This window comes from Lepisma saccharinum, chromosome 12, assembly GCF_977018435.1.
Source record: "Lepisma saccharinum chromosome 12, izLepSacc3.1, whole genome shotgun sequence".
Taxonomy (NCBI): Eukaryota; Metazoa; Arthropoda; class Insecta; order Zygentoma; family Lepismatidae; genus Lepisma; species Lepisma saccharinum.
Window position 1 is genome coordinate 64,277,983 of NC_139240.1, and position 118,294 is coordinate 64,396,276.

General features: G+C 37.1%; 1 protein-coding gene and 1 pseudogene across 1 annotated transcript; both read left to right on the forward strand.

Annotated features, from left to right (window-relative positions):
- The first annotated feature begins 87 nt into the window (after nt 1-87).
- LOC145996365 (histone-lysine N-methyltransferase SETMAR pseudogene) lies at nt 88-801 on the forward strand (annotated as a pseudogene).
- Nucleotides 802-10,967: 10,166 nt separating this feature from the next.
- LOC145996166 (uncharacterized) lies at nt 10,968-90,978 on the forward strand. Its single transcript, XM_083132517.1, has 4 exons — nt 10,968-11,213; nt 34,781-34,945; nt 59,593-64,013; nt 88,808-90,978. Exons 1-4 carry the CDS (start codon nt 11,061-11,063, stop codon nt 89,367-89,369), a joined length of 5,301 nt encoding a protein of 1,766 aa, XP_082988643.1. The 5' UTR covers nt 10,968-11,060; the 3' UTR covers nt 89,370-90,978.
- Nucleotides 90,979-118,294: the final 27,316 nt, after the last annotated feature.

A 118,294-nucleotide genomic window follows, 5' to 3' on the forward strand; every position in this document is an offset into this window, starting at 1 on the left:
ACTGGGATGTACCAGGTATCCAAAAATGTTCGTGCCGCTGGAACGAAAAGTGCAAGTCAAACGGCATGTGTCGGCAACCCTGTCTGGATGGCGTCAAAAGTTTACATTCCCGGCAACCGTCAGTCAGTGCAGAGTTGGGAGGCTCGTCGGTCGCATAGACAGCAGGTCTGTAGGAACTACAATCCTGAAGGGAACATGTCAGTGTCAAAGGACGTTTTACGGTCGTGTTTACTGTATGAGTTCAAATTGGGCAGCAACGCTGCACACGCTGCTCGAAAGATATGCTCCGCGTTTGGAGAGGCATCAGTGAGTGAGCGCACAGCGCGAAAGTGGTTCAGTCGCTTTGCATCGGGCAATGAGAGCCTCCAGGACAAGCCTCGAGCTGGACGCCCCGCCACTATCGACGAAGCCCTGCTGAAGGAGATCATCGAGCGCGATCCACAGCAAACGTGCAAAGAACTTGCACAAGGGCTTGGAGTGTCTGAGGAAACCATTCGATTGCATCTGCACAACCTCGGGAAGACTTGGAAGCTCAGTAAGTGGGTTCCTCACGTTTTGTCCGAGGAAAACAAACGCCAGCGGCTCACCATTTGCGCATCATTGCTGTCACGCCACAAGAAAGCCCCATTCCTGGACCAGATATTGACATGTGACGAGAAATGGGTGTTATACAGTAACCGCAAAAGAAAACATCATTGGTCGTCCCCTGGTTCTGTTGCATTGACTCCCAAAGAAAACATTCATCAACAGAAGGTTCTGCTCTGTGTTTGGTGGACCAGCGCTGGTGTTGTGACACTTTGAATTCCTAGAGCATGGCAAAACCATCACATCCGAGGTATACTCGTCCCAGTTGCAAAGGGTTGCAGCTGCACTGCGTCCGAAGCAGCCAGCACTAGTCAACAGGAAAGGAGTGATCCTTCTTCAAGACAACGCTAGACCTCATACGGCGAAAGCGACCAAGGAGCTAATCAACACACTTGGTTGGGAAATTTTACCTCATCCTCCTTACTCCCAGGACATTGCCCCATCCGACTTTCACTTGTTTTTGGCCATGGATAACCATTTGCGTGAGCAACAGTTCCGAAACCGAGATGATGTCACGCAGGTCATAGGACAATTTTTTGCTTCTAGGGACCAGAACTTTTACAAACGCGGGATTTATAAGTTTGTATCTCGTTGGGAACATGTAATTGAAGCTGAAGGAGCTTATTTTGCTGAATAAAACACATTTGCCAGAAATTACAGAGTCTTTATTTCTCACTGCAATATACGGCATGAACTTTTTTGGATACCTGGTATAACAACGTGACCTGTACGCATTCGCATGGTAAACACTAAAACTGCACGGGGTAGGTTAATGTGTTGAAACCAAGGACGTTTATTGCCGACTTGTGCATGCCATCTATATGTATTGGCAGTGGCGGATTACCAAATAGGCCCACTAGGCACGTGCCTAGGGGCGGCAACTCTTGGGGGCGTCAAATCTTTTTTCCAGAATATCAAGAATAATAAAAAGTGTCTTACGTACACAGTGACAATTTGGACCTATGAAACCAATGTTTCAAATCAACGTTTTGCAACACTTACGCTTCATACGAAAGAAACCTTGATGTATCGGATTTATGTGTTATCAAGAAATGTTTCTTTGCTCTGCCTCCTTCAGGCGCCAATCAATTTGTTTTTAACCCGTGCTGTGGTTTTTATCGCTTACAATGACAATGCAAGCCGCCCAGCCTTTGTTGGTTTGTTTTTGTAAATACATTACCCCTCGATCTTCCACTAAGCGTTTCTTAATGGCCAGGCAGGAAAGAAGACTGATTGTTTGAAACTCGCATCTGTAACAATGCCAGTCTTAAAAATAAATAAACACATAAACACTGCTGATAAGTGAGTGCAGCTTTCGCGTGGACCGCAACTAGTTTTGGTCTTACCATAGACGGTTTTACTGTATTCTCTTGCTGGTGCATTCAGTTTGTTGTTAGTGCGTTTGCGATTTGGTGTTCTTTTTCTTTTTCTATGAAGCAGGCAGCATGAAGCGAACAAAGTTAAGTGGGACGGCTTATCGTAAACTTGCAAACGAAGAGCGTGAAAGAGAAGCAACCTTACAGAAAAAGATTGGTACAGTGGACACGTTTTTTAGGCGAAAGGAACAAGTGATTTCCGAAAGCAGTTCAAAAATTGAAGTGGAAGCGGCTACATCGAGTGAACTCTGTGAAACTCAAAATGTCGAAAATATTGTGGGATTAGTGGAGGAAGAAGGTGCACCTGAGGTAGTGTCCCCCCCTCAGTTCGTAGGAGTTCCTGATTGTGACAGTGAGAGTGCAAATTTCGTTAGTGACGATCCTGCCGAGTGGTGTCTGAATGAGTCTACAATTGACATTCTCCTAAGACGTGGAATTAATCAGAATGATGAAAACGATTTTTCTAAATCGCAAAGACTCATAGCAGGTAAGACAAGATTTTTAAATAATAGTGTTTTCTTTTCATAAACTTGTAAATGACGAATCAATTTTGCGGAATTATTTGATATATTCTTGCAGCACTGGTGCCGTTTATTGTGCATCATGCAGGTTGTTCAAGAGCAAGACAAACATCGCAACTCACGGCATTTCAGACTGGAAAAACATTTCAAATATTCCATATGGACACATCAACTTTGAAGAACTTATACACGAGTTTGCAGCAACCAAAGTGAGGCGGAAGCGGCTTCATTTATGACTGGTGAATTTAATTTGTAAATACATTACATAATTTTAGGTATAGCACATACAGAAAATGAATTGTTTGTTATTGATTTTTATCCTTAGTCTTTTATTTCAGTATGTTCACTAATTTTTATATTAGCCTGTAAAATACTGCAAATAAGTTACTACTTTTCTTTTGAAAAGGGCGCACATTAAGTTTGTGCCTAGGGGCGGCGAGGAAGCTTAATCCGCCACTGTGTATTGGTATTCAGGAGTTGCTGGGTGCACCAATCGTCCCATTGTTGTTCTACTTTGATTTTTACCCGTGGGAGGAGGTCAGTGTACGGCAGGCGCATCGGGGTAACAGTTTCTTTCGTTCTTGCTTGTTTAGCCATTACATCAACGCGATCTTGATATTTATTAAGGTCACTGTGGGCGCGAATATATGTGAAGGTCGCTGACAGACCCTGCCGTTGAAGGTCTAGCATGATTCGGAGAATAAGATAGGGAAATACCGTTAATTTATATGCTGCCCGACCTGTTCGTGCTAACGTTTGAAGTACGCTCAATGCGTCCGTAAGAATTAAAGAATGATCGAGTCGTAACTGCAGGGCGAATTGTAGTGCTTTATAGATAGCATAACATTCCGCCGAGAAGATCGACATATCGGATGGGAGGGAATATTGTCGGGTGATGATATGAGATGGTACGTAAAAAGCGCATCCCACACCGTCTGCAGACTTCGATCCGTCAGTATAAATAAAGGTTGATGTGGGCCACAATTCTCTATAATTTTCATGTCTGCCATGATCTTCATATTGTATCTCTACTCGGGGTTCTGTGGGAATATTCAGTTGATATAAAAGCGGGTCCGGATGGGTAAAAGTTTGGTGGTAAGCTTCAGGGTCTATATTGTAACATTGTAAGAAGAAAAAACGTTTAGTGGGAAGAGGGGGGGGGTCGGGAGGCCGAACCATTGTCGTTGAATCGCAAATGTTTTCTTAGAAGGATGAGCGTGTCGCGCCCACGATTTGAACAAATATTGCACGGTGAGTTTGATGCGTCGGTGTAACAAAGAGGATTCATTGCTTTCTAAATATACACTAACATTGGGACTGGACGGCATGAGTCCTAGACATGTACGTAAGGCTCGTCGTTGTAATACGTCTGCAGACGTAAGAAGTTTTGGATTGGCCCCACCATATGCTGGTGCTGCATAATCAAACAATGCACGAAAACAATTTTTATAAAATAATAGCATTGTTTGGGGGTGTCCTCCCCACTTGGTCGTGGAAATACAGCGAAGTAAATTAACAATGTTTAACCCCTTTTCCTTGAGATATTTTATATGCCTTGCCCAATTCAGTTTCCTATCAAAGTATACACCCAGGTATTTGACATTGTCGACTACTGGAATGTGCTGTATTTCTGTGATATTGTTAGGGTAACTGCTCATTTTTCTCGAGTTAAAAATTATGATTTTGGATTTCGGAATGGAAATAGTGAGTCCTAAGGTATCTAAGTGATCTGTAAGAATTGTGACTGTTTTCTTTAGGGCGAGTAAGCCTTGCGTGGCGTCAGGAGTGCATTTATAGCAGCAAAGATCGTCGGCGTATTGTAACAATTTAAAGCCATGCATATTTAGGTGATGTATATGATGGGTATAGATATTAAATAGTAGGGGGCTAAGGGGCGAACCCTGAAGGATCCCCGTGCGAGCTATACGGGGGCCTTCCAACCTATCTTCAAACCAGAATTGTAAATTTCTTTCGTGATATAAATTCCAGATTATGGTCCCTACTATGGGATGTATGTTTAGTTGGACCATCATTTTATATAAGATCGGGATGTGAACAGCATCATAAGCTTGTTCTATGTCAGTGAATAGGCCAAAGCAATAATCTTGAGTAATCTGGCTATTTTGAATTTCAACTGTAAGGGTAGCTATGGCATCTTGGCTACCATGCTGCATGCGAAAACCCATTTGTGTTGGCGAAAAGAACTTATTCTTTTCCAACGCCCAGTTAATGCGATGTTGAAATGTTCGTTCGAAAAGTTTGGCAACTACTGGTATTAATACAATTGGTCGGTATGACTTTGCCTCCGCGGGAGGTTTGTTAGGTTTTAATATGGGGAGGACTATATGGTGACGCCACTCGATAGGGATTCGGCCTGTGCGATAGACGGTATTGAATATATGAGCAAGTAATTGTATACCTTGATGTGGCAGATGTTTGAGCATGTCATAGGTGAGACCGTCATATCCCGGGGAAGTGTTCGGCACAATTTCTAAAATTTGTTGTATTTCGATAGCATTAACAGCCGGGAAATCGGCAGTGAAATCGAAATTCTGTGCAAAGGCTTTTGCCTCTCGTGCGCATACAGAGGGTGGCGTGAGTATTTGCATGAATTCGGCTTCCCACTGTCTATCGAGATGTTTCCGTTTTGGGTGGGCCGGATTCCTAATAGAATGAAATTTATTCCATATGGAACTAAGGCTATCTGTGCAATCGAGGGAATTACAAAATGAATGCCACGCTTCTCTTTTCGCTTGTAAATATATTTTCTTCACCTTAGCTTGCAGTCGCCTAAGTTCGATTTTCTTCCCCGGCGAGGGGTTTTGTTCGTATCGTTTTAATTGATCTTTTTTTTTTGACATTTTATTAAAGCACAATCTCGGGTCCACCAACTGAGGGAAGGAAATTTAATTGGACTACTATATTGACTTCGATGGGCACTATTGTCTATTGCAACGGTAATCATAAGGAGGAAATTTTGGTATGTTATATTTCCGTCATTGTGGGGAGTTGTTTGATCATAAATGCTTTTAAATTGTGCTGTAAATGCGTCCCATTTTATGGAAGCTTTGGTCCAACGTTTCACTGGAACCGACTCCCTATTTTCTCTCAACAAGCAAGTGGAAAGCGATCTACGGGCTATAAGTAAAATGGGGGAATGATCACTGCCACGGAGATCTTGTTCCTTTACCCAATGAAAACTATGATACAATTGGGGAGAAGTAATTGTGAGGTCAATACAGGAGGGTCGATTACCATTTAATGGATAATGAGTAGGGCTGCCATCGTTAAAAAGGATAAACCGATTGTATGTAATCCATGCATCTAAATTTTCCCCCAAACGGTCCGCGTACGGATGTCCCCAAGAGGGATGATGGCCATTAAAGTCACGGAGAATGAGATAGGGATATTATCTCTTGTAACTCGTGAGAACGGATCCGTTGGGAGTTGTTTGAGGAGGGAATATATAATGAAATGATGACTATATATCGGTCATTAATGTTGACTCTGATAGCCACTAACTCTAATTGAAAGGTCTGGACGAGGAAAAGGTTACGTGGAATTTGGATTTCTGTATGAGAAAGGGTTTCATGAACATATATGACAGTACCACGCTGATGCGTAGGGTTGCCGTACAAATGATAATGGGCGAGTCTATAATTCTCGTGCTTCGTACCTTTAACTTCCTGCAAGCAAAGAATAAGCGGGTGGTATTCAGCAATTAAATCTAATAGTTCGAGTTTACGTGCGGAGAAACTATTCACATTCCATTGTAAGATGGTACCCATTTCCGATGTCACCTTAGGCATTGTCTTCGAGTAACGTCAAAAGTTTGTCTGTCAAAAATTGAATGTGCTGGATAAGTCGAATTCGATGGGCGTTGTCCCGTATTTGTCTAACAGTATCCCACGTGCTGGGAATCATATCTAATAGAGCTTGATACACCTCGCTGTGTTCGGTAGGTTGTTCAGTAATGTGCAAGTCTGGATTATCATGCCTCTTGATCGGGTGCAAATATGTTTGGCGTTGGAAATGCTTGGAATGGGAATGAGTGTTATTTATCGGGTATGCGTTATTTCCTACGGGTTGGGATGTCACTTCCTCTAGGTCGGTAAGGGTCGATGAACTAGCAGGGGACTCTATTGCGACGTCATCGTCTTCCCATCGCGGACGGCGATGTATTTCTTTCCTCGGGGAAGGGCGGGTTTTGGATTTCTTAGTGTTTCGTGGTTGAGAAGTGGTCTTAAAGGATGGCACCTTAAAGCGAGAAGAATCAATTGATGTTTGAGGATCCTTATTTTCAGGAAAGTCTCTGTCAGGTTGATTACGTATCGGGGAAAATATATTGGCATATGTCCTGTTTGAGGCTTGCCAAGTGTGATTCGTAAAGAAAGGTTTTGTGCGGGAGGTTTGCAAGTCAGGGAATGCCTCTTTCGTCACTGGGGGTCGATAAACATCATCGCGAGTGGGAGTGGGGAGGAAGATGCCTTGCAGCTTGAGTTTCGCCTCCCGATATGATATATTGTTTTCAGCCATGCTGGTTTGGACAGCTGATTCCAACCGCCACCTCGCACAGTTACGGTCTAAGGCTGAATGTGGTAACTTGCAATTGATGCAACACAAAGTACTTTCACAGTCCTCTGGGTGGGAGTCCAATCCACACTTGTCACACTTGGGTTTTGATTTACAAACTAAATTTAAGTGGCCGTATCGGAAACATTTGGAGCATTGCTGGACGGATCTTATACGCGGTCGAACCTCGAATATTTCACTGTTAATGAGAACTTTCTCCGGCAAAATATTACCGCGAAATGTGATGCAAAATAGTTTAGTGGGAACTAACTGGAAAGATCCATCCTCTTTCCACAGTTTTTTGTTCATGCGCTTGGCCAAAAGGGCAGGGATAGGACTCTCGAAGCCATCGAGAACGTCCTGTTCAGACACGTCATGAGCTATGCCGAATATGAGTCCTTCCCGTTGAATCAACGATAATGGAATTCTCGTTTTGACTCCCATATCATGATGCATTGCACTACGCTTGAGAAACTCATTAGCAGCTTTAGCGGTGGGGAAAGTCACCCGAACGCGATTACGACCGCATTGTTCCACTAAGTGTACTCGCACTTCCTTCTTACGGAGATAGTTACCAACACTTCCAGCGGCAAGAAATTTCTCGTTATTGTCTATACCGTCAACGACTATGTATGGACCCGGCATATCCGTACCATACCAATATGTGGGTGCAATCTGAGGGGACACATTAAGTGTATCACTTCGGGAGATTTTGTCGGGGTGAGTATCGTCCACTTCTTCGCGAGAACGTTTATTGGAACCTTTCTCAGCGTCCATGTCGGATTGGGAGTCCGGAGCAGGGTTGGCAAAATTTGTGTTTTTTTAAAAAAGAACAAAACAAACTGTTTTTTTTGTTTAAAACATGTTTTTTTGTTTTAAACATAGTTTTAAACATGAGTTAAAAAAAACATGTTTTAAACAAATCAAATTCAACCTTTTGCCAGTAAATTATACTTAAAGTCGTTAAAGAGAAAAAATACTCATTTTTATGAGTACAATCTCGACAAGGACAGTTTATTTACCTTTGGAGATAAGGTTTACCATACTACAGGGAATGGGTGTGCGGGACAGAATATTTTGGGAAATTCTTTAAATCCCGACATTCGGGACGGGGAAAATTCTCAATTTCCCGAAAAAGTCGGAAAATTTTCGGGACGGGATGTGTTCGAAATTTCCCAAAGCTCTTGAAATCTCGAATTCTACCCGTAATTTCCATCTTAAGTGCTTGTTTTTGCACTTCCGGTACAAAACCACAATGCAGAGAACGTCTAGAATTGACGACGTTTTAAAATGACCATTCGAAATTTCCAGACTGCTTGGGATCCCAAAAAGTCGGGAAGTCATTTCTGGAAGTCGGGATCGGGATCCCGATCCCGGTCCCGACTTTTCGGGATCCCGCACACCTCTACTGCAGGCATAGTCGCCGACTCCATGGGGCTTGGGAGGGCTCTAGCCCCCCAATATTAACAATGTGGGGGCAGATCCCCCCAAATAATTTTGCTTAAGAGGATCTAATGTATTATTTTGCTTCTCTTGTAAAGTTTACTCTGAATTGTGCCATATGAACTTAACTTTTAATACACATTTAAAATTTTCTAGACCATCAACTTTGGGGGCTGAAACCGCTAAACCATCAACTTTGGGGAGGCTATGACCAGAGACAGCAAAACGCATGATTTATTACTAGTATATACTAAGTATGTAATTATGAGTATTGTTAAAATTTTTACTAAAAAAGAGTTTCAAAAGACGATGTGCATGAACTAGGGTAGTGGATGGGACGTTCGGGCTACAAATGGCTCTCGCATGACATTCAGAACGAGATCATTGATATATTAGGGAGATCTCTTTTACGCTCCGTGGTAGCAGATGATAAAAGTCGGGAATATTTTGCTATTATGGTTGACGAAACTTGTGACATATCCATCCGTGGACAATTAATATTCTGCATTCGAACTGTGAATAAAAAAATGATATTTTTGAGGAATTCATGGGCTTTTATTAAGGGTGTGCGGGACGGGAACGGGACGGGAAAAATTTTCAATTTCCCTACTGAGTCGGGAAATGTTCAAAATTTCCCTAAGCTCTGAAAATCTCGAATTATACACGTCATTTTCACTTTAAGTGATTTCTGGATTAAAAACTAACCATTTACGGCAAGTTCCAGAAATTGACTATGCAGAAAACGTCGAGAAATAACATTTTCAAATGAGCATTCGGTATTTCCCGACTGCACGGGATCCCGAAAATTCGGGAAATCATTTCCCGAAGTCCGGATCGGAACGGGAAATTTTTTTCCCGATCCCGGTCCTGACTTTTCGGGATCCCGCACACCCCTAGCTTTTATGAGATTCCGAACACTGAGGCTAAAACTTAAAAAAGGGAGAGAGTGAGTCATTCATTAATTTATTTCAGTGATCAGTGGCCCCCCCCCCAATAATTTTGACAAGTCGGCGCCCGTGTCTGCAGGGACAAAAGTTGTGGGTAATAACCCCCTTTTTCCGCCACTACTGAAGTAGGTTAGGATTTATATTCATCTAAATTTCAAGAAACTAATTATAGAATTACTATCCTCGTCCTGAAAAAATCACGGTGAAATATTTCCTGTTGCCTGAACAGTTTATATAGCAGAAAACAACCTGCAGTGTCTTAATAGATTCTCCAAATGAATTTATCTTTCAAAGTACAAAATTATGTTACCAAAAGTAAGCATCTGCGCTTCATTCAGTTATACAGACCAATGAATCGTATCGCAAAAGAAAAAAAATCAAGTCATGATCAAAATCACGCATTGTGTATTTAGATAATTAGTTTCCATTTCAAGCTTCCACCAGTCTCGAACTTACAGGACGATACGAAACAAGGAACTGAGAGGTTTCGATTTCTACAGTAAAGAACGGGTCTTTCTTGCCGCATAACAATTTTGCTACCTTGTGCATACATAGTTAGCCTGCCTACCCTAACAACATAGGCATTTAGCTTAAAATTAAAAAGCTTTCTCCCGTGACGTCAGAACAAAAGGTTGCTCAAGTGTTGTGCGATAAGTGAGACCCGCAAAGCAAGGATTAATTGACAAAGATTAAATGAAAAATAGGGTTGCCAAACAAAAAAAATATCACAGACTATAAAATATCTACCACCAAAATGTGTTTTTAATCACTTGTAAAAAAAACATGTTTAAAACACATTGTTCTAAACGTTTAAAACATTTGTAAAAAAAACAAAGCCGTGTGTTTTAAACGTTTAAAACAAAGTGTTTTAAACACTTTTGTTTTAAACATGCCAACCCTGGTCCGGAGTATGATTCCCGGCCATGATATAACGGGCCTATTTCCCGGTCCCGTAAATTTAATTCGATACTCAAGCACAAGATCACTTCACAACACTAGCACTGATTCACAAATAATTTCCCGTACAGGAAAAAGATATGAAGACAGTTCGAACAGGTATACGGTGGTATACTCAGGACCGCTTTAACTACAGGTCTTGATCCTATCACTTCCTATCGCGAACCGCGCTCTCCGTGGGCTACCCCCAGTAAACTGGGCGCTCGAAGCAGACGACAAACGAGCTGTCTCTGAGTAGTGACGTATTAACATGGCGGGCCGTGTTTTTCAGCGCAACGCTAGCCTCGCAACTTTGGAAGTCTGGTTTTCCCCTTAAACTGAACGCAGAGAAACGCGAAAAATTGCAGGGGTCATTTTCTTAGGGTGTAGTTTTTAAAATTGCTTTTAAAAAAATTGAGTGGACATGTCCATTGCCCATCAACAAAATAGGGGTGCTGTTAATTTGCTTCTTTGACCCCCAAAGAAATGCAGTTATGCTGTATAAATTACCAAGATGTGGGCAGCATTCTGTGTTGTATGAAACAGGTGTGGCGAAGAAACGAACGCGAGAAAAAGAAGGAGTTTATTGACTCTACACGTACACCTTTTACACGGTCATGTACACAGAATAGGGCATGTAGTTTGAGATAGTTTGGTTAGATCGAATCAGAAAAGAAATCATGAATAGCAGAAAAGAAAGTGCCAGTGTTGTAAATTATTATGATTTGTGTAGATTTTGTTTGAGTGATAACCGTTTAAAGCTCGATTTATTTGACGAAGAATCCAGACGTCGAGATTTGAGTCTGAAGATAGAGGCACTTCTATCCATCTTTGTAAGTAAGATTCAAAAATATCTTCTGAATTCTCACATTTGTATTTCCTGCCTGTTGAACCAGCAGTTTGAAATAATGTAACGTGTATATATATTCAGTGTTTTTAATTTTTTTGGTAGAAGCGTGGGAATGAATGTAGAAGTAAATCGGAACCTTAATATAATGCATTTAGGGTCTTTTATTTAAATGCTAAGGGAACCAAACCTAACCTGCCTAACCTAACCACGAAAGCATATATTGATCAAAAACTTAAGAAATCGCTAAAACTCCGCAGTATGTGTTAACAGACGTACATCGAAATATGTAAAATGCATTCTTAGCATGATTAAATCGCAATAAAACAAAAGGAACTTTGGCCTATGCTTCTTTTACAAATTCCGAAAAGTAAAAGTATTTGTATTTTATTTTGAGGGTAAAATTTTAGTATGCCCGAAACGTATTTCTTCAATTGTGCAGGAGAAAGTACTTACCGAACTGACTTTCCATACACTTTTGAAAGGTCGTGGAAGTGTTTTTTTTCCCATCACTTAATTTATTTCGCCGGTAAATCATGTATTTTTGAAGATTAATGTCTCTCCAATGCACGAAAGCTGTTGCCTCTATGTCCTTCCACTACGTGAATCAAATGTTGCGTGCGTTCGATGATGTAACCCCCGGTTAGTGTTTCCAACCATACCATTGTTTTCCAAGAACATGGCAATGTTAACTGTTTGCCTAACCTAACCTTGCTGTGCATGGTTCGTGGGGCTATTTATGAATGGTTCGTGAGGCTATCTGTAAATAGTTCGTGGGGCTATCTGTGCATGGTTCGTTGGGCTATTTATGAATGGTTTGTGGGGCTACGTGCATGGTTCGTGGGGTTTTTCGAACCTGGAAAAAATACAAAATCAGTAACACGAAAGTAGGTATTTTTCGATGAACAAGGTTACAACACTGCATAACCACTGATCATGGACAACGCTAGTCAAGATTTCTCCATCATATTGCATGTAAAGCAAACTAACAAACAAGAATGGTAAAAATTTACTATCCTTCGGACACCTCTATTTTTTTGGTTTCGTCAATTTTTGACATTGATACTTACGTATCTGCTTCGCGGAACATTCCTGAAGGTGTATTAACGTTGTTTTGATGAAATTAATTGCAATTTTTCACATTACCAGAACGTCTTTCTGGTAGGTGTTTTTCCTTGCCTGAGACACAATATCGCGAGTACACCTTCCCACATAATTGCGCGTCCGGCTTCTCTTTTGCCAAATTTTTGACATTCGAACTTACGTATCTGCTTCGCGGAACATTCCTGAACGTGTATTGACGTTGTTTTGATGAAAGTAAGAGCAATTTTTCACATTACGACTACCTCTTCCTCCTACCTTTCCGTTTGCCTCACACACAACATGGCGCGGACACCTTCGTAAATAATAACGCGTAGGAATGACGCATCGGCCTTGTTTTTTCTCGATTTTCAATTGTTATGCAGTGTTTCAACCTTCGGAACCCAAGAAATGCCCATCGACAAACTTAATCAGATCTATTTACGAATATTTTTTTCGAAACCAATTTTTAACTATTGAAACCTTTGCGTGGCCCTACTAACCTATCCACGCGCCAATGGTTCGTGGGGCTAGCGCCAATGGTTTGTGGGGCTAGCGCCAATGGTTCGTGGGGCTAGCGCCAATGGTTCGTGGGGCTATCTTTTTCACTATTGAAACCTTTGCGTGGCCCTACTAACCTATCCACGCGCCAATGGTTCGTGGGGCTAGCGCCAATGGTTCGTGGGGCTAGCGCCAATGGTTCGTGGGGCTAGCGCCAATGGTTCGTGGGGCTATCTTTTTCACTATTGAAACCTTTGCGTGGCCCTACTAACCTATCCACGTGCCAATGGTTCGTGGGGCTAGCGCCAATGGTTCGTGGGGCTATCTTTTTCACTATTGAAACCTTTGCGTGGCCCTACTAACCTATCCACGCGCCAATGGTTCGTGGGGCTAGCGCCAATGGTTCGTGGGGCTAGCGCCAATGGTTCGTGGGGCTATCTTTTTCACTACTGAAACCTTTGCGTGGCCCTACTAACCTATCCACGCGCCAATGGTTCGTGGGGTTTCTTTTTCACTATTGAAACCTTTGCGTGGCCCTACTAACCTATCCACGTGCCAATGGTTCGTGGGGCTAGCGCCAATGGTTCGTGGGGCTATCTTTTTCACTATTGAAACCTTTGCGTGGCCCTACTAACCTATCCACGCGCCAATGGTTCGTGGGGCTAGCGCCAATGGTTCGTGGGGCTATCTTTTTCACTACTGAAACCTTTGCGTGGCCCTACTAACCTATCCACGCGCCAATGGTTCGTGGGGCTAGCGCCAATGGTTCGTGGGGCTATCTTTTTCACTACTGAAACCTTTGCGTGGCCCTACTAACCTATCCACGCGCCAATGGTTCGTGGGGCTAGCGCCAATGGTTCGTGGGGCTATCTTTTTCACTATTGAAACCTTTGCATGGCCCTACTAACCTATCCACGCGCCAATGGTTCGTGGGGCTAGCGCCAATGGTTCGTGGGGCTAGCGCCAATGGTTCGTGGGGCTATCTTTTTCACTATTGAAACCTTTGCGTGGCCCTACTAACCTATCCACGCGCCAATGGTTCGTGGGGCTAGCGCCAATGGTTCGTGGGGCTATCTTTTTCACTATTGAAACCTTTGCGTGGCCCTACTAACCTATCCACGTGCCAATGGTTCGTGGGGCTAGCGCCAATGGTTCGTGGGGCTAGCGCCAATGGTTCGTGGGGCTATCTTTTTCACTATTGAAACCTTTGCGTGGCCCTACTAACCTATCCATGTGCCAATGGTTCGTGGGGCTAGCGCCAATGGTTCGTGGGGCTATCTTTTTAACTATTGAAACCTTTGCGTGGCCCTACTAACCTATCCACGCGCCAATGGTTCGTGGGGCTAGCGCCAATGGTTTGTCCACACCCGGCACAAACTTTACAACACACCCACCACACGTCATTCTCCAAACCCTCGATCCACAGTTCTAACTCTCGTCGCAAACGCAGGGAGTTCGAAACACTGGATATCAACAAAACACAATCACGACACGTCATGATAGTCGTCACGACGGTGTATGAAGGTGATGGTGTATGAAGGTGTACGAACTTCATGGTATACACAGATGTACGCGCCAAACGCTATCTCCGTCGGAGAATTAATTTTCAACGAACAACATGAATTTCAGCTCTGAAACATTCCCAAATCACACAAAACACCTTCCTGATGTTCGACAATGCTACAGGAACTAATTACGGGAAGTAGTTTCTTCTGTAAAAATAAATAAATGTGTCCGAAGGATAGTAAATTAGTACCACAAGAATTACTCGATATGTGGAAAATTGAGATTATTTGCATGAAAAAAACAAAACAAAATGGCACCTTCAAGAATCCTTAGGAATGCAGAATATGTAAGTACCAATGTGAAAAAGATGAAAATAAAGGAATTTCAGATGTTTCGGGGATACTAAACTTTTAATAACTTTTTTAACATTTACTCCCTTAAAAACTTCGGTACTATTATCGTATGAGGGAAACACCTACGAATCATATATTTCAGACTTCTTTACATTGCTAACGTGTTATTTTTGAATGTGGAACATTTCCTAAAGTAAAATAATGCATGTCAATTTCTATTTCTTAGATTTACGAGTACTTACTGTTACTTGTTGTTTTGAATCTCTAACACATTATGACCGTGATAGCATACTGGTTTAGGGGCCGTTCTGAGAGTTTTTTGTCGATTTATGCAGTGTTGCAACCGGAAAATATCTACTTTCGTGCCCGGATTTGAAATTATGCTAATACGTCGCAAACCGTTGACGTTAGCCTCACAAACCATTGACGTTAGCCCCACAAACCATTGTCGTTAGCCCCAAAAACCATTCATGTTAGCCCCAAAAACCATTTTCCGTTAGGTTAGGTTAAGTTAGGTTAGGCAAGCATAGTTAAAAAAAAATTAAAAATACTCGACACGTCATGTTCTAGAGTCGTTTTCACATTCAGAAGACACAACGGCGCTTATGGAGAAACCGCACAGTGTTGCCAATACAGCGCTAGCTCATGTCGCCGGGAAATGATGACCTTCCTTCACAATGAAGGTGTTACATATTTTGTATATATAATGATAATTATATGTAATTATTAATATTATACTGTGAACATTACAGTTACCCTTTTTACTATGATCCATTGCGATCACTACACACGCGAGTGTAATGCACGAATATGACACTTCAGAAATCACTTAAAAAAGTAAAAATCACTGAGAGCTCACACAACTGAAAACACTTTTTCGGGAGAGGGAAAAAGTTTAAACAGACCAAAGCAGATCTCTCACTCAAGTAAGGGGAACCTGGCACATGGGTTAGATTAAGTTGCAACCCAAACAAACAAATGAGTTATGGTCCACGTGAACTGATAAGACGTGAATGACTCAAGCAAGGCATGTCATATTTCTATCTTGAAGCCCCATATTTTGTCACGTGTTGGAAAGCCTTTCAAAGGTTAATATGGTGTCTATGAATTTATGTGTACGTTGGAAACTGAAAGGTGATCTTCATTTCAGTGTTAATGTCGACAGTAATGTAAACGAAAACAACGTGTATTTGCGACAGCACTAATGTTGCTCACAACAGCAGCATTGGAAATAATTGTCAATTATTAAATTTAAGTAATTTCAATTCTATTATAACAAACTGCATGAAGTTCATATTTTTACTGAATGGAAATAAAATAACAACTCGAAAACTTGGTGGTGATAGCCGGAATGCTGCGGTGAGTCGGCTCAAGATGGCCAGACAACGTCTCCTTACTTCGCGCACGGTTCGGGTTCAAAAGAAACTCCAAATGCATGGAAGTAATATTTCTGGGAACCTTTGAGTGGTTATAAAAATAATTTCATTATTTTCTTCACAACTTTGTCGCTGGAAGTTTTTACTTGGAATTACAGAACAAAAAATGGCCAGCGACGACATTTTCTACTGCACGACTATAAAAAATCTCCACATACTTTATTTGAATATTTTTTAATGCGAATATGCTTTAAAGTATTGATACATTCTGAGTACCACCATCACCTATGACAATTAAAAAACAGTGTCAATTTTTTAATAATGAATGCTTCAATTTTATGGCATGTTTCAACGTTAGGAATGAAAACAATGTAAAAATTGTGTTTTCACGGAAAATTTGCGTTTTTAATTTATCTAAAATTATGTAAGCAAGTTACCAGTTTTTTGTGTTCACCATCGTATTCTCTACAAAATTTCCTGCAAAACTGCTGGTACCGATTTTACTTAAGCTAAATTTGTAAATCCAGAAATTTCACAACAGCGCGCTCGTATTTCCCATAAGAAAAGTATTGCCCATAAGAGCCCATTGTGTCTTCTGAACGTGAAAACGACTCTAGTGAAAACACGGCGAGGCTGAAACACTGGCTACGGGGTTGCATCATCTTAACACACGGAACATTGCACTCTCGTGCAGAAAGCAAATTGCGGGAGCAGAAACAGCGTGTCTGACAGAGATTTTTGCAGAAAACAACACACATTCACATTAAAATAGATCAAATCTACATTCAGGAACTTCCACAATGCTAAAGAAAATGATTTCCGTAAGTACTTTCTCCTGTAAATTTGAAGGAATCCGTTTCCCTCATACGATAATGTTACCCCAAAACTTCAATATACTGATTATGTTCTAGCATTGAGCTCAAGTCCTAAATATTAACTAATGTTACTATTATCTAACAGTCTCACAATGATGGACTTCTCAATAGGGCTGTGCGATATTTATTTTTCGATATCGATAATATCGCCACTGACAGATCTTAATCTTTCAATTTGAAGTTTTTTTCTGTTGTCTTCTGGAGCTGTCACTGTTTGTAGCATCAAACAGAAAAAAATTTACTACAAAATAGTTAGTGCTATCACATGCTGTATATCGAGGCGAGACCAAGAACGAGACAATCATTTACAAATAGAGACATGGCCTCCCCGATGGTGAATTGGTAGTGTTGTTGCCTTGTAATCAAGGGGTCCTGAGTTTGACACCTGGTGGAGGCACTTGGCACAGTGGTTTGGATTCCACTTTAAACTGTAGGTCCAGTCCCAATTAACCTTACTGTGCATAAACTGGACTTAAAACATCAAATCAACAAGAAGTCGAGACAGAGTCTTTACCAAGTGTTGTCTCGTATCATATCGATTCCATCTCTATACTTGGGTACGCAAGGGTAACCAGCAAGTTCTATCAAGTAGGAGCCTTACCCTTTTTATTGGTTGTTGCATGTTAATCAGAGGCAATCTCTCATCATTCACCTCCCAAGTTCTGTCCCCGCATGGTGAGCGCATTACTTGTCATCTTAACATCCTTATGCTTGACTTAACGTGCACGTAAAAAATGCAACACCACCATACGTTCATAATATCAATATTGAATATAGATATCTATGTATCGAATATTGACATATAAAATATTGATATCGACGCTTTGATATTTTAAAAATATCGACTTGATATCGAAATTTCGCACAGCCCAGTTCTGAGCAGCCAATGCGATGGATCTAACTAAGACCACATGATGAACACTGGATGGTATTTATTACTATGGAAGTCAAAGTTCATTCATTCTTTTATGTATGAACAAGAGTTATGCAACCGTTACTGTCCCCAAACAGGTTACGCAATTTTTGAGTGAATTTACGCCAAAAGATGATAAAACTCTCAGCCGAAGATGCTGATGATGTGAACAGTTAGATTGCTAAATCAATATTGTATTTTCTAATTTGCCACTTTGTGATTTACACCAGACAAGCATTGAAACTTTGCAGACGCTCTCAGAATACATATATCGAGAAAAGGGTTTAGATGCACTCTGTACTTAAGAAGCATTTGTATAGAAGATTTGCCCATGTCATGCCCAGCTCAACTTCGTCATCTGTTAAAAGTCCACCTGAAGTACACGGGATTCATAATGAACAGGTTTTCTCGGGCAATCAGCCAGGTGATTTCTCATGAGAGTGATGTTAGCTCTCGAAAGCTCGGAAGCCTTTCCGGAAACCACCTGGCTGATTGCCCGAGAAAACCTGTTCAATATTCGCCGCCAGGAAAGCTTCAAGAAGGGATTCATAATGTTTGCTAGGATGTGAGCTGGAGTTAAAGCTTTTGCCATTGCTTCTTTTTCCAAACCTTCTTCCGCCATTTTCTGTTGTAAATGTTTCCAAAGTTTAGTACCATATCCAACATTGCAAGAGTCACTTTGAAATTTGTCCAAAACTACAGCTTTGTTCTTCATGTTCTGTAACATTTCTAAAGCACAATGCTTAATAAATGTATCAATAACTTTTGATTTTATGAATTGATCAATAAAAAATGTAGGACTATCTATTGGCATTTAAAAAGAATAGGGTGTAAAAAGAAAGATTTTTATGAAGTGAATAGAATGTAGAAAAATATGAGATTTTTTCTTTGTTGGGTGACTTTAATCACAACATTAAATTCTAGTTGCTATTAAGTTGGATTGCAAGCTGGAGATGGATCGATTGCTTGCGTGGGTAATTGCAGGGTGGAGTTTTTCAATCGATCTCCCTGCATAAGTGGCTCTGGGGCTCACACAGCCTCTCTTCAATGGGTACCGGGGAGTAAAGGCAGCCGGAGCATGGTGCTGATCACATCACCTTGGCCGTATCAAGAATGTTTAGAGCCCTACTTCTAAACCCCCTATGTGCTCTAATATTCATTAGTGGTAAAAATGACCTGTTTCCTTTTTTGTTACGTGTCAAGGAAAAGTACTGCGAAAGAGAAGGATTCGAACCCAACATAAATCAACGAAGACCCCTAGAAACTCTTTCTCACACACACATATTATATATATATATATATATATATATATATATATATATATATATATATATATATATATATATATATATATATATATATATCAGTGGTATATTCCTACAACCATGCCAAGTTGCGTAGATACTAGTTGGGGATAAAATAACAATTTATAAGGAATATATTTCCAGAAAATCAGTTCTGCTCTGACATTGGCCCTATGGGCAGTGGATACACGGAAATTGCAAGTAAAAACAAAAAAGGAACACACTCTTCCAAGGCATGTCCCCCGTTTTTGAAACAAAATATACAACTAATTAAAGAAATCGTAATTATGTGGTAATTTTTAAAATTGGAGGTCTCTCGTGAGACCCTTAGTTTTCGCACATTGTGAACAAGGTTTTTCATTTTTGTCATTATTACATAAAAAGGTAATCAACCATATAAGCAAGAAATGGTGGCTTATGTTACATTTTAAATAACATTGCATATTTTTTCTTGGGAAAGTGACATTTTTAAATTCATTTGTTAATATTCTTTCGTCATTCCATATAAACGAACAAAATTGATAGAACTGAAGCATCATCTGTTGTTTTCTAGAAATCAGCGATCCGTTAAATTTTAAACTTAGAATAATAGCAGTATTGCAAAATGAAAATATATCCATGTTGAAGGGGGTGCTTTTCTCTTTCGGATAATACTGAATGCCTGGAATCTTTGCTCAAAGTGTGTTTAAAAATTTTAAACAGTGAATCCTGTTAACAATCTAAGATTTGGGAGTTTCTTTCAACTTAATTCTGCTCAGAGTAGATAAGAATCATGAATTGTATTTTAAAAATTATTTTGGATTTTTTATTTAATTAAAATATTTAAACTTTAAATCAGTCTGAGATTTATTTAAAAATATGCATAAAGTTGCTTGTTATTCGGCACTGTTTTCTTCTCAACACCTTATTTGTCCGCCCTGAAAATTTTCAAAATTCTGAAGTTATAAATTTGACAACATAGCACTTCAGAGGTTGATTTTTTTCATTCTTTCACATTCCATAAAGTTAGAAAACCTAAACCAGTAATTCAATACAGAATTAAACAAATATCTTAAGTAGAAATACGAATATTAAAAAATATTGACTATTCTTTGTTCTGAAATTGAAAGTAGGGAAATTGCCATCACATTTGAATGCAAAGAGGCAAATTTCTCACGATTTGTGGTGAATTTTCAGTAAAAATATCTTGCACAATAAGGAGTGTATCGAAAAGTAGTTATCCACAAGGACACGGCAAGCACACTCAAAAGAAAAAAAGAAGACAACAATGAGAGAGAGTAGTATTTATGAAACTAAACGTATACAACGTACAGAAGCATATACAGTTATCATTCATTATGGACATGAATGCAGTTTTCGTTTGACCCCACCCATCAATTTGCGCACAGTATCGGTGGTGCAGTGTCGACATGCAGCAGACCAGTATTTCTTGAATTCAGCAATATCACAATTCCCTAATATCGTTCAATCGGACGGAGCTATGGGCAGTTGGGTGGCTTGATGTGTTTGCCAACAAAATTGATGTTCTGTTCAGTGAGCCACTGTACTTTGGATCGAGCATAGTGGGCAGATGCCAAATCTGGCCAAAACTGTGGGGGGAGAACATGCCTTTTATACAAGGGAAGTATGCGTTTCTGCAGACATTCCTTTCTGTACATTTCCGCATTAATGGTTCCTTTTGTATAAAATGTAGGAGAACGAAAGCCACAAGAACAAATAGATTGCCACACCAGCACCTTATGTCCGAATTTGTCCACTTCCACATACTTGTCTAAGTCACCCACAGTCACAGTACTGCCTGTTGTAATACTGTGGCCCTGGCAGTGTTTTCGAGTCCTCTTTGACGTAGGTTTCATCGTCCATCGAAATGCATTGCTCTGGCATCTTCACAAGGTGGTCATACAGCTTGCGAGCCCTTGTTTTGGCTCTCGTCTTCTGCTCCGGCGTTTGTTTGGGCACTTTTTGTTTTTTATAAGTTTTCAAATTGTGTCTGGCTTTGACACGTTGGATCATTCCGATCGTCGTCCCAGCTTTTTCTTTGCCAAATCGCGAACAGACATCAATGGATTTGCTGCGATCAACTTCACCACTTTGTGGTCCAATATCGGGTTACTGGGCCCCCTTTTTCGCCCTGCTCACGGCATGTCTGCAAACGTATAATGTTCACCAAATTTTTCAATGATAGATTTCACATTTGCATGATGATCTCCATACTGTTTGCCTTACCTGATTGTATGTAATGCCCTTTTCAGTACACCAACTGTGCACGATGTCCAGTTTCACGTCTGGTTTCACTCGCGACATGCCCCATTCAGTACTCACCACATCAAGAAACACACAGCAGCCAGCATTTTGAGACATCAACTGAGCAGCTGCTGTTGTGCATGGTCGCGGCCTAGAGCATGCACCAGAACGCCTGAAACGTTGTTAACTACTTTTCGATACACTCCTTACCGGACGATTCTGTAAAGTGCATCTTTTCCTTGATCTGTAGCGAAATATGGCTCGGAACTCGGGTTCAAGGTGGCTCATTGCAGTGGTTCAGAATCCAGTTTAAACTGTAGATCCAGTCGCAGTCCCAATTAGATTAGCCTATCTGTGTATTACGTAGTATTAAAACAAGAATAGAAATACACACAAATACTATGTTCTTCGTGCTCTTCATTGGGGACCTAAAATATACGTTGAATTTTTCATGATACAACCACAAATTTTATGCTATGTTCAACATTTGAGACTACCCACCTCAGAATTTACATTGCATGTTTTTGCATTTGTCAAATTACATCTTGCTTACTACGATTCAAATGTCTTCCGGAAATACTGGGTGTAAATTGAATAAATATCGATGGAAATATCCCATAACTGTAGACAAGGATTCTCGTCCTAGGTCGTTTACTTTGCACAAAAAATGCAATGAAGGAGGTTTTTTAATTGTTTATCTCAAAAACACCAGACTCAAAAATATTACAGGAATTCTATAAAAGGGGAGCATGCCATTTTGCTTCTCGAATTTTTAATGTTTTTTTTTTTTTTAATCCATTTTCGGACATATTTGGAACAATGGAAATGTTCTCGAACCTGTTCTGCTGAGAGAAAGAAATGGCTTGACAATGGGGACAGAACAGAATTAAATGTGCAGATTACGGTCATGTGCACAAGAAAGTGTGTTACGAAACAAGCAAAAAACCAAACTTTATTGTGGTTGGTGATCTAAGTGATGTGTTTTCTGAGACGTGTCCTAATGACTGTGTGAATCCAAACCACCACTGTTGCAACTGAAGATGGCAGTGACAAACCCTTTGTCTGAAAATGAAGAGTTGCAGCAGCTAAATACAACAGCATCAGCAGTTGGAAGTGTCACCTGTTAGAAAGCCCAGTTACCCAATCCTATTACACATGTTCTATCCAGTTGCATAATATTCTAAAGACAATTGATCCCCCTGTCCCCTGTTGGTGCATCAGCAAGACACTAGATGCTGACACTAAATCTAATCAGCAACTGTTCAGTGCTTATAATGCACTAGGACATCGCATGAAATTTCAAGTTTGAAGTCGGTCGCTGGACTAAAATCTTTGGTCGCCACTATTTTATATTGATAAATAAGCAGTGCTCGAAAAATTTTCTTCAAAGCTAGGCGCCAGGAAACTACCTACTAGCAATTGTGCATACTACAGTGTGTTTCAAAAGTCGCACAAGCCAAACTTTGAAAATGTATATCATGAAAACCGTAAGAGGTAGTTACACCAGGTTTTCTGCACTAAACTTATCATGTATGCTATCACTGGGTTAATAAACTTATGTTAGCATGTATCCAAATAAAAGCAATTACATTATTTTTTAAAAAATATTGTTAATTTGCTGAAAACATCTGAGAATTGGTTTTTAACAATATATACCAACATAGAAATTTTCAGCGAATAATGAAGGTTCGACCAGGACTCGAACACGGGTCTTTGATATACTGTGCCATTGCTCTAACTACTGAGCTGACCTGGCCTTGCCTGATTTATCGCTGTCACTGTTTTTCTTGCGTGGAATCTTCTCTGCTAGTGCTATTGCAACAGGGTCTGTTGCCTTTGAAATACAGTAGACTTCGACGTTGCCTGGTTCCTGCCAGCGTAGAGATTTTAATTATTGAAGATCAGGCACACACAGGAAATGTACTACGTAGAAATTTTAGCATAAAATGCATTACCATCTCTACGCTGGGAGGAAGTCGAAGTCTACTGAGTTTCAAAGGCAACAGATCCCGTTGTGGTAGCACTGGCAGATATGATTCCATGCAGGTAAAAGTGCGACAGCGAGAAGTCAGGCGAGGCAAGGCCGGCTCAGTAGCTCAGTGGTTAGAGAAATCGTACGGTATGCCAGAGACCCAGGTTCGAGTCCTGGTCGAGCCTGCATTTTTCGCTGTAAATTTCTACGTAGTACATCTGTGTGCCTAATCTTCAATAATAATACCAACTCTTAACAATTTGTGCGATCATTTGTTGGGGTTTGACTGGTTGTGAAACAGTTGCTTTGTGAGGTACAGCAGAAGCAGGGGATTTTTCGTGGAAAACCTCTTGAACATGAGTGTAAAATTGAGTAGTAAAATACTCTTCAGCAACGCACATGCGCTGCGCCAAAGAATACGCCATGCTGAATCAATTAAAAGATTAGGCATAGTAGCGTCGAAAGTGAGCGAAGAGAATTCAGTGTAACCAGAGGCAGACTAGGAATCTCTCAAGAGTCCAATTTCGACACAAAATCTTGGTTTATGATTTTTCAAGTAAATGTATAACCAATACTTAGGCACATGTGGCATGCATCTGTTGACAATATTTCGACCTGCTAGCATTGCCATTATGTCCCAAAAATGGCACTTTTTCACTCAACCCATAAAATCGCTAATAAAAGATCCATCAAATGTTGCATATGACCAATATTAGTCGCAAATGACAGATCGACATGGCATCAGTTATCAGTCATCTAATTATGACCCTTCGATAATTTCTTACTTATTTTTCTTATTCAAAAGTGCATTTCCGCAAAAAAATTTTAACGCTGCCTTCCGCCAGTTATTAATTTATCTAAACTTTCTGTATGGAGAGAACTGATAATTTTAAGCATTGAAAAACATCTCAACGGATGAGACTTTACAATGCGGAAAACCCGGTGTAAATACCTCTTATGGTTTTCATGATATACATTTTCAAAGTTTGGGTTGTGCAACTTTTGAAACACTCTGTATGAGAAGCTGAGCATCACGATATTCAAAACAACGCTAAATCATTCGAGAAAACAGGAAATGGGGTGTTGGGGGACAAAGATTAAGAAATTATTACTGACACTCTGGAATGTTCACAACGTTGATTTAAAATAAGAAATTATTAGCTAACTTACGTTGTACTTAAAATCATCAAAATTTCGTACATATTACAGCATAAGATCACAGTCGCCAGGCTGAAATTTTTAGTTGCCATGGCGACCGTAATTTTTCGAGCCTTGTAAATAAGCATTTATTAAAAAGAACATACCTTAGGAATTAATGTTTGTGTAGCGCTGTCGTTGTGCTACTGAAGAACCACTTATCAATCTCAGCTGCTGGGTCAAACGCTGACAGAGGAGGTCCATTTACGGAAACTGGGAGCAAATCATCCAGTGGCTCAGTTTTCAGAGAGTTCCTGTAAGTAGTCTTGAGTCTGTTGTGACAACTGAAACCTCTCTCACATGAAGCTGTGCTCACTGGTAGAACAGCACAAAATGTCAAAATCTGGAGCAAATTTGGAAATCTTGCTGAACACTCCTCACTGTGAATCTTCTCCAGCATCTGATTCAAAGTCAGAGAAGAAAACAAAAGTTTGTATTCTGTCCACTCTGCTAACAGAACATCCATTTTCTCATTATAGAGGCTCAGGTTCAAGTATATGTAGATCTTCTTTATTTCTTCTATCCCAAACTGAAGAATTTTTTTTGGGGAGGCCAACCCAAGGTGTCGAAAACATGCAGAGATGCAATCACATCTGTTGATATAGATTGCAATTTTTCTGTGATGTACACCTTCGCATTGTAAATTAATTTTCCTCTAACAGTCTGAAACTCTTGCTTTCCATTTTGAATGTTTGTGAGCTGCACATCCCTGATCTTCCCTGAAATGGATACATGGTCCAAGAAATCTTGTTCGCTTGGTCCAACATTAGATTCCAGGTCAGCCAAAACTGAAATACAGTGTTCAATTCTTATTTTCAGAGATGAAATCAAAATATTCTTATTTTGTAGTGCCACGCTTAAAGGGTTCATTTTCCTGAAAAAATCCAAAAGGAAGTACAGACTTAAATTTAAATTGCTTCAAACTTTTCAGCAAACCCTTAGCTTTAGCGCCATCATTGTCTTTTCTATGGGGCACCTGTTCAAGATCGGTCACAACAGCTTCCCATGATTGCAAGAGATCTCTTACAGAACTTTCTTTGCTGGCTAACCACTTAATAGTGTGGATACCTCTCAGTTTTAGAATTTCTTCTCCTATAACTTCTGCTGTTTCTCTCAAGAGGTGAAGTCCTTAGCAGAGCCATGATAAAACTGAAAAATATTCCTAATCACGGAATCAAATGCTCTACGATATTTAACTCCTACACAGCTAACTGCAAACGATGTGCAAGGCATATTTGCTGCACCATCAGTACCAAAGCCTTCAATGTAATACTTGTTTCTGTATTTATTTGAAGCTATTGCCTTATGAAAATAATCAGTTATGGCTGTGAAGTAACCAGCAGAAGTAGAGTTTGTGAGCTCTATTACTCCTAAAAGGTTCTCTTTGATGTGACCATAATTTGCATCCACGTATCGAACATACGTACACATTTGCATACTCGACTGATGATCTATCTGTGGATTCATCCATCAGAAGGCTGGTGTATGTACTTTTCTTTATTTTCTCCATTAGATCTAACTTCAATGTTTCAGATGTGAAATGAATACAGTCTCCTCATTGCATTTCATTGCCATACTTAGGTAGAACACACGCACATAATTTTCCTGCCAATCTACAAAGTATTTAAATGCCTTCTCATGTTAAGCTTCATAGTATGCTACATTAAATAAATTTGTAAGATGGGGTTGGCGTTGAGTGGACGTGGGGTTTTCAATCGGCACACTTTCCAAAACCATGTACGAACGTTGGATTGAGATGTTCGGGCATGTTTGACACACATTTGAAACAACAAAATTTTAGTCGCCTACCCCAAACTTTGGCAACCTGGCAACCGGAAATTTCGCATCCTGGACTAGGATGATAGGTGCACTGTCTTTGCTATATTAGAACTTTTTTTTTAATTGCTTCAGCAAACAGGGTCTTATAGCATGGATGCATAATACGAGGGCTATTTTTTTTTTCAACCTCCGATAGCGCATGAAATCATAACTACAGTGAATAGCAAAATGGGTTTATTGACAAAAGTTACGTACACACATAATCTACTTTTCAAGGTAATCACCAAAATGATTCATACATTTATCGTACCGATGAACCAGCTTTCCAATAACCTCTTCAAAAAATGTGCCACCTGTCTGTTGAGCCAGGTCTGCCGAAGCTCCGCATTGGTGTGGAAGCACCGTCCTCCCAATCACTTCTTCATCACCTGGAAAAGGTGTGAAGTCACGGCACCAGGTCTGGGATGTAGTGAGGGGGATCAAACACTTCCCAGTGGATTCATTGGAGAAGGTCTTGGGTTGATACAGCAACATGTGGTCGGGCATTGTCATGAAGCAAGACAATGCCCAAAGACAGCATGCCTCTCCAGCACACAGCTCATTTGACAGTGAATTTCAGCTGCATTGTGCCCCTCTGCCTGTAGAAATCCTATCACACTATGCACTCACTTCGCACTTGGCGGGAGAGTCAATTGTAGCAGATATCTCTACCTGCCCGTCGCTCAGCTTCATTTGAAGCATTGGATTTGGCAGGGGGGATGCCAATCACGCTGCAGGACGCCCCACTTCCTAGCACTTCACAGGCCTCCATCGTAGGTTGAAAAAAAAATAGCCGTAGTATATATTGCATAAAACAATTTATAAGTATTAATGTAACATTTCCACAGTTCCAAATTTGTCCGAAAATGGATTTTTTAAGAAAAAATAATTAAAAATTCGAGAAGCAAAATGGTGTTTTCTCCTTTTCAGGGTTTGTAGTAGTACCCTTAGATATATAACTCCTGTAATATTTTTATAATTCTTGAGATTGGTGTTTTTGAGATAACATTTTTTAAAGAATTGTTTATATTTTAATTGCTGTTCCAATGTAGGTTTTGGATATGTTATTTATTTATAATATGTAGAAACAGAAATACTTCAAAACAAAGAAAAGATTCATCCATTTATCTCTATTTGTTGAAGATATTGCTATTTAAAAAAATTGTTGTACCCAACAATCAAGACTACCAGGGGGAGGGTGTTACAAAATGTGTTATAATAAGTGCTCTTTTTCTGACAATACACAACGGTACTCCATACTGGCACCTTATTATAGGTGAGGACTAATAACATTTTATTCTACCAACAGAAATGCCTACGATGCCAGAGGTCCTGGGTTTGGATCCTGGCCTGGGCATGGGTATTGTTTGCATGTCCCTTCATGAATTTCATCATATCATCATTTATTCTCACCTTCACGATTGACCAAATGTGGCAGAAAAAAGAAGTAAAATTAACTAAATCATTCAATCAATCATTCAATGAAACAAACAAGAGAAATGCATATGTTTGTGTATATATACACTTGGATGCATCATCGTTTATGAACATAACACAATTTTGAGTAGTTGTTATGATGAATACATTAACAAGCAACACAGTACCATAACAAATCAACTTGAATAGTGCCACAACCATTCTTCCCAGAAAAAGAAACTATAACTGTGACTGTAATGCACAGATTAGCAAAGAAGAGACATTTAAACCCACGATTGGTAAAGAAAGTCTTCATGAATTAAGTAATGATAATGGTATAAGATTGATTACTTTTGCAACCTCAAAGAATTTAATTGTGAAAAGTACCACTTTTAAACATAAAGAGATATCCATAAATATACCTGGTCTTCTCCAGATGGTAAAACTCATAATCAGATAGATCATATTCTCATTGATAAGAGAAGGCATACTAGTATAATTGACGTTCATACACATAGAGGTGCTGACTGTGCCAGTGACCATTATTTAGTACTTGCTAAATTAAGAGAAAGACTCTCAGTGATAAATCATAAGCAACAAAATCTAAAAGTTATAAAATTTGATACAGGAAAGTTTACTGATGAAAGAATTAAGAAAGATTACCAAATTAAACTGTCAAATAGATTTGATATTTTGCAGGATTTAAATGATGATGAAAATATAAATGGAACAGACATAAATAAGAATTGGGAGCACATACATAATGCAATAGAATCAGCAGTATAGGATACCATAAACCGAGAAAAAGTAAGCCATGGTTTGATACTGAATGTCATAATCTAATAGAAATAGGAGATCAGGCTAGACTTAGGTGGTTAAATAACTCTGATGATACAAATCTAAACAATTATAATAGAATAAAGCGAGAAGTTAACCCCACGTTTAGAAGTAAAAAAAGAGATTACTTGAAAAGCAAAATTAACGAAATTGAAACAAACAGCAAAAATAAAAATATCAGAGATTTATATAAAGGTGTAAATGAGTTTAGAAAGGGGTGGCAACCTAAAGTAAACTTGATAAAAGAAAAAGACGGTGATTTTCTAGCTGACCCAAGCGATATTCTAAATAGATGGAAGAACTATTTTAATGACCTTTTAAATGTTCATGAATGAGATAAATCAAAAGTAAATGAAGTCCACACAGCAGAACCTTTAGTTCCAGAACCTAACTTGACTGAAGTTAAAGATGCTATTAAAAGGCTAAAGAATAACAAAGCACCTGGCATTGATTTAATACCAGCTGAGTTAATTAAATATGGTGGAAATTCATTAATATGTCAAATTCATAAATTAATTTCTTTAATATGGAATAAAGAAGAAATCCCTCAACAGTGGAAAGAATCCATAATAATTCCTGTGTTTAAAAAAGGTGATAAAATGAACTGCAATAATTACCGTGGAATTTCTCTACTCTTAACAACATATAAAATATTATCTAACATTCTTTTAACAAGACTAACCCCATATGCTAATGAAATTATAGGTGATTATCAATGTGGATTTAAACGTAACAGATCAACTACAGATCAAATTTTTCACATCAGACAGACACTTGAAAAAAAGTGGGAATATAATCAAAATGTCCATCAGCTATTCATTGATTTCAAAAAAGCATATGATTCGGTCAAAAGAGATAAATTATATAATATATTAGTAGAGTTTGGAATACCTAAGAAGCTTGTTAGTATGATAAAAATATGCACCAGTGAAACAGAAAGTAAAATTCGTGTGGGTATTAATATGTCTGACAAATTTACAATTCATGATGGGTTAAAACAAGGAGATCATTATCTCCATTGCTCTTTAATTTTGCCTTAGAATATGCTGTTAGGAAGGTAAAAGAAACTAAAGAAGGACTAAAATTAAATGGTGTGACTCAGTTGTTAGCATATGGAGATGATGTAGACTTACTGGGGGATGATGTTGATTGATTGATTGATTTGGTGTTTTAAGTCCACTTTATGCACAGTAAGGCTAATCGAGACTGGACCTACAGTTTAAAGTGGGATCCGAACCACTTGTGCCTCCACCGGGTATCGAACCTGGGACCCCTTGATTGCAAGGTGACATCGCTACCACTGCGCCATCGGGGATGCCCCAGGGGGGATGATGTGAATACAATTAAGAATAATGCTAAAATATTTTTCAAAACTGCTAAAGAGATAGGTTTGGAAGTTAACAAAGAGAAAACCTGAATATATACTTACAGGCCGAAACCAAGTGTTAGGTAATAATCAAAATCTAATTATTGATAACAACTCGTTTGAACCAGTTTCCAAATTCAAATACTTAGGAGTAATATTAATATAATTAAAGAGGAAATAAAAAGTAGGCTTAATTCAGGAAATGCATGTTACTTCTCTCTTCATAAACTTTTGTCTTCTCGTTTAATATCTAAGAAACTAAAAGTTAAAATATACAAAACCGTAATGTTGCCTGTAGTATTATATTAGAACTAGCTGTGTGGAATGCCTTCGTACTCTACAGAAAACATGGAGGACGGAAGAGTGACCTTGACTTTCGTGTTGCTGTCATTGAGAAAGTGGTTGCTCATCATCAAAGAGAAGAATTTTCGCCAAAAGCAGCTGGTCGCCATTTTCCTTCAATGATTCCTCCAACTGAGAAGAAGCAAAATCCAACAAGAATGTGCAGCAGTGTGCGTGATGCTAGAGGGAAGAAGGCTAGAAGAGAATCCAGATACATGTGTGAGAAATGCAGTGCAGCTTTGTGCATTGATCCATGTTTCAGGGCTTATCACACAGCCAGTAACATATAAACAATGTATTTCACGTTTAGTGGGTACACTTATACATGTTTTAGGACTAATGACAGAGTCCCTGTAATATAAACAATTATTTTCAAGTTCACTAAGTAGTGTTTCAGTGCTATTTTGTGTTTATTTTGATTATTAAAATAACTTATCTTGATTTTTTGACAAGTTCTATTGGTAATATTTTACTCATTGATAGCATGAGTATACTCGGGATTTTATTTTAGGGGCTTTTCAGATGCATGTATCTCATTGTTGAGGTCAACAATCAACATTATTATAACCATTTATAATGTTCTTAACTGATTATTTCAACCGAGTAATAAAAAACATTACATTAAAATCGAAATATTTTTTTAAAAAAAATTTGTATGTTAAGAGGTAAATCTATGAAAATATAACTTAATCAAATATGAGCATAATTTAAAGCTCTCCCAAGACATGTTAAACTGCTCTGTTGCCTACTATTTTTAAACATGATGACCAATTTTTCTCAAATACAATGCAAGACCAAAATCCTTCAAGTTATCTTGCAACTTTAAAGCTTTGCATTTATGGCGGTTATCATAAATACAACGTTTGTGATTTTACCACCACTCCTCTCCTAAGCTAAGAAATATAATTTAAAAGTTTTACTGCAAAATTGCGGACCAATGAAATCTATAAAATGACTCAGTTTTAATTCCTTATAATCTGAAAATGTATTCTAGACTGTTTTGAAAGACAAAAACATTGTAGAGCATAGCATAGAGCCTGCAACATGGGAAAATAATTTTTCATCCACCATCTTGAAACAAATTGTTCAATTTTGTTCACAAGTTTTCTAGCTGCAGCAGAAATAATTTTACCTAAATGATTCTAAATTTTCAGCAGTTATCATGGTCATTAAATAGATGACTTTATCCCTCTCTGCCCATCCACCCTAACTCATGCTTCTCCAAAATCATGCACTATATTTTGATAATTTTATTGTCAAATTATAGTGCAAGTAGATAATGCTCCTGTAAGTTCCGTGCACAAAACTCACATTGTGGTAATTATGAAGATGTACGATTTGCATGGCTATATAGCTCCTAACCAGACGTAAATAACATTTTACCGCATAGGCAAACAACCCATTAGGATGAAAAATGAGAAAAATCATTTAAAGAGTTTCCATGATTATGAAAAAATATAAATATGCTGACCAAGGCAGTAAATTTATTTTATTAAAAACATAAACTAAACATAACGTTTCAACCTTCTAGCAAGGTCTTCATCAGACTCTGTATCAAGTACAAAAGTAACAAGATACACAAAAAGGACATTATATATACACAAACTTTACTCCCTCCAGACTATTAGAAAGTTGTTAGGAACTTTCTAGCAGGTGGCTTTCACTTTCCAACTGTACTTTCACCTAAAAGGCTAAACATAATTACTTTCATATAGAATGTGAAGAGATATTCATATAGAATATCTCACGCTCTTTTTCCTTCATTTTTCTCCCTTCTCCTCTCCTCTTTCTCTCTTGTCCTTTCCACTCTTTCTAACACTTTCTTCCATTCTTTGTTTAACTTCAGTCCCCCATCCCAGTTCATTGTGTCTTCTTCACCTTTCTTCTCTATTTCCTTGGCTTCCTTCCATTTTCTCACTAGCATTCTCTTCTCCCTTCCTATCTGCTTAGCCTCATCCCACTCTAGGTCATGTCCTGTTTCTCTCGTGTGTTTAAATATCGCATTTCTCTCTCTCTCTCTTAACATCCATCATCCCTATGTTGTTTCAACCTATCTTTCAGTCTCTTTTTTGTTTCTCCTATGTGCACACTCTGACATTCTTTACATTTTACTTCGTAGATAATCCCTTCATCTTCCTCTTCTCTGTTTTCCTTTTTCTTGTTTGCATTCTTCGCTATTCCTAAGATGCTTCTTCCTCCCTTCCTGTAAGTTTTAATGCCCGCTTTTCTAAGCACTTTGCATATCTTACCTGTGGTCTTCCCCATACTCCTTATTCCAAACCTTCTCTCTTTTTCTTTCTCTTCCAATTCTCCCCTTCCTCTTTTCTTCCTTCTTCTGTTTATGTCTAGTCTATCCTGCTTCTCATAGCCATTCTTTTCCAGCTGTTTCCATAGGCTATTTATTTTGCCTTCTTTTTCACATTCCTTCGTGCATATTTTCGTTATTCTGTCCTCCATATTCTTTATGAAATTTCTTTTTGTCACCTCACTTACACCACTTCTTTTGTGGCAGAAAACCCCTACTGCACACTTCTTCTGATGCCAAGCGGTTTCAATTTCTCCTCCTCTCTTCCTTTTCATCAATATATCAAAGTAGCTTAACTTGCCTTCTTCTTCTATTTCAAGTTCCAATAAAATCCCTCTTTCTTCATCTTGTATTTCTTTGGCAAAAATGTCGAGCTGCCTCTTTGTTCCCTTCCATATGCCAAAACAATCGTCCACATATCTGCAAAACAGAATGCAAACAAGAAAAAGGAAAACAGAGAATAGGAAGAGGAAGGGATTATCTACGAAGTAAAATGTAAAGAATGTCAGAGTGTGTACATAGGAGAAACAAAAAAGAGACTGAAAGATAGGTTGAAACAACATAGGGATGATGTTAAGAGAGAGAGAGAAATGCGATATTTAAACACACGAGAGAAACAGGACATGACCTAGAGTGGGATGAGGCTAAGCAGATAGGAAGGGAGAAGAGAATGCTAGCGAGAAAATGGAAGGAAGCCAAGGAAATAGAGAAGAAAGGTGAAGAAGACACAATGAACTGGGATGGGGGACTAAAGTTAAACAAAGAATGGAAGAAAGTGTTAGAAAGAGTGGAAAGGACAAGAGAGAAAGAGGAGAGGAGAAGGGAGAAAAATGAAGGAAAAAGAGCGTGAGATATTCTATATGAATATCTCTTCACATTCTATATGAAAGTAATTATGTTTAGCCTTTTAGGTGAAAGTACAGTTGGAAAGTGAAAGCCACCTGCTAGAAAGTTCCTAACAACTTTCCAATAGTCTGGAGGGAGTAAAGTTTGTGTATATATAATGCCCTTTTGTGTATCTGGTTATTTTTGTACTTGATACAGAGTCTGATGAAGACCTTGCTAGACGGTTGAAACGTTACGTTTAGTTTATGTTTTTAATAAAATAAATTTACTGCCTTGGTCAGCATATTTATATTTTTTTCATTTAAAGAGTGTTCTTATTTAATTATGCCACATTAACGACATTTCAATAAAATGTACTCAATTCTCCCTTGTAATGCTTAAACATGCAAAAATGTATTGAATCAAGGGATCATCCCAGTTGAAACTATGATGTGCCTCCACATAAGGAAGTGACTGATGACCAAAGTGCTACCACATTTCAAAATTACAAGTTTTGTTCAAGTATGCTGCATCAATCAATGCAAACGTTTTATCTAAAAAATTCTGCCAGACCCTGTGGCTGAGTGGTTAGCACATTGTGCTACGATGCCTGGGGTCCCGGGTTTGAATCCTGCTTGGGCTTGGTTGTTTGTGAATGTCCATTCATCAGTTTCATCACTCATCCCCATCTTCGCAAATTAGCCAAGAGGCACAAAGCGAGAAGTAAAACAAAATAAATAAATAAATAAAAAAAAATTCAGATACTTTTTCTTCTTTGTTTCATGGATAATCTTTTTATTTGTGTTAAAAGCCCATTTCTAGCATGATTTGAGGATTATAGCCTGAAAAAACCCATTATGACTTTTCTTCATTCATTATTTTTAGTATTATAAGTTATGCTAAGCCTTTTCCTTTTTCTGAAAAAAAAAAATGGAAAAAAATCCACCCAGACCAACCCTGATCCTGAGATATAGCCATTGTATAAAAGGTTTCCCAAGAGAAGGTAACCCGGGAGGTAGAAAAAGCTACGTGAAATAGAATTGTTAAAGCATTACTTACACTTTGTGTAATTTATTTATAGAAAAGGAATCAAGACACATTGATATTGACATTTTAAGCACACAATGTTTCATCTGTTTAAAAAATTCTTCATCAGATGAATAATATGGATGTTAAAGAAAAGTGCTGTAACTGAGCTGGGGAAAATATTTGAAAGTATTCTGACTACTTGCCGGAAATTCCCATAACACACAGATTATACAACAATTATCAGCAGATATATAATATATAATATATATATATAATATAATCTTTCTTTTGCAGGTTCGTGAAGATGACTGGCTACCAAAACACATTTGTTACGACTGTGTTATCAAAATAGAGGATTTTGATGAATATAAAATTGGCTGCATTAGAGCTGAAAACCTTCTAAAAGCTTTTGTGCCATCAGTAGTAAGGAAACAGAGGATGCATCAAAATTATACTCAAGTAAGATAACTTATTCATATGTTCATATAATCTTTGTTTGTTTAACCCATCCGCATACCATTTAAATGCCAAATTTTTTGCCATGAAATACCATTTAAATTTGGCTATCTCCCATGAAGGTTGCACAGCAAGACAAGATGTTAAATAGTGTGAAAGCTATCCAAGCAATTTACTTGAAAATGTTATATATTGAAGTGGAAGTACAGTAATAAGTATGCACATATGCAGTTTACTTGGAACATAAATAGAAACTCACCTAAAAATTTTGATTACACACCCTTTGCATTCCATTTCCATTCCTCGACCTTTTATTTTTTTCCTGCCAGAGCCACCTCTTCCTCACTTTCATTACATTCCTCAATTTCACTAACTTCCAAAATCCACATTGTCCTCTTCATCGCTATCGAAAAGCAACTTTTCAATCGCACAATCTTCTACAACATTCTTACGCAACATGTTTGCAAGACGTAACAAATGAAGGTTTGTTTACATGAGAAATTACTGAATTTAGCTTGCTTGAAATGGTATGAAAAACGTAGCAGCACAAACATACATGTCATAGATTCGAATGATCATACAACCTCTGCCATCTATTGAATGAAAAAGAAACTACGTGATGAAAATCGGAAACCCGTCGATTCGACAACTAGGTACGGCAAGCGAACGTCCAGACAGGCCGTCGATTCGACGACTAGGTATGCGTATGGGTTAATAGGCTCTTTATAGATTTTTTCATATTTGTATCAGGTGACACTACATGGAGAGGATTATATCAATTTTGAAAATTATTGCCAAGCTCTGTGGCAGAGTAGTCATGGCAATGTGCTACAAAGCCAGAGATCCTACGTTCGAACCCTGGGTATGTCATATTAAAAAATATTTCTATTAGGAACACAATAAAAATATCATATAAAAGCTACTTTACTTATGTATCGGCATATAATTGTGACTAATAGTGTTAGGCCATATGTCATCCTCACTTCCACTTAGCATCCCAGTATCTGCAATGTTGGAGTCCAATGAGGCCCTGGCACCTGGACCTATGGCTAGTATAATCCTCTGTAGGGATGTATGTTGTCCTTATATGTGCTGAGTGCCCCTTTAGAGCCTCAGCTTTTAACCTACGTAAGGTGATTTTTGTCCTCTGAGACAGATGTTGATTTTAATTGCAATAAGAGTATGCATAATGCAATGGGTGAAAATGACCCAAGTGTTGATGCACCCATACATTTTATTTCAATCGATCAAAGTTTCTAATGAAGTAAGATAATCTTCAGAGATGGAATTGAATGTTTCTAATGAGAAGTTGACATAATGCTTTTCAACTCATTTTTTGTTGTTGAAATTACAGGGGCTTAATTTACATGATACACATATATATATACACACACAGAGATACTTTTATATTGAAAATACAATTATGCCAATAAGTTTAGTAATAAATGAAAAATGAAAGTTTTGTCAGAATTTATATTTAAATCATTCTTTTTTCTTTAAATTCCATTTAAGTGAGACACTTTTTAAGATGTCTGATTCTTTAATCACACAATTTCTTTATGACGAAATTATAAACAAAATTCTTTAAAATTCCTGGTAAAAATTAAAACAAGTCTGGCAGAAGTATACATGTTAAATCCATCCATATACTAATTCAATTAGTAATTAACCCAATTAGCAAAAGCAAAGTACAGCTCCATTTTTCTTATATTTTTTCAACAGTAGCAAATTGTTCATGGACATAGGCACTAATTTTAAACCTCTTATGAATAATGTTTGTTATATCTCACACTCAATTTGGAGCCTATATTTTAATTCACTTTCAACATTATTTTTGCAAAAACTTTCAATCTTCAATAATCGTAAGAGAATATTCTCCATTATTTACACAATTAGCCAAAAGTTCCTGAAGAAGGATGAAAGATAATACAGTCATAAATTGAATTAATGTTTCGTGCAATCTTGTACTTATTTCTTTCAACTCTCCAGTGTGTCTTGATACAGATGAAACATTTGTGAAATCTCACCACTTGTAATAATTAGGAACATGCTGTTTAGGAATTTAAATAGTAATAAAATGCATTCTGCAGCAGAAGGCGTAAGACAGTATGCTTCATTTTAGTCAGAAATTCAAGTTTTTTATTAATTATCCTAAATTTTTTGGAACTTTCTTTCAAAGGAGAAATGGTTCTGCATATTGTGTATAAAAAATAGTTTGTCCAGAAAACTGAACAAGTGCACAAAATTTACATATATGTTTTAGCATTCTAGTAGCCAATCGCTTTTTGTTAGACTCAAAACGCAGGGGTGTTGTCAAACCCATTAGGAAGTAAAAGCTTTGGAAAAGGTTATAATTTTAGTACACATTGGGCTTAATTTACATGATACATATATATATATACACACAGAGAGATAATTTTATATTGAAAATACAATTATGCCAATAAGTTTAGTAATAAATGAAAAATGAAAGTTTTGTAGAATTGATATTTATATCATTCTGTTCGTTAAATTCCATTTAAGTGAGACACTTTTTAAGATTTCTGATTCTTTAATCACACAATTTCTTTATGACGAAATTATAAACAAAATTCTTTAAAATTCCTGGTAAAAATTAAAACACATGTACCAGAAGTAGGACATGTTAAATCCATCCATATACTAATTCAATTAGTAATTAACCCAATTATCCTGTTAGTAATAAATATATAGATCTATGGAATTGTATCAGTCCCTTAAAATACCTAAAAATAAATGTCTGATGAAGGGTGTGTGTGTGTGTTCTCCTGGAACGTCACAATAAATAACTATGTTTTTATGCTTGTAATAACCGTAGACTACAAGAGAAATAATACCTCAGCTTTATGGTAATCTAACATTGTATGTTAAAGAAACAGGGACATAATTTTAGTCCTCAGAAACAGATGTCGATTTTAGTTATAATCCAAGTGTTGACACACCCAAAACTTTTTATTTCAATCACTGCCATTAAACAAATGTCATTGTACAAGTTAAACTTCTATGCTACACTAATCATGAATTCGCGCTTTTTGATAAAAAGACTAAAAGCTATTTTTGACTAGTTCTTTTAATTACCAATATCAGACAAAAAGCTATTTTTGACTAGTTCTTTTAATTACCAATATCATTATTTGTTATTATATTTACAAAATTTTCTACATATCTCACAACCTCCAAACAAATCAATGCTTTTATTATTGTACTATAGGCATAGTCCATATCAATTCAGGCAGCAAAGAAAAAATCTTACCTTCATAGTCTCAGATGTTATTGAATTATGTTAAAATTCAGGACAAAGTAAGAAACCCATATTTTTTTGTTTTGTCCAAAAAAAATTCCTGGCCCGAGATGCAGGCCGCCAAAGATGGCACGTCGGGCATCATTTCTCACGTGCGATTTTCGGCAAAATATTAAAATCTCTGGAATGGTTCAAGATATTTTGTTGCTGTTTTATTTATTTGAAAGAGAATAATTTTCTGATTAAAATGATAACCTCCATTTGGAAATATGTGTCCAACTTCTCTTGCTGTAGCCTTCTGAATTTTTTTGTGAAAAATCAAAAATATTTAAATTTTTTTTCAAAAATGCCAATCCCAAAAATTTTGATTTTTTTTACTGTTGATCAGTTCCATACAGTACTACATTCCCTGAAAAGGAGAACTTCTACTTTTTTTTTTTTAGTTTAACAGGTTTTATGAACAATGTGTTCATGTTTTAACTTCCGTGGCTAATATCTTTATTGCAGTTTTTTTTTTTATCTTTTTGTCTCAAAAACACCAGTCTCAAAAATTCTGAGAATGTTACAGGTGTTGTATATCTAAGGGTACTACATATCCTGAAAAGGAGAACACATAGTTTTTCTTGTATGTACGCATTGCTTGCATTATAGAATTATTTTCCTGTAGTTTACGGTTATTACAAGCATAAGAAAACAGTTTTTGTTTGTGACGTTTCAGGAGAACACACGCTCCTTTCATCAGACATTTATTTTCATTTTGACTAAAGATACAGTTATAACAATGGTTAGTAATTTTTTAAACAAAAAGAATCCATTATATAATGGATGTTGTCAAACAGCAAGGAAAATGGCAATAAGATGGTACGAACACGATTTGGACATTATAAATCTAAACCCAAGAACAGGTTTGTCAACTCACATCATCGAAGAGAAGCATTTGATTAAAAAGAGAAGGGTTTTAAAAAGATTAACGGGAAACACAGAGTTGAATGTCTGGGAAGCTTCGTTCATTGCAGAAGAACACTGGAATAAATTAAATAATGAAAATGGTAACATAGATCCAGTATGGAGTTTTCTTTTTCACAAATGGAGTAAGCCACCATCTTTAAAATTTAATGTAACAGAAAACATAGAGAGAGACTTTGTGAAAACAATGATGAATTTGAATTACCTGATGATATTTGGGATTCATAATTTTAAAAAATCTGAAATAAAAATAAAACAGACTCCATTTTTCACAGTTAAGTTGCTATATTACAACAATGTAACATTGACAACATCCATTATATAACGGATTCTTTTTGTTTAAAAAATTACTAACCATTGTTATAACTGTATCTTTAGTCAAAATGAAAATAAATGTCTCATGAAAGGAGCGTGTGTTCTCCTGAAACATCACAAAGAAAAACTGTTTCCTTATGCTTGTAATAAGCGTAAACTGCAGGAAAATAATAATAAGAACACACCACTTTGGTTCTGGAATTTTACATGTTTTTTTTTTTTTTTTTTTTAAATCTCTGACCAATGTGCTCATGTGATGGAATAAAAACGATAAATTAAACAAAGTTGGAACTGGTGAAATGTTTTTATTCTTCTGGGCTTTCTTTACGTAGAACCTTCGAAATTATTAAATGTCTTCTGGAAGAATGCGGAAGCTTCCAGATAATTCCAGAATGTAACAGAACCTTCTAGGACATTCTGCAACCATCCAGATTATTCCAGAATGTAACAGAACCTTCTAGAACATTCTGGAACCATCCAGATAATTCTGTGTGTTTGGCCTAGCATATAAAATGGAGGACACATGAATTCACAGTTCAGTTGTCAACAGGCAAACAAAGAGAGCAGTTCATCAATTTTTTTGGTCCAACAGTACCTGTAAGCTTTTGTGAGGATTCTGCTGATTGAGGTGTAGTGTGTTTTGTGGAAAGGACTCAGTTTGAAATGTCTTCTGACTGGGGTCACAGGAAGTGTGCTGACTATTTGCATATCCATAAAAGAGGGATATATGAGACTAGCAAAAAACAGACTTTCTTCAGGTTGGGAATAAGTGTGCTTATTTCAAGACTCTGTTTCAAAGTCAAGATGTTTCCAGTGATGACTTGCTGTGTTCTAGATGCTTTGACAGAATATCAACAATGACACTAACTGAACAAGAAGACTCCCATGGTGTGGACGATGAAGAATTTGTAACTGCAGAAGAAGAATTAGATTCCCTGAATCAGTCAGCTATAGAGGTTGGTGTTAGTCTTGTTAAGAAACCATGTTCAGTGAAGTCAAGTCGTAAGCTGTATGCATCAAGAAAGCATAGAGAAATTACTGAAGCTGTGTGTGAGTACACCAAAACAAAACTGACCAAACTATTCAAAGTAGAAATTCCATCTGCAGAAGAAAATGAATCAAAAGAAGCTTGTGCAACTTGCCGAGAATTTATATCAAATATCAATTCAGCTGTTGTATCATGTGAATCCTACAATGAAAAAGTGCAAGTCCTAACATTTATCCCAGTGTACCTTTCTAAGGTACAAATTTTGCACCACATTCCATCTGCAACAAAATACATGGTGGACAAAACAAGAAATGTGAGGTCTGCAAGAGAAGTGTTTGGAAAACCGGATCCCTATTATGGCCATCCTGTGAATGAAGCACATATTCAAATTGCACAGTCATTTTATCTGGAAGATAAATGGGACTGTTCTCGCCAGAGCACCAACAAAAAGAACACTATCACTATAAGTTGCAGGAGAAAAAGTGGTGAAAGTGAAAAGATACATGACCTGCAGTATTAATGGAACTTTCGCCATATATAAGAAGGAACATTCAGTATTTCACATTGGAATATCAAAATTTTATGCACTACGACCTAAGTGGGTGGTCCCACACCCACCTAGAGATGTCTGTTTGTGTGTGTATTGTGCCAATTTTGAACTTTGCATGGTAACTTTGAAGAACTTACTTGAAGGCGTGACATATGCCACCTTGGTTTGATGTGTGAAGTCGTTAGTAGTCTGTGATGTAGAGCGAGAGACCTGTTTGTTTCAGGAATGTGGTGACTGCCCTGGAAAGGGAGGACTTGCCTTACAGACACTTGGTCTGGAAAACATAGTAGATGACTCTTCGGAAGTTACATATGCAACATGGGAGGAAAATAAACTCATTAACAAAACTGTTGCCATTGATACCTTCATTGATGAACTTGGGAAATGGACAGTGAAAGCAGTAACACACCAACATCTGAAGAAATTGCAACAACAACACATTGCAGAAGTGAAGGGACGTGTAGAGGCTGAACGACTATGTTTAGTGCTTCACTGTGATTTTGCTGAGAACTGGTCTGTGATTCTGCCACAAGAAGTACAAGGGTATCACTGGAGTAATGACCAAGTTTCAATTTTTACAGGAGTCACATATTTTCAAAGCAAGACCACAAGTGTTGCAGTTATAAGTGATGGCAGAGGACATGACTCAGCACATGGATTGTTGGCAATATGCAAAATTCAACAATAGCTGCAATCATAGGCAGAAAAGATCATCATTATTTCTGATGGTGCCCCTAGTCACTTCAAAAATTGTTACCGTTTGAATTGACTAAGTTGCTTGTGCCAATGGAGTGGGTATACAGTGCTACTGGTCATGGGAAGGGGCCTTGCAATGGTGTAGGAGGCCTGCTGAAGCACCACGCTACAAAACATAATCTTTCCAGCCCAAGTACAGCTGCAATTCAGAATGCCGAGGATTTTACAAGAGCGGTGAAGTCATACACATCAACAGCCCTCATCCTATTGCCCAAAGAGGAAGTTGAAGAATTCCGCCAGCAGAAAATAGAAGAATGGTCCAACCAAACTACCCCTGTGAAAGGAATTCAGAAGAGACATGTCGGGACTCACAGTGATGGGTGAACCTATATTGCACGAATTTTAAAGAGCAAGAAAGAAGAAATTTCATTTGTCCAACCAAGATCTCAGAAACGGCAGGAGAATATTCAGATTCACCACCTACAAAGAGGGATGTTTGTGGCATGTGCATATGACTGTGACTGGTGGATTGCAGAGGTTATAGATATCAGTTGTGAGTTAAATGAAAGTGTTATGAAATTTATGCTACCACATGGACCTCGCTGGATATAGATTTCCAGCTGCAAGACAGCAACACCACCACCAGTGCTCACTTCCAATTCACGGTGTTTTAATGATTGTGGGTGCCCCAGTTCCTATTGGTTCAACAGGAAGGCATCGCTCAATAACAAAGGAACATACTGTTGCAGTTGAACAAATTTTTAGTTCATTGAATTGCTATTTTCAATTCTAAGCAGAGTGCACAGAAGTGGTATGCTTTGGAACCTGCAATATGTTTTGAAACTTGCACATATATTTTGGAAGCTTTAGTATGTTTTGAAAGCTGTGTCTGTTATTTATCTTTATGAAAAATTAAAATGCCATGTCAAATAAGACTAGATTTTGATTTCATGACACCAATATGTGAGAATGTGGTAATGGAAACTGGTTTAATGTATGGCGAAATTTTCAATTGTTTATAAAACCTGTTAAACTCAAAAGTGGAAGTACTCCTTTTCAGGGAATGTAGTACTGTATGGAACTGATCAACAGTAAAAGAAATCAAAATTTTGGGGATTGGCCTTTTTTGAAGAAGAAAAAATATTTTTGATTTTTCAAAAAAAAAATTCAGAAGGCTACAGCAAGAGAACTTGACACATATTTCCAAATGGAGGTTATCATTTTAATCAGAAAATTATTATCTTCCAAATAAAAAAACAGCAACAAAATATCTTTAACTGTTCCAGAGATAGAGCATTTTAATATTTTGCCGAAAATCGCACGTGAGAAATAATGCCCGAGCTGCAATCTTTGGCGGCCTGTATCTCGGGCCAGGAATTTTTGTGGACAAGACAAAAAATGGGTTTCTTAATTTGTCCTGAAGTTTAACATATGTTAATACAATAACATCTGAGACTATGAAGGTAAGATTTTTTCTTTGCCTGCCTGAATTGATATGGACTATGCCTATAACTATAAAATTATATTACAGCTATATGAGCAAATCCCCAAAATTACTAGTATTTGCTAGTACTAAAATCATAATAACTCTCTACAATATGAAATCAGGCTTGGTACGCATCTGGAAAACAGGGAAATGTCGAGAAATTTTGCAGATCGTCTGGAATTTACGTGCATTTTGGAGTCTGCAAGAGAAAAATTGCTAAATGAACAAGCAGTTCACTTCCAATTCTAGATTCGGTTCTTGTGATTCCACTCTCAAAAAGGATTCAGTTTAGAAACTTATTTCTTTCGTTCTTATGATTCCCAGTCTTGTGCAAAATTATGGTTCCTTCGAATATCTGTAATAAATTTTAATTTTTATAATACTAGATATTAGAATGAATATCAAAGTAAAACTTGCAGTCCAGATATCTGATTGAAAACTAAAGTACATTGACAGACAATATGATCATAATTATCGGAAAAGTTGGTGAAGATGAGGTTATCGCCTATTATTTTATGCATAAGGTTGCCTACGATTAAAATAGTCGACTTTGAACCTTGCAACTAGCTAGTAAATCCCCTTGCACCACCACCGATTGTGTTCGATGTTACGGCCACGGGCCGCAAACGATCGCCCAGCAGCGTAATTTCCACTAGCAAACTCCTGCGTAGAAAGGGAAGGGGAATGTCTCGCCATACCCATTTGGCAACTTTCCCAAGATCCTGCAAGGTACTAGGACGGCGTGGAACTAGTGCCTGTTTGAGGAGTCCAAACCCACAGTAGTCCATTGGTGAGGCATCCGGGGATTTCACAGGGATGGACGAAAATGGGATCACTCGAATTCCTGTCTCTTCTGCCTTCCATGTATAGAACACCTGGGATGCTCTCGCGGTATGGCTGGAAGCCTTGTCCATGTGGATCCATACATGTGTGGTCTCGTCACCTTACAGGTGGGTGATGTGTGTGTCATACAAAGGGGCCATAACGTTCCCCTGGAAGTAAGCTCCATTGACTTTGGTGTTGAAAGGCACTTTGACGAGTGGCAGCATTCCCTGACTGCAATATCCGGCCACCACCAGAAATTCCTTGGAAAACTTTTCCTTGCACTGCAGCACAAAGTCAGAACGGCTGTTCTAGTCTGTTGGACGGTAGAAAATTGATCAAACTCTGTTGGTCTCATCTAGGAGAGCCACCCCTCATCCAGGGTACACACCCATTTCCACTTGTCTCCTGCAAGGTATGCTTCATACAGTTTTCTGGCGTTTGTGAACCTCTCCTGGGTGTGGCGCTCTGTGAGGCGGTGTCCCCGCACTGTGTGACGTGCTTATAAATTGAGGTTCTTCCGGATGATGTTGGAAACTGTGCCTTTTGAGATATCGTAGCGTATAGCCAAACTTCTCTGCGTTGGGGGATTGTAGTGCGTCACTGATGTCCTAATGGCACGCACTGTATTGGGGGTTCTAGCAGGCTGGGGCCGTGATCTCCTCACAATTTCTGGCCGACCATGTACCGCAGGGGCCTGTTGGGCACATCGCCGGATGATGAGACCCACCCCAACTTTGCTGACGATTTAACCCTCTTCTTTGCACCGTTTCACTATTGCTGAGTGACTGTAATGGGTGGCGGAAATTCCACAAATGAACCCCTCCCAGAAAGCTGTCACTTTTACCTTCATCGTTCCACGGATCGTGCTCAACTGATACTGTTATCTAGTACAGGCTCCAGTGTAGCCAGCTCTGTTTCGGGACTTAACAGCAGTTCAATGCATCATTCACGATGGCCAGTCAAAGTCGACTATTTTTATCGTGGGCAGCTTTCTGTAGATCTTAGTCTTGTTGGCATTTTCTATAGAATTCTTAAAAAAATCTCCAGATGCTATGTACTTATAAATGTAAGCAAAAAAGCAGAATTTTTTACGACATTATAAATCCATCATAAAATGAAAAATTGTGTATGGTTTATGAACTTTTTGTGTTGTTTTTATATTGTGGAGATCTGTTATGGTGAAATAATGTACCTCTGTTAACTTAGCGATGCACATGATTGTAGCACCCAATATATTTGATGGCGATTTTTCATTTATTCTTGTGTGTGTAGAATGAAATTTGCTAAAAAAAAAAGATGTGAAAGTGAATATTCATAATAATTAATGGATTATATATATTTAATTGTAAAACACAAGGTTCAAAAGCAAAAATCATGATGATGAACATGAATTCATTTTTTGACTGGAAAATCTGGAAATGTCAGGGAATTTCATAATAAAAAAATCGTAGCAACCCTTTAAATAGTATCTTAAATGTAATCCGTTAATTACCCAGTATCAGTTCTATCCTCCACATTACCATTACACTATCACTATAAATATTATATAATTCAAAATATTCAACTTCAATAATAAAAAATCCTTTTTTCGTAATACTAACATAAAGCGTCAAAACATAAGGTGAGAAACTACCAATAAAAATGTGCTGAATTGCTTGATCAGTAATTCGATGTACTATGTGAACACCTTAATTTCAAGGACTATTTTGGTATCCTGAACAACCAACACTTAAAGATGCCTAAAAGCGTACAACTTATCATACCCATAGCGAATGATTTTTCTCAAACCAAATTATAATCAAATCCAAATTTAATCATTTTTTTACAAAATAAAATGCAAGACAGTGAAGTGTGTAACCTATCTACTTGCTCAATCATCTGCATCCTAACCTGAAATGAAGTCTAAGATGAATATCAACACATCCTATTATTCTTATTTGGATGGTATATAAACTGCATAATACAATAGAAGGTAGGGTGGATATAAATCACGATTTTTATTAAAATAATCATTTTTGGTGATTTTTTTTATTTTAATCGATTTTAAAATTTTTAATCATTTTTTAGAAACATGCTTAAAATTGTAAGTATGGTTTTTGTTACCATACATATAAATTGTTGTTTTTTTATTTTTATGAAAAGGCTTTTTCTACTAAACGGCTCTGCAAAATATTTGAACAGTTTGATTAAAGAAAAAAAAAATGTAAATATACATTTTTCTGTTTCTGATATTACATATATGAACCTACTATGGAAATGTTTGTTGAGTGTGGTTAATGGAATGATAATAATTTCAGTAAACTTTTATTCCAGTGAAAATAAAACATTCTGGATGTAGTCTAACAAAATACAAAATAACAAAATATTTTTTAGAGCCTTTGTAGCTGAATTTTCTCAAGTTCTTTAATGTTTGTTTCCAAAATATCAGCTAAGATGTTTATTTACAGTTTAATGATAATGACACTATTTACAATTTCATGATTCGTATTTTGTACATTTTTCTACGCAAAATGTTTGCAATTTACATAATACATTTCCTTTCCTATGAGCTTCACCCCCATCAGTACATGTAAACCTATTTTCAAAAATGTTTTCTTCAATTACCGATATATTCAGCAGTACATATATTTTGTTTCCTTTCTTTTCCATTCTTAGATCATAATAAACATTATTAAATGATTATGAGGTTAATGTAATAACCAAAAGTGATCCTCATATCTACAAAATCCTTATTATTCTGATTCTATAAATTATTTAAAAAAAATCACCTGATTTAAATCAATCTAACTTGATAGAGGGTAAAATAAAATATTGATTAAAGGAAAAAATCCTTGGAACAGATTAAGCACAGCAAGTTTTTCAGTAGTCAACTTTGTAACTAATACAACTTTGCCTAATATAATATATTACTATAAAAAGGTATGTAATTTGCTTTCAAAGATCTTCATAGACTTTACAAATGAAGAAAACAATATAAAATTTAATATTACATGCATAACAATTAAATAAAAATTACTCTATAACGGTTTGCAACAATTTAAACAAATTATTTATCTTGTAGTTTATAGCATATAAACACATTTTTTTATGTAAAATTTCGAAAGAACAGACCCTTCCTTCATCAGACATTTATTTTAAATTTAATTAGTTTTACAGTTATAACAAGGAAATAAATCTAATAAAAACAAGAAGTTACACTTGTACAATTAGTCTTGTCAATAATGTTACATTGTTGGAACATAACAACTTATTTATTTATTTACCAGAGGATTCCAAATACAGCTTTGGCTATTTTACATTGGAATGTAAAACAGGCAATCTGTTTTATTATTATTATTTTAAATTAAGATATTATCAAATTTTAATTAGGGATACCAAATATCGTCAGGCAATTCAAAATCATGCTCCTTTCTTCAAAGATAGTTGATGTCTTCTGTAGAATTAAATTTCAAAGGTTGTGGCTTACCCCACTTGTGATAGAGAGAACCCTATTGTGAGTCTACATTGCCGTTGTCGTTAGAGTCTACATTGCTGTTGTCGTTATTTAATTTCTTCCAGTCTTTTCCAATGAAGGAAGCCTCCCACACATTGAAATCTATGTCTCCCATTACTCTTCTTAAAACCTTGCTCTTTTTATTCATGTACCTAGGTAATTCTCCTTAATAATGTGAGCTCACAAATCTGTTCTTGGGTCTAAATTTGTAATGTCTAAATCATTTTCGTGCCATCTCATTGCAGGGGCGATGCCAGAAAATTTTGATCGGGTGGGCAGGATCCATTTATTGATAATTTGGGTGGGCAGATATAAAGTATATATATACACATGAGCTTCACAAACATGCATTCTCCCCCCCCTCTCCCAATTTCATTTGTATTTCATTCCCCCATTTCTTTTTAATGGTGTACCTTTTCTTATTTATTTATCTTATTTATCTGCCAAAATTCGACATTTACAGTTGCGCAAGTTTCATCTGCCCTACTTTACTTGCCAATATTAATGTCCTTTACAAGAAGAAATACCTTGTTTCTTCTTTTGATATAAGACACATGCTGATTATATATATTATATATTCAAAGAAAGTATGTAAATAGACAACAGTGAAGATTTTTTTTTTGTTTTCTCCATAATTCAAATGAATGATCTTGAATATGTAGTATTAATATTGTGAGTTTTTAACTGGAAAGAGTGCTGCTTCCTGGGTGAGGTTAATGAATAATCCTTAAATTTGGCTCACCGGGGGGAAGGGGTTACAAATTGATAAATGCATATGAATCTTAGCATTTAATTAATGTCTTGTAGGGAAAGTTTTAAAACACACAAGTAACGCATTAAACTTTCCCAGCATAAGAACGAGAATTTTCACACAGGATATCACTGAAAAATTGTTAAAAAAGAAATTTGTGCAAGATGAATATTGAAGAATTGATGGAATTACTGAAGAGATCACTTACTGAAGTAAATTTTCCTCTGGCTAATGCAGAGAAAGAGATTTCTCAATAGGGTTCAATAGAAATATCCATAGCACTTGGGAAAACAAATATTTTTACATACTATATTGTGGAAAGTAATTTAGACCAAAAGAATCATCAAATTAGATCGTTAGCAACTTAGCAATTCTTCTCTTGTTCATAGCGCTTTAAAACTCTTGGGAAAAGTTTAACTTATTTACAATTATCATCATAGGCATCAACTTTAGAGGGGTTATTGTTGTCAATCTTGCCCTCCCCCCCTCACAAATGTGTATGTGAAGTTAGCACCCTCTGATGATTACTGTATTATCATACTATCGAAATAAAACATCCATTACCCAAAACTCTAGGATAAGATAGCCTTGCCAGTAACGTATTATTATTTACGTGTTGGGTTGTTTTTTATATTTGTTCCATTCCGTATGATTTTGTACTCCCAAGTTCCCACCTCGGAAAATGTGGACTTTGGCTAAACCCAGATATTGCACTACTTCTAGCCACAGAAGTATTAACGGGATCATGTTCCAAGTTTTAAATAAGAGAAAAATTTGACAGGTAATATTCATCAACATATTTTCTAACGATTTTCCTTTTCTTACTCAGTAAACTAATGTAAAGCCAAAAACAGCAAATAAGCAATACTTCTTATTCGATAATTTATGACACTTTCTAGTATCGACAATATTCATAAGAAAAATGTGCACGGAGTGAAGACAAGAATATATTTATCTTATTTTAGGTTCCCTTTTCTTCTACGCACTTACATCTTGAATTTGATGGGGTGGGCAAGGTGCCCACCCGTTGCGCCGTCCCTGTCTCAATGCCATTTTTCTTTATGGTTACTCTGCATAATCTTTCGAGCATGAAAAAATTATAATATGTATTCTTGTGAATTCCCCCCATCTGGCACTAGCTTTCTAATTTTATAATCATTAAATGTAAATTTAGAATTTTGTGGTGACTTAAAAAGACATTTAGAATGTAATTTTATGTGAAAAACCCTTGTGGAATGGGATACAGATGAATTTCTTTGCAATAGCAGGGTTGCTACACATCTGGAAAACAGGGAAATGTCAGGAAATTTGACTTATCAGGGAAATGTCAGGATATTTGCTGATCGTCTGGAATTTACACGCATTTTGGAGTCTGCAAGAGAAAAAGTTGCAGAAAGCACAAGCAGTTTACTTCCACTTCTGGATTCGGTTCTTGTGATTCCACTCCAAAAAAAAAAGATTCAGTTTAGAAACTTGTTTCTTTCATTTTTATGATTCTCAGTCTTGTGCAAAATTATGGTTCCTTCGAATTTATGTAATAAATTTTCAGTTTTATAATACAGGGAGGTTATTTAAGTCAAATACCGCGGGAGGGTCGGCTGCTCGGCGGCCCGTCATGCAACAGGTCCCGGCAAATTGCATTACAGGAAGTCCGTAACAGAAACCACTTGTTTTGTAATGTTTCCACTTTTCACAATTACAATTGAAATAAGCATGTACCTTGTCGCAAGAATGCTGGCAAAGGTGTCCTCCCAATTACAAATATTTCTGGCACCTTATTTCTGACATCTAACCTTAGATTAGACATTGCTACTTTATTCTCAGTTGACAGAAAGGGAAGACAGCATCCTGGCACATAAAGCAAACCGAAAGCGTAAATTGATATTTAAAAGTAATAATAATGATGATCACTAACCTCCTGTGTTATAAGAGATGTTGAAAATGACCTCCTTCAACAGCAATACAACACGTTTCTTAGGTTCAAGAGATCCTGTCTCTCGTAATTGCCTGACCACTGTTCTGCAAGAGTTCGTTTTCACGTAATTATCGTACATAAAAACTCTTTGTTCAAGACTATATTTGTTTAGCAGCATAACTAATGAATGAATAACAATTAACACACAATAAAGCACTAGCACTGAATAGCACACTAACTCAATAACACAGTATAAACAACATATGTACTGATAAACTCAAACAGAAGTGAACATGAGCGTGCACTCACTACGTCTGGTAGCTGACAGTGTTGCCAACCATTTTTCAGCTATGTCCCTACAGACGTAATAAAAATGTCCCTACAACTGACCAAATGTCCCTACGCCAAGTAAAGCGAATAAAAAAAAAACAACACCTCATGAGCATGCAAAACAAGATAAAATATACACATTTACTTACCAAATCTTTCTGCTCGGTGCTTCCACAATTTATGAAGGAGCGAATTTACAATACCAGACTCCTCCCCAATTTTTGTAATATTTTGCATACTCACTAATTGAGGCCTTCTAATCACGAATTTGAAGTTAAAATATGGGCATCACGTGTAGAAATTGCAAAATAAGCGAAATTGAGTGGTTGCTAATTATTTACCAGAAGATTTTGTGTTTCCAATACTTAAAAAACGAAATATATGTACACTGGTCAAAACAATTAGGGGAGCAAGCAAGAAATCCCAAAACCAAAGTTGGAAAGCCAAAAGTAGCAATGTATGTTGATGAAGTGAGTGTGTCCTCAACCAGTACAATTCATCTCTTATGAATCATCAGCATGAAGAGCTCTCTAGTGACACCATAAGGCACGTGGCAGAATTTGTGATATGAGGAGCAATCATGAGGTCACTTGGGAACACCGGTTGTGTGGTGCTGGCAGATCGTAAGTGCAGGTGGGATTCAGTTGAGTAGTGTTGAATAGGAACGATGGCAGAACAACACGATTTAGGGGAATCTAGCGCATGGAGAGCCATTGGGAGGATGGAAGCAGGGCAAACACAACGTGAGGTGGCTGCAGCCCTTGGTGTGTCACGCAGTGTCATTTCCAGGTTGTGGACACGATTTCAACAGACAAGTACAGTATGAAGGAGGCCTGGGCAAGGTCGCCCACGGTCAACAACAGTTAGGGAAGACCGGTACTTAGCATTGTCGGCTCGCAGGAATAGGCAGCAAACTGCAACTGACTTGCAACGCAGCCTTGTTTTGGCAACAGGACGAAGAGTCTCGGGCCAAACTGTACGAAATCGCCTGCGGGAAAGGGGTCTTTATGCAAGAAGACCAATGGTGTGTGTCCCTCTGAATGCCCAACACCGTAGGGCCCGCAGACAGTGGGCTGTGGAACATCGTGAGTGGGGACATGGAGAGTGGAGTTCAGTTCTCTTCTCGGATGAGTCGCGTTTCAGTCTCCAGTCAGATAATCGACGCATTCTCATCTGGAGGGAACGTGGGACTCGCAATTATCCCGCACATGTGCGCGAAGTGTCTCAGTATGGTGGCGGTGGCTTAATGGTATGGGCAGGGATCAGTGTTGGTCGACATACCCCCCTGCACATTATCCGGAACGGTACTTTGACAGTCTTACGGTACCGGGATGAGATCCTCAGGCCTCATGTTGTCCCAATGGCTGCAGATATCGGTGATTGTTTCATTTTTGTGGACGATAATGCCCGACCTCACCGAGCACGTCTGGTTGACGCCATGCTACGGGATGAGGGTATCGAATGAATGGTATGGCCAGCGTCCTCCCCAGACTTGAATCCATTGAACATGTGTGGGACACACTCGGAAGACGCATTGCTGCTCAGCCAGCGCTGCCTACAACTCTGCAACAGTTGGAAATGGCCCTTCTGGAGGAATGGGTGAATATCCCGCAGGCTGTCGTTGATAACCTTATTGGTTCCATGCAAAACAGATGTGCAGCTGTCATAGCAGTTCATGGAGATCACACGCCTTATTAGAGGTATGGATCTGTTGCGTATCTGTCCATTTCTATTGTCTTATCACCGTGCTGTTCTCCTGATTTTGTGCAGTATCTTGCAGAAATCACCCCTAGAACTCTGTTGTGCTAATGACTCAATAGACATGTATTGTACTAGTTGAGGACACACTCACCTAATCAAAATACATTGCTACTTTTGACTTACCAACTTTGGTTTTGGGATTTCTTGCTTGCTCCACTAATTTTTTTGACCAGTGTACATTCCTGATATTACTACGACCCCAAATTTTAACTATGTTTGCCTAACCTAATCTAACCTAACCTTACCGTGAATGGTTCGTGGTGCTATCCGTCAGTGGTTTGTGGGGCTACTCGTGCATGGTTTTTCGACCCCAAATTTTAACTATGTTTGCCTTTCCTAACCTAACCTAATCTTACCTTACCAAGAATGGTCAATGGGGCTATCCGTGAATCGTTTTGCGCTAATTGTGATTATGAACCAATAAAAAAATCTTATTTTCATAGCACTTTAACAGCAAACTTTCATCATCAAAGACGCCATTTTCGTATCCTGCAATTTTATGATCGATGCACTGTTGCCAAACTTACCTGTAATCAAATCAGTCCACATTCCACATGTTCTTCTACATCGTGATTGTCACTATCACATGTAAGCACCTTCTTTGGGCAAAATACCGAAATCCATAAGTTTATTAATTAGCACACGGCCATCCTCCTGCACACTCCACCTAACAATCTGTACAACATGAACAACTTTTTTACTGTTCTCTTCCTCCATTCTTACACGATCCATGCTCTCCAAGTATGAAATCAACAGTGTGGCAATGCTGTAGACAGCGTAACTAATTCCAAACGTCAATTGTTAATATCAACAAATATGGCTACCATACTTGTATGCGAAGAATCATTGCGAGAATTGAAAAGCTTATTTCACAACTTCTACACATTAATGAACAATTTTTTCACCTCACCTCAACATGTTAACCTGAGATAAATCATCATGACTAATTATTTCGTGAGTATAAGACGTAGCATAGAAATTACAGAAGGGTTCGGTATTGTAAATTCTTACCTTAGTGAATAACGTTAAGTCGTTTACTGTTGATTATGTTATTTGCTGCTGCTGTTAAGAGATAGATGTTGGTTGGTGATGTATTTCCTGCAGTCTTTAACAATTCTGGTCCCATTTTATTTCTCTTTTTTGTTTTTGTATCACTTACCATTGAAAATATTCTTTCCTTTTCCGCGTTAGAATGTGGCAAGTTAGCGCTATTTTCGTGAGAGTGGAAATGTTTTCAAAAAAGAACTTGCCTTGAAAGTTCTTGGTAACCGATAACATGTTCCACAATTCTGATGGAGATTTGTTAGTTATTTTTTGTCCTCCTCGCTGAAGTATCCAGATAAACTAATCCATTCATTCCAAACTGAGTGCGAAGAAAGTGCAACTGACTGGCGAGTAAGCTTTGAACCTTTGCACAATAAAATGTTATTTTCCAAGATTGAAAAAAGTCCTTATGTTTTCACTCATTTGGCAAAATATAGTGAAAAGTCCCTATGCGTAGGAACATGTCCCTACGGTTGGCATCACTGCCGACAGGTGTCACATTTGTGGAGTATAAAGTGCCCTCTCGCGGCTGACAACTCCCTCGATAAGCTGCCGGCGCTCTCGCGACAACTGTTGATAAAGTAGCGATGTCTAATCTAAGATTAGATGTCAGAAATAAGGTGCCAGAAATATTTGTATTTAGGAGGACACCTTTCCAGCATCCTTGCGACAAGGTACAGCTGGCAGCCGACGAGAAGAGCGCTGGCAGAAGAAGTGTGACGTACTGCCAGGCGACTCCACTCTTTCGCGTGGGGGAGGTGCTCTTCCGCCAGAACTCTTGTCGTCAGCTTGACAATGACCCGCCAAGAAGAAAACAAGACTTCCTTCTCCCCGACCACCCCCAAATTCTGCAAATGAACCTGACCCTCCCTTTCCCTCTGTGCCCCGTCTCCCTTCATTCAGCGATCTTCTCGTCGGCTGCCGGCTGTACTTGCTTATTTCAATTGTAATTGTAACTGTAATTGTGAAAAGTGGAAACATTACAAAACAAGTGGTTTCTGTTATGGACTTCCTGTAACGCAATTTGCCGGGACCTGTTGCATGACTGGGCTGCCGAGCGACAGACACTCTTGCGGTAAAAGACTTAAATAACCTCCCAAACTAACTCTCTAGCCTTCTTAAACCTGAAGGTTGAGGCTGCAGTAACACAGGCCTTCCATCTGTATCTATCTTGAGCAAGATCTATATAATCTTTCCATCCCTACTAATTTCCTTTAGGTCTATCTCAACGTTGTCCCTCCATCTTCGTCTTGGCCTTCCTACAGGTCTCTTACCATCAGGTTTCCCAACAAGAATCCTGTAAACTCCTCTTTCCTCTCCCATTCATGCCACATGGCCTGCCCACCTAAGTCTTCTTGATTTAATTATTCTAATAATATCTGGATATGAATACAAATTATGTAGTTCTAAATTATGTAACCTTCTGCACTCACCTGTCTCCTCATCCCTTTTAGGTCCAAAGATTTTCCTAAGGATCTTATTTTCAAATACTCTCAATTTATGTTCCTCTTTCAATGTAAGGGACAATACTACAAGCAAAATTACTGTTTTGTATATTTTAACTTTTAGTTTCTTAGATATTAAACAAGAAGACAAAAGTTTATGAAGAGAGAAGTAACATGCATTTTCTGAATTAAGCCTACTTTTTATTTCCTTTTTAATATAATTTTCACTTGTTAATATTACTCCTAAGTATTTGAATTTGGAAACTGGTTCAAATGAGTTGTTATCAATAATTAGATTTTGATTATTACCTAACACTTGGTTTCGGCCTGTAAGCATATATTTAGTTTTATCTTTGTTAACTTCGAAACCTATCTCTTTAGCAGTTTTGAAAAATATTTTAGCATTATTCTTAATTGTATTTATATCATCCCCTAATAAGTCTACATCATCTGCATATGCTAACAACTGAGTCACACCATTTAATTTTAGTCCTTCTTTAGTTTCTTTTACCTTCCTAACAGCATATTCTAAGGCCAAATTAAAGAGCAATGGAGATAATGCATCTCCTTGTTTTAACCCAACATGAATTGTAAATTTGTCAGACACATTAATACCCACACGAATTTTACTTTCTGTTTCACTGGTGCATACTTTTATCATACAAACAAGCTTCTTAGGTATTCCAAACTCTACTAATATATTATATAATTTATCTCTTTTGACCGAATCATATGCTTTTTTGAAATCAATGAATAGCTGATGGACATTTTGATTATATTCCCACTTTTTTTCAAGTGTCTGTCTAATGTGAAAAATTTGATCTGTAGTTGATCTGTTACGTTTAAATCCACATTGATAATCACCTATAATTTCATCAACATATGGGGTTAGTTTTGTTAAAAGAATGTTAGATAATATTTTATATGTTGTTGAGAGTAGAGAAATTCCACGGTAATTATTGCAGTTCATTTTATCACTTTTTTTAAACACATGAACAATTATGGATTCTTTCCACTGTTGAGGGATTTCTTCTTTATTCCATATTAAACAAATTAATTTAAGAATTTGACATATTAACGAATTTCCTCCATATATAATTAACTCAGCTGGTATTAAATCAATGCCAGGTGCTTTGTTATTCTTTAACCTTTTAATAGCATCTTTAACTTCAGTCAAGTTAGGTTCTGGAACTAAAGGTTCTGCTGTGTGCACTTCATTTACTTCTGATTTATCTCCTACATGAACATTTAAAAGGTCATTAAAGTAGTTCTTCCATCTATTTAGAATATCGCTTGGGTCAGCTAGAAAATCACAGTCTTTATCTTTTATCAAGTTTACTTTAGGTTGCCACCCCTTTCTAAATTCATTTACACCTTTATATAAATCTCTGATATTTTTATTTTTGCTGTTTGTTTCAATTTCATTAATTTTGCTTTTCGAGTGATCTCTTTTTTTACTTCTAAACGTGCGGTTAACTTCTCGATTCATTCTATTATAATTGCTTAGATTTGTATCATCAGAGTTATTTAACCACCTAAGTCTAGCCTGATTTCTTATTGCTATTAGATTATGACATTCATTATCAAACCATGGCTTACTTTTTCTTGGTTTAAATAACCTTGCTGTACTAGATATTAGAAAGAATATCAAAGTAAAACTTGCAGTCCAGATATCTGATTGATGACTAAAGTACATTGACAATATGATCATAATTATCGAAAAGATTGGTGAAGATTATGTTATCGTCTATTATTTTATAGACCTTAGTCTTGTTGGCATTTCCTATAGAATTCCTATATGCAACAAAAACGTCTCCAGATGTTGCATACTTATAAATGTAAGCAATAAAGCAGCATTTTCTATGACACTATAAATCCACCAGAAAATGAAGAATTGTATATGGTTTATTAACTTTTTCTGTTGTTTTTATATTGTGGAGATCTGTTATGGTGAAATAATGTACCTCTGTTACCTTAGCCTGAAGGCGAGATGCATGTGATTGTAGCACCCAATACATTTGATGCAGATTGTAATTTTACATTTTACTCTTCAAATTTTCACTTGTTCTTGTGCCTGTAGAATGAAATTTCCTAAAAAAAGAAAAGTTGTGTAAGTGAATATTCATAATAATTAACAGATTATATATTTAATTGAAAAACACAAGGTTCAAAAGCAAAAATCATGATGATAAACATGTCTGGAAAAATTCATTTTTGAACTGGAAAACCTGTAAATGTCAGGAAATTTCATAATCAAAAAATCGTAGCAACCCTGAATAGGTTTCTCATCATTTCACATTTTTCTTTTAACCAGTTTTTTTTTTATTTCGTTCACTCTATTTGTGTTAAAACAATTTTCCTCGTTTTTCCTTTCATAATATCGTCATTATTTGAACATAATCTTTGTCCTCTTAGGAAAAAAAATTAAAAAACACATTTTTTATTGTTGTAGGAGAATGTTCTGAATTGATATGAATGTATTTACCCCAGCTAATTTTTTCATGTGGACTAATGTTTGAATCGTTATTTCAGTTGTCTTGATTTCCAGATCCAAGAATGAAATTATGTTGTTGTTCATGTGTTCTATGTGAGGGTGTTCTTCATTAAACAATTGAAATACATTTAATTTTATTTTGATTATTACTGCCACTTTTGCCTAATTGTGACCGTAACTTAAATACATCAGTGATGGAAAAAATTAAATATCAAGATTTGCAATTTAGACAGGGTTGGTACTAACAGGAAATTCCTTGAATTATGGGAATTATGTGTGAATTGCATGTGGATTTTTTTCTCTGTAGACATGAAAAACTGCAACTTTCATTAATCCAAATCCCATTCAATTAATTTATACATATTTGTTAATGACCTGAGGCACGTTTATCACAATTTAGCTTTTATTTTTATCGAGATCGGAAAAAAAAAGCTGCATGAAAAATAAAACAGAATTCTCTCAATCAGTTTGCTTTGTTAGTGTCCTTTTGCAGAGCAATCTATCTGAAAGATGGAAGACTTTTGTAAGGTTCTTGATGTTGGTTATGTAAATTTCAGTTTGGAATTCTTATACAATTAACAATTTTTCATAGATTAATGTATCCCATATTTGTGACTTGTGTTCGTAGATGTATTTCGACTCTTGAGTATGTGAAATGGCAAACTCCGCACCTTCCACACATATATATATATACCGTTGATTTGAATTAGAATTTAGAATTTTTTGATAAATTGGAATCAAACAGACCCCTTATATTAATATATTTGTGTGGGTGGGTGGTGAGAAGCAATAATATGTAAGCCTGGAATAGATAAAAACATCTGCTTGTACCCTTGAGTTTTTGGAAAGTTTGCCTTGAAAACTGGGAATTTTACTTGAATTTTATCAAGGTCCTAGAGTAGCCACCCTGATAGACTTACTATGGAGTTGTTTTTTTTTTTTTCTTCATAAATGGGGTAAGCCACCACCTTTGATATTTAATCCTACAGAAGTGATGAAGAATCTTTGTAGAAGGGAGGATAATTCTGAATTACCTGCTGATATTTAGGATCCATAATTAAAATTTGGTAACATCTTTATTTAAAATAATAATAAAACAGATTGCTTGTTTCATTGTTAAGTTGTTTCATTCAAACAATGTAACATTATTGACGAGATTCATTGTGCAAGTGCTTCTTTTTGTCCTTATTCAATTTATTCTTTTGTTATAACTGTAACATTAATCAAACTAAAAATAAATGTCTGATGATGGAAGTGTATGTTCTCCAAAATCGTTACATCAAGACTGGAAAGAAGAATATAGTACAACATATACAATGTACTTTACAGAAAATTAATAGCTCTATTGCTAACATTTTTAGAGCGGAATGTTAGAGAAAAATAATCCTAATAAATTGTGTCAATGGATGTGTCTTTTCTTATGGGACTTAACATTTTCAGTAATATAGTCCTTATTTCTGATTACTAACACACACTTTTGTAAAACTATACCTTTATCTAAATTGAAACATACATGTAGAAGTAAGTAACTGTTTAATCGTGTAGGTTGACTGAATGCAATTCACATGGACAAATCTATTTTTCAATCTTCCCATGCATGAGAATGTGAAGAAAATTATTTATTGAACACCCATTTTCAGTAGTACTTCCTAGATTCCAAATCTTCTAATATGATCACAGTCATCCATGAATTCAACATTTTTTTCAAAATAAGATTATTCCCAATTATCTTCATAAATATTGCATTTTGCCTCAAGCAGATTTGCTGGAACGAAATTCATTAGGTGAATATTTCTGAGGGGAAGTTAAAAATTTTTTTGCTACACGTTCAAAGTAGCAGTAGTTGAGTGTTATTATCAGGTATAAGTTTGATGTCTCTGTCATTCATAAATATGTATTCAGTTTTGTAACCCCTTGTAATCCTCTTCAATGCAGTTCTAAGTTCAGAATTGGCTTATATACTTCTCTTATATAGAAGCCTGATGGATTGAAAATTTAGAAATTGAATGCCAATGATTAGTATTCTGAATTGTACACACATATAAAATATGTATTTATTAAAATTCTTTCAGATTGTCTTTTGCCACAGTGTTAATGATGTGAACTTTCATTTGTTTTTGTATAAAAACAACTTTTCTTCTGTGGTGGTTTCCTTTAATATAGTCTCTATGTTTCAAGAAAGATGATGTACAGTTGAAGGCATCAAAATTTCGAGGATATTTTAAAGTATATGACACAGAAGGAACACTACATAAAGTGCATTGAGTTTTATCTGTAAAGAAAAATTATGTACTGTAATTTTCTCCAAACTAAGTTGTATCTTGCTTTACAGAAATTGGGATCTCCAACATCACCGTTCTTCGCAGTGCCAAAGCATTTATTGAATTTAAGATACTGCAGTGGCAGTAATAAGACAAATGATGTTTCTATACCACTTCCAATTAAAACTGAAGATGAAGCAGTACAGACAGAAGATGCAGGATCCCAGGATGTATGTGAGAATGTGCCAGATGCAGAAGTTTCTATTGTAGAAGAAATCTGTGCAGGAACGTCAGTTGGCAAAAATTCAAATTGTACTGATAGAACAAATAACATGAACGTATCCCGCATGAAACAAATAAATCAGCCCAGGGTTTGGATTCATAATAATGCCAGTAGTTTTTCACAATCAAAGGAACAAGCCAATTCAGATAAAGGTGAAGTGGTAGATAGAAATGAACTTGAAACCGTGGTTGTTGACAATCCAGAGCAATGTACTTCAGCTGAAGTTACCAGTGTTCCGATAATAGAAATTCCACTTCAAGAAGCAACAAGTGAAGATGAATCATTATCGTCTAATGGGCAAACTACAAGCAGTTTTTCATGTGTGGAGGAAGCTACTAGATCAGGTTGTACATTAAAAAAATTAGCTTATTTAAAGAATTATTTAAAGAATTTTGATTGCATCGGGACAAATGACAAAAGAACTGAAACTGCAAAAATTATTGGAGAAGATGAACAAGATGAAGCAAATTCTTCAGGTGTTAACTGCATTAAGAATATGAACAAAAATCCGTGTGAAACTCTGTCCAGAAGTAATTCATTTCAAAATCTTTCCACTAATACGGAAACAAACAGCAATAATGAATATGCACTCAGAGGAAGGAAAAAAAGAATTGAAAATTATGATAACCAGAAAATTGGAAAGCATAGTAGTGCAGAAACAAACTCTGCTACTATAATTTTTTCTGACGACGAGGACGATTTTCATGGATTCAATTCTGCTCCTATAATTTTTTCTGATGACGAGGACGATTTTCATGGATTCAATAGTGAAACCGATCTTTTGTATAAAAAATCATCAAATGTTTTTTCAGTTGACCCAGATCTGCTGAACATATCTAGTGAAAGCTCTGAAGATGACTGCACTTCTGCTGAAATTGCATGTAAAGTTGTTGTTAGTGCTTACTTGAATGATTTTGAAAGTGAAAGTGAATCGGAAGATCTTAGTGCAGCTAGTAGCATCAGTGGTGAACCAATTACATTGGAAAAACTCATGGAAGATGTAGAAGCAATGTGCAGTGATGTTCATGATGATACCCAGAATAATTTACCAGAGAAAGGACTGTCACCAAAGGAATTACTGCAGCTGGCACATAGTTTGAGTAACTTTTCCCCTGTTGTTAAACTGAAGAAACTAGATGTTCCAACTACAATAAATATAAAGGACTTATCATTTGGAACATACACAGAACCAGAGTCATCGGAAAGAAATTTTCAAACTGAGGAAGTCCCCGAAAGTGATGAAAATAATGGTTTTGCTACTGGCAGCACCCAGATTGACGTGCCTGATAATGGTGGAGAAAATTTGTACACAGATGATATAAATAAAGTTGTTTCTAAATCTCGGAGGACTAAATTGATTACAAAACAGGTGTTGAATGGTGTCAAGAAGCCATGTAAAGGTGTTTCAAAAAAAATTAAGTTCAGGAATGTATCTGTTGGAGCAGTCAGTGGAAGAACATCTAATTCTGTGGTGCTGCGGAACAAAAAGTCATTGCAAAGAAATTTTGAAACTGATGTCCCCGAAAGTGGTGCAAATCATGGTGTTGCTTCTGGCAGAACCCAAATTGACATCCTGCCTGATAACGGTGTAAAAAATTTGTACCAAGATGATACAAATATGGTTGTTTCTAAAACTCAGAGGACTAAATTGATTACTAAAGAATTGTTGAATGCTGACAAGAAGCCATGTAAAGGTACTTCAAAACACTTTAAGTTCAAGAGTGTGTGTGTACCAGTCAGTAGAAGATCTTATAATTCTGTGGTGCTGCGCAACAAAAAGGCATTTTTCAAATTTTCTAGAACGAAAAATGCACTGCGCAAGTATCAAAATATATTAAGGAGTCGTAAGAAGTCACTTAAAGAAGAGAAAGTCACAAATAAGGTTGGAGAATTTTCAAAGGAAAGCAAGTCAGTGCCTAAAGTGCCACTAGATCGAAAGAAAAATGAAGAACCTAGAAAATGTTTTAAAAGCCTTCAAGTTAAATGTGTAAAAAAGGTGCAAAGGAGGGAAACAAAGCATAGAGAAAAAAATTGTAACCTAGTGAAAGGTAATTCTAGTTGTTCTCTTCGTGCTTCTTCTACAGTTGCAAATTTAAGGTGGAAATCAAGGCTAGTTACTAGAATAGATAAGCAAGGAATTAAGCCAGTTACAGTTTCTTCTGCTCAAAATAGTAATGCGTCTGCAATAGAATGTGATTCCAAACTGAATAGTGATTCCAAGACCTCAGCACAGTCAGAATTATCTTCTGTTGTGAGAAAGAAAAGAAAGCATAATGTATCTGCATCAGGTGACACAGGTATATGCAAAACCCTTAGAAGTAATTCAGTTAAGAATTCCATTCAACTTGAAGATGCATCAGGAGGGAAGGGTGCGAAAAATGCCATTTTGTCCTGCCTCTCCAATGCACCATCCTCTGATGTAAGTGGGAAAAAAGCAGAAAAGGTTGAAACTAAAGTAGTAAGTGAAACAGATAATGTATCCAAAGATGTTAGTAGAAATGACAAAGATAGCAAAAATGTTACGACTGAAGTATATAATGCGATTAAAAGAGAAGAAAATTCCACTTCAGTTGAATTCATGAACTGTAAGGTTAATGCTAGAATTAAGACTGCAAGTGATGCAAATAAGTGTGTCTCTGATGTTGCAGAAATGAAAAACAATATTCCATTGGCTGAATCAAAAACATTTTCAGCTAAGAATAAGAAATTCATTTCAGATATGTTAGTAAAAAGGCCAGGAAAACAATACCTTCGAACTAGATCAAGCAAATCCTTACCATGTTCCAGTACAGCTATACACCTTGGTGATTCAGTAGAACTTCGGAAAGAACACTGTACCTCTGTACCATTTAAGACCCAAACAGCTCCTGACAGAAACAAGATGGGAGGAAGTACTTTGCCAAAATCAATAAAAACAAAAATAAACATTTCACCAGATGCACAATCTAGACTAAAAGCAGTACCGTCAAAGAGGAAAATAACTTCAAGAAATCAAATATATAAAGATGCAAAATGTAAGTCAAATAATGAAAATTGCACCAAGAACCCATCCCTTAAAAAAAGCAAAATTAAAGATCCAATCACAAATTGTGAGAACTTAACAGAACTTTCTTTGCCCGGTCAACTTAAACTATCTTGTAGCAAAGGCAAGAAGACTACTAAGAAAAGTATTGAACACAAAATTGTAGAGGATGTGTGTAATGATCAGATCAGATCTGAAAAGAATGCTGTTACTTTAAGGAACAAAGCCCATGTAAAGAAGAAAAACGACAATTTAAAATTACAAACATTGGGTCCAGGTGGTATAGGAGAAAAAGAGTATTGTATAACAGGAAATTCACATGAAGCAAAAGATGAATTGATGAATTTCAAATCTTCCAACACTGAACTTGGTACTCTCATATCAGGTAGTAAAATTTCCTGTATTAAAACGAAATCTGTTAAATTGCCGAAAGCTGATACTTTAAATCAAAATAATTATTCAGCAATGAGTCAAACATTGCCCATAGAGAGGAATATTTCCTTGACAGGAAAGAATAGTACATCGCATCTTCCTCTTCAGTATCAAGGGATATCTGTAATCAGAGCTGCAGATGTGCAGTCTGATCTTAATAAATCAGGTAGTTCCATGTTACTCTCTTGTAAGAAACTAACAAAAATTGAATGTGAGAGACAAGATATAGACACGGAAGTTAAAGCTGATACATTGCAGGAATTGTATATCTCTGGAGCACAGGAAAAGTCAAACCTACATAAAGGAAATCGAGTACCCATTACAACGAAAGGAATTCACACAACAGAAGCATATGCTCATCTAATTGACGGTGAAGTTAACCGCAATGCAAATATGTTCCCAAATAACACAGAAGATATTGATGTTCCAAATAGTATTGCAATGGAAGTTGAAGTTGCTGAAGGCATTAAAACTAGACGACATCGTAAGGTAAAATTTGCAGAGCCAACAACGCTGGAAGAGAACAGCACAAATTATGAAATATCTGAAAATAATGCTAAGTGTATTGTAGCATCAAAAGACCTTCAGAGTACTAACTCAGGAAAATTATCCACATTAACTAGTTCTTGTAATTCAGATGATGTTCAGGGACCTTCGTATACATTGCAAATAGGGAATGCAAAAGTTCCTCTTGAGAAGTTTCTGTCATACGCTGTCAGATCACATGCTGAAGCTGCCGTAAGAAATTGTGCAAGGTAAGTGTATTTCTATCCTCATAAGTGTGCAAAGTTAGTTGTAGCAACAATTCTACACACAGTGGTTTGTTATTTTTTTATTACGTTAAATTTCAGTATTTGTATACATTCATTTGTATCTTCTCACGTCTGAACATGAATTGCCACTACCTTTTAAAAAGAATAAAAACAATTCTATGACCCACAAATTTCTGCACATTCCATTTTTAGATGGTGGCAGATGTCACATCTCTATTAGGAAATGGTTTGACAATTGTGTCAAAAAATGCTAGTTTTGCAAGTTTGGTTCATGTATATATAATTATATTAGTGTTTACTGATAAGGACTACATTTTTTAAAACTATTTATCAGATTATTGCCCCCTAATCAATCAAGAAACTATCCTTTTCTCCCAAACTCTGATAACATTCAAGATATACATTTCAAGGTCTGACATTGAGGAATTTGTGTTAACTGTGCCTTTCTTGACACAATTTGTTTGCATTTCAAAAGTCCATGATTCGCTTGATGGATTGGTAGAATGACAATTTTGCAATGGGGTGTAAGGGGTGATCCTTCCACATAGTACACCCAATCGTCAACCTCACTTCCACGTAGTACACCCTGGACTGCATTTTGCAGACTAACGAGGCTCTGGCATCTGACCCTATGGCCAGTATAATTCTGTGAGTTGTCCTGTTTTTGTCCTTAATGTGTGCTGAGTGATCGTTTACAACATGAGCTTTTAATCGAAGTCATAATCTTTTACAATAAGTATTTAATAAAATACCATAAGCAGTATTACTTACTTATGTGAGTATTTTCCATTTACCAAACAACGTTTCGGGAGTCGACTGCTCCCTTTTTCAGGTTTCTTCCTAGGCTCGCGTTATCGCTTCATGCCATGTCAAATTAGTGTAAAGCAAGAAAAAAGGTGCGAGGTTTCACTTCTGTAAAAAAGGTTGCTAAAAACTTTATATATTGCCAAAATTGTTTTGAATCATTTCGAATTTCATTTTGCACATTGTTTACATAGTTTTTGTAGGCTAAGTTTATTAACTTCTTAGATTCTCTTCGTAACTGAATAAATCATTCATTATGATAATTAGAAATATGTCTTTTACGCCTATGTAATTCCTTGCGTTTCAATACTCTTATTATTTCAACATTAAACAAACAAGGATACGAGTTTGTTTTATGAATTCTTTTTTTTTGGCACATGTTTTTTAAGTATATCGTAAAAGGTCTGATAAAACTTATCAACTGCATTATTTGGGTGTTTATATTGAAGCAATTCCTCCGGACTACCACCAGCAAGATCCTGATACAACTTCAAAAAATTAGCTTGCTTAAAGTTAAACCCCATAGCTGAAAACAATTTATTTCGAGAGCACTTAAAATGAAAAGGTAAATTAAATATAAGAGGAGGGTGGTGTCCGTCAACTGGTAAGAGCGGAAACATACTTTTTAAAACATTAATACGGTGTTTAACATTGGTTAACACCAGATCCAAAGTTTTATTGTTATTATTTTTTATGTCATTAATACTACTTAAATCCAATAAATCCATAAAATCATTAAGTGCATTTGCGATATTCCCACACTGCGTAAGATCAATATGTGAATCCAATATTGTTGGGATATTAAAATCTCCAATAATAAATATATTACCATTATAAGAGATATACACCTCTTCTAACAGAGAATATAGGTTTAAATATTTATCCAATTTAGTGTCAGGAGGAATATACAATGATATAAATAAATAACTTTTGACATCACAACTTATATGCAAAAATACAATTTCTATACAATCAATTGACATCTAATTTTACACAAATAGTTTCCCTGACGGCGACCAACACACCTTCCCCCCTAGTTTTTGTTCGATCTTGTCTAAATATCGGATACCTATTGTCTAATAGTTATGAATTTTGAACATCACTTGTCAGCCAAGATTCCGTAAGAACAATGATATCATAATCAGTTGCTATGACACCCAAGTGCAACTCAGTTAATTTGGTATTTATGCCCCTTACATTTTGATAATAGCATAATAAGTTATTGTTCTCCATTGGCGGCATTGCTAATTAGGGCATGCACATCATCCACACTATTTAAAATGTACACCTGGGGGTCATTAGGGGTTTCTAAGCTTAATAGTCCCCGTCATGTCAATCCAAACATAAGCAAAGTTCTTATCTCTCTTTACTTTCCTGGCTTCAATAAATATTTGTTTACGACGTTTTGTTAAATTTTGGTTAATATAAATCAAACTACCAGTACTATAACCCAAATCACAATTCCGTAATGTCTTTTTAGTTTTCTTTTTTCGCAGCAAATTATCCCTATCTATGCGTTTAACAAATTTCGCGATGATTCCTGGTGGTTGTTGAGATGAGAAAGACTTCAGTCTGTGACAGCAGCTGATCATGTTCGTGTCTATATGATAATCCAATGCTCGACCAACATCCTTCACTATTTGCATTGTATTCTCATTAGCCTGACAAGGAATACCATGAAATTCCAATGTGTCCCTTCGTTCATACTGATCTAATTCATCAATCTGCAATTCCAAAGATTGTACTTGGTTTCGCAATCTTAAGTTCTCAGACTTTATATTGTCAATTGTATCATAACACTTTTGCAAAGATTCTCCATGACTCTTCAAACGCTTAGTATTCTCATCTAGTTTTTCATGAGCAAGATTCAACGATTTTCCCAGATCTTCTTCAATCGTTTTTTGAGATAGCTTTAATGTTTCTATTTCTGAATTGCTAACAATAAATGATACACTTCCTGTATAGTTGGACAATCATTTGAAAACAAAACCAGGGTTTCAGTTGTTAAACTTGATCTTCGAGCACCATTTCTCACAAAGTCCCATGTTTGTACTAATATTCACACACACTACTTTCAAGAAAACAATAAATACAAGTTCAGTTTAATGTCTGTTAATAATTGACGATAATTGAAAATATAATCAAAGAAGAAAAAATCAGGCAAAAAATAACACTAAAAGAGAAGTTGTGGGTGATTTCAAATCTAATTACAGAATTTATCCATCACCCATGAAATTTGAGTAACAGGGTGCATACAAAATATCAGGTACATACAAATCTTATATAGCCTTATAGTGATATGATGCAATATGATGCAATATTATTTACAATGGCATATCTAGAATGTTTTGGAACTTGATTTTCGGCTGTACTTTGCCTGAGGAACATCTCTTTTTAGTGTCCAGCAATAATCTGCCAACATATTTGTTGTCCATTTTCCCTGGTAGTGCCTTTCAATTTCACCAATTTCCTGGTGGAAATGTTCTCCATGTTCATCGCTCATTGTCCCAAGGTTTTGCGGGAAGAAACGAGGTCTGAGTCTAAAAAGTGTATCTTCAGAGACATATTACACCCCAGAGCATGATAGTTCTGAATCAAATTACTGACAAGTTCTCTGTAATTTTCTGACTTGTAGTTTCTGAGGAAATTTATGCAAACTTCCTTGAAAGATTGCCAAGCAGCCAATTCCAGCTCATTTAGGTTCTTTTCAAAATCATTATCTTTCATTAGTTTCCTGATTTGAGGGCCAACAAATATTCCCTCTTTTAGTTTCGCCTCAGTAATTTGCGGAAACCTCTCTTTGAAGAACATAAATTCACCACCCTCACGGTCCATTCCGTTTACAAAATTCTTCATCAGACCAAGCTTTATGTGGAGAGGATGGAGTAAGATTTTGTCTGAACTTACAAGTGGTGGATGAACAAAATTCTCCTGTCCTGCAATGAGTGACTCTCTCTTCGGCCAGTTCTTTTTAACATAATTATTTTTTCTATCTCTGCTGTCCCATTTACACAGGAAACAGCAAAATTTGGTGTAACCTAATCCTAAGACGATAGCAATAACTTTTAAATCTCCACATATCTGCCAAGAGTATTAACAGTACTGGATATTTGTTAATAACAGTTTCACATTTTCATAACTTTCCTTCATGCACCAGGAATATGCTACGGGAATGATTGGATATTTATTTCAATTATGCAGTAGCACTCCTTTCAAACTTGTTTTGGAAGAGTCTAAAAACAAATGCCATTCTTCACTTTTATGGACAACACGTATTGACTCTTAATAGACCATCGATGTTACAACAGAAAACAAGGTCCTTATCTTCAGCATACGTATCTACAAAGTCTTTTTGGCGTTGCCGGAAAAAAGTAACTCTAGTGTAACTCTCCAACAAATTCCATCCTTTTAATCGCGATGCTGGCAGTTCTGCTTTACCATTACTTAACTCTAGATTTCGAACTAAATCGTTAAGATCCTCTTGAGTTATTAAGTGAGGTTCAGCTGTTGAAACACTCCCCGCAAAATCAGGATCATTATGCAATTTACTACATTTGTTATGAACACTTTCACTTTCTTCCGTTACACTTATGTCATCTTGTGGAGCAGGTATGGGAACTCCAGGTCCATGAGGCACCAGTTGAGTTGCTGATTCTAGTGATGGATATTTCACTGTATGCCTTGATTTCGAATTTATCCCAGATATATTTGTCAAGCAAAAATGTCAGTCTGTTATATGATCCTCAGGTTCCCGCCATATCATAGGAACTCCAAAAAGCATATGACGAGATTCTTTCAGCCAACCACTCAAAAGCGTTACACAGTTTGCACAACAGATATCAGGGGCCCATTTCTTGTTTCCATCTATCTTATTGTCAAAGTAACACTCAAAGCTCTTCTTACGCAAGGAGTAAATGTTCTCCTATTTGCTTTTAAGGTCAACTCACCACAGATATAACAAAAATTGTTCCTGTTGTTTACGCAACTTCTTCGAAACACTCACTGGAACTGAAGAACACTCAGGAAAGCTTTTTTCCTCCAGACAACTTGCTATTGAAATGAGAAGTAGACATAACAGTTAAATCACAGTATTGTGTTGAAAAGTTAATCGTTGTCAAATTTTTCAGTTCGATTGTTTAACAAGTTTAATTGTTGTCATTCACGCAAATTGTTTAGCAAAGACAAAAGTATTTTAAATATTGCCTACCAATCAGCTAATTATGGACTGCATGCTGCAATAATAATGCAGAATTATATTTTTATTGTTACAAAAAAATGGTGTGTGATTGACAATTTCTGACTTCATTTTCGGAATCAGCAGGTGGCAAAACATAAAGAACCGTTGAAATTTTACATTTAACAAAACCATTGTTGGACAGTGTAATCGAACAATTGTGTGACTGTGCTCCGGCATATAGTTCCAATGTAAGAGCTGGCAATCTTGCCAAGCATGAGACTCGGTTCTATTCTGTGACTCGGTTTGTTTACATTGAGCAGTTCAACCTTAAATTAACTAATTCGATTCATACGGTTCATTCTTCCACTGTCCAGATTCACAATTACATAAACAGTACTTACGTGAAAGAAATCACTATAATCTTCAGTTCCACATTATTAATAAACACAGAAAAGTTTATCCAAAGGCAGATCACAATTACAACCCGTTAACATCACACCATGACCAGTGTTGCTCCCAACGTAAGTTTTCTGCAACACTAGTATTGCAATTCATGCCCCCCCCTCCTTTTTTGGTCCTGTCTGTTTAAACTTTTGGAATGTCCAATGTTATGAAAAAAATTTATAATAATAAATACGTAAATATTTTAATATTATGATTACTCTAATCATTCAATCCTAAAAGCATATCACTTTCTTCTGAAATTGGCGTTTCTCTGCCAGCCCTGCTAAAATTTCCCTGTTCATCTACTGATTTATACGAGGGGCATCCATAAAGTAAGTTCCAATTACTAGGGACCTTGATTTTTCACAAACGCGATAATAGTGAAAATGTAAATTGCTGGGAAGTAGTGTTTTTTACCCATTCGAAATATCTAAATAACGAGAATTTGGCTTTAAATGTGAATTTGTTGATTAAGCAACAAAAAATACCTTGAAATCCAACATTCATGTCTTTTTTAGGCTTAAAGAAACAAAATGTGCCATATTTGTGTATCTAGAACACACAAGTTTTCCAACATTTTATCCAAGAGAATACTGTAAGGGTGAGAGAGATTCCGAAAAGTTGGGACCGGGATCTGGAAAAAAAATTCCCATCCCGATTCAGACTTCGAGAAATTACTTCCCGATTTTCGGAACCCCGAGCAGTCAGGAAATACTGAATGATCATTTTAAAAAGTCATTAATTCTCGACGTTTTCTGCATTGGAATTGTCTGAAACTTATTGGAAATTGTTAGATTTTATTCCAGAAATACAAAAACAATCACTTAAGGTGAAAATGACATGTAGAATTCGAGATTTCCAGAGATTCGGGAAATTCCGAATATTTCCCGTCCCATCTTGAATGCTGAGATTTTAAAAATTTCCTGTCCCGACCAAAAAGATTCTGTCCCGCACACCCCTAGAAAACCATAATGCATGTTGTGTATGGAGTAATTCCGACAGCTACATTCAATCAAATATTTCCCAGGATTTTCTCAACTTCTATCAGAACAATTTGCACCACAGAGCAAAGTAACAGGGTTCATACAGAAGCCGCATCATCAGTATTTGTCATGCGAGAAGTGTTTTGAATCACCGAGCTAAGTGGTGCGATTTTGGTGGAGATCGAATGCTCACCTACTGCCACAGGGGAGTCGTAACATTGGCATTTGTGTAGTGAGAAATAATGGAAAATAATTTCTTCAAAAATCGGATCCAACATATCAAACTGTTATGAAAATACGTACACCACATGACCTATAATTTAAAACAGTAGTTTAAAAACACCATGAAGGTATAATTTTAGGTATATTTGCCAGAAAATGTGCTAAGATGAAAGTGTGAATTTTGGAAAAAAATTGTAAAAATAAGTAAATAAATAAATACAAAAAGAATGACACCAATTTGGAAGAAAAATAACAAACGATCAAGGTCCCTACTGATTAGGCATAAATAAAACAAGAATATCAGTAGTAAATAAAAGCATTAGTTACAGTGACTCCAATCTCATTTTCGGCATAATCACCACTGTTCTGGCATTGGTTGTAGCATGACACTAAATTTTGTGTGCCATGGCATATGTGTCTGACAGCAAAGACTTTAACTATCTGTACTGCAGTGTAGCTGTCAAAACCTTGTCCCCCCCTCCATGTAGGACTGCCTTGACGGGGCGAGGGGGCTTAGTAGGCAGGCCATTTTCATCTCATCATTTCACCCATTCTTCACATCCATATCTCACGTTTTCACCATTCCATCACGTCATTCATCTCCATATCTTTGACCTCCCTCTAACTAAGATAGGGAGGCCATTTTCATCTCATCATTTCACTCATTCTTCACAACCATATCTCATGTTTTCACCATTCCATCACGTCATTCATCTCCATATCTTTGACGTCCCTATAACTAAGGGTCCTGCTAGAGGAGACAACCTTGATAAAAAAAAAACCTATCCCAAGGTGTGAGTTGCACTTGCCGATGGGACAGTGTTGGCTGCAGGGGTAGGTGCAGTCGCGAACGTGGCCTCGGTAATTTCGGTTTGGTCCTCGAGTAGCCTCCATATTTGGGGGTAGGCCTTCCTCGGCATAGAGGGCATGTCGAGGCGACAATAATAACATTTTGTATATGGGTACAAAAAACAACTCAAATGGGGTGAAACCCCCAAAACGAGCACGGCCTTCGAGCCCACTTCAATTATTGGAAAAGACAAGTAACGTGCCACATTATCTTGTGATTAGTATTGTGCAGAAGACCGAGAGTAATGATGAATCTACAACAACCAAGAAACATGGAGCTGCTACATTAAAGGACTTGTCACCGTTTCTGATCAAGAAACAGCTAGACTACGCCGCTGGTTCAGACGTACCAGAAATAAAAAAGCTAAGAAACGGGAGTCTACTTATCCAGACCAGCACAGATCGCCAGACCAACAACCTTTTAAAGTTAAGATCTTTGGGCAACTTCCCTGTTAATGTTGAACCACATCGTCAACTTAACAGTAGTAAAGGTGTGATTTGCCACTGGGATCTGCTGAATGCTGAGGAGGAAGAGATTCTTCAAGCACTCTCAGACCAACATGTGACCGCAGTGCAGCGAATAAAAACGCGAAAATCCGGAGAACTTCTACCAACTGCTTCAATTATACTGACCTTTGAAACGACCACTCTCCCAGATAGGGTATGGGCTGGATATTTGAGACTCAAAGTCTGGCCGTACATCCCTAACCTGATGCGATGTTTCAAATGCCAGCACTTTGGGCACACTCAACCTTCCTGCAAGGCCACTACCGCCCTTTGTGGTAAGTGTAGTCTGCCTGATAATGGGACCGAACCTTGTTCTTCTGGTCCCAAATGCATTAATTGCAAAGGCGAGCACCCAGTGTGGCATCGTGACTGCCCCTCTTTCCAACAAGAGAAGAAAATCAGAGAGTTGGTCGTCACAGAGAAAATCTCCGTTGGTGAAGCAAAACAACATCTCCATGAAAGCATACGCACCACTTTACCTGTGCCATTCGCTACAGTTGCTGCAGCTGCTCTTACCCGTCGAAGTATAGGTGTACAAACCAGCGACGTGTCCACTCAAACTACAACGCTTCCCGTAGTAGCCCACCCTGCTTCGAGGAAAACAACAACCACTCCTCGCTCCACAGAGAAGAAGTTCAAGCAGGTGCATAGCAAAGATTATTTTCTCAAGTCCAGTAGCTCTCCAGTCAGGGTTGCAGCCACCACCCTGAAACTTAAGAGCCCGTATCAGCGTTGCTCGAAAAAAGCAGCGGACAGATGTCATGTATTCATCGTAGTCTCACCAATATTGATTCAATTTCCCCCTTCGAAGGCAAATCCATTGCATGGGAGACCTTTGCTGGAGGGAGGGTTTTGCTCTGTCAAAAGAAGCAGACCACAAGGTTCCCTGTCCGCTACTCTCCCCCCGCTCAAGAGTCTGACCATAACAGGTTTCCTGTTACAAGACAAAACTTTTTCCGAGTGTCTGAAAGAAGAAAAAACATAGACGAGAAAAACACACATTGACGAACATCGCAATACAACTGAAAGCCAAGGAGTATTTAGGGGAGGCGGGGTGTCCAGGGAGTCCGAATCTTCGACGAGAGACTTACGAAGTACTAAAATTAAATAATGTAAATATGCTTGTTTTGTTTAGCATCTGTCGTATAATCGAGAGACGTGTATTTCCGTCAAACATATTCTAAGGGAAGGATTACATTGGGGTCATACAACTTTGGATGACTGTATCAAATAAGATTTATGCACACCACTACTTAAGTAATATGATTAAATATTAAATTAAGAGCTTTTCATTTCGTCAAATGGATCTAACATCCTTTTTCGTTATTCAAACAATATTCAATTCCTTATCTGTTTCACAATCACCTTACCAGGTCAGTTGTTTTTATACAAATTGAAGCGATCTGAACTATTCATGAGCTAGATAATGAATACGTGCTGTTATATTCCTATTCTTATGCCATCTTTTCCCATTCATGTGATAACAATATTAATTAATATTTTAATATTATTAATTTAATATTACTGTTATTTTAACTTGTTTTTATTATTAGAGGTGGCCGCGGTGGCTCAGTCGGTAACGCGTCTGACTACCATACTAAAGGTCCCGGGTTCGATCCCCGGCCGGTTCAAATCCGGGAACTTTTCTAACGGTGGAAGCGGCCCCGGTGTCCACCCAGCATCGAATAACATGGGTACCTGGGGGGTAAAGGTGGTCAGGGGCGTGATGCTGATCACATCAACCCCACTCACAACCGGATCAAGAAAGTGTGGGGCGTTACCCCCACACCCCCTATACGCCTTCATGGCGTGGTGCTATGCACAGGGGAACACTTTACCTTTTACTTTTTACCTTTTTATTATTAGAAGAAGGTACCAACATCATAGGCGTGCGCAGACCCTCTGATAAGGGGGGGTGGGGCAAAAACCTTGAAAATTAAGTCAGATCAGCAAAGAAAAACCTCATTTTATCTCACTGTTTTAGTTTTTTGCATTGATGTGATATATATATGTGTGTGTGTTCGCGTGCGCGAGAGTGTATATTATATATATATACCTAGGTATTAACATATTATTTAAATACATTACGTAATCTATTCATCCTCCCCTTAACAAACCAACAGCAAAAATTATATAGACTGTCTCTGAAATGTGAGCGCTCGTTTTCCTCCAAACCAAACTGTTATAGCAGCAACTGTCTGAATTACTTACTCGTTCTTACTTTCTTTCTGGTAATTTACAATGTATTGGAGAAAAGAAACTGCGAGCGAAGCGAGCAAGAAAATTTTTCGATTCAAATTTTTGAAAGTTGAAAAGAGTATTGATTGAATAGGGCGCAAAAAATTTCTTGGGACGGCATGGCATTCTCTTTTACAATTTTTCTCAATCAGATTGTTCGGCGCCCAGGGCCAACTCCCGCTACTTCCTAGCTACGGCTCGGAAGTTGACAAGACTGCAAGAAAAGCAGGTACCCCGAGCGAAGCGAGAAAGAAAATTTTACGAAATGTATTTTTATTTGTATAAAATTTAAAGTCGAGGGGACAATTGTCCCTCTGTAACCCCCTGCAAGTGATCCTGACCGTCTGGAAGAAATAATGCAAGATGGACGTGAAAACTAATTCCGTCTTGAGTATCCTTTTGTCCTGCTACTAGTAGATTCTGCTAGTCTTGCTTTCTTTTACTTCAATGATTTCCGTCCAAGGTTGGAAAAAGGCATAAGGCAATGGCCCCCTGTCCCATTGTGGTTGCGCCATTTATTTTTAGAGTATAATATTGTTTAATAACAGCGACAATATTGCTCTCCACTAAATTTCTAGGTGAAAGTATAATAATATAGGGGCATGGAACGTCTGGAAGGGGGGCAAGAATGACCACACCTCGAAAACTAAGGTCAACCTAAAAGTATATATTTCACAAGTATAATTAGATTTGAGTCATAGTAATTTACATTAATTATTATGTAATGGGGACGCAGGATCAAGAACTTCACACACACACACATGCATTATAATATACATACAGACACACAAACACACACACATATTATAAATAGAGCGTAGAGGGTATGTTGGTGTTTATGTTTGTGTGTGGTAGGTTGGTAGAGGGGAGCCTTTGGTCCGTTGTTGATCCATGCAGATCTGCAGCTGCCACCTCCAACCACGATTTTACGTACAACACGTTGTAATAATCTTGCGATCTTATAAAAGCAGGAAATGTACTTGAACATTGCAATGGCCTTGCCCTAAGGGAATTTAATTTTCAATCGCAAGGCGTCTACCATACTATAAAAATCTGGGGGCTACAGGGAGCTTAGATCTGTTGTTGGGGTTTCATCCCCCCCTAACCTCCTTGTAGCACCGTCCATGGCTGTATGTATTTCGTCCAATGAGTACAAGCTAGCAAAACTGTGAATTTCAACAAGTTTGTAGATAATTCTACAGCTGTTCATAAAAACAGACGTACGCGTATTTTATTAGTTTCTTGCTGTGGTTGATTTTCCCATTTCAGCAAAAAAGTATTCACACTCTTTGCATACAGTGAGTAAATGTGGGGGAAGGAAGAAGTTCCCCCTTAATAGTCTCACTTAGAAATTTAGTGCAGAGGAATCTAATAACCGTTCTTAAACAACATTATGCTTTTATAGAAATAAAAGTATATACTATTTTCAAACCTACGAAAGTTCCAAGTAACTACGTAAGGAAAGGGTAGTGAATTACTTCCTATGTAATTGGACTCTCCCACTAGCAAATTTCTTATTAACACCTCCACATATTTCATTCTTTAGTTGTATTATCTGTATGTGTCTGCAGAATAAATTGCCCATATATTGCACATGAATAAATTATTAGTTCTTTTGAATTTGCGGTACTAAACCATGTTTATACGTACATTAGTCTTTGAACGACAGATATGGAAAATAAAGCGCCAGCAGAGAACAATGGTGCCACTTAAGTTGAAATTCATCTAATAAAGTGATTTTAGGTGGGTCGGGACACACACGACCCTGTTTTGTTCCCACCAATGTAATAAAAACAGTGAGATGGAATGAGGGCTTTCTTTCGTCAGCTGAATTCTTATCAAGGCCCTTGCTCCCCATAATCGGAGGATCTGAGACAGAAATAGTGTTATTTGTCGTATATCCAGAAAGTTGATTGATTTGCTTTATTTTACTTCGCTTTTTGTGCCACTTTTGGCCAATTTGCGAAGATGGGGATGAGTGATGATATGATGAAATTGATGAATGGACACTCACAAACATCCGTGGCCAAGCCGAAATTCGAACCCGGGACCCCTGGCATCGTAGCGCGATGTGCTAACCACTCCCCCACGGTGGCCGGCCCCAGAAAGTTGAAATTGAATGAAATTTTTATGGTGTGTTTTGTGTGGTCATTATCAATAGTAAGTCTGTCATATTATTCCACTAAATAATGTCTTTGGAAAAGAAAAAACAACAAATAATTAATGTATTTGATTTTACATAAGACCTATGCCTAAAAGTATTTTTGTATATGATGACACAGAACTATCTTATGTTGTGTTTTCTGACTGTAATATATATATATGTAATTGGTGATAAAATAACGCAGTAAAGTATTAAGTAAATATATTTTATCCCCCTACTTACAAATCATGAAAGGAGTCAAATTTGAAATTAAATTGAACGGACGTTCAAAATTTTTAAAAATAGCACTATTTCCATAACAGATCATCAAGTATTTTTTACCATTGACCCTCAGGAATATCTCAAACTTACAATGAACGTTCATTGAACTTATTTATGATCGACAGCTAAAAAGTCATTCATGTGCATGACTGGATGATAATCCACCACCAGATAGAATTTACACAATATTTACCTAAAAACTTTGGGTAAAGTCACCTTCACAATAAAAAAAAATCCCTTGGTAAAAATCCCTTGGTAATGGACTTTTGTGTTCTCACAAAAAAAAAGTTATAATTTGGCACAATTTTTCTTTCGCGGGCAAACCTTTTGTAAAGGTGTACTTCAGTCTGTGCAATCAGCCCTTCCCATTTGTGAACAATATACTGGGGAAATCCACCATCCTTCACTGTTGTCATTGCACTACAACCCCATCGTGATTTAGCATGAGGATATCACGTAGTGAAGAACTGTTTACAAGCATCACCCAAACCATTGATTCTCCCCCCAAAACCTTTCCCTGCCTTCTTTTTTCTTTTCCTAGCTCTCAGCATGCGGTTTTCTTGCCACTTGAGGAAGACTGGCCGATTGTGAAAGAAAAAAGGAACGGGAGAGGAGGGCGGTTCATGAGGGGCGCGAGCGGTACAGAGGGGGAAACGGCTAGCGCGACCAGCTTAGAAAAGTCGAAGTTAAAATTTACATACATTGCTCTGTACGTCGACAAACTACAGACATTCTAAAGAAAATTATGTAAGATCAGTTTCATTTCTTTGCTGTAGAAGAACAGTAGAAGCTTTCTTGTTCTTTAAAATGTTGATTTAAGTTATTACATATAATTGGCAAGCAAGTGAATTTTACGAAATTGAGATAAGGAAAACTACGTAATAAATAATGTATTTAAAAAAAGGCTTAACGACATAACAAATTTCATATTTGATCTTTAACTCAGTAAAATTTAAATGCCACACACTTGACTGTTCGAGCACAGAAGGTCGACGCAAGAACCTATTTTTTAGGTATCGTCACCAGCGGTTATACGGGCTCTTAAGGCGCAGCTGAAAGCTGTCCGGCGGGCACTCAAAGCACCCACCACCACTCACCCTTCTTCATCCCCTTCGCCCTCTGTGTCCTTACCCGAGGACATGATACAGGACGAAGCCGCGGACGAAGAATTTATCAAGGTTACAGGGCCTAGAAATAGAGTATGCCTCAAAAGGTAACTATAATACCTCCAGCTATAGCTTATTGTCTCCAATGGAACCTTAACGGTTTCCGTACTCATCTTCAGGAACTGCAAATCTTAATATCTGAATTTGACCCTGCCATCATATGTCTCCAAGAGACACATTTTCGTCCAAATGAATCGATGATTCTGAACGGATACATGCTTTACAGCACCGACAAGCTTCCTGAGGGTCGTCGTGCACACGGTGGTGTTGCAATCGGTGTTCGAGATACCATCCACTCAACACCAATCTTTCTCACCACCCCCCTCCAAGCTGTCGCCGTGCGGGTCCATCTACCACAGCCAATATCTGTGTGCTGTATCTACATCACAAGGGAGGAGCGATTCTCTCTTGAGGACCTCCTTCGTATATTCGAACAACTTCCATCTCCTGTAGTTCTTTTGGGCGATTTTAATTCCTACCATCGTTTATGGGGCTCCGTTCGTACAGAGCCCCGGGGTCAAATTGTAGATCAATTCCGTGAGGCATCAGCTTTAACGTTGCTGAATGATGGGACTCCCACATATTTCAGTCATTCCTCAGGCACATACTCTGCGTTGGACTTGTCCTTCTGCAGTCCCAGCCTTGCTCCTACCACATCTTGGAGCCTTCACCCTGATCTTTGTGGGAGTGATCACTTCCCACTCCTTCTAACTTTCGAACATCTTCAGCACTCACGTGAACAACACCCTCACTGGCATCTCAGTCGGGCCGACTGGATTGCCTTCGAGCGTGCTGTGGACCTTAAAGTCGATCTAGCATCGACTTTGCCAGTCATCGACGCCTTAGATATATTTGTGTCAGGAGTGCATGATGCTGCACGCACCTCCATTCCACATCCCAGTGGACCTGCGAGGCAACGCCCAGTCCCCTGGTGGACTGCGGAGATCGGTGCAGCCATCAAGGACCGCAATCATGCCCTAGATCGATTCAATAGGAACCACATTGCCGCAAACCTCGAGCAGTTCCGTATTAAATGTGCCCGTGCCCGTCGGCTCATTCGAGCCAGTAAGAAGGCGTGCTGGGTCCAATACGTGTCTTCTCTGACGAAGCAGGCTTCGTCGAAAGCCGTTCGGACCAAAGTACGTCGCATCCAGGGGGGTGCATCTACTCCTCTGAGTGCTCTAGAGCACGATGGGACGTTGTACACTGATTCCGGAGATATAGCTAATATCTTGGCCATGCAGTTTTCTGATGCGTCTAGCTCTGAAAATTATGAACGACGTTTCCGTGAGAAGGACCGTCAGGAACGACGCCATCTAGTTTTTCGAAGTTATAACACCGAGCCATACAACTCTCCATTCACTGAACGGGAGTTCGATCAGGCGCTTCGAAATTCTAAGAATACAGCTTCTGGAGTGGACATGATCCACTATGAGATGCTTCGTCATCTGCCCATTGGAGCAAGAAATTTCCTTTTGACGGTATTCAACAGGCTTTGGTTGGAGGACTCTTTCCCCACTTCCTGGAAAGAAGCTATTATTGTTCGCATCCTGAAACCAGGTAAACAACGCACCGCAGCCTCGAGTTATAGGCCTATTGCCTTAACTAGCTGTGTGTGCAAGTTGATGGAACGCATGATAAACAAGCGTCTCACCTGGTTTTTGGAGGAAAACTCATTGATAAGTAATTTTCAATGTGGTTTTCGCTCCAACCATTCCACACTGGACCATCTGGTTCAGCTGGAAACACATATTCAGGATGCATTCCTCAACAAGGAACATTTAGTTGCAGTTTTATTTGACCTCCAAAAAGCATATGACACAACGTGGCGCTTTGGCATCATAAAGCAGCTCCATTCTTGGGGCGTACGTGTTGGGAACTCCTTTTTGGATCTTCACGAACAAGAGAAAGGTGTCCCGCAGGGCAGCATATTAAGTGTGACTCTGTTTGCCATAGCAGTGAACAGTGTTATGGCATACATTATTTCCCCTGTACATGGCCTCCTCTATGTAGATGACCTCACGATCTTTTGTCGCTCACGGAATCTCGCGTCAGCTTCTCGTCAACTCCAACTGACGATAAACCGTTTGGTTGAGTGGTCCTCCCAAACAGGTTTCACCTTCTCATCCGAGAAATCCGTGTGTGTTCACTTTTGTCGTCAACGTACATGTCATTTCGATCCTGACCTGTACATGGGGAAATCTCCCCTGTGCTTCGTGAATGAGGTCCGCTTCCTGGGCCTCATTTTCGATAAGAAATTAACATGGCTACCTCACCTTCGCCAGTTAAAGTTCTCTTGTCTTCAAGTTCTCAACCTTCTACGTGTTTTATCTCATAGTTCCTGGGGTGCTGACAGGACGGTACTGCTTCGCCTGTACCGTGCACTGATCAGATTGAAGCTTGATTATGGATGTGTTGTATATTCTTCTGCCTGCCCATCTCGACTTCGCATCCTAGACACCGTCCACCATGCAGGTATACGTTTGCGCTCTGGTGCCTTTGGGACCAGTCCATTCGCCAGTTTATACGTAGAGGCATATGAGCCGTCGCTGTCTCGGCGAAGACAGCGGCTGGTAGTGAACTACTTCCTCCATCTTCGCTCGATGCCTTCACATCCTTCATTTCACACCATCTCAGACGAGGATAGGCTGGAAAGGTATCGGCTCCACCCTTGTCACTAGACCATTTGGTGTTCGTGCAGACAAGATCCTGTCAGCACTTAGTGTTGACAGTGATCTTCCTGGCGTCTCTCCACTCATTCCGCCTCTCCCTACCTGGGAGTTTCCTGCACCTTCCATCGATTTTTCTCTGACTGCTCTTCCAAAGGCAGAAACACCAATGGTTGTATACCAGCAACTGTTTTTAGAACTTCGTGCGAAGCACCCCAATTTTAATGTGTTTTACATGGATGGGTCCAAGACAGTCGAATCAGTTGGTTGCACCTTTGTCCTAGACTCTCAAAGTTCCAGTTACTCGCTTCATCCTGCGTGTTCCATCTATACGGCAGAGTTGTACGCCATTCTAAAGGCACTGGACTTTGCAGACGTCAATGGTCTGAAGAAAGTCCTTGTGTGCTGTGATTCGACCAGCGTGTTGCGTGTCTCCAAGTAGTTTTGGACCAGTCTTGAAGTGTGCGATGGGGTGTTGTTGTGGAGGAAAATCAGCTTGTCATGTCTTTGTTGATAATCCAACCTTTTGTCACACACAGCACGGTGCAATTTGATCAGATGTTGGTGGTAGTGGAGGGCAGTGACAGTTTCACCAGTTTTCAACAGCTCAAAGTAGGCGATACCCTGTTGATCCCACCAAACATCAAAGCATCGTCTTCCGGCTGAAGTGATTTGGTCTCGAGGAAGATGTTGATGGTTGGCCGGGATCAACCCACGATTTCTTGCGTTTAGGATTGTCGAAATATATCATCGCCAGTCACAATCTGATGCAGGAAAGACTTTCTTTTTTGTATGGCAAGCAAGATTTCGCATGTGTTTTGGCGTCTCTCCAGCTGCCGATCAGTCAATTCATGCGGCACCCATTTTCCGATCTTTTGAACCTTTCCCATGGCACGTAGACACATGGAAATGGCTGCTTGAGTAACACCCAATTGCTCGGCAAGCATATTTTGCGTTTGGGTATCGTCCTTGTCCAAAAAAGCCTGCAATTGATGGTCCTCAACCTTCCTGGGCCGATTTTCACGCTTCTTGTCGCTCAGGTCGAAATTGCCATCTTTGAACCGACGAAACCAATCCCTGCACGTTGTTTCCGATACCGCACTGTCACCATAGGCCTCCACAAGCATTCAATGCATTTCGGCAGCTGATTTCTTCAAATGGAAGCAGAAAAGCAGAGCTTCCCGCATATGCTCTTTTTCTGGCACAAAACTAAACATGCTTACCACAGGAACACTGTCGGTTGTTGTCTGCACATGCTGATGTGCACTGATTCGTGTTGGCAGATGTCCAACTCATACAAACACCGGGTATGGCATGCCCATGGTAGCTTCATACGCTCACTAACGCCATCTATGATCAAACAGCAGATTTCAGCTTATACACCTGGTATATACCCTTTTTGCCACTAATAATGGTATAACTACATGTTGGCAGTTTCACAGTATTTCACTTGGATATACTGTGAATGTTTGTACTGAAGGAGAAATCCCATTGATAATTTAAGGAAATATGACACTTTGTTTTTTATGAATGAATTGGTTCATTTGTGTGCAAGGGTTAAGTTGTTTGCTTTACACAGAAAAGAGAAGTAGGTTTGTGCATTGAAAAATGAGTCTGCACTCATGGTTCTTGCCAGCAGAGGGTTCCAAACCTCAGTGGCAATATCAACATATAATAACGAGAAAGGCTAAGGAGATTGAAAAATTACAAAATTCCTTTTTGCATCAATCACTTCACTCTAATCTCATTTAGTCGCAACTTTAAAAATAATCAAATACTGTATTGAAAAACTGGCTGTATATTAAAAAATCCCGTAATTCCTCCCTAGCTTGTGAATAATAATAATCTTCCAAATTCACTATTTTGTAGTTTGAACGCAAATCCTAGAGAAATGAAGTCAATTTTGTGGAGCTAATATAGGTACTTAACCCTTTCGAGGCGGATGACAAAATATTCGTCAGGCATGGAAATCCCCCAAGGACGGGGCTCATTTGAAGCAGAATATAACATTTTGGAAAATGTTTTGTTAAAAACGTTGTAATAACACGAAACATGCAAATGAGGGCTCGTTTTGTTCATAATTTCCAAGACTTTTGTTCTGTAAGATAAACATGTCGATGTGCACCTATTTTCGGTAGCAACGGACAGAGGAATTTCCAAATTTTGTTTTTTGATTTTTTTTTTCAAAATTTGGCTAGCGCTCATGAATCTGGGCAAACCGCTACTAGTCGCAGATTGCCCCAAGTTATATAAAGACAAATAAGTAATATCAAAACGATAATACAAATAGTAAATTTTTAAAAAAGAAGAAGAAAAAACTCAAAATCAAGGAGAATTTCCATCACAACTGGCCGGCCGCAGAGACGTCATCAGAAATGCGGCCATTGCTCAGGGCAAACTGACACTATTCAGTGATTGCCCAAGTAATATAAAGGCGAATACGATAGAACAGATAGTAAATTTTATATATATAAAAAAGAAAAACAAAGAAAGAACTCAAAATGAAACCAATCCACTAGCGCCCATCGATCTACGCAAACCGCCACTAGTCACTGATTGCTCCAAGTTATATAAAGGTGAATACATAGTATCAAAACGATAATACAAATAGTAAATTTAAAAATATGAAGAAAACTGAAAATCAAGGAGAATGTTCATCACAACTGGCCGCAGAGACGTCATCAGAAATGCGCCCATCGATCAGGGCAAACCGCCACTGGTTGCTGATTGTCCAAGTTATATAAAGGCTAATACGACAGCACAACATCAGCCTGGTGGCGTGAGAATGACGTCAGAGTGTACTCGGCGATGACGGCAGGTGAAAGCTTGGAGATTAAACCCAAAAAGATTCTGTGTGTTTTTTTTATTCGGTTTCCAGTTTATTAAAACTTTTATTACCAAAACATTTGTTTGACGAAATATTCGTCGTCCGTCCTTGAGTTATTTCTGTCATCTATAGGCTCTGCCCCTAAAGGGTTAATATACCTGCACCTGTATGACATTCTTATTACTATTTGCATAAACATTAATTTAGTTTATAATTTTCAGGGAAAAATCTAAATTTTTGTCCTCGAAAACCTGGATAATCAGGGAATTTCATTTCTGCTTGTCTGTAGTCACCCTGTGCAAGCTAAGACATGAAAGGGGAAACGTTGTAGAAGAGGATGAAGAAATAAGGAGAATGTGGAGAAATCATTTCGAGAAATTGCTGTTTGTGAAAAAATGAAATAAACATGAAGAAGTGAAGGAAAAAGTGAATCTCACATGAAAAGAAGTGGAGGAAGCTCTGAAGAGAGGTAGAGCACCTGGAGTAGATGAAGTGAAGTAATACTAGGAGCAGGAGTGATTGGTGTGCAGTGGCTGTACAGTGTGTTGAAAACAGTGTGGCAAGAGAGAGAGGTGCCAAGAGATTGTACAAAGGGACTAATAGTACCCATATTCAAGAAGGGTGACAGAAAGGAATGTAAAAACTACAGAGGAATAACACTTATGTGCCACTCAGCAAAAGTGTATGAGAAAATATTAGCGAAAAGAATAAGGGAAGTAACAGAGCTGAACATGTGAGAGGAACAGTATGGATTCAGAAGTGGCAGATCAACAGTAGACCTGATATTCACCATTAGGGAAATGCAGGAAAGGCACTATGAGTTTGGAAACTATTTGATTATGGCATTTCTAGATGTAGAAAAGACATACGATAGCATGGACAGAAGAAAGATTTGGATGGCTCTAAGAGAGAAAGGTGTCGAGGAAGAGATGGTGTGTAGAGTGCAGAACACATACAAGGCCAACCAGAGCTGTGTGAAGACACCAGTGGAAAGAAGGGAGTGGTTCAATATAAGTAATTGACTAAAACAGGGAAGTGCTCTTTCCCCACTGCTCTTCATAATTACAATGGATGCAATTAACGAAGAGGTGGGGAAGAAGTTAGGAGAGGAAGAGATGAAGGCCCTGTTGTTCGCTGATGATTTAGTAATATGGGGAAACAGAGAAGAAGTAGTACAGAGACAGCTTGATAATTGGAATGAGGAAATCAGAAGAGCAGGAATGAAATTCAGTGCAGAAAAGAGTGAGGTGCTAATAACAACAAGAAACAGAGCCACAAATGAACCAAGAATAAAGATGGACATGGAAGAGTTGAGGGTAGTGGAGAGCTTCAAATATCTAAGAAGCATAATTGAGAGAAGTGGAAGAATAGATGAGGAGGTAAACAGAAGAAGACAAATTGGTGGTGGACTATATCAAAGCGTTCGAAGATTAATATGGAACAGGGATGTACCTATGAAATGCAAGAAGGTAATATATAACACATACTATGTGCCGATAATTATGTATGGAGCAGAGACTTGGACAATGACAGAGAGAGACGAAAGAAAGATGCAGGCAGTGAAGATGAAATTTTTGAGGAGTATATTGGGGAAGACTAGAAGGGATAGAATAAGGAATGAGGAGATCCAACAGACAGTGGGTGTGGTGAAGCTTCAGGACAGGGTAGATCAGGCACAGATGAGATGATTCGGACACATGAAGAGGATGGATGGAGAAAGACTACCAGTAAGAGCTTGCCATGCACAAGGAGTGGGAATGAGACCAAGATGTCGGTGGAAAGAGCAGATAGCGGACAGTGTTAGGAGAAGAGGACAAGATTGTAACACCGTGGAAAGAGAGAAGATGGAAGACCAGGAAAAAATGGAGAGGCTTGACTTCTTAGCCGACCCAGCCAGAGGCAGGAAATGGCATAGGATGAGGAGGATTGTGAAATTAAGGCACTTAATATATTGTTGTTTTGTGAAAGAACTAGATGTGATGGATAAAAATGGATTTCATTTTTGGAATCAACATGCTGAAATTATTCAGAGAAAACAAGTCATCTGTGAGAAACCCATGTTGAGCATTGTAATAATTTTGTTACTGTATTATCAGAGTATCGTAGTAATGTAATTAAAAGTTTCACATTCAGTTCATTGCATACATGGATTGTTTGAGTTAGATAATTAACACATAGATGGCAGCACTGTGAATGAAAGCAGAGTTTAAAAAGGTATAAAAAATAAGTTTTATACTTTACACTAACACATTTTAACCTTTTAATATCATTTACCTGTACATGAACAATTTTGTATTGCTTCCTGAAGAAGACCAATGTTTACTTGTTGAAACCTTGAACGACTTCAAAACACACCACTAAATTTCATTTTTAGAAATTAGTGATTGAATGTGATAACACAGGCAACTTTGAAGAGCACATATATGATGGGCGAATATTTAAATTTTCCATCCATGAAACAGTGAAGGCTGTACACTTCTTTGAAACTTACCTGACCTCCCTGAAATATTTCTAAATCGACTTAGTCAATTCCTTTCAAGAAAGTTTAAGATTCCAAACAGCTATATCAATGGTAGCAGACAATTGGATTCTATGTTAAAGGCGCTGACACCAGATAGGTAGTGTAGTGACCATGTTCCTTGTTTGAGCAAATACAGTACTTCCTGTTGGATTCTGACAACTATTTGATATATGTGATTAACACAAAGGATAATTTTCATTCCTATTGATGAAAGTTCCTGTTGCTTACTGAAGAGATTAATATCTAGAATTACTTAGCGTGAAAGATAACAATAGTATTCTATTCAAGAATAACAAATATAAACTAATTTCAAAAGATTTACACAACTTAGCAAACCTCAAAGTTTGTGCATTAAATCAGACAACCGCAGGAGGCAGTGAAATAAATCTCGTCTTTCTATCACAAATCTAACTTCAGTGTCAGGAAAAAAAAAAAAGAAGCTGAGTTGATGAAAACATTGTTCAAATTCTACATGAAAAATAATTCTGAAACAAATTTCACTTATCACTACATTTAATAAACAACAAATCTCAATGTGATACTAAACAAAATTATTGAGGCTAGATTTGAATCCATGACATTCATTGAGAGAAAAAAAGCTAAGATTCGAACACTATACTAACTACTCCATGGGACCACTGAAAAGCAAGTGACTTGTAACGTGTCTGTAGTTACCACTTTCCCATTTTATTATCACATTTTTGCTGCAGATTCTGAAGGATATTAAGCTTCTGTGCATTACAAGGTACTGCTAAATATATTTCTAACTATGTTGAAACATATGGACAATATGCTCAACTTTTCTGCCACATAATCTATTCCAGAATTTAGTTCCAACAGTTGGCATATTTTTTCTAAAATGTGCAGATATTCTTGACATCCACCACAAGCCAAAACTCTCTAATAATGTATTATTTATTGCTACCTCCATTCGGTGCAAGGTACAAAAATCTTAATTTTAAACCTCAGCTAGAATATCTACAGGGTAGGGTTTTTTGTAGACAACGAAACCAGACAGTATTCCTTCCAATGGAGACATTTAAACGTATATATTATTCGAACACATGATACATGGAATCAGAATATGTACATGATAAGCTACATTCTTCTGTAATTCTCATTTACGGTCAATTTTCATCTCAATATGCTTTTTATTATTTCTTTTCTCGATTTGACTATTCTATTACATGGACTTCCTTCTTAATGTACGGTCTGGATCTGGACTTCCTTCTTAATGTATGGTCTGGATCTGGACTTCCTTCTTAATGGAATATCTGGATCTGGATTTTCCTTCTTAACGGATGGTCTGGATCTGGACTTCTTTCTTAGTGGATGGTTTGGATATGTACTTTCTTCTTAATTTCCTTCTATTTCTACTTTTTCTACGATTTGGAAATTCCTTTATCCTTCTTACAGTTTTTTTTTCCCTTAGGCTTTGGGAACTATACTAATTTTCTCCCTTGAGGCTGAGATTGGAACGCACCAACACTAAATATGTCCAACCTAGTGTGTACTTGGTGCCAAACGATTGACATGTGCATGCAAGTAGGTGACACGTCTGAAACGTTCAACCAAAAGTGCTGTGGGGCATCGACTAGAATGTGCAGCCACTCGGGTAAACAAAATTTCCACTATTGGAAAGGTAAATCAAATCAGACAGATTCAAGTTCTGTTCAGAGACACACATTTGTATTGGTGCTTTGACTTCTTTAGTTTTCTGATCAATTTACATATGATCACTAGTTTGATTTATCGAGTATATACATTAATTTATTTATTCTTTGTCTTCTTATAATAAATTCCATTGTTTTTCATCTTTCCAATTTGCTTTGTTCTTATTTATAAAGTTATTCACATATATTATGCTAATTCTTAATCTTGCATGCCTGGTGCTGCCATCTCTATTCCTCTTTGGCAAACTATTTACATTATTTGGTCCTATTGGGTACGTAACATTATGTTGAAAGACACATGGACAATATGCTCAACTTTTCTGCCACATAATTTAATTAGATTTTAACTGCAACTATCGTTTTCATGTATTTCTGTGTTTTTCCTTCTAAACTTTTTAGCCTGCAGTTTTTCGTTAAGATTGTTTTGTGCATCATGTCAGTGTCCACTTGTTTTGTACATCATGTAAGTCTCTAGTGTAGACTTTTCATCCTGCTGGTTTAATACCTTAAGGATATTTTATAGTCTGAAAACTTGGGATAGGTTTTATACAAGTGGAATTTCCCCACCTCATGAACTAGGTTACTCACATTGATACACTCATATTTGTTTCAATAAACATAGTAAGTAATTTACTCTGAGAAGCTTACTTTTCATTTTTCCACGTAAATTTTTCTCACAATCGATTTATGTGGAGAAATTAAAAGTAAGCTTATCAGAGTAAATTACCTATTTCCCCATTACCGCCAAACAGATATCTTCAGATACAATAGTAAGTAATGTGCAAATGTAGCATAATATTTATTAGGTATTTTCCAGAAATCTGTGACTACATAGTCTGAAAAATTCTAGGGTGTTTGGGGAAAAAGCACTTAAGTCCACAATGCAATTTTACAGCAGAGAGTTATTTATGTGTATTCTATTAATAGCAAACATTACAGACGTGATACACACATTGGACCATCACTGTTTAGAATCTTTATACTTGCCCAATACAAAATTGTACTTATAATATTTTATTTAATTGATTCAGCATGACTTACATGAAAGCACCAGAATATCGAAGTTATTGTATGGCTTATGTACCTTTTCCTCGACACCTTAGAATTATAGCAAGAGATTGATAGAGTAATTTTCACATGTTGCAAACATCATCACCAAGTTCAAACATTTGTGACTGAAAATTATTTTGCAAATTAAAAAAAGTGCAATATTTGCATACTGTCACTCTATATTTATTTTAATCTGTGTTTCTGTGCACCCTCTTTTTCAGAATAAGAAAAGGCCAATATGTATGCAGAATATGTGGAAGATCATTTCGTAAGAAGTCTAGATTTGAAGTTCATGCAAAAATGCACAGATGCTTAAGGACTCACAGTTGTAAATTAGGCAGACAAGAAGCGACAGAAGTATCAAACCTGCATGGGGACAAGCCATTTTCATGTGTCATTTGTAATATGTTTTCAAAATACAGGCAATGTAAGAATCCTTATAAATGCGACACTTGTGGTAAAAGATTTGCGCTTGGCAGTGCTCTGGAAACACACACTCAAATCCACAGTGCAGACTCAAAATTAACTTGCCACGTATGCAAACGTGGATTCACAAAGAGTACCAGCTTAGCATGTCACTTACGATCTCACTTCTCCCAAAAACAACACAAGTGCGGTCACTGTGGTCGGACGTTTGCCTGTCTGAGAACGCTGGCAAAGCATAGACTACACTGTCAGGAGGTTCCATTTTCGTGCTCAGTTTGTGGAAAGAAGTTTCTACGAAAAGGGACATTTTTAAGTCATCTACAGAACCATGGATTCGTAAAGAAAGTTCCTGAATAGATAAGAGGATGGAATGGAATTTAGTGCAAGAGAGTTGTTTTGTAAGGAAAGTTTATCTGCATATAGTAGGATCATGATTTTACGTAATGTCTGGGGGAAAAAATAGCTAATTTTGAAGAATAGTTAAACCGAATAAATGAATATATCCTAGTAAAACTTCATTTTCTTCTCTTCTAACATTTGCCAGGAAGGAGGATGAAAATATTGACATTCACAAGAGCAAAAACAAAATCAACTTTCAACTCTCTACAATAAGCTGAAAACTTCCTATCTGGAGAGGGTTTACACTAAGATGATCATATCCCTTGTAAGTTAAGTAAGGTTTTACAACAAACGTTTCCCATACAATAAGACATAATGCTAGATCATGTCTCTTCCAATTCGAGTGAATGTGTTCATATATCCTGTCTAATATAAATTATGTTACTTTGCGATGACATTGAAAATGTTCCTCTAAAACAACATAATGAGAAAGAAAGTAAAGTTCAAATGTTTAGGAAAGTAAGAACACTTTACTAGAAGTGGTTTGTTTTTCACACAAGAAACCTACTGTTTTATAAACACAAGTCATTTGAATGTGGTACAGTATTGTTAGTTTTCTGAGAACTTATTCCAGCATATGCAGAAATGCCATTTTTGTGTAAGCAAAGTGAGTGGAAACCCTCATGAAATTCAAATTCTAAACTAGCAATTACAAACAACTTTCTATCTTTACCACAAAGGAGAATGAAGTGAACTAATGCAATTAGAAAAAGACATAACATTGTGAAATTTCACACTTCAGTTAATCTTGTGTTTTGAATCAGCATTCTGTCTGTCAATACTTAAACTTACCATTTTCATACAGATGTTCATTTTTGGGATATTGACAAAATGCATATGAGCCGATGATCATTTTTGCAAGATATTCATATTAGCATCTTTTGAAACTTTCAGAATACACCTTAGCATATTGCTGCAAGTGTTTTCCTTCCCTCCTATCAATTGTTGCCAGTTTTCACCTTAATTGCTCAGTTTTGAAAGATGTGTGGAATTTACCACAGATGCTTGTAAAGTCAGCTATAGTGTGTATAAGATTAAACTTTACGTTCTACAAATAATATGTATTGAGCTTTATTCAGATAATTATTGGAAGTGTTGTACATATAAGTATTGGAATTGTTATACATAAAACATATCAGTGCCAAATATAACGTAAATGTGGGTATGTGATTATTTATTTGACAAGTTTATTTATTGCGAAAATTAATAAAAAAATCCAGTGACCATAAATATGTAAATATATTAAATATTTTGTAATGACGTAAAATGTTAGATACATAGTGATTTATGTTGCTGATGTACAACCTGCAGCAAGAATGACAGTAAGTGAATTGTCCATCGCTTCATTGTTATTTTTGGGGTTGGAATTGCACTTGTCCTAGAGCAGAGGTTTTTCTATGCTTATTAGTTCAATTCTTGAACCCCACATTGCAGAGAAGAAAATAAATTAACATGATGATGGATAATTTACTATTATTATCTTCGCTGTTGGCCATAGACTTAACATGATTGTTATAACAATCCTGTAAAACATAATGCTTCTTTGTAAACTAGCATAATATATTAATGTAACTATATACTATATTTGCTTGAAGTGTTTATTTTATTTCAAAAGTGCCTACCCAATTAGTTACAATAGAAGACACTGGAATGAATTGTGAACATAAATTTCATGATAATTATTTTGTTACAAATACGTAGTATAAGGAAACTCATTTTACCTTGAATCGAAACTAATGCCCGAGTTCGTTATTTTTCTTCTGAAAGTATACATTGGTGCAAATTATTTCCTTTGCATTCAACTGTACACAAAGCCATCAAGGCGTATAGGGAATGTGGGGGTAACCGTACATACATAAGAATATTATAATTATTCATGGGTCTCATGTTGTAAAAGAACACAATTTGATGAAATTGGATATGTAAAGTTTACAACCGTAACAATGCAGAATCCAGTATTCATTTTTTTCTGAATACAAAAATAGTAATTGCACATTACATAACAACACGGCAGAATATGAACATACTATCATTACATTTAGGCTAGCATACTTGTAAAGAACGGTCTGTCACTAACAAATGAAAAATCTGAGCTTCTGCAAAATGATTGTGTTCACCTACAAGATTGATATTTGGTCAGTTGTAAGAAATCGCAACATATGCTTTGTTTCATTATTTTTTAAACAAATTTCAAGAAAGTACAATAATATATTCAGAAAAATATATTAAATATGATTAAATTATCTAAAGACAGATTGTGTATTGAAGGCATTTTTTACTTAAATTGAATGCTAAACCATACTGCATTATTTGTCTACATGTGCAGATCACATGTCACCCAATAAATAGGCACTTGCCAGGCTTTTGGTCATTTTACCATGGACTTCATTGAATTGCAATATGTCCTACAATTTTGGCTGAAGAAAACATCATTTGAAACCAGTATAGTATATTCACCTCTCATTTTGGACCTTAGTATATTCAAAGAGAATCACTGGGGTCAGAAAACACAGCTACATTGAAACATGACGGAAGAAAAAAATAGGCCAATTTGTAAAACAAATGTAAACACAAAGGTAGTCTCCACTAATGCATGGATCTCCTTCTGAATTTTGCAGTTTGTGTGTGACTGGCTCATCTAGTAGTTTTCACCTCGCACGATACTTGTTGGCATGTGCTTTTGTTCCCATAAGGCACAGCACAGAGCAGGCAAGATAAAAAGATGGACAAGCAATTTGAAGAACGTTGTAGGAGAATGGCTACTTCTGTTATTAATAATTAAAATTGAGGGAATTAAAAGTATTTGTATGGTCCAGGAACTGGCTCGAAAGAAAATATAGTAATCAAGGTGTACAAGCTTTTTAATGAATTAGGGTATGTATCGTATATTCACATGAAATTCGCAGGGTTCATTCATAAAAATATATATTTTGTTCAACTAAATATGTCAAACATTTAAAACTCTGGTAATAAAAAGGATTTGTCGTGTACAAATCTTCTCAATTTGGGTAAATTCCTGTGAACCCAAATGCACATTATTTCTGTTTTTTTCTTTCATCGAGGACCAAACTAAAACAAACACCACTCTGAAGCCACAGACAAGAAACGTTCTCTTCCCAAACTCTCAGATTATCTTCATATGACCAAACTTCGCTCTCATTGCCAGCGCCAAGTAGGGCAATCCTGCTGGAAATCCAGTTCTGTGTGATTCAGCCTTAAGTCTTCTTTCTAGCAACATCTCGGTGGAAACCCATTTAATGAATCTCGAACTGCATGCTGGCTATGTATTCCTTAGCACTGGAAAACCCTGATTATATCCGTTCTTGGAGCATTCAAGTGTAGTGGTTTTGAATGTTGGTGGAACAGAACCTAACATGTAAATTTTTGTGAGCTATTGTAGAAATACATTAAGATTGTCACAGTGAATGTGAATGGACTACAACTATTGTGGTTGACAGATTTAGAAAATGGGCCTGAATTTGTAATCAGTGGTGTTGGAGTTACCGATAATGAAAAAAAGAGTTCAAGCAATATGTACCCAAAAGGTGCTCTACAAACAGAGTTTTGCACTGCACCGAATTTCACTGTTCTGACTGGTCTCTGAGCATGGAAAGTAAATTAATTATCTAGAGAAGACTAATATATGATTACTTTATACATGCTACTACATACATACATACAATGTATTCTACAGGGTGGATTCAAATCCAATCGAAATTCAAATTGATCATATGTACACCTATGGCTTCCACCATTGACACTACTAATGCTGAAGAAGCACACCTACATCTGTGCCTACCCTCTACTTAATATATTGATCCAAGTGAACTATAACCTGGCAGAAATAAACTAGGAGGTTGCATTATATTTCTCCCTGCTGTAGCCTGCCAGGCAATATGATACCCTGTTGCAATACCATTTCACTAATAGTTAAGGCCGAATCTCACAAAACTTGATTTCCAGTAGGAAAACCAATCTACCAGCCAGCCAGTCCAGATCCAAGAAGGGCATTCCTACTGGAAATCCAGTCTTGTAATTCTGCCATGACATGGTGCATTCACTATGTATTATAAGAGGATATTTATTTTCCTGACTGAATCGTTCTTTCTTATTGATGCAGAATGTTGCCTTCAAACTCCAAGAACTCTCATTAAACAGAAAATACATAAATATTGATAAGTGTAAAATCTAGGAGTGTGCGGGAACCCGAAAAGTCAGAATCAGGAAAAAATTTCCTGTCCCGATTCCGACTTCGGGAAATGACTTCCTGACTTTTCGGGATCCCGCGCAGTCAGGGAAATACCAAATGGTCATTTTAAGAAGTAGTTAATTCTAGACATTTTCTGCATTGTAAATGTCTTGAACTTATCGGAAATTGTTAGTTTTTGTACCAGAAATGCAAAAAGAATCACTTAACGTGAAAATGATGTGTAGAATTCGAGATTTCAAGAGCTTCGGGAAATGTCGAACATTTCCCGAAAGTCGGGACATTGAGAATTGTTCCCATCCTGAATGTAGGGATTTAAAAAATTCCCCGATCCTGTCCCGCACACCCCTAGTAATATTGAATATTTACTCTTCTTCATAACCTGCCTTTACTTTTAAAATTACGAAGGAAAGATGTACCGTAGAAAAGCTCAAAATAATGTTACATACTAATACTAGATTAAGAAAATTAATTGCTGTGTAAAACTGACGTGTGCATCCTAGTTATACATGCAAGGTAACTTTCTGCAGGTTTATGTACAGTGGGATCCACGAGTATTACCGTGCAAATTGTCCATGACTATTTTCATTAATTTTTCTCTTGCATCCTTGTGTGTTTTAAAGTGATGTATTTTTATGTATGCTGGTGCAGAAATTGTTAACAGCTTGTCTTGAGTTTTCTTTTAATTCCTGAAGCTCTTAATGGGTCAAATAAAGTGCACAAACATAGTGATGGACAATTTACACGGTAATACTCATGGATCCCACTGTACAGGAAGATGAAAGAGTTTCAGATATTGAAATTTTGTAGTAAATAAGCTTTTAAACTTGGCAAACACAATTCTCATTTGTAATTTGCACGAATTTATAATTTTCGATGGTAATATTTGGCTACACAAGTTACAGTTGTCATTAAACATTTTGCTTGTATGCATGTGCAAGCGAAGAGTGAGAGCAAAAGTTAAAAGTTCCCAATGTTTGATTGATTTGCTTTATTTTACTGCACTTTTGTGCCACTTTTGGCTAATTTGCGAAAATGGGAATGAGTGATGATGTGATGAAATTGATCAATGGACACTTAAAAAAACATTCATGCTGTGATGGTCCTGTGAATCCGCACAATATAATTATATGTTTATTGAAATTATTAATTTCACATTATACAAATTACTTTATATTAACAGTTCAAAAAAATGTATAATAATTACTTTCTACAACGTTAATTATGTTTTATGTTATTTATTGTGCTATATGCTGTATAAACGAGATATTAGGAATTCTATAGTTATATTCAATAGTTATTATGTAGCAATGGATATAATGGAATTTGGAAATAGATAATAGTGAACTTCATATTGGTCAGTTATTTCACTAATATATAAACCCATAGAAGTTGTATCTTCACCTTCGCGTTTTAGTTCGACTTATTTATGAACGAAATGGAATTGTGTAAATGATTGACTAGTGAACGTCACAGTATAATTGGTGGTCCAGTATTGTGGAACGTTATCAGCACGATCTTGAGTGATGTGTTTTGCTTAAGTGTTTGCTTACACCATTGTTCTTGTGAATCTAGTTTGTGCATAAATTTCTATAATGTACGCATTGAGTAATCCTTATAATCTGAGATCTAAAACAAGTTTTACAGCTAGATCTATCAATTGTGGTGATGAACCTGATGAATCGCAAAATAGAAATGGTGCCATGAATATGGTGAAGTGTTGTAAAAGATCCCGATAAGGAAAGGTTGATAGCTTGTGAACATTGTGGCGATCAGTATCATTTACAATGTTTGGGTTTTGTCCGATAAGCATTGGGAGCTATATCAGTTAAATTAAAATTATTTCTGTAAAGATTGTGATCCATCTTATGATTCTTTCAATATTGAAGCTTTCGTGCAATGGAAAAGAAGTCAGGAAAATGTTCAAGAAATTAACCTTCACCCTTCTGTGTTGGCCGAGACGTCAATGGGGCAAAGTAATGTTCCTTTCCAAATGTTTGAGCTGCTTGCAGAGTTAAGGAAAATCAGCGAATCACAGCAGGTGGAATTTTCAAAAATGAGGGAAACTCAAGATGCTATGAGGCAAACTCAACAGCTTGAGTTTACAAAAATCAGGGAATCTCAACAGGAAATTCAAAATTCACAGCAACTACACAAATTGAGTACATCGTTATGGAAGGAATTAGCTGAAGTTGCCGAATCCTGCAAATTAGCAACACGTTCATTACATCAGGAATTGGAAAGGGAAGTGCAAGGACTAACAGAAAAAAATCGAAGAAGTTAACACTACTTGCACAGAGAATTCTTCTAAACTTGCTGGATTGAATGATCAGATTACAAAATGTCAGAGCAATGTTTCAGGGTTGTCTCAGCAAGTTCAAAGACTTGAAGTCGTCGTGAACAAGGATGAAATAACAAAGCATGTGGAGGCTTGTGAGGAAAAGATTACTAAATTAACATCTAATATTTCGACTAATGTTGAATCAAGTAATCCTGTACATGTTTATAGCTCTCATGTGAACGGTAACTGTCAACCTGGTATTCCTGCACGGAACCTAACCTCTCTGAAATCATCTGATTCTTCAGCCTGTGATGTTTCTGATGACGAACACAATCGCATTGCTTCACAAAGACACAAATGTTCTAGAAGTAATCGCATGAGAACTAGTAATACTAACAAGTTATGTCAATCAACCCGTTCTTTGTACTCTGATGATTCTGGGCAGGAAAGAAAGAGGCAAGTAAACCAAAAGTCATCAAACCCGCAGAATCATCGATCTGATTATCCTGACAATTGTGTGCGTTCGCTTACTCAAGAACCTCGACTATTGATAAGACTGAATGAACTTGCTATTCTTCCCAAATATTCGGGAGATCCTGAGAAATCAAGCCCACGTAAGTTTATTAAAACTTGAACGTCCTATTTAGATTTACTTCAAGTTCCTGACATGCAAAGGCTTGAATGTATTACTAATTGTTTCCAAGGACCTGCAGAAGGTTGGTATAATACTCATGTTGATTCGTTCACATCGTACAAACAATTTGTTGACGAATTTCTGAATCACTACCCGTAAATATGATCCTAAGTCGGCGAGTAGTATGGAAGTTTTTGCTATTCGAACGCATTCAGCATATTATAATTTAGTTGATCATCCAAATGATGCAGAAGTTATTGATATTTTAATCAATCAGTTGCCCACATCTATTGCACAAACTATATTAGCTGCTAGATTAGATAAAATGGATGATGTAATTGTGTTACTAAAGAGGTTGGATTTAGTGAATTCAAGATCGAACAAGAGTCTTAATATTCAAGATAATGTACGTGAAATAAATTTCCCACATGATGGAAATATTTCTAAAAGTTTTACTGACAAAAATAGTACAAGGGCAAAAATGAGAGTTCAAGGTGTTGCTAAACATTCATCGGTTACGAACTGTGATCAATATAATGAAAATGAATGTTCTAGACGTTATGTTGTAAGACCTAACAACAGTGTTAAGTTTGTTTCTTCTAGGGATGAGAATAAAAGAATTAAGATTCCACGTACAGATGTTGCTGAAAGCCAACAATCGAACTCCAGCCAGAAGATGATGATTTTTTATAGGAATAATAATTTTGTCTAACCTAACAGACCATATAATCGTTACAGATGTAATGGTGCAGGAACTCAAAATTTCCGCCAAAATAGAAGTCCATAAAGTTGGCGGTACTTCAACAATAATGGGAGGTTTATGGGCAACAGTTTCAATGCCAGATACCAGCAACAACAACAGCAATTTGCACTGCATTCTCACTCTGTTCCCTGGCGATAATTTTCGCTCATGTCAACCATGCCATTTATGTGCCAATTATGGATATTCATCGTCTTAGCTATCAACGGGAAACAGTTGCAATGCAACTACAGTGGCGAATACTCCATTAAATGAAAATGCTCCATCGTTCGATCCAAGAGAAACTTCTTGTAAACAGTTCATTTCTTCTGACCCTGAAGCAACATTAAACGAACGTCGCAGGTGAACGTGGACCAGTTTGCTCGCACTAATGTAAAGCAGGGTCCGTCTAAATCATATCGTAGTGATAATATAGGCACAACTTGTCAATATGCTGTATTAAGTAGTTCCATTTTATCTGAAGTTGATCATTGTTATCCACTTTCAATATTTTTCTAGTTAGATTGGTATGAAGATGAACATACTTGGACTTTAAATGATACTGGCATACCTACTCCTATTACTGATCAACCTCTGATCATAGGAACAGTTTGCGGTATAACCATACAATGTGTCATCGACAGTGGAAGCCAGTGTAATTTAGTGAGTTATGAGTTATGGTGTAGTATAAAATTTCTTATTCTGACTGCGAAATTGATTGAAGTGTATCAACTTAAGTTATTGCAGTTTGTAGAACCATTTCTCGAACGGCAGTGTTTTGATTTAACGTTATATCATGTCCCAGGAGTTTCGAATAGTATTGCTTATACATTGAGAAGATTTCCATCTTGTACCAGTTATTCTGCACTTGATGATAATTTATATATCTATCAAGTAATCGTGGAAGATTCACAAGATGATACTACTTCTATTTGGTTAAAAGCTCAACGAGCAGATGAAAAATGTAATAATATAATTTCTCACCTGGAAGATACGAGGGTGAATCAAATATGAACGAGCCTTGTGCGGAAAAACAAAATTTATTGAAGGAAACCGAGACATTGCCACATCCTATTTTTCTACATAGTCTCCACCCTTAGCGATACATTTTTCCCAACGTTGTGGTAGGTTCTCGATGCCGTTCTCGTAGAATGAAGCTGGGCGGGTAGCCAACCAGTTGCGCACAAAGGTTTCCACCTGATCGTTGGTCGCAAATCGCTCGCCCCCAAGTGCTTCTTTGAGGGGTCCGAACAGGTGAAAATCACATGGTGAAAGGTCTGGGCTGTACGGTGGATGCGGAAGTGGTTCCCAGTGCATTTCCACCAGTTTCTGCCGCGTAACACACCTACTGTATGGGGTCTGGCATTGTCGTGGAGGAACAAGACCTGGCGGATGGGACAGCCTCGTCGTTTGCATCGATACTGCACCTTAACTTGATCCAGGAGGCCAAAGTAGTAGGATGCGTTGATGGTCCGACGTTCGTGTAAGAAATCCACCAGTGCGAGGACGACGGGGGTGCACTTCATTTGCAACACGTTCACGGCCTTGCTGGAATTCCTTACACCACACCTTCACTCTTGCCCACGAGAGGATACCATTCCCAAACTGGGCCTGCAGTCTCCGGTAAATTTCGGCCAGTTTGACGTTTTCCTGGGTGAGGAACTCGATGATTATGCGTTGCGCAACAGACACTGGCACATACTGCTCACTCATCGTGAGAGCTACTAAACGAAGCATGCGACATGCCGGCTGATCTGGTTCCTGACTCACGACAGCCCCACCTACCGGCCGCACATGCCCAATCACACCCTGCTACCCATTCCGACGCTTAGCCAATCAAGGCTTGTTCATATTTGATTCACCCTTGTAGTACAACTGATAAAGACTTTTCAAAGTATCTTCTTCACAACAAAATTCCTTTTTATAAACCCAATTCAGATGAAATTTGTAAACTTGTGGTGCCCCGTGAGCTTATACCTTTGGTATTGCACAAAATGCATGATTTAAATGGACATTTTGGTTATCAGAATGTTTTAGCAGCTTGTAGAAGGGAATATTTTTGGCCGTACATGAGAAAATCAATTAGAAATTACCTGAAAGATTGCTTAAAATGTGCACGAACCAAGATTGTAGGTTGGCCGTTGCAGAGAGATGAATATCGCGTGGTTTCTCACCAACCACACGATTTCCTCTCTATTGACTTAATCGGAAAAATATCAAGATCACGTACATATGAATATCTTCTCACAATTGTAGACATTATGTCAAAGTTTGTTATGATTTATCCGTTAAGAAAAGCGACTGCCAGGGAAATTATCAATCGTTTTGAAGAACAATATTTTAAACATTACCCTGTATATAATGTATTATTATCAGATTGTGTCATGTTCAAAGTTAATATTATTTATGTTATTGATGTTGTTTTAACTTATGCATGTTTGTTTAATATATATATTGTTATAATCATCTTATCACGCTGTATAAAATACAAGAAATCAAATTGCTGTAACCATAGCAATGAAAAATAATAAGTACTAAAATGGTGATGGAAGTAGTGAGATTTTCTGCACCTGTATTGTATTTATTTTAATTATAACGGTTATTGTTAATTACGCAATTTTATTGGCATTGATAATTGTTCTGCAAGTTTAAGCGCAGCGACGGTTATCAAGAGTGGCGACCCAGAAGCCAGGATTGTTCAAAAAGTGTGCAATCTTCTGATAGCGGTAAGAATGTCTGTTGTAATGGAACACAATTTTTGTCATATGCTGAATTAAGACTTATGTCACAATCTTCAGTGTGCTTGTATAACGTAACTTCTTAAGTGAATCGTCATATGTGTAAAGATCACAATGGCTGATAAGTTAAAACAAAATAAATCTAAATCGTCGCGTAAAGAAACATTCAGGCTAATACAATGACTACTTACTTTGATGCTGGTAATCCCGTAGTCGCTTCCAGTAATGCGAATACTACAGAACATGAAGTTCTACAAAACCCGACAAATTATCTTGTTGTAATGATCCTGACAATGATTTGAGGTATGTTCAGTGTACACAGTGCTCGTCATGGCATCACATATCTTGTCTCAAACTTACAGTCACTCACTGGACAATTTATTCGACTACACTAGAAAATTATTATTGTAAAGGTTGCAAACCAGATTATGATCCTTTTAGTTTGCCAGCTTATCTAGAAACTCTTAACCCGAATTTTAGTGATTTGTTAATTACTGTTAAGAGTATTCAATTGCTAATGGTCACTTCTAATGAAGACCTCAAGACAAAACTAGAACAGTCTAATGCTGAAATGAAATCGCAGTTAGAACAGTCTAATGCTGAAATGAAATCGCAGTTAGAACAGTCTAATGCTGAAATGAAATCGCAGTTAGAACAGTCTAATGCTGAAATGAAATCGCAGTTAGAACAGTCTAATGCTGAAATGAAATCGCAGTTAGAACAGTCTAATGCTGAAATGAAATCTCAGTTAGAAAATTCTATGAAATCACAGTTAGAACAGTCTAATGCTGAAATGAAATTGCAGTTAGAACAGTCTAATGAAGAACTAAAAACCCGAATGTATCTTGCTAACCAAGATATTAAATTACAGTTACAGCAATCTAATCAAGAATTTGCAGAGTTTAATGAGAATATTAAGTCTCAGTTTGAACAATTGGAATTGGATATTTATAGTAACCTAACTTCAAAATTTGAATTGGTTCATCAAGAAATTAATACTGTTAATCAAAGATTAGACAACTTGACTTCCGATGTTAAAACACAACTTGATTCAATAGCTTCTGAATGTGTCAAGAAAAATGAACATTTGGGAAGTATTTTAAATAGCAATATTTCTCAAATCCGAACAGAACAAGACGTTCAAGGACAACAAATTTTAATAAATAAAGATTTGATTAGTGAATACGATAAATCTATTACAGTATGTTCATCCAAAATAACTGATATTAATAATAGATTATCATCGTTGGAAGTTGCTGGTAAGGAAAATGTACATTTTGGAACGTATCTTATTGATTGTAATAACAGGTTTCAACATATAGAATCTCGTATTGATGTTTTGCAAACTAATTATGCAAATTTTCAACGCAACACAAAAGGAAATTTGAAACCTCCCCTTGCACAAAATAGTTCTCAAACTAAGACATCAGGTGAAAGGGCTAGAAATGCAGTTGACTCGGGGGTGACTAATTCATCTACTTATTCATCTGATGAATCTTGAACAACCCATGTGAAAACAACGTTCGATGAACCGCATGTTCGAAATCGTGTTCGCTGGAAGCGAAACAAAAGATTTATTCCAAGCTGCAATGAGGAACATTATCGAAATAATATGTCACCTAATAGTGTACATTTTAAGGATACAAGTAATTATGTGATTAACAATATGCAGACAACTTCTAGATTGAATTCTACCGTTACAAATATTGATAAACATTCCAATGTTCAACAATGTTGTTCTGCTGATGGTGAAAATAGTTACATAAATCAAATGTTTACATACTCGCAAGAACCTAACCTCCCTGTCGTTCATCATAGTAATGTCCCTGGTGAAACTTGTGGGTTTCGTCATATTTCTTCCTTGCAGAATGAAGCTTGCAGACCATGGTTTCAAGGTGAAAGGTGTAATGCAAATTTAATGACTGGCACAAGTTGTCCAAATGCTAAAATTGGTGTTAATGAGCCAAATACAAATAACAATTACTGTGATAATCCACAAAGTCAGTTTGATTGTTGTATTTCTCCAACCTCTTTACCTGTAATTACTGTTGGGGATAGAGGAAACAGATATGTAAAGATAAATGAACTGTCTCATTTACCCAAATTTTCTGGGAAAATAGAAGACCAATCGGCTCGAGAATATCTAGAACATCTTAATTCTATGCTTAATCTTATGGGCATTCCAATTAACAAAAGGCTACAGAGTATTCAGCAGTGTTTCACCAACAGAACTGCGTACTGGTATAGAACTCGCAAACATATGTTTTCTTCATATGATCATTTTCAAAGGGAATTCATGAAACAATTTGCAAGTCCGGAAATAATACAGTCTCGGTTATCAGTATTAAGGAACAGGAAGTATGATCCTACAGTACATGGTGATTTAGAAAGCTTTCCATTGAAAACATATTCAAATTATTGCAATTTAGTTGAGAACCCAAACGAATTGGATGTTATTCAATTAGTTATTAGCCAGTTACCAAATAATATAGCTAATAACATAACTTGTCATGATATACGTTCTATGGACCATTTAACAACTATGTTAAGGAAATTAGATGTTGTCCGAACTAGTAGAAGAGGACTTATTTTCCTACCGGAAGAAACCGATAATAGTAGTAAGGTTAAACCCAACAAGAATCCTGACAGTATGAAATCAAAATTTAGTGTCAAGCAAATTAACACACCAAAAACACTTGCTCATCTTCTACTCAGACTTCGTCGATGGATGCTCAAGTACCTTTTACTAATGAATTTGGCAATGCTAATTCAAGATATGGACAGTTTAGAGGTAGCAATGGTAGTTTTAGAGGACGTAGAAATAATCGTGGCTATTCAGGATTTATATATAATAACAGAAATAATTTCAGATTCCAAAGGAATAATGCATACTCTGGTATTTCCGGTGACATTACAAATAGAAATTATAATTAGGATGCTATAACTTTTCAGTTACCTAACAGTAGTCAGAATGGAAGGATTTTCTACAATAGGCAAGCGCAGTATACAAGTGAGCCTGCTCTTGCTCCTACTTACAGTCAACCTGTTAATGTGACTTCATTACAACCACAAGATGCATCTACAACTTCTGGAACATCAAATTCTCCTTCTGAAAATGTATCAAGGACCTTTACACGACAATCTGGTATTGGAACATCTTACCAATCAACAACAAATTTAAATTAAAGGAGCGGATGGAAGTGCCTCGTTCACTCTGCTTTCTTTCAGAGAGGCCAAATTTGAACAAACGAAATTCATTTCAAACACAGGAAATTATGAATGTACGTAATGATAAAGACTTAATGTCAGAACCACTACAAGTGAATTTTTTATTGGAATGGTTTGAAGAAGAGCCCGAATGGACTGTTAGTGATTATGATATTCCGGTTCCATTAACTGAAGTTCCAGTTATTCATGGAATTATTTGTCAAATACCTGTAGTTTGTATTATAGATTGTGGAAGTCAGGCAAATGTTCTAAATTTTGACGTTTGGTGTAAACTATCGTCTTTGATTGGCAACATTAAACTGGATAACATGGAAGATGTAAAACTCACCGGTTTCGCTGGATCCAAGAAGTGTAAAGTTGTTGGAAGTAAAATTATTAATCTGCAGATAAAGAACGAATACTTTTCTATGGATTTTTTTGTTCTTAAAGAGTTGAATGCCGATGTCATTTTAGGAGTTCCATTTTTGAGGAAATATAAAGCTGAATTGATTTTAAAGAAGGGAATGTAAGTTTGCTAAATGATAAAGGAAAGGAAATTTCCTCTGTTTTAACTCGGCAATGTTCTTCTACAGAAGATTCGAACTATTGTATAAAGTCTAACTTTTGTTCCGAAGTTATATTAAATGATAATGAAAGTTATTCATGTAGATTGTTACGTGATGCGTCAACTTTGAATGATGATGTAGAATATATGCCGGCTAAGAAGTCCATTTATGAGTCTGTTTTTAGAAATAATAATTTAGACAATTTGCTGAAAGCTGATTTATTCAAACTTCTGTCGTATTATCACGTACAATTTTCGGATAAACCTAGAACAGCAATTGTTGAACCTTACAAGATTCAATTAGATACTGTAACACCTATTACAAACACACCTTATCCCATACCAATATCAAGGAGACTACCTTTAGAAGAAGAGCTTTCCAAGTGGGAGAAATGGGGAATTATTTACCAAGATTCTTCACCATATCTTAACCCTCTACATATAGTGCCAAAGCAAGGAGGTCTTTGGAGACCTGTGATCGATTTTAGGAAACTTAATCAACATGTTATCTCTCCACAAGTGAGAGTAGAAGCAATTAACGTAATGTTACAGAGGTTCCTAGGATGTGTTTACTTTTCTTCAATTGATTTATCATGTGGTTATTTTCAAATACCGTTGACTGAAGATTCATATCCTTACACAGCTTTTTCTTATAGAGGCAGACAATATCTTTTCCACTATCTTCCGTTTGGGATTCGATCAGCAGTCTGTGTTCCAGGACAGGATGAATAAAATATTCTCGACCGATTGCAGAAATTTTGTTGTCTGTTATTTGGATGATATTCTAATTTTCAGCAAAGATTGGTCTCAACATATGCAACATTTAGAACTAGTTTTACAAAAGATAAAGGGTGTCAATACATCTATTAAATTTTCCAAATGTAAGTTTGCTTACAAAGAAATCTGCTTCCTTGGACACACAGTGTCTGGTGATAAATTTATGGTTGATCCTGAAAAAAATTCAGCAATTATTAATTTTCAAATTCCAATAAACAAAGGCTCCTTGAGAAGGTTCTTAGGATGAGCTAATTGGAGGCGAAAGTTTATTGAAGAATTTGCTGAAATGGCACAGCCTTTGTATGATCTGTTGAAAAAGGAATCAAAATGGCAATGGAATGATGTTCATGCTTCAGTTTTTGAAAACCTCCGCAAGTCACTGATATCTCCAAAGGCTTTGTATCAACCAGATTTCACGAAGCCTTTCAATGTCAACACAGACGGTTCGAAGAAAGGAATAGGAGCTGTTCTATGGCAAGACTCAACTGAAAATTCTGAAGATGGACCACATATAATTCAATACGTTAGCAGATCTCTTAAAGGCAATGGGTTATCATACAATACTCACGAGATTGAATGCTTAACGATATTATTTGCTTTTGAAAAATTCTACATTTACATAGCTGGAACTAAGGTGAAATTGTTTACCGATCACCAATCTTTATCTTGGCTAGAATCTACTAAAACTTTGAATCCACGATTAAATCGTTGGAGTTTGAAATTACAAATGTTTGATTATAATGTATATCACGTGCCGGGAAAATCCAATGAAGCTGCAGATGCTTTAAGCAGATATCCTGATTTAAGTACAGGTTTTCCAACGCTATCGGAACTATATGTAAATAACATAAGTCTTGAATTTCTTGACGAAGATAGTGTAACATTTTGTAGTACCTATTGTTGTTGTACCCAAAATTCTTCATACATTACATGACTTACAAGGTCATTTTGGATACTATAAATTATTTAATAAGTGCAGAAGTTTATATTATTGGCCTAAAATGAAAGTTAGTATCAAGCCGTATTTGAACGACTGTCTAACATGCGCAAAAACTAAACAAGCTCACACAAAAATTAGTAAGGATGAATTGCATGTATATTCTACTACTCCACATGATATGTTATCAATAGATCTTGTTGGACCGTTACCCAAATCACAAGGATATAGTTACATATTAACAATAGTTGACACGATGTCCAAATTTTTAATGGATTATCCATTAAGGAAGGCAACGTCACGTGAAATAATTAACAAATTCAAGCTCCAGTATTTTTACCACTATCCAGCATGTAAGGTAATATTATCAGATAACGGTTCCCAATTTAAATCACAAGAGTGGAAGTTATATATGGATGACTGTAACATAAAACATATCACCACGTCAGTGTATTCGCCTTTCGCAAATCCTGTGGAAAGGTACAACAAAGAGTTAATACGATTGTTACGATTATATACTTTGCAAAATCATCAGGACTGGTAAAATATTTGACTCATGTAACAGGACTTCTAAATAATTCAGTTTCGGAAATAACAGGTTTCACACCTAGTGAACTTTTCCTTCATCACGAATTAAAAGATTCAATTCTCAATCAAATTAACTGGCCAGATGATTTAAAGTTTGTGCCCTGGAAACACAAGTGTTTTATAGCCAAAGCACGTATTAAGGAAAGATGTAAGTCCAAACCTATTGAGTGTGATGCAAATAAATTGAAGATAGTCCCAGGTGATATTGTTTTAGTGAAAAATCATGAACATAGTAGTGCAATTAACAAGAAAATTCATAAGTTTATGGAATTATGGCTTGGACCCTATATAGTTGATGCTGTGAAAAACAATTATACAATTTTGATGTCTATGGGCAGAAAGAAGATAACAAGGCAGAACTTGTCAAATATCAAGAAATTTAATTGTTCTGATGAGAAAAAAGAAGAATTGCTTAAACTAATGTAATTGTCATGAAGTGATGCATAAGTAGCTGTAAATTCGAACACTAAGATGACATTTTCAGAACTTTAGTAAAAAGAGTATTGTAAATTTGTGAATTGGTTCGTTATGTCAAGTGAACTCTTTCATTATCCTGACGAGTGTATATTAAAAGCAGGACTCAAATCTTATATTATATATATAAAAAAAATGTTATCTTCATTTTTTTTACCAGGAGAAGGGGAGAGATTGAGACTGTCCTATTCTCAAATTGTCATGTTGAAAGTTAATATTATTTATGTGATTGATGTTGTTTTAACTTATGCATGTTTGTTTAATATATATATATTGTTATAATCATCTTATCACGCTGTATAAAATACAAGAAATCAAATTGCTGTAACCATAGCAATGAAAAATAATAAGTACTAAAATGGTGATGGAAGTAGTGAGATTTTCTGCGCCTGTATTGTATTTATTTTAATTATAACGGTTATCGTTAATTACGCAATTTTATTTGCATTGATAATTGTTCTGCAAGTTTAAGCGCAGTGACGGTTATCAAGCCTACATGGATTCAAGGAAAATTAAGCATATTACTACCACTACATACAATCCAAAATCTAATCCTATTGAGAGGTACAATAAGGAGATTGTTAGGTTACTGTGATTATTCTGCAATGATAATCACACCAGTTGGTATCCAAAAATAAATTATATTATTCAGTTACTAAATCATTCATGCTCTTCAGTTACCAGATTATCTCCTAGTGAACTTTTTTTACATGAAGATATGAAGGACTCAATATTTGAGGAAATCAGCTGGCCAGAACAAATTAAATCTTTGCCATGGAAAAGCAAATTGTTTTTAGCAGAAATCAGAACTAGACAATCTAGAAGTAGAAAGATTAAGAATGCATTGAACTCGATCAAACTTCAAACAGGAGATTTGGTTATGATAAAAAATAGGCAAGTTAGTTCTAAAATTAACAGCCAGATTCATAAATTGTTCAACTTGTATATTGGGCCATTCCTTGTCAAGGGAATTAAGAACAATAATGCAATTCTTTACACAATGAACCAGCAATATTATGACAAGGTGAACTTTTCAAATTCGGAAGGAAAGAGGAATCAACTCTTGTCTGAGAATTAAATTTATGAGAGTAGATACTGGAATAGAAAACTTTGTTTATAGACAGTGTTAAAAATGTAAACATAAACATTGGTGAGGTGTTGCCCAGTCCCCCGGAACTTCCGGTTTAGACCAGTCCCCGTTGTTGCCAGTGCAGATTTACCGGCATACGAAGTAAGAAATGAGTGCTTGTTTTTATCAGTTGTGCGATGATAGTCAAGAAAGATATTTGTTAAAGTTCTAGTATGAAGGAGTGGACGTCTAGAATCCATCGGATGATCAACTGCAGAGCAGATTATTAAAATATGACGTGTCTTTGTGGCCGCCAGTTGTATACATACTATATATAAGTATCTCATGTACACACACGACAAACTCAAAATGTACGAAAGTTTAGATATATTCAATTATTTTGTAAATGGTAAAGTGAGGGAAAGATAATTCTATAAAACTAGTGATATTATTATATTATAAAGTATGCTTAAGTCAGGCACGGTTGGCCCTATAGCGCACAGGATCAGTGAACCCCCAGTAATATACGATAATCACCTCGAGAATGAACAATAAACAATGTCTTTACATTTTCACATTATTTCGCTAAAAATTCTACACAATAAGTCATGTATTTGTGCCCGTAACACGGCAAATTCCTTTGCTGAGAAGAAGAAACCGCGAATCGACCACCCTGATACAGACCCTCAGTTGAACCCCCACAGGACAGCTCGTGCCATTGTGAAAGCTTCGTGTGGGAGCAGAAGCTCGAGGAGGGTATAGGACAAAATACATGGAAGATGATATTGCAGAACCTATGTCTCCACCCAACGGTCATGCGCAGTTCGTTCTCTCGCAGAAGCCGCGGGACAAGGCTGCGTTCTCGCTGCTTCCTCCCTTCCAGTGTTGCTGTGTGGGGTTCAAGTTTGAAGTGCACACATTACATATTCAATCTTCTCTTTGTGTCATTTTTGTACCGAACTTCTTGGAATAAATGCAAGATTGTGGCAGATGGATGAGTGGAAACAGATAAAAGCTGGAATTAGATGTGATGAATTAAAATAAAGGAGATACATTACCAAAATAGCTCGTGCATGCATTCAGGGGTTTTTCCTTAAAGGTGGAAACACTTCGGGTTCGCGAAAGAGAAAGAATGGCGCGAAGATGTGACTCGCTGTCGCTCGGTGTCAATCGTCTCACGTTTGTTAGTTTTTGAAGTGCTTGGATACTTGTTGGAAAGTATTAAGTGATGCTGCGAGTGAAGCGAGGGATGGACTTTACCTAGGTTATGTCATTTGATGCAGTGTAGGCGTTGCTGTCCGCGCAGAAATACACATAATTAACGTAAACAAACTTCCTTGTCCACTGAAAAAAAGCGTGTGCTGGTCGACCAGCCCCGAATTTGAACAAACCTGTCGCGTATCAATGAAAGGGTCTCAGGTTCGATTTCCAGTATGCACATGCCATTAGTTGCCATTTCCCTTTAATAAATGTAGGACCAGTTCTGATTAGTCGGCATGTACGTCCGGAAGGGGAAAAGGGGGCCGCCCCCCATGGAAATTGAATGTAAACCAAAAATTATATATTACACGCATATAATTTAATTTCAGTCACAGTAATTTTTGGTAATTATTATAAAAGCGTTGCAGTAACTTCAGACTGAAGGAGTGTTTTTGCTCCTCCTGGGGAAAAAATATATTACTTGCCCCTACTTGAAGACGTCCATTCCAACAAAACTCAACTTTTTTCATAAAGGCACAATTTATTGTAGTTTCAGCCCTAAATTAATTCGCATACCCCTAATACAAAACCTTATACTCCCAGATAAAAAAATTCTGGACAAATCTTTTAAGCCCTCCCCCCATCCTTTTGTTAGGCGAAGGAAGTTTATTTTGCGGAAACTGAATATATGTCACATGACTTCAGTGAACCTCCGGGTAAATAATGCACAAGCCGCACCTGGCTTAAGTGAATCTTTGCAAACAAATCTGCAGATGTAATGAAATGACACATAACAAATGCTAGTAAATATATGTGCTTTCAACGCCGCCTTTCTGCCTGAGGGATTTAGGGAAAACATATGATATGCATGCCACTTTCACTTGCATGAATTTACTTCAAACAACAAGGGAGTTTTCAGACTGAAGCGACAAGCGATGTCGGGATTTTGCACAGAAGCATTCGATCTAAAGCAAACCATTCACCCATCACGCTTGCGCAAATAACAGGCCGGGGCAACACAATGCACAGTATTGATAAAACGGCCCATTCCGAGCGACAAGCGGCACCTGCAATTTGTCGTGTCTCTTTAATTCAGGAATGTTGGTTTCCAAGAGACATGTATCGCTGCAGTCTGAAAGCTTTCTTTCGAACTAATTCACCACGTGAAAATGCACGTGTCGCTTGGACTGGACTGTTGTTTTCAGTTTTCTCAGTACCATGCATCGTGTTGCCTCTGTTGTACTTGTATGCAAGGTGAATTGTTTCCTTTAGAGTTAAGGGGCTGTTGATTGTCGCTTCGGTGTGTACTCTCTGTGCCACTTAAAAGTGAATCCTCAGGGATCAATGAAATTTTTCGAACCGAAGAGACACTACAAGCTGCACGTGTCGCTCAGATTTCCAATGGTGTGTATTGTGCCGCCTGAGACTTGATTTCCCACGAAATGCTTATTTATAGACTAAATGGGCCTGTGTCACTTGTCACTTCCGTACGAACCACTGCTGCCGCGTGTCACTTCGGTTTGAAACCTTACTAAGAGGCGTGCTTTTCATCACAACACAATAGCTATGCAGATAAACGATCAACATGTTTGTAACAAAATGGAAGTCATACAAATCCTTTCCAGGTACCAATCCTTTCTTCGTTCTGCTTGTATCAACAGGTTTCGTCTCTCTACGTCCTTCGGAAACCTACGAAGTGATATTTGACTCAATAAATTTGTTCCCGATCGAACTGTACAACCATATGCTACACAGCTGACACCATATTTTCTTGTAAAAGAATCTCCACTTTGCCTTTTCATATTAATGTTCATAGCACCGTAAGCGTAACCGAATGTTCGAGGGGGACCAGACGAGTGTGCATGCTGCGCAGTAGCTCCGCATTCGACACAGTCGATTAGCTTGTACAATTGAATGTTTATTATGTTCTGATTTGTTATTACCTGTTAGGCACAAATCTGTTTATGTGCAGGTTGTTGTCGAATGTCAGATAATATTGTGCATTTCTAACTTTATTTTAGTTACGTTGATAAACATCTGACTGATTTCTATGAAAACTCCTCCTCGCTGTTTCATAGTATTCATTTTCCCGGAGGAGGGGAATGTTGTGACGGTCCTGTGAATCCGCACAATATAATAATATGTTTATTGAAATTATTAATTTCACATTATACAAATTACTTTATATACTGCTGGACAATGAAAACCGGACACCTTAATATTTGACATCCGAATTGCAATGATATATTACAGAATGTATGGCAGATCATGTAGTACCATATGCACCATTCATAGGCCCGGACTTTGTTTATGCATTCGTACTTAATTCAGTTTCTGCAACATTTACTTAGCCTTCGAATCAGAATTTATGCGTTATCACAAAAAATGCAAGTGTCCGGTTTATTTTGTCCAGCAGTATATTAACGATTCAAAAAAAATGTATAATAATTTCTTTCTGCAACGTTAATTATGTTTTATGTTATTTATTATGCTATACGCTGTATAAACGAGATATTAGGAATTCTAACGTTGCTATAGCAATGAGAATCAATAGTTATTATGTAGCAATGCATATAATGAAATTTGGAAATAGATAATAGTGAACTGCATATTGGTCAGATATTTCACTAATATATAAACCCATAGAAGTTGTATCTTCACCTTCGCGTTTTAGTTCGACTTGTTTATAAACGAAATGGAATCGTGCAAATGATTGACTAGTGAACGTCACAATGCCTAGGCTGGGATTCGAAGCCGGGATCCCTGGCATTGTAGCACGATGTGCTAACCACTCCGCCACAGGGGCCAGCTAGTTCCCCATGTATATACCACCCTGCAATGAAGGCACATTTAGAGTATGTTGAGGGTAGGAAACTCTGAACAATTCATCTCCACAAAACAGCAATGTTACCATAGTCCTCCCTGCACCTCAATCTATTGGAAAGGAGAAGGAAACAATCCTAGTGCGAGTGCTGAACAGTGAAAATCATCGAGAAGATAACTGAAGAAGATGCAGTTGAAAGGGAAAAGGTAACAAACAATACTACCAAAGAGGTGAGTAAAGAATCTTTGTGTAATGTGCTCCACCGTGAAGATGAAGTGAGTGACAACCTACCGGAAAAAAATGAAACATCTGAAATTGCAAATACAAGTGACCACAAAAATTTCATGAAGATTTTTTATTGTAGAACCAAGTGACAAGAGTGATGATAAAAAAACAAAAGAAGGGAAAGGTAATCATGATAAAAAAGTAAATGCAAAAGAAAACACATTAAATATATTTCATCAAAACGTACAAGGCCTTTACACAGCAAAAAAGCTTAATTTAGAAATATTTATGCAAAATGAATTATGTAACATTGATGTAATTTGTCTGACAGAACATTGGCTGCGAAAAGATGATCTTAACTACATAAACTTTCCAAATTTTACCCTAGCAACCAGTTTCTAAGAGAAAATAAAATCAGTGGTGGGCCATGCATATTCATAAAAAATAACATTAAGGCAAAAGGGAGCAAACAATTTAACTACCTGAATGAGGAAAAAGAATTTGAAAGTTCCATAGTTGAATTTCCACCACGTAGGCTAGTATTAATTTGTGTATACAGAACACCCGACAGTAATATCAACAACTTTACTAGGAAACTAGATGTAATATTAGATGCTTATTCTAAAAGAAAAATCAAATCCATACTAACAGGAGATTTTAGCATTGATTTCCAGAGTCAAAAAATAGAACATGAGGTAGAAAATTCATGAAAGCTCACAATCTGACAGCAGTTGTGAGAGTACCCACACGAATCACATCAACTTCAAAAACAGCAATTGATCAGGTTTTCTTAAACACAAACTTATTTGTATACAGTGTCAATACAATTAGTACTGGCTTTTCAGACCATGAGGCACAATGCATAAAAATTACTGCAGCACAAAACACAAACCAAACACACACACCTTATAGACACATAAATACCACAAAAAGAGAATTTAATTAAGCTAATTTTAGTTACTTTAACTACTTAATAAGTAGAGAATCGTGGGATGGCCTATACTACCAAACTGATGTGAATGAAGCATACGAAACATTGCTGTCTGCCATTTCATACTCATTTAATTTAGCATTTCCCAAAATAACAAAAAAAAAAAAAAAAAAAAATGAAACAAAATCAAATTGGATAACACCCGACATCAAAGAAAACTGGAAAGATTTCATCATAATGAATACATGCAGACACCAATTCAAAAGTGAAACATTCAATTCATATCTAAAGGAAAAAAGAAAGGAGTTTGAAAACTCAGTCAAGGAAGCAAAAAAGATTATAATAGCAATATGGTCCTAGACTCAAATAACAAACAAGAAACCTTGTGGCATATTGCAAAAACCGAATTAGGTATAGTAGGGAAAGAAAAATACAAAGACAACATATCACTAAAACACGAAAGCAAAAGCGTGGTCAATCCCCAAGATGTAGCATCAACTTTCAATAGATACTTTACTGGGATAGTAGAAAAAATAACAAAAGACATCCAAAAACAAAATTATAAAACTAGTGATATAACTAAAGTAGATTCTAGTATATACTTACTCCCAGCAGACGAGAAGGAAATATATAGCTTAATAAGTCGCTTGAAAAACAATTATTCTGCCGGCATAGATGAGATACCTGACATTGTAATAAAAAAAATGTGGCCCAATACGTCATGTAGTTAATCTAAGTTTCCTTACTGGTAAATATCCAGAACAGCTAAAGACTGCCATAATAAAGCTCTGCACAAGAAAGGGTCAAAAAATGAAGTGAGTAATTACAGACCAATCTCTCTTCTCCCAGTCATCTCAAAAATACTCGAAAGGGTTATGTACAATAGATTAAATACATTTTTTAACAAATTTTCCATCATTTCAGAACAACAACATGGTTTTTGCAAAGGAAAATCTACACAATCTTCTATACACACATTCACAGAAGCAATTAAGAGAAATTTTGGATAAAAAAGAACACAGTGTAGGTCTTTTTCTTGATCTAACAAAAGCATTTGACACTGTCAACCACAAACTCTTGGTAAAAAAAATGAACCAGTATGGGATCAGGGGAGTAGCAAAAGAATGGTTTAAATCATATTTAACGGACAGGAATTAGATAGTAGAAATAACTCACATCGATGAGGATAATAACAAGGAAAATGATCGATCAAAGAAACAACGTATTACATACGGTGTACCCCAAGGATCCATTTTAGGACCCTTACTTTTTTTAATTTACATCAATGACCTTCAACAAAACTGTAAAGATGCAAACACAACTCTCTTTGCTGATGATACAACTGTTCTTATAGCAGGAACAAACACAGAACGGTTAAAACACAACGTAAAGAATACAATCACGCACATCTCGGAGTGGATAGAAAAAAATGGTCTTGTGGTAAACACTAAAAAAACAAATGCAATCAGATTTCAAATCAACAGCTGTAGCAGTGAAACTCCAGAAATTAACTTTAAGATCAGGACATAGAATATGTATCTAACATAAAATTTCTTGGCGTACAACTGTCTGAAAATTTAAAGTGGGATCTACATATTGAAGCTACAGCAAACAAGGTTAGTGGTATTTGTTATGCGATAAGAAATGTAGTAAATCTAGAAGCAGCAAAAACACTATACTATGGCATCATTCACTCTGCATTACGGTACGGCATCATTTTTTGGGGGAACATGAACAAAAGCATTACATTATTCAGACTACAAAAAAGAGCTGTTAGAATTCTGGCAAATGCTCCAACAGATGCACCATGCAAACCATTATTTCAAGAATGGACATTTCCACTTTCACATGAAAAACGTTTTAAATCCATTCATTTTACAGATAATGACACAAACATGAGATGTGCAAAATATCTCGGAGATATTTGTTTCGGTTCTCGAGAAACACGCCTTCAAACACCGCTGAAATTCACCTACTACGTCACGGATTTGAAAACGTCGTCTCCACAGACAGAAGGTCCTCTGACGTCATCACTTAGAAATGTGTGCAGGCGGGGCTTCTGCTCGTCCCGTCAACTTAGCATGAGCCGCGGAAGCGACAGAAAATTCACTTGTTACTGTGTAAAACAAGTATCTTACAACTTCCAGTGCAAAAATCTGTGCTCCATTCCTTGGAGATGAATTATGCCCTAGCAGAATAGCAGTATTTACTATAATTCAGCCACTCTGTAGAGATTTTTCCCATTAGGGTGACAAAGCAAACCTTGTAACAGTCAATGGCTGAACACATGAACAGCCTTGTTCATTGCGAATAAATAGGTTAGTTCTGACTGGCAAGAACTTAATGTTATAGGAATGCCTTTTCTGGAATTACGATTATTTTCGTCATAATATTTTCTTCACAAATTTGAATATAATACTTTTAGAACACACTGGTTTACACGCCAATTTCTGCAATATAAGAGGTGATACGGTATAAAAAGGTACGGTGAGTTTTTAAATTTCCTGCAGTAAATGACAGTTTTCTTCAGTTAATATATATAATGCAAATTTTTGTATTTAGCCTACTTTTACGTCTCTTTTCCGTTCACTTTGTTTAACCGCAACGATGAGAACGCATGGTTAATTTATTATGTATCATCTCTAAGAACACATTTCTTCCCACTTCTGGCTAATCGCTACAATGAAGTCGGGGTGCAGGAGTACACTCCTCCCCCCACACACACACACTACCACCAACTGCACAATCTAAGTATCTAAGTACCCAACCTGCCATGATAAGAGACGAACTTTTTCTTCTGTTCCATCTCATTTCGAAAACATTCACTTGTCCCATATCCTTTTATGAGACGAGACGGAACATGCCTCGTCTCGTGAGCAACACTAACATCAACGATAGAAGCATTCCCCTAGCTGTCCCCAAAGTCTCGAGCAAACATCCTCCCCTGTAACAATTTCCAGTTCAATGAAATGTCACTCACAAGGGAACAGTCATGCCCAGGTCGAGAATTAAACCTGGAACATGCGACTTCCTCAGATAAATCATGAATTTTGTGTATAATAATTACAACGCCAGTTCATTCCTGGTAATTCTCAATCTGCAGTTTGGTTTGCATATATAAGCAGGATAATATTTAGTTTTCGAGGGCTGTACCGTCGAAACGAGGAGTAAAAAGAAAAAAAAGGATTAAGAGATTTTTTTTGTAATTATAATGATAAGCCTTTGCATACGTTGTTAATTCTATATTTTTTATAGACTTGAGACGAGAACGAGAATTGCCCTCCCAAACCGAGACGGATGTTTACAAATTGAGACGAGGCTGTCAATGAGACATTTACAACTCTCAACCAGAACGAGACCAAGGCTGCAATATCTCGTCTCGATAGGATCCTTACTGGTGAAGTTGTGAACCAACCAATTAATGCGTTCGGGGTAACGTGATGAGGCGGCTTTTTTCGCAGTACAAAATTCAAAATAATTATATCGTACCATTTCAGTATGGGATATACTTTTCTGTTCATCTTGTGTCACTACGTTTTTAAGAACCAAATTTTTTTAATATGATTCGGGGAGGGGGGGGGGAGATAACTGATTTGACAGTCTCAATGCAGTTTCTTATCGCAGAAATTCCGAAACTATCAGGAAATTGCAGATATTGGTCTGCAGTCCCATCTGGTGTGTGGAATTACGAAATTTCCTTCCCATCCGTATCCCGTCCTATACGTCTCTAATTTAAGAGAATGAAATAAGTCCGAAGGATTTTTTTATGAACAAGCGGATAGAACAAGGAAACTGGTAATTTTAGTGAACCAAAAAAAGAGGGGGTTGGACCCGTTGAATCCCCCTTAAATACGCCCATGGTTATACACATTATTTCCTTGTAATAATTATACATAAACTAAGTATAGATATGTACTGGGCAACTAATGTAATCTTCTCAGTGTATTTTCTCTTATCTGCACAAAAATATTTGATCATAATTTGCGCAACAGAAATGGAACACAAACTGAAATTGCTTTATAAATAAAGTGAAGAATGTGAAAATTCCTATTTTGCACTACATAGGTTATGGTAAATATCGATAAATATAAGTTTAAAAAATATTTTTGAGTGTGTGGTCAGCAACCAATTTTATAAGCAATATTTTTTGCATGGTCTGAGAACACACACGCAGCTGAACCCTTTCATTTATCTTGCACGTGAGCAGCACGGATATTTCATAGAAGAATGATCATTACAAAGCATAGCTTTCCTTTCTCCTATCGCTCCTTCTTCCATTATTTAAATCGGTACAGATTTGTAAAACTGATGCACGTGTTCGCTCACCGTGGGAACTGGACGCTCGAAGCAGACGACAAACGAGCTCTCCCTAAGGAGTGACGTAGTAACATGGCGGCGGCGTGTTTTCAGCGCAACGCTAGCCTCGCAACTTTAGAAGTCTCGTTTCTGCCTTAAACTGGACGCAGAGAAACGCGAGAACTTGCAGGGGTCATTTTTCCAGGGTGTAGTTTTTAAAATTGTTGTAAAAAAAATTGAGTGGAAATGTCCATTACAGATATTGCCAGTTCCATGCATATACCTATATGAAATCCTAACAGGCATGAAAATTTGTCAAAATACACACACAGCAAATAAGGACTACCACATCTACAACACCACGGGAAAGAATGACTTACATATGGAATTACACAATACCACATTCTACCAAAAAGGGGTAACATATAATGGTATACGCTTATTTAACATGCTACCAAATGCATTCAAAAATATAAAGTCATTGCCAGTATACAAGTTACATCTAAAAAGATTCCTAAAGGAACATTGTTTTTACACAGTGCAAGAGTGCATTGACACCATAAGTGACAGGAATAACAACAATAATATAACAAAGTAGAACTGCCCTATCATTATTTTTTTATTTTTCCTTTGCTGTTCGATTTAATTTATCTAGATGTAAGTATAGCTGACTATTTAATGCTCAATTTATGTGTGTGTGTGTGTACATAATGTCATAGCAAATGAAGTGAAAATTGAATATAGAAAACATATTTTTAGCCAATTTGTCTCAAGAAAATAACATTGAGCATGCATTTATTCTCTTTATACGATATCTTGTATCGCATACTATCTATTATATTATGCCTATAATTTTATAGATGTATTCTAAATGTACATGTACAATGTGACAATTCCAAACTTATGTAAAGTTGAATGGATGCTAATAAATCAATCATAAATTCTCGATCTGCCTATTTGGAGGTGGTGATTAGTATCACGCTCCGGCCGCCTTTACCTTCCAGGTGACCATTGAATTTTGTTGGGTGAGCCCCAGAGCCGCTTTATGCAGGGACAAGGCTATAAAAATCACGACCTTAAATTACCCACCCCCCCGGTCTCCCACGTGGCAGTCAGACACCCTACTAGACCACCGCGGTTCGAAGAGTTAAACACTAAGCAACAAACTCGGCGAAGGTACTCGAAATATCT

Bases quoted from the DNA above. Each gene is read 5' to 3' on its own strand.
- LOC145996166 (XM_083132517.1), top strand. From the start codon at position 11,061: ATGAATAGCAGAAAAGAAAGTGCCAGTGTTGTAAATTATTATGATTTG. The intron at 34,946-59,592 runs GTAAGATAACTT...CTTGCTTTACAG, and splicing joins TGCATCAAAATTATACTCAA to AAATTGGGATCTCCAACATC. The intron at 64,014-88,807 runs GTAAGTGTATTT...CCTCTTTTTCAG, and splicing joins GCCGTAAGAAATTGTGCAAG to AATAAGAAAAGGCCAATATG.